At 41.2% G+C, this 105777-nt stretch overlaps 3 protein-coding genes across 5 annotated transcripts; all 3 read right to left on the bottom strand.

Annotated features, from left to right (window-relative positions):
• Nucleotides 1–803: 803 nt before the first annotated feature.
• rhoab (ras homolog gene family, member Ab) lies at nt 804–17132 on the bottom strand. The gene is made up of 5 exons (XM_086049697.1): nt 16973–17132; nt 9217–9374; nt 8688–8808; nt 5066–5196; nt 804–3231 (listed from the first exon to the last, which is right to left on the bottom strand). The coding sequence occupies exons 2-5, from the start codon at nt 9370–9372 to the stop codon at nt 3058–3060; spliced, it is 582 nt and encodes a 193-aa protein (XP_085905823.1). The 5' UTR covers nt 9373–9374; nt 16973–17132; the 3' UTR covers nt 804–3057.
• A 3184-nt stretch (nt 17133–20316) lies between these two features.
• tmem115 (transmembrane protein 115) lies at nt 20317–25623 on the bottom strand. The gene is made up of 3 exons (XM_086049685.1): nt 24111–25623; nt 23030–23394; nt 20317–21568 (listed from the first exon to the last, which is right to left on the bottom strand). The coding sequence occupies exons 1-3, from the start codon at nt 24600–24602 to the stop codon at nt 21280–21282; spliced, it is 1146 nt and encodes a 381-aa protein (XP_085905811.1). The 5' UTR covers nt 24603–25623; the 3' UTR covers nt 20317–21279.
• Nucleotides 25624–27366: 1743 nt separating this feature from the next.
• LOC147152627 (helicase ARIP4-like) lies at nt 27367–60026 on the bottom strand. Of its 3 annotated transcripts, none has more exons than XM_086049673.1 (23): nt 59883–60026; nt 47162–47405; nt 46756–46889; nt 46369–46533; nt 41056–41267; nt 40797–40979; nt 39978–40111; nt 39384–39580; nt 39099–39302; nt 38835–38973; nt 36618–36795; nt 35890–36108; nt 35202–35320; nt 34925–35049; nt 34114–34213; nt 33809–34014; nt 33541–33719; nt 32988–33184; nt 32504–32703; nt 32151–32240; nt 31956–32051; nt 30587–31632; nt 27367–30513 (listed from the first exon to the last, which is right to left on the bottom strand). In XM_086049673.1, exons 1-23 carry the CDS (start codon nt 59884–59886, stop codon nt 30478–30480), a joined length of 4407 nt encoding a protein of 1468 aa, XP_085905799.1. In that variant the 5' UTR covers nt 59887–60026; the 3' UTR covers nt 27367–30477. The 3 variants fall into 3 exon arrangements, with proteins under 3 accessions (XP_085905799.1, XP_085905785.1, XP_085905791.1); XM_086049659.1 differs by lacking the exon at nt 59883–60026 and adding an exon at nt 57529–57813; XM_086049665.1 differs by lacking the exon at nt 59883–60026 and adding an exon at nt 57529–57813 and having other exon boundaries at nt 27367–31632.
• Between the last annotated feature and the right edge of the window lie 45751 nt (nt 60027–105777).

Here is a 105777-nt window from a genome sequence, read left to right as displayed (position 1 = left end):
CTGACAAAGCGAGCAATATTACCACACTTCCCTCCCTCCTGTGACGTAGAACGCTGTGACCGAAAAAAATAACAAGACCAGCCCCCAAAAGGGGCGGGGCAATTTGTCGTAAATCTAATCACAAAAAAAAACCTGTTAAATCACTAGAGTCTTTTGGGCGGAACATTTTAGTACTAATGTCGTTTTTACATGCTAACCTTTTATATAAGTGCCGATGTTAAGCTCATCCAATTGTCCTTTTAATTAAAAGTCAGGTTATAAGATCCATCCATCCATTATCGATACCGCTTCTCCTCACAAGGGTCGCGGGGCGTGCTGGAGCCTATCCCAGCTGTCTGCGGGCAGTAGGCGGGGGACACCCTGAATTGGTTGCCAGCCAATCGCAGGGCAAGGTTATAAGATGTTTCTACAAAATAGATAAGCGACAAGACTTTTGTCAGGTACTGTATTTCCCGCTGCAAATGACTCCCCAGATGTGACAGGTGATCAGATTTGTGTTGTTTTGAACTAAAACTGGTAGAATAGTGTTTAAAGTCCCCATATGGGGAAATAAAAAGGCTCAGATTGAAGTAACCCATAAATGTTTTGAAGCCTCCTGTTAACAGTTATACCATCGATCCAAAAGAAATACGTTCCTGCTGGTGAGGCTCTCTTCGCATCTTTAGTTAGTATTTAATCAGAGTCCAGGGGGAACGTTAACAATAACGCCGCCGCTTCATAAAACCTCTCATCCATCACACTTGTGTACATCGATTTACTTTTACGAGCTCTGCACATCTCCGAGTCAGAACAACAAAAAGAGCTGGGTGTTATAGAAAGTAATTTATTACACAAACCAAAGCTAGTTTACAAATACAGTTTCCAGTCCTGTGTGTGTATAGTTTAGTATGAACAAACCCATAATTCATATTTACAGACATTGCATACAGCTGGGTTTACCTGTTCTGACTTCAAAATGTAAGATTTAAACATTCATTAAAAGAAGAAATAAAAATGTTTTGTACATTACAAGGAGGCATTTTTGCACTCTCAATTTCATCTTTTGCATTTGAAAACACATTTTATACCAGGGTCCGAGCAATAATCCAGCCTCTCTCCTGAATGCCAAAAAACATTATGGTGGGACTGATCGACAGGTCGTTAATCACCAATAGTAAGGTCAGGTAAAGCAAGCAAAAATAGCAGGCCGCTCTTCTTCTGCCCGTCTTTTCTTTCATTTTTTTTTTTTAAATACTGACAGAAAAACATCATACATTTAAAAATAAAAAGCAGGACATATAGTGTAATCCAACAATACAAGAATATGTTTCTGGAGCAAACTCATCCCAGTAGGCCAGGAAGAGGAACTAGGGGGGGGTTCTTATTTAAGCGAAAACTGACAGGCCACCATCGGCATTTTTAACCAAATACCGCTAATAGTGAGCAATTAACCAGGTTGTGAATGACATTTTTTTTCTAGATAGTGCTGAAGAACACCATTTGTTGTTCCCCCCAAAAGGCTGTCATGCAGTTTTGTGGGTTGGCAGGTACCAACACTTAAATGATAAGGCAGATTCAATTGCTAAATGGGCTCATGTCTGATCCCAGGCACCTTCTGAAGCCTCTTTTACATTGAGAACCTACCAAACAGACGTATATGAGCTGTAACAGAATGTCTGGCATTAAACCCATATTGCCACAACTGTGTGTGTGTGTTTTAACAGCAATACGGACTCCTACAATCAGACAATTGCTTTGTAATGACATCTGGTCTGACGATTGCAAAATACTTGACAGTTACAATTGCTTTCAACATAACATGGCAGGACGAATGAGTATGGAGTGTTAAAAGTGTTACAACCTCTCAAGGCAGAATCTCAGATTCAACAGGCTGTGTAAAAGGGGCTTCAGATACTGTTCTCAAGTGTAGACTTCTGCCCCCACTTAAAGTAATTAAAAAAAAAAAAGTGTTCCTCCTGGATTCAGAGATTAGTGGTGGTGGGCATGTAAACAATACTTCCTCTCCTCGTTCTCTGTCCTGGTCTACAACCAGGAGAAGATCAGCACCAGCAGTCGCAAGTGTGGGGGAGGAACGGGGAGCAGACGAGAGGAGTTTGGCTACCTTGAAAATCCTTCCACTGGGCCCCTTCTTTATTGGTTTTGTCATTTTTTATAACCCATGATAGTATTGTTGGTGGGGGTGTGCATGTTAATGTAGTAATTGCCGCAATCATCCTACAAGTAGTTTAAATGGTAACAACAGGGGGCATTGGTCTGTCGATTGCAGTATAGTATAACAATAGAGCAGTGCCAGTGAGGTGAGGGCTGAGTGCATGTACAGGCTGAGAGTCTGTAAGCACGGGATTAACCTCAGATAGACCTCACTCACTTGAGGAGGTACATGGGAGCACACACATGAGACCCTGACACCTGAAGTGGAGGGGGTCGGGTGCACACAGGACCAAAAGGTTTCCAGTATTCATCTTGTCTTGTATTTGAACTGTAGGCACAATTTGACCCAAGTGAGAATTTGAACTTTGTGTCTACAGCCTCATGACGGGGCAAATTCACTTGCCTGCTACTGCACAATCGGGGTGACCTATCCCACTCGCAGCCATTATTAAGTACGTGCTGTGCCCTGACCCGTCAAGTCATCCAGGGAGGAAACTAACGTTGCCATGCAAACAACATAGTCAGCGGAACATCCCACCACAAATAATCACGAATGGCTAGATTTGAAGCAAGGGCCAGCATCGCTTAATGACCTTCGGCGTTGGCCAGGTGTCGGGGGCAGGGACAAGCTGTATCGGACTTTTTTTGATGGTGTCAAGATCCCGCCAAATTAAGAGTCAAATGGTTTACAAAGGTCATTATTTTCCCCACATTCAATCCCTCTTCATCAAAGCTTCCCAAATAAAAGTCCCAGGGTAAATTCAGTCTGACAAACAACCATTTTATAGTGGTAGTCATTAACTGCAGTCTTTTCCTGTATGTCCTCTACTAATTCTTCCATCCCTCCCGTGCCCTGGCCACAGGTAAAACAGACCAGGTGCAAACAGTCCCACAATAACTGCCATGTTACAGCAGTACACATGGATTTTTCTTCTTTCCGCGGCGAGCCTGAAGCGCCGCCCTAGTGGCCATCTCAAACACCTCCCGCACGCCGTCCTTGGTCTTTGCAGAGCATTCCATGTAGCCGAAAGCCGCGATCCGGCCAGCCATTTCCCTGGCCTCCTCAGACTTCACGGGCTCCTGTTGGACGAAAAGATAATCAATACCCCGTCTTACTAGTACGCTGGAACCTCAAGTTATGAATGCCCCTTTTTATGTACAATTTGAGTTAGGCACAACATTTTCATAGAAAATTACCTGCATTTCCGCGCTATTTTATATATACAAACGGCCTTGACATGGACGAGCAGGTGGATTTATGTTGGAATTGTTATCGCGCAGTATTACCATCATTGGCAACATGCATAATGCATTGCTGTGAACTGAATACTAGTGATATCCATTCACGGCTGCAGGCGAAAGCCGTTGTACATGCAGGCGGATGTTCCCCCATTCTTAATCATCCGATCACACATTGCTGTTGCGTTTGACGTGTGAAAATCATTTCATTTCTGTCAGAAAAAAAATGAAAGTAAAAATTCTTTACAATGTGCATGTTATTTTTTTTAAAAAACAGATCGTCGCTTTAATAAAGGGAACAAATGGTCTATCAGTGTAATCACATCAAATAGCCTTCCCCGCAAGTCACAAGGTGGAAGTTCCACCCAGGTACAACCCGAAGTTGAATGAATGCATACGTATGTCCGGTGTTGACAGACACTAGGGCTGTTCCATTTTACCTAACAAGAAAATCCCGATTATTTTCTCTCAAACCCGATTTTACGATTACGATTACTTTGTAACTTTTGCCTGTTCTTCAAATGTCAGATTAAGTTGGTTGTGTTGAAACATTTGGCCATGCTCCCCACACGAGGTACCTTTTCATGGCATATACACTATTACAAGACGCAAACTCCAAACAAACAGCAGACAATGCTTTGTTCACACCAACTGCGGTGGTTGGAATATTCGATCAAAGCCTTTTATTGATCGGCAATAAAACACTTTGATCGAATATTCCGATCACAGAATTTTGCACGAAAATCGTCCGATTGTGATGGGAGCATCCCTAGTCAAAAAAAGAACCTCTCACACATTAAGCCATTTGAAACAATAAAACACTTTTTTTCAACACTTAACTTTAATGATGCACGGAGAGGGGTATGAAACATTTCACTTCTGATGCACCTCATGCATCACATACATTAACATGACCGGTCACACATTCAATATGTGAACTAAAATCAACCATGTAATGTATGTTATTCAAATATGAAAACAAAATGTACATAACACTCTGGAGCACAATTGACAAGAAGAGTACAGCTAACCCGTTGGAAGCTAGCTTGCCAGCTTGGGAAGCTAAAATCATTCCTCAGTGCTCCTTCTTGTCCAATAGCACAAACAGATGGACTCAATTGCAGGCCAATCACACAAGATGCCGAATAAAATCCTTTGTTCCCAACAAGCTACTCAATACTAGCTCCGGCTGAGCGTCCTATAAAGCTAACAGGAATTGGAACAAACCGGCAAGTAGACAACCTACAAACAGAAACCAGTAAGAGCGCATAACACTGCTTGAACAAAGCACATAGGAACTCTTCTGCTCAGTCATTGAATGGAATTGTGGCTATTGACCTGACTGTCATGACAACAAAACCCTCTGAAACACTGAACTAAAGTACTTGGACACCAGTCTTTCATGTTTTTAATGAGTCCACTTGCTTCGACTTTTAACTCCTTTTTTTCCCCCCCTTAGCAAACTTTCACAAAATGTCCAAAAAAGCCAAAGGAAAAGGCAAAACACACACAGTTAATTCTTTAGTGCTGGCAGAAATGAGGTCTAGCGAGATGCGTAAGATGACGACTGTGACCAGTGTTTTGGGTGAAATTTATACATCTTAAGATGTATTTTCCAAAACAGTCCCTTGAACTCCAAATATGACACTACTGTCGGTCAAAGGAGATGAAGTACCTGCTTCATTTTGGCAAGCTCCCGACGTGTGTGCTCGTCATTGCGCAGGTCTTTCTTGTTTCCGACCAGGATGATGGGAACATTGGGACAGAAGTGTTTTACCTCTGGTGTCCACTTCTCTGGAATGTTTTCTGTGTGATAAAGAGAATGAAATCATTTGTTACTTAGGTGTGGCAGCACGTTTGACGAGACATTTCGTGAGTATCTGAAATCAGGTTTTCCAGATAAGCCAGACAAAGGAAAAAAAAAATGCCTTCATTTTCATTTTGGGTGAAACATTCTTCATTTTAGGCCGTTTGCACACACTGTACCATCAAAATCAAAATTTAACAAAGGTGATCATGTCTCTGGGGGGACAGCGAAGCTTCTTGAGCTTAAGTGAACATAGACGTCTGTCATAAAATACGGTTCAAAATTGGCTGTAATGTAGTGCATCAGGTCTTTTATCATCATAGTACTTTAACCTTGGTTTTTTGACCAGCATACCGGTAATTGACATTTTCTACTCATTTAATCATGTTTATTCATAACACTTAAATTATCCAGCACTTTCATCACCTGTGCACCTATTTCCATAACGCGAGGAAGAGCTGTTCATAACCCTAATAGCAGAAAGTGCATTGCGTGTAATTTTGCAGCATGACTGCCTGCTGATGCTTGTGCTGCAGCTATTTCCTCGAGCAGTTATTCAATGGACAACATGACTGTATGGAAATAAAATTAAAGTAACCCCATAAAGTACTTATTAGGCTTTAGGCTTTAGGTTGATCAGTAATCAGAAGGTTCGGGGAAAAAAATGATACTCTATCACTGATTCAATCAGAAGATGGAGCAATATTTATCTATTTAACCAACTTGTATATTTATTTACGCTACAGTTGACGCCGGCCATAGTGAAAATGCATTGGAAAAAATAATGTAAACCCCCAAATTCTTCAAAAAATGCTGATAAATATCAAATATAACTAAAGGTGTCAAAATAGTGCAATAATTGCGATCAATTAATTACACTCTCAGTTAAAGCGTTATTTTTTAAATTGCTTTAATCTAATTTTTCATCTGGTTACTGTTTCTGTATGATGATGACATCCATTTTGATGCATGGGGCTTGTGCTTGAGTTGTTGGGGGTTGTAAAAACAATGGTCAATGTCACACCCTGAAGTAGGGGTGGGCGATATGACGATATTAGATCGTTAAGCGGTTAAACGTGTTGACGATCTCATAAAGCCGAAAGATCGTTTGATCGTCTACATGGCACATTCTAAACAGTTTAGCTCTATGGCGGCGCAAAGCCGCTGACGCGTATACCCGCCCAACCAATCACAGCACGCACAGTGCACCGTACGTGACACTCCCCGCCTCCCTGTTTATTTGTAGAGCGGGAGGCTATAGCGGAAAGTCACCACGAAGCAGAGTTGGTCCCGAAAAGAAACTCCACATCCACACACAGTGTCGATTTGGTTTGGCTTTTCCTCGGAGGAGAAAGCTCAAACCAGTTATTTGCAAAGTTTGCAGGGACTCCAAGATCAGACACATCTGACACATGGTACCCAGAGGCAGCCGCTTAGCTCCAAGCTAACGCAACCCATGGTAACACAGTCATTTAACAAGCGCACTCCATATGAAAAAACAAGCAAGCGGTGTAAAGAAGTAACTGAGGCAGTGACTTGTTACCTTGCTGAAGACATGATTCCCATTAAAACAGTGGAAAACGAGGGCTTTTAAAGACTCTTCAAAGTACTAGACCTGCGTTACGAGCTGTGTTTTTATGTTTACATTGTTACCTTACGTTTACATTCACTGCATATTTTGATAAAAATTGTAACTTCAAATTAAAATCTGTTCAGAAAGATTAGCTGGCTTAAAATGTCATTTTTTTCCTTGTACAGTTTTATATACATTTTAAATATGTTTTATGTGTTTAACATGAGGAAAATGGTCAGAAATGTGCAAATTAGTCTTAAAACAACAATGTAAAAAAAGAATCATGATAAAATCATGATCGTGATTTTATTTTTATTTTTTAAATCGTTAAATGATCATTTTGCCATATCGCGCACCCCTGACCTGAAGTGGACACTGATTGGCTGTCATGGTGTTTGGCATAACCGGATAGGCTCTTATTGTAGGTGGGAAGGCAAGTTCAGGAGCAGAGAGAAGACGTGTAAATGGAGGAGCATGTGAGTGTTGTTGGTCCAATGAATGGTACATTTAAAAAAAAAAAATGCCCTGACAGCACTATTGATAAAGGCAGACTGATATGCCTTCTTTGTCACAAGAACTTTGCTTGCCAAAGAAGCAGTTCAAGCCTATCACATAGAGTAAATGCAAAGTAACCAGCCGCGGCTAAAGCTTCAGATAACGATAACAAAAAGGCTAAAGTAGCGAGCCATAGCAAAGCTCTTCGCTAAACTAAAGCAAATCTGCGACCGACAGGCTGACAAACGTTCTTGCCAAGTGAATAGCGATGAACTGCAGGCCGATCGACATAGTTGAAGACAAGGGATTCATTGAGGTGTCGCAAACAGCATCCAATGACCCATCCTACAAACCACAACCACGGTTATTTTGGGGGTGACACTTTATTGATGGTGAGTGGCGCTTCAACTCATTTTGCACTGAGCGTTGTGAAAACAGAAATCAGGGATTTGGCTGATGAATGCGCCAAACAGTTCCTCAAAGTGGCAAATGACTGGGTAAATGAAAGTAAGATATCCAACATAAATACAGATACATACATACAGAGAATGGGGGATTTGGAGATTAAAAATAGATTAACTAGATGAAGTAAATACAGTCCATAATTAATTAATCTAATTTTTTTAAATCTCTTTACAGCCCTAAATATAACAGTTTGCAACAACTCCTTCTCTGACAGTAATGGTAAAAAAAAATGCATAGGCATCACCAATCATTCAGTTGTTTGGCGCTTTTGCTCAAACTATTGCCATCTTGGTTGAACAAGTCCATACCGGCTAGGCCAAGAAGCCTACGCCTGCTCCTTTTTAGCTCATATTGGAAGCTGGCTGTATTGTACAAGTCCCGGTACCCTCAGACCGCACCGATTATTTTTTCCGACATTGTTTGTCCACTTTTTACCTAGCGTGTATGTGACGAAGTCGCACATGCTCGAACCCTTTTCACTCTGGTGTAGCTGTACAGATTCGGCCCTATCTACACAAACTGTATTGAATTTATATGTAATGGCATTGCAAGAACAGCTCAACTCGCATTCTGTATGACCGCAGCACATCTCGGATCCTTGTTTAGCAAAAGTTTAGTGTGTCTTGTCAACAACGGAGCTATTTCTAAGGCTGCCTGCTGGTTGCATCTGTGATTGGCTGAATGGCTGAATGCATGGCCGGAGGTTCACAGAACTTACGCTGAGTGATGAAAGCTATTTCGAGTTAAAGATGATAAAATTAAATAACACACATACTGCAGGTAGTTCTTTTTTTAATGTAAATAAAATGTTTTTCTGACTTTATTTTAATTAAAAAAAAACAAAAATAGTACACGAACGCTCGATCAGATCAGTGTGAAGTCTACTTCTGTTACTCATCAAAATGGCTGGATAGAAGAAGAAAATTGATTGCTGTGCATGCCGATGTTTGCACTCACCCAAGCTGTCAGGGCTGTCTATGGAAAAGCACATGAGAATGACGTCAGTGTCTGGATAAGAGAGCGGTCTGAGCCTATCATAGTCCTCTTGACCGGCTGTGTCCCACAAAGCCAGCTCCACCTGAAACACAGGCCGCATATTTACAAATGGTCATTTCGATTTGATTTTCCAGACACGAGGATTGTTAAAGAAGACTTGATGTGTGTGGCACTGCATGACAATACAATTATACAGTAAGAAGAATGGCACCGACTGCAGTATCTCGACAATTTGCATGGTTATGCGTTACGGCTCCACACTTACAGTCAACTGACAGACTGTTTGCGCTGGCTGCTGTTGTGGTTTGCAGCAGTTTAATAAAAATAACCCTTCAAAGCGGGTGTGAGAACTACAGCACAGGAAAGATAAGCATAGTTACTACTGCCTTATTTCTTTTAAGGGAAAGGAGAGGCGTTTATTTATCATCGGGTTTGAAAATGTGACAAAGTGTGCAATAATGGCACACCATCAGTGAGTGTGACCTGTTACCTGTTTGCAATCCACTTCTATGTCGGCCACGTAGTTCTCAAACACAGTGGGGACATACACCTCGGGGAACTGGTCCTTGCTAAAGACAATCAGAAGGCAGGTCTTCCCACAAGCTCCATCGCCAACTATCACCAGCTTCTTACGGATGGCTGCCATCCCTAAAGAAGGAGGAGGAAAGAAGTAGCAATAAATAAAAACACTACTGAAATGCTACTATTACATCACATTTAACCATCAAATCTGAGGCAATTACCTCAAGGCGCATACTGTGATATTTTGGAGCAAACCTAGAACGCAAGAAAGAATGGCAACCAACTCCCCACCCCCCAAAAAAAAAAAAAAATCCTCACACTTCAGAACGAGTTCCAGTAACTGCGGAAGTAAACTTGCCCAATAGAGTAAAGGGAAGTTATTGGGAAACAAGCATGTACACAAAGGGGAAAATGAGGACCTTCGGGGCAAACGTGTGGTTTTCTACTGAATTTGACTCAATTGGTACGATCATCCAAAGGTCAATTCACGAAAATATTTGCACTAAAACAGACAAAGCGATGTGCTCAACACACAAGAAATCTCCAGTTACCTTCTTCCTCCCAGTCTGAGGAACCGCATGGCAACATAGGCAAACGTGTAATTAAGTCAAGTTGACCAAATTGCTAGAAACAGCCTTCATGATGGTGTTGTACAGCTCTACACTGCAAACTCTAACTACAATATAAATCATTTAAATAAATGCCTCTCTGATGGTGGCAATCGAAACGGGGCATTATTACCTTACAAAAGGCAGAATATTCAATAAAGCTTGTTGACACACTTGTCACAATTGTTTACATATTGTGAAAGTGGTCGTAATGTTGTTGCTGATTGTTGTATAAATTAGATATTATATTCTAATCTTATAATTACGCTTAAAAACAATTGACTATTAGGCAGCGAAACGCCTTTGCAAAACCCCGCAAGCGTCACAGTCGATGAACAATCTAAGTGGGACAGTGCTGTCAAAAATATTAGAGCATTCCCTCGATGACTTGAACAAGAAGAAAGAACCACAAAAATGGGGCAGTGGCAGCCTGGAGGTATGTGCATGGTCAATGTTTGACCCTTGTCTTGATAATGTGACCACCCCTTCAACCAATGCCACCTCACTGATGAACAGTGGGTCTTTACAGACACTAATGGCTGCTTCGGCGCTGATGAAAAGCCCACGAGTTATTGATCCAGGGCATACCACAAAGCATGCTGAAGGGAGATATCAATGTGGGTAACCACCTATTAATATGTGTGGCTTTCTGTTAAAATAGAACAAGAACCGGAAGAGGAAAGCATCAGCAGAAAAAAGGGAGACACACTAAAGAAAGGCGACACAACAGGAAAATCCTCATTAACATAACATAGAAGACTGTTGTGTCTGAAACCAAAAGTCATTTCCTTCGAATGCAGTGATTTCAATCTTTTATCAACAAATTCGGAGCAACTAAGAAATCTAAATTAAGCACAAAGGCCTCACAGACAGTTTTTAAAAAATCAGGTCAAATTACACATGGCTAACAGCGACCAGTCAAATCCAAATGCAAAATGAATAAGGTTTCCGAACATTTAACAACCAACCAGGCTGTTATGGGCCAAAGAAATGATGGGCGCGTGCCGTCATCACAGGTAATTTTGTTGGTGATTAACAATCACAGTCTAAAGGCTGGCTGCTCACAATAAATTATGTCCAAAAAGGCAAATGTTTGCCTCAGTATACTGTTAAAAGAACACGACTGAAACTTGCAAGGACCTAAATAGTCCTGTTTTGTACATGTGGCTGAATATTTTCATACATACGAAGATACAGCTACACAGGTGGTCACCGCGTGCCACGTCAGTGGACGAACGAGATGTCACGAAACCCACAGCAATAGTGTTCAGTCAGCACTCAAGTCTCATTTTTAATCTTGCTATTAACAGGTTGAATGGTTTAAAATGAGATAAAATTGCTAATTGGATATTGATCTATCCCTGTCATTTTATTCCATGACATTGTTTGAAAGGTTCAAGGTTAAAATGGGTGAAACCACAGAAAAAAGAAGCCTTTCCATGTTGAATGGAACATACAAGATGATGGCGGATTGAAGGAATTATAAATGAAACTGAACATGTTAATTGACCCGTCCACCGCACATCTCTTAGCCGTGATGCATGTGAGAAGAGCCTTCCAAGCATGCTGTTGTATATTAATCGAGCAGGTGAGCAATGTGCATGGGGATTGCCAAAAAAGCACCGTTTCACTCCAAACGAATGCTCATTGTAATTAGCAAAGAGCAGCGTGGAAAAACATCCTTGGCAGCAGCGGACATTGACTTCAGCCTTGGCAGGATCTGGCAGCAAGTCAAACTGTTGTCCCTGCTTCATGCAAGCTGAGTTGGCAAAGCATTTTCATTTCCGTTGTTATGCATCTTACACCGAGGCAGTTCGGTTAAACAGTCTGTATCCAAATGACCAAACTGAGGATCAAACAGTGTGGATTGGCCATTTCCAGGTTGGTCCTTTGACTAAATTATATCAATCTCCTCAAAAGAATTTTGAGTATTGTATTGATCTTTTTGGATTAATTGTATTTATAATGGGAAGTGATGAAGTGGCAAAGTGTGGTACATGTTCTCTAGTGGAATCAGTGACTATGTTTACATACAGTTAATAAACCATTCAGAACCATAATATCGGTAATATTCTGGTTGTACAAGGTCATGTAAACATACGCAAACATCAGAATTTGCTCATATTTTGGAACCCTGGTTTATTCCATTTCTAACTTGAATATTTGGCGTATCAGAATATCTCCATTTAAAGGATCACTTGTTTGTGCTATCTGCAGGGAACCTTGGTATTTTGAGAACAACTACTTGTATGTGCGGCATCTGGCACCCAACACACCGGAAATACACAAACAGAGCTAAAAGAAAATAGGGAAATTCAGATACAGCACAGAACCACGCTTTTGAAGCCAGGAGGAAACCAAGTACTTTAGTAGCAGAGGTGGGCATTCCAATAGACTGAAGGTCTATTGACGGTCATCGGTCTGTCACCGGTCCGTCCATCCATCACGGATGGACGCCCACTTTGCTCACGATTGGCGGGGCACCTTTTTAAAATGACGGACTGACAAATGACAGAAGTGGGTTTTCATTTGTCATTTAATCATCACTAACCGCATCCATCACTGAGTTAGTACATCACTGATGGATCGTTAGTCCATCACTGGCAGATGCCCGTTTTTCTGACGGTTTTTTTTTGCGGGCCTGGGGGTGATATGGGGGGGAACTGACTGACGGACCAATGGACTTCTGACAGTCTAAAGCCCAGATCACACGGCGGAATAATTGGCACGATTTTTGCCCCAAATCTCCCCTCCCAACAATCGTAGGTTGGGGCCGATTCTCGTAAGGGCTTCAAAGATAATCTTAGCAGATAATCTTGCCGTGTGTGCTGTGTTCAGACGGTTCTTGGGAGGACAGCCTTTCCCTGTGACAGCCTAGCTCAAATCGGGGATATTCAACATGTTGGATTGTTTTCCCCCGATTTCGCACCATGTGTGGTGTGACGGCATGTAAACCTAGGCACTGAATTAAATGTACAAACTGTGTATAATGTGATAGCTGCATTTTTTAAAATCCAGTATAGTACATTTATTCAGTTGTAATTTAACTTGTGTAAAATACATTTGTTTAATCTTTTAGAACTATTCAATTTCAAACATTTTTAGGTAACATTTTTAGATAAGATTTTTTTTTAATGGAATAATTTAAAAAGTGTTTTATATTTTCCTATATGCGAAGGCTATGTTGTTATTAGTCTGAGGCCCCCAACCCCACCTCCACACAAATCAAGCTTCAGTATTCTCTAGTATGTACAGTAATATTTACAAATATGACAGAAAATAACATACCATCATACTATCAAAACTTGACTTGATGACCAACCATTCTCGGTGGTGGAAGACACCGGATTCCGCCATCTGCGCGCCACTTCGAGCCTCGCTAGCGACGTGCTAGCGGGGCGCAAATACTTCACAGACTTAGCTCTGCCTGATCGAGCTCCACCAGAGAATGTATTGTCGCATCGAAAGTTTCCTAAAACAAGGTATCATAAAACCTGATCGGAACATTCCTAATTAAAAGCTATTACTCTAATTATGTAAGGACACAGACGAGGCTATGAGGAAGTCAGTTCTTTTTTAAGTAAAAAAAAAACAACAACTACTGCTTGCTGTCATTCATATACAGCATAAATGTAAAAATACAAGATTTTTTTTAACAAAAATGTTTTGAATTGTAGACTTTATTGAGCATAAACGTAAGATTGTTTGTACATTGTTTTGTATATTTTTGTCAGACTTGCTTCAAATGGAGACTGAGGGCTGAGCGATACGGCCTAAAATTCATAGCATGTCATAAACGGAACAAATTCAGAGTAACAAAATCTATCATGATAAATAAACTTAAAGAGGAAGTCAACCCAAACATATTTTTTTCGAGAATATGTTCTATGCAGGCCCGATGGTTGAAACAAGGCATTCTGATAAATATCCACATTCTGATAAAATCACAGCTGGCTAGTTTTCTGAAGCTGAGCCATAATTGGTCGTTATCTGAGCCCTGAGCATTTGTGATGTCATTTTCAGTCGACAGAAGTGACAAAATGGCCGCTCCCTGAGATGGCTAAAAATGGATGGATTTTCCTTCTCAATTCATATTCCACAAACGCAATATTTATCAGAATGCCTTGTTTCAACTAGTGGGCTTGCATAGAACATATTCCTGAAAAAAATATGTTTGGGCTCCTCTTTAAGTGTAAAACATAAAACGGAAGTACCATGTTATTTAAATGTGAAAAGTAAGTATTTCCTGTTAAAATAGAACTTACTCTTCTCTGCACATTTTCTCACTCGAATTGAGCATTTTCATGTAAACACTTCCACTTTCATGTACAGTATGTAATTAAATCATTTTAATAAATAACAAATAACTATAAGTTGGCATTAGTGCTGAACGATTATGGAAAATAACTTATTTGCAATTTTTTTTCCAAATAATTGCGCTTGTGATATGAGTTGAGTTTTATTTTTTTCAAGGTAGTTTATATATATTATATTTATATTTATTTTATATTTTATATATATTATAAATGGATTTTTCAACAATTAATCTTTATTACAATAAACTATCATAACTGTAATGCATTGTAGTTTACTCAGGTAAAGGCAAACGAAGCATTAATTAAGATGAAAGACAGTTTAACTATAACAATTAGAGGTATATAATTAAAAAATATTTTGATGTGCAGTTTGGTATGCGTTCATCACGACAACATAATTCTGCCACGTGTGGCATAAAGATATAGTAACTATGCACTATAGTGATACTATACTGTAAAGGCATAGACTCAAGTGCAGATTACAACAATAATGTAAACAAATGAGTAGTTTTGCCATTTCCTACATGACATTGAGTTGTTTCATGAAACATGATGTAAACGTGGACTGCACTTCTTAATCACTCAACTTCTTATATAGTTTGATATACAATAATCCAGTGGCTCTCACACTCAATTTCTTATATACCGTATTTTCCAGATTATAAAATGACCTTTATATAATATATGTAATAATAATAATAATAATAATAATAATAGTAATAATAATAATAGGTGGTCGACTGGTTAGCACGTTCGCCTCACAGTTCAGAGGTCGTGGATTCGATCCCGGCCCCGGCCTCCCTGTGTGGAGTTTGCATGTTCTCCCCGTGCCTGCGTGGGTTTTCCCCGGGTACTCCGGTTTCCTCCCACATTCCAAAAACATGCATGGTAAATTGATTGGACTCTCTAAATTGCCCCTAGGTGTGATTGTGAGTGCAGATGTTTGTCTTTGTGTGCCCTGCAATTGGCTGGCAACCAATTCAGGGTGTCCCCCCGCCTACTGCCCGAAGACAGCTGGGATAGGCTCCAGCACGCCCCGTTTTTTTTCCCATGGAAAACGGGCGACCCCTGGGCTAGCCGAAGCTAGCGACACAAGGTTAATCCCGTTCATACCCCTTCATCCAGTCAAGTGTAAACCGGTCCCGTTTCGTTTTTTCTTGTGTCATCACAACATCCTGTTTCGGTAAGGTAAGTTGTTTCGGAAATAAAAGTCTTTCAGTAGCCAACACCAAAAGTTACCTTTCGGGCCATTTTCAGCTGCCGATTTGTGAGGGGCTTCGAATTTTTTACTGGCCCTGTTAGGCAGGTGTATGATGGTAGGTGGTGGTTTGAGACAGCGGCACAATGGCCCTGCGCCAGAGTTAATGCTGAACCCTGTCAAACTCCGTCTACCACTTGGCTCCAGACAAGTCAGCAGCTCCGGTCACAAAGCCACAACGGATGACAGCATGTCCAGTAGAGAGAAGTAAATGATGCTGTGATACAGAATTACTTAAGATGTCCTATAATAGTTTTATTAACTTCTCAAGGAATAGTTTTGTTTTTCATTTTACTCACTTTAGTTCAGAGGTAATACGATATCCATTCCGAATTGCAACCAGGCTCTACATTTTTCTTCGCCTCTTCAAAGTACTCCTTTTCCATAGTGCCCCTTGTATTAAGACATACGTAACTGACATGCCTTGTGTAACACGCTACATTTAAGTGAAATGTCTGGCAAGACTGCTAGAAATACATGCTGTTGATTGTTAACATGTCAGTAATTACCAGCTGTAACTGTGTTACATTGAGTGAAACGTACGCCAAGTTCATGGAAAGGTTATGTGTTTTTGAACAACGTTTGATTAAAATAAACACATTTTCATGCAAAATGCAAGGTGTAAAAGCATTAACAATTATCAGTACTTGACATTGGTGATTACTCAAATGTAGGTAGGCCTAGATGTGTTTGGTTTGAAAAAAGTGGTATCGGTGCACAAGTGTGTGCCCATCCAACGAGAGGTTCCCAGTAAAGTAGTGTTTTTAAAGCAGTCTGCCACTGGGTGGGTCACCAGAAAGATGGCGTCATCACAGAGGCAACAGATGGCTTGGGTGTCCGCAGTGGAACAACGTGTAGGTGGCCTCATTTCAAATTCAACACCAGGCGAAAAATCACAAAATCCCACGTTTGACGTATGATTGAACGCAACCGAGGGAAGAAAAAAATTCAATACGGAAAAGCGTTAAATTGAAAAAGGTACGTCGCTTCAAGACGTTTTCAAATAAGTGGAGCCCGGTATGCAAAAATGTATCGCGGTGAACAAAAAAACGAAGACGAAATAATACGAATTTGTTGTGGTTTGTCTGATTATGAACCGGTTAAGTGAAACGTGAACGAGTCGTCTGCACTGCCGAGGCAAGTCGGCAAGCCAGCCTCTTTGTTTGACTAAAGCCGTTCTGACAATCTAGGCTAACTGTCAACATTTTGATCTTAGCAAGCAAATAAATAGGAGACTGTATTTGTGAAGCTGCTCTTGTGTGATTGTGTGTTGTTTACACCACTGAGTATTCCACATCCAAATTAGAGCGGCGTTCACCCTGAGCTCAACTGTCTGGAAAGTGCGGAAGCGGCATTTAGCAATGGAGGTCGTCAGGAGGGAAGGGAGGGGGGGGGGTACTTACGAAGCTAGCGTCGGCTAACAGAGTCAGCTTTATTAGACAAGCGCAACTTTAACATTACTTCTGTCTATTTCGAGACAGAAGATTACAAGATAAACATCGCTTCGTATTTGAGTGAAAGTAGCAGAAAGTAAAGTTTTACCTGCGGGGCGTGCGAACTGGTAAGACCACAGTTGTGCTCGACAGAGACGAGTCGGTCGACGTTGCTCCCACCACAGAAGCCTGTCGGCGTACGACTAAGGTACAATGCAATGCAATGCTTCACGGGAGCGCGCGGGCAAAGTTGGGAGGGGGAGGGGCGTCGTGCACGAGCTCAAAAGCCACACCTGCGCGAGCACGTGAACGATGATCAAAACGTCGCGCGCACAGCCGCATACTGCCACGGGTATGTGAACGTTTCATCGAGCGCAAATATATTCATTAATATGAAGGAAACACACCATGTATCCTACGTGCACACGTGCTTAATTTGAATAAATCAAATGTTATGTATGCGATGTATTCTACTGCTAGTCATTTACAACGTTATGTATCATTTCAATTCTGATTTGATTTCCCCTCAGGAAGAAAAGTGCTCAACTAGAGCCAACTTTGTGTCAATTGTAGCATGAGCTAACTGCCGCAACCACTAGACAGTGCAGGCTATTACCAAAAAAAATAAAAAAATAAAAACAATTTTTTAATAAAGATAAAGGACATTACTACTATCACAAGTGTGTTACTATCATACAAGTTACAGCTACTGACATCTCTCCTTTCTTGCATGCCTGCATGTGTGTGATTTCACTGATTTGGATGGTGTGGTGTGCAACACTGATTATACATCACATCAGAGTGTAAACTGATGTTCCTGTTTATGAGATTGGCTCATTCTTTGAGACGCCAGAGATAAACGAATCAAGTATACTCATCAATAACTCTTATGTATTTATTTATCCTGTTCATCCAAAGACAGATGTACATATATTTTGAAGTATTTTATATACATTTTCATTATTTTATTTAGGTCTTTTTTAAAGTGACTGAGCTGTGCGCGAGGCTGGTGCCTTAGCGGCTAGCGCCCTCTACTGACTAGCCACTACTGGTCAGCACACACCTGCCACAGTTAAAAAAAAACACACAACAAAACCCAACAAAAACAACACCCCTACCTAGTACCTAGCAGTTCTGTCTTGTGGAGGGAGGGAGGAGGTAATTGTGAACCGTTCCAAATAGCAATCATTGTTAGCACCAAACCTTCAGGCTTGCTGGAAAGCAAAAACAATACCAGGAAAGGAGGAAAAAACGTTAGAAAGATATAGTTAGTCTAATCTAGTCTAGTTATTCATTTTTTGTATTAGTTTTTTCTTCTTTTCTGTTAAAATGCTCTCTTCGCAATACACCCATTGTACATATTTCCCAAAAAAGGAATTGTAACGGAACATTTATTTTTCTCAAGTGCTTTATCTGGAACCGCTTGCCTACGTGACAGTTTTTAAACCCTCAGCTACATATTCGTTGTAAATATTGTACAAATATTGTAGCTGTGTAACCATGTGGGGATGAAGAAGAGGAAAGGGGAAAAGGACCGTCCGGACTGTTATCAGAAAAATTCAAAAGCCAGCATTTGTGATGGTATGGAGTTGTGTTAGTGCCCATGGCATGTGTAACTTGCACATTTGTGCAAGCACCATTAATGCCCAAAGTTACATACAGGTTTTGGAGCAACATTTTTTTTCAGGGACTATTTCAGCAAGACTATATGCCAAGCCACGTTCTACACGTGGTGCAACAGCGTGGCTTCGTAGTAAGAGTGCTAGTCCTAGACTGGCCTGCCAACAGTCCAGTCCAGACCTGTCTCCCATTGAAAATGGGTGGCACATGAGGCACAATGCAGTATATGACAACAGTGACACTCCACTGTTGATTAAGTTAAATTGTTGGAACAGTTACACAGTGACCTACTAACTTGAACTAAATATTGTCATTTTAGTGTATTCAATTGAAAATATATTGAAAAGGATTTAGAAATCATATTGTTTTAACACAACTTGCCAATCTATTTGGAATTGGGGTTGTACACTTGTTCTCTAATTTTGTATGAATAAATAAAAAGTTAACAAATACGGCAAAGCGCACAACAAGGCACTGCACACGATACATCATTTGCAGATACTGCCTTGAAAGTGAGTGGTGTGCAAAGCTGGTACAGTTAATAATGGTGACTTGCCGTTGAGAACATAGGACAGCGCATACTGTAGTTATTCTCCTCCATCATGTTGATGTACTGGTAGCCGTATGTTTAACATTGTACACCAATCATGCTACTGTTAATGAACCAACATCATATATCGTATGCAATGTGGTACACAGAATTGCTTTTGCCCATTTTTATTTTTCATAACCAATGCAACTGAATTAAATGGTCAGCTGTATAACAATTTGGCGTGATTTGTCTTTAACATTAAAAAACAACGAAAGAAAATAACAGTTTGGCTTTTAGTCATGAAAAACCCTTCATCCCACTCAAGCATAAATGACTAAATCAGGGGTGCAGAACCTTTTTCCGTTCAGAGAAATGTCCGTTTTTATTCACTCATCTGAGCCACTTACAAAATTAATGAAAAAAATATGATGCAATAACCAAACACATTTTGTTCATAATATACAGTATCCTTTTATAAATGTCCACCCCAACCCCACGACCCCTCGAGTGTCACACAAGGCTGCTTACACGAGGTCATACGTTATCCCCACTCATCATCACCATGAGTACTTTTCCATCAGTCCAAACTCAACTGTATTTTTTTCAGTGTTTCACCAAGTTTCATTTGGAATCGGTTGGACTTTGATCGACACAGATCAGGAGTCAGATATTAATAAGATAACACACACACTAACTGACTCCCCAACACACAAGAAGCCAATGTACACGTAGAAATGCATTTGAAATTGTGGTGATATGGGTAAAATCTCCCAAATGTAGCAGTAATTGCTGTTATCTGTCCAACGCAATGATTTCTTTGGACTTCTTTTCAAAAGACACCATATGGCTTGTAAGTTTGTTACTTTTGCACCCAGGCCGATCAAAATGTTAGGGACAGTAAGATGATAAAAATCAATGCATTTGAATACAATGGTTCCATAACCAATTTGTTCATATTTGCAGTTGCTGAATTTGTTTACATTTTCGTGGTAGACATCTGTGGAACACATGATCATTCTTTTTGGTCCAACCCATGATTTGTCAAAAGAACACATCAACTGCATTTCACAATACAACAGACACATACCACAGTTTCTTCCTCTGTTAGTATACTTTGCAAAGTGTTCCTTTTTTGCATCTAATTTGACTTGCCCGCAACTATATGACCCGTAGCCTCATGACATTCATCCTGCATTTGATTTATGGAACAATGTGGCTTAACTTGTAAGGCGCATCAATTTTACAGATGCATAGTGCCCCCGAAGACAATGCTGACTACCAATCAGTGCAGGGATCCTCAGTTTATGCAAACTTTTGCCCTTGTTTAATCAGCAAGGGAGATACCATCAAAACCAAGCCAAATCTATACATTTTGAGTGTATAACAAAAAATTTTTATATAACCATATGCAAACCCAACTGAATTCACCATATAAGTGCAGCAATAGTTGAAACAGTAATTGCTAACTCTTAAACAATGAGTCAAGTAAAACACGGGATTAGATGTTGAGTCAACCTAAATTCTCAGACAGATCAGAAGTTAACGCATGACATCCACTATCTGTGTACGAAAAGTTGTATCAAGTGGTGAACAAATCTGGAGGAAAAAACACAAATAAGCAGTTCTCAGTTTGAGGATAGTCATAAAACTGGAAACTGGTCCAGAATATTCATAGCTGGCACTTTACTTTTAAATCGCAAAGATTTTTATTTCCCATTGCCGATCTGCCGGAGCGTCTCTCCTGTCTCGAGCAGCTTGTGCTGACAAAACCTTTTCTGTACTTCACCTCTTCCTCACCATGTTACCAAACCAAAACAGCCAAGTGTGTACAGAGTCAGTCTTTTGGGGAGCGAGTCACTGTCATGAACAAGCGCTATCTTGGCAAACATCTGTGGCTGCTGAGGAGGGGGGGGGAAAAAAACAAAACCAAAAAAAAAAAACAGAATTGTACATCCAACTTGCCATTTATTTAAAAAGCAAAAACAAAAAAACTCACAGAGCCGTGGAAACTGCCCTGCTCAGTTGGAATTAGATCAGGACAAGAGAATGGCTGCTTAACTTATGCCTGTACGCAAGAAGGAAGCAAAGGCCTGGCTGACTGACTTACACTGAGCACATCCAACACGTGCAAAGTGAAAAGACAGACTAAACCCACGTTTGGACTTGACGGTGACATGAATGGACTGTATGAACAGGTCCACCACCTTCCATCACTCAAGTTAGTACGCCAGCAAGCGACGTGCTCATCGGGTCTATTAAATAGGTTACGATCTAGAGGGTGCGTCCTCGAAGCTGATGATGCTTGACTCCGGGTTGGCTTGTGCTCCGCCGCTCTGCAACGTTGAGGACGACGAAGTGGAGGAGAGGGTCATGCTGGCAGCCCCCCCTGCTGCTGGTCGGGGCACTGAGGAGGGAGGGTCACGAGGGAGGAGTGGCTGCGTGTCGGTCCGGATCTCATCTACCTCCTCATCTTCCTCGTCGTCCATGCTGGGCCAAGCTGACTGGTCCTCCACGCGCTTTAGACGCTCGTTCAGAGCCTTGAGGGCCAGTTGTCTGCGGGGAGGAGGAAAAGATTGTTACTACTTTACTCATACCATAAGGACTCAGTAAATGGCTCTCTTGTCATCCGGACATCTTTTTTTTGTTCTGTTGTGGAGATGACGGTCATCCACACACGTTTGACAACTGATACTGCACATCTAGATGAACACATTTCTTTAATTTAGGCACAAACTCAGATAACCTACACATTAGCAAAATCAACTGTGTATAATAATCGTTTGTGGCAAAAATCGCCCTCCCCCCTTTTTTCTTTTTTACACTAACATTGCCACATAAAAGATGATGCTCAAAGACGTGTGCGCACACAAAAAGATTTGTGTTTGTCGCTGTTGTAGTGTTAAAATCTAAAGGACAAAATATTGTAAAACAGTCAAATGTTCTGCCTGTAATTCATGTCATTGTTGTTTCAACCCATTTAGGCCGGGAGCACATAACCGCGTTTCTACCACTAAAGCCAGGAGCACTGTTGCATCTTTCTACATTTGGAGGTGGTACGTCATTTTCTTTTTTTTTTTTTTTTTAACCAATTCTCGGTCTCTGAGCCAATGAAACGCATCAGAATATACACGTGAGCGTGTCGTGAGCCCTCGGAGGATGTCCCGGAATTTTTTTTAGTAGTAATGGTGGACGCAGACAATCACGGGAGCTCTGAAATAAGTAATGGCAGAGATATAGAGTGTAGACGACGCGCTTGTGGACTTTGAACCAGGGGATTCAGTCCAACGCGATATATGGTTAAGATATATGTTTGTAGACAACAACGATATCGATGTCTTTGTAACAATAGAGGATGGTCATTACCACTCAATTGTTTTCTAATTAAAAATAGTGCTGCTCTTGCAGTAACACATTATTTTTACATGTCGTCGCTGCCCTGTGAAAAACACCTATCTCCAATTTTGGAAACTTTTTAAATTTTCATTTGAATGCGATTTCGGTAATGCGGAAACATGATTCAGGTAAAAATAAGAAAATGAACAAAAAAATGTAGATAAGTGTTTTTCACATGACAGCAACGATGTGTAATTGAAACAGTTGATAAATTCAGGCCTGTGTGAAAGTCACATCTAAGCTCTCAAATTATTTTGGAATTCTGTTTCTATCTGCTCCAGGGGCTGCGATATCACTTATTTTGAAGGTGTTGAATTTCCAGGAAAACTTCAGGTGCATGCTTTTAAGTCGCCCAAAGGTTTTTGAGAGAAGTTTCGCCAGGCGCTTTAGGCTTTGATGCGTTAAGGGACCAGAAAAAGCTATCTTTTCTTTTTTTAATTAATGGGCCAATTAAATCAGTTACCAGAATTTTATTCTTCCAAATATCAGATATCATAATGTGAAAAAAATCCATATCCATCAGGCCTCAGTTTTTAGAAAATAATTTGTTGTAAAATTGTTCTGTCTTGCTTCTGAACAAATGTGGGATGCACACAGTTGGCTCATTTTTCATTGACTCACCTTCTCCTCTCAGCATCTTGCGGGTCTGTCCCCGGAAGGCTGATGGTGATGGACGATGGCGCCCCCACGTCGTACCTCTTCACCATCTTCCTGCACACCTTCACCTTCACCAGGGTGGCATGGACCAAACTCGCCAGCAGACCCACTGCCGGCTGCAGCGCCTCAGGGAAGAAACTTGCAAAGGCAAAGTGATCCGACATGTCGCCGCGGCCCCTGCTGTGCCTCTGGTAGAAGCGCAGGTACACCCAGCCGGACAAGGCGCCGTAACTGTATGCAGCTAGGGGGGCGGAGCTCTCCAGCAGGCCTGAGAGCCGCAGTAAGGCCAGGAGGAGGAGGACTAAAGCTGGAGCTGCTTTGAGTCTTACCTGGCAATTAGAGAAGAGAGGTTTTAATTCTTCAAGGCAAAATGCGTTGGGAAGTGTTTGACAACAACTAATATAATGCAGGGTTTTTCCTGCATACAAAATTGAGAGGTGCCCGCCTCCAGCCAGCGTGATTGATATTGCTCAACACAGCGCGATTGATGTCCCTCTGGGACAACAACGTATTTTAAGTAGTAGGCGATAAACGGATCGCATATTTTTATTAAAATGCCAGGCTCTGCTCATTTTATAATTGTACATCATTATGAGTTAATATTACACCAGGAATCCACAGGATTTTCCATAAACAAACCCCATGAACTCTAGAAGAACAAGGGTTGCTATGCTAGAATTCATGACGCCCGAAATATTGGCCTCTGATTGGTCTATTACCTTTCGTTTGAGTAGCATGATAGGAACGCCACTCAAAGGGGGCATGTCGTACACAAGTGTGTGTGAAATTGTTATTAATTGCTTGTTGAAGCAATTGAGGCAAACTAGAGTGCAAGACTTAACTGCAACTAGCTGATGATTCTGTCAAAAATAGTTCATAGTCTATGAAGAACAAAACGCAAGTTGAGCTAATGCTCCTCCAGGTAGCATTGGTCTTCTCACAGGAAGATTCTCCCATTCTGTGTATCAAAGGACTATCCCTGTTCTCATGACAGACACACTTCTTTCAACTGGCATCAGCGCATACCAGATATTGTTAACCTTACCTGTGGCACTCGGAGTACCGTTGTATCCCCCATGGTCTGCTTTAGTGCCACCAGTACACCTCCCAAGAAGCTGGCCACTCCATGGACATTGACAGCAAACAGGAAGTCCAGGTTGAAGGTGGCCACATAGGTGAGGAGGTAAGAGAGGCCTGCTAGAAGGCCTGCGGATACATTTACCACTGCAAAGAAGATCAACAGTTCCAGAGCGCCCCACAAAGGCTCCAGAAGGCGGCCACAGGACATCACGGTCCCAACATTGGCCACCACGCCCCACACGTGCTGCTCCACGATCCCATGGGTGACCAGTGTCCACACCCAGAAGTTCGGAGGGAAAAGATATCCCGGGGTAACTCCCAGTGCATATGATGTTTCCACAGCCCAGGAGAGCAGGTAGAGGAGAACCACAAGAGCACTGATGGCTTTCACGACCACACTAGTGCTTGCTAGTGCAGCCAGAAAGTGCTGCCTTGCCACAGGCAGGTAACGATTCATGATGAAAAAGATCTGACCAGAGCACAAAAAGCTCACAGACCAAGTGGTGTCGTTTTGAGATTAACAGCAGGCCAGAGAGGTGACACTTGAAGACACAAGCCTCATTTCTCTGGGAGCGACCTTTGTAGATAACGTCGAGAAGGCTGAGGAGAGGATTTCATTACGTTCAATTGGAAAAACTACACTAACTTGTAATACTGGAATGGAGGAAATTAACGACAAAGCCAATGTGCACAATGCAGGGTCGAAAAACAACGCAAAAAGATGTTAGGTTTTAGCGAAGAGATCTTGTGATCTGATTATAAACGTGTTTACCTTCTACCTAGGGAGAAATACGGCGAATGCGTCATTAAACGTAGCGGCAAGACCAAAGTGTTTTAATATTAACTTACGAAGTATTCCAAAGTCCCATATTCTTGCGGTATCTTGCAAGTTAGCTTGTCAACACGGGGGAGCTAATGTTAGCTGGTTGGCTAACCGAAGACGCTGTGAGATGGTGTGTGCCCGCCATGGATAAGCACAAAACACGTCTTAGTTACCTTTTGACATAAGTCAAACCTCTCTCAATTTAAGCTGGGCCAGAAACTCTGTCCATAGAGCTCCAGTTGCGGACCTGCGCTAGCCCTCGTCCCCCGGCGGCTTCTACCCGAGTCCGAGGATTTCCTGTAGCCAGCAACAGGCCTTCATCAAAACAACCCCGGATACGTCTGACAATCACCGCCAGTGGTCAATATTAGCCAGTTAACGGCCAATATCTTTTTCACATTTCCTTATTTTTTACGTTCATCTAAATTTTCTTCATTCCCTGGAAAGCTTGTAAATATTACCATGAAGTATGCATCCTGACATAAGCCCGACTCAACATCAAACCCGTACTACGCCGCCTGCCACCGTCATCTGCACCAGGCGAAAAAGCGTCAAGTCACGTAACTTTTTTTTAAACAGACGCATGCTGGGAAACTGAGTTTTTTTAAATCACAAAGGAGCCCGAGAAATAGTAAAATAGTGAGCGTGAAGAGGAGCCGCCTAAACTCGACTGAGCTTTTATTTTATTTTTATTTTTTTGTCAAAACTTGTAAATACATCCCTCCCTTTTTATATTTGTATAACAACTTGATCCAAATCAACACAAACAGCCTTCTGTGATAATACATTCATTGATCGGTATCATATTTATTTTTAGTTTTATTGCTGAACGATGACAGAGTGAAGATGTCATTCATTAGTGACATAGGTTGCTTTGACTTTACTCTTGTAGTAGATGTCCCTAATGTTGCTTTCACTGAAGCACCAACGCCTCAAATCTGTTTCGGCCACGGACGCATACGAAAGGATTATCAATATAGGGCCCTCGAGGCTGAAGCCAGAGGGCAGCCATCTTAGTTGTACCATGACCGAAATAGTACTGTATACAGAATTAGAGATGCATTTCGTAATCCTAATATAAAGGTAGTATCAGAGCTGGGCACTTGACCATTTTATGCCGGTCCAGCCGCGACCCTCCACCCTTGATTTGGGTACTCTTGTGGCCGCGACCTTCCGGCCATATTCATAAACATTGTCGCCCCCCCCCCAAAAAAAAGCGTCGGTGATTGACGTCGCTGCGGAGGGACGCTAACGGCAGAGGCTTTTTAAGGATCATTAGCTGGCTAATTTACTATTCAAACCCGCTGTGGAAACGCTTCAAACACGCTTAAAAATGCGCCACATAGTACTGTAGCGTCTCACAATGATACGCCACCAATCGTAGTTCAATGAACGCGTTTTTATTACTTAAACCGGCTACGGCCGTGCAACAACCATTCAATCCACCCAGTCACACGCTCTCTCTCCTTTGTCCTCCGCTCCTCCTCTTTCGACCGCACCCCCTCCCATCCAGCAAGCCGCGCGACGCATTCAATAGGCTCGGAAACAACATAACTCTGCAAAACACGAATTCAACCACAACAAAGATAACTCAATTCATTACAGTACTTTACTACTTACCAAACTGCACATGCTTACTTTCATTGCGAGCCCCGGGGTTGTTTTTTTCGTATTGTATAATTATTTGGGTCCAGACCGCCAGGAATGGCAGTCAACAAGTTACTTATTTATTTTTCACTTCCTCTCCTTCCTTCAAAATAAAAGCATACCAGGAAACCCCTATACACAGCAAGTTTGTATTGCATATTGCCGGAAGTAGTGAAGGCCAGAAGAAGTGCATGAACTCCACCTTGATGTGCCAACGTCAGTTGAGTTGAGTCAGCAATATATTCACACAAGTTGTTTTGCATTTAATTTTATTACGAAAACGATCTGGAAGGTGGCGGCTAAGGGGGAACGTGGGTGAGTAGCTTGCTTATGCTTACTTTGCAGCAACGAGCTGCGTGGTGCATCCGTCTACGTGTGGGAAACTGTCATCGCAGCATGTGAGACAGCAACGTGCGCTCAAAGCATGTTTGTATTTCCTCATTGTCACGTCACGTAACGCCTCCCATCTGCAACTGGGGCATACATTACAAAGAGGGGGCGGTGTGAATGCCACAATGTGTCAATGCCACAATCCCTATAACAGCAGTTATCGCTCGAGCCGACGTGGGAGTAGAAAGAAGCCTAAAAATAAGCCTTTCACCAAGTAGGCTGAGAAGAATTTTGGCCACCTCACGAGCATGTCACACTCAAAAGGGCCGATAGTGGGCCGGACTAAAATACACCTCCGGCCATGCTTAGTTAAGCCATTTTTTAAAATATGGGAGAAACATGTTTGTCAATACTCAGAAAATTCCATTTGGAACACAATTCTTTTATTGTCAAACTTCTGAAAATAAATGAACAAAGAACTCATCTGCTCAGAGTACTGTAAGGTCATACACTCAGTCCATTGATTCAGTACAACATCAGAGTTTGACCTTAGTCAGTCCTCAAAGACAGCAGGTTCAATCTTCTCACTGCGAATGGAATTCAGACAGACAGCTCTACTCATTGGATTTCTTTGATTAATTTAAATAAATATGCAAATTCAAGTTGAAAACAGTAAAATAAAATTCAGTTGGTACAGCAAATATCAAGCTGCCATCCAAACATTTTATCATCAATCATTTCTAATACAAAAACAAAAATGAAAAATAAATCACTTCTAACAATAATTAAGCATTCTTTCTGAACAATTAATTGTGGTTTGTGCTCATGTGTAATGCAAACAAATGTCTCCTATTATTGTGATATCCAATTGTGAGCAGACATTTACTTGACCTTTCATGAAGGAATCTGTGGTCAAATAGATAAAAGGTTTCACATTAAATGACAATGAGCGAAGACGAGCCCGATGACCAATCATCCAAATTCACATAATTTGAGAAGTGATTTGTGTAACTGTTATGGAAGATAATCATTCTAAGTTTCTTGAACACTCTCCTGGCTATTACTGATTGGTTGGTCCACAAATGCAAACGCTGCAGTTTAAATATGATCTGGAAGAGAGCGTCAGTTTTTTTTTGTTTTTTTTTTTTAATAGGACAAACCAAATGTTTTCATATTTAATAACAAAAGTTATATGACCATACAAATTTAAAAAAGAAATACAAAAGATATTAAAACGAATATAAATGAATAAATATTCATTGTAAATAAATAAATTACCATTAGAAATTCAAACATTGTCCAAACAAAAATGAAACAAGTAAACTCGCAATTTCAGAATAAAGCACAAAACAATTCTCTTTCACAATTATTCTCTGGTTACGGGTATGAAGAGATTGTTTCGTATGACAAATGAGCTGCTGGTTTTGAAAGCTCTTACTCAGACATTGTAAAATAAGCAAGGTGTCAAAGCACATGTGATTCCACTAGAGTCAATAGGATCAGTATAGGGATTGCAGCTCCAAGAGGGGCTTGGTCATGAAATTGAGGATTTGTTTTCTTTTTTTGCCTCATCTACACATAAAGGTGTCTCAAATTTTACAATAGTACTGTGTAAACCACACAGTCCAACTAACGGATGGGCCTGTTCAGTATTTGTATAGCATGTTTTAACACATTTACTCAAAAGCAGATGCTTTTGTTTGTACAGAATCATTTTTGGAATAATTGTACACATTATCAGCACTGTCACTGATGGTGTAGTGTTACACACGCCTGAGTTGTGTGCGGACAGCGTGCGATCGGTTCCCGCTCAGTGACGGTGTCTGTGTGTGTGCCCTGCGGCTGTCTGGCGACTAGTTCGGTGTGTAGTCTGCCTTTCGCCCATTGTCAGCTGGGATAGACTCCAGCACCTCCCCGCGACCCTGTACAGGATAAGCGGTTTGGAAGATGACACCTTATCAGTACCGGTATATATTTAACATGCGACAAAACTGCAGAGTTCACGTGCCTCGTAAGTGCTTGTTTTGGTTAGCACCATACAAAGTACATGCAGCGCGGTTAAGTCTTTAATATCTGTCTGTGTGTAATCACATCTGTGAAACAAAATAATTACATTTTAATATCGGATGGATGCCCATTATTTGAGGAAATACGGTATTGTTTTTATTTTTGGTCACTTAAGAGACACTCCTCTATGACTGAGGTTGCAGGTGTGCCGTTTTTGGCGAAGCTCTCACCCAGAATGTTTTCAATAAAGACCTCAAGTCAAATGTATGCGGTGCAATCAACACTGAAAAACCAGCAGAGCAAAAGGTGGAACATCAAACCAAATCTTTTTTTCTATACACATTTCAAATTACAACAGACACAGACAACAACACTAAAACCGAAACTCAGGTGGTCACCTTGATTCCTGTTGGCATGTACAAATACAGCATATAGGCTTGAGTGTTTTGCATCATTTGTCACTAGGCTACAGTAAGACTGTGGGTGAGATTTTAACAACTCTTTGTATCTCCTCTCTCACAGTTCACATTCAGAAAGATAAGCGCTAAAAGGCATTTTCCGTTGGTGGTTGCTTCTCTGCTACGAAAAGAGCACAGTTTTTCCTCAATTTCTCATGGCTGTTTTTAGGCAAAATTAAAATAGAAAAAATGTAGAAAAACTGCTGTTCCTGTGTCACATGCCTCAGTGGGAGTCTTGTGTAAAGGCCTAGTTTGAAGGCAATTGATTAAGCATACATTCTGTTCTAAGAGTTCTAAGGTTTTAACAGTTTTACCTTTTCATTCCGTCTTTTTTATATTTTCTTCCAAGAAGAAAAAAGATACAATGCTCCTCACCTGGCAGAGAAGTTCAAAATGCTCCAAAAAGTTCTGCTTTCTTTGAAATTTGTTGAAGAAATATTCAGTAGCAAGACTGGATGTGACAAACAACGGTAGGATGGGTAAATCTGTAACAGGAAGAGAGTTTTTCTCTCTCTAGATGTTTTGAATTCTTCCTTCCATCTGGCAATTTATTAGGCAGCATGACGCTGCTACTTAAGAGTTGAACCACAGCAGAAGGTCTGTGCAGATCTGATGTCAAGCTCCACCGCTTTAGACCCCAAAAATCTAGTTCAGGCTGAACCATCAGTGCCTCTGCTGGTTCCAAGTGAAGTAGTTCAATCCATTGAGCCTCAACTGGTTGAAGACATGATGATCATTTCCACAATCAATTACATTCTTAACTATGCTATTATGCCCATCCCTACAGACCGATACATACATAATGACCCTTAGCATATCGAACCATTTACCCCCTGGCAAATCTCCCCATTTCGTTTTCTCTAGACGAAGAACATCAAGAGGGCGTTTCAGTCACTGCAGGCTTTTTTGTCCAGTGCTTATTACATTTCAAAGGCAGAAGCCTGAAGCTTTATGATTTCAATTTTCTTTTCACCTGTAAAAGATGATTATCTTCAGAGATTCAGCATCAAGACATATGACTCTGCGGAGTCGGCACAATCGGGGGACACGTTGCCATTCATGCGACGTCATGTTTGCTGTCCCTCGTAGGATGTTTTTAAAGCCTGCGCCAAACAGGACGTAGATCCTTTTACAAACAAGTCAAACCAAGCATCGTCGTTTTCATTGGATGCTCACTTCAATGACTTCCTCATTGTCATCCGAGCTGCCGGGGCTGCTGACATTCCTGCCATTGACAATTGCTCTAGCCCTCTGGTCCTCTGAGTGTGCCGACGGGGAAAAGGAGGAAGGAGACGATGAGGAGGAGGAGGAGGAGGAGCTGGAGGCAGCGGGTGAAGTGTATTGTGAGAGAAAGCTTGCTCCAGCTGGACCAGGAGTGGCCGCTGGACCGGGAAGCCCACCAGGGAGCATTGACCCCCGATACAAGCTGGCCAGAGATTGACTATAAGAGAGGGCGAAGCTTGATGGTAGCATCCCTGCCATGCCTGCCAGGCTGGGGCTCAGCATGAATGGCGGCAGGGTGCCTGGAGCCAAAGTGGAAGCGTTTGATGCAGAGGAGGGCTGCGATGAGGAGGAGGAGACATCAGTGATGGTAGAAGTGGACAGTGCCGAGGAGGAGGAGGAGGTGGGGACGGCGCCTAAACCAAACAGCTCCGGCATGAAACTCGGGTCGCCAAGTGCACTATGAGAAGGGTGGAGGAAAGGTGAGCCTGCCCCCATGTAGAGCGGGTGACCCAGTGAGCCACCCAGCATGGCGGGGTTGAAGCCCTGAGGGACGCCGTAGCCACCTGTGTAGGGGAAGCCCTGGTAGGCTAAAGCGGCTGTGGAGTGTTTGCCATCAGCTGGCTGCTTTCTAGGCCGCTCATCCAGCAATGGGGGGGAGGCTTTGCGCTTAGTGCCGATTCTCAAGTCTTGTGCAGCTGTGGCATCCATATTGTGCTGGATGACATTAGCCCTGTTGGCTTCATAGTGGCACACATTTCCACTGCCACTGTTGCTGTGGGCCACTTTAGATGAAGGCAGTTGGTCCATGTTGCTCCCGTCCTCCTTTTCTAGCTGGCTTTCCTTATCTGCAGTGTAGCGCTGCAACTGACTGATTATCTCTGGGCTGTCGGGGGAAAGGGGGCGGGGCAAACTGTTGGGCGTTTGCGGATGCTGTTGGTCTGGCGATGGACAACCGTTAGTACCGGTGGTTGGCTGCTCCTCTGCAGATCCTTGGGGTTCTAAAGAGAAATAATCAAATTGTTATTATGAAAACACCAAATTATGACATCTGTTAAATCATTCAGAGAATGGCTCTAAAACTAAGTTCAGGACATTACGCCCCGATCCTTTTTCATGATGTCATCACTGAGCGGCTTCCCACCAAAACTAAATGGGCAATTAGTAATCCAGTCATTTCTGAAATAACCTAGGTTGACACACGTACCCAGGAAGTATACACAAACAAACATCATCTTTACAGAGTCACAATTTGCTCCAGAGCACAGTTGTGCACGTTAGCAATGCAGCACTATGTAATTAGATGTCAGATAATTCTTCCAACCTTTGTGTGGTGTTGCAGTATTCTCATCTGACATCTTAGGCTTGTTAGCTGCTCTGATAGCAAAGATTCGGCCATCTGATGTCCTGATGTAGGTCCCTACAGTCAAATAAACCAATAGTTGCCTTTCAAGTTGATGAGATTCTTATTTTACCAAATATAAGCCTCAAGTGATACAACTGAAATTATGAGTGTTACCTTTGGTGCCTCTAATGACATGGATGCTCTCTCCTGCTGTGATTCTGGCCTTGACATCTGTTGAGCTGTTGGTGCCTGGAATCACCATATCTAAAAGAGAAACAATATACAAATATTGGTGACTTATTTTTCGCGGAGGAAAAACTCTCATGTAAAGCAAGGCTTCACAAAAATGCCACACACTGTGCTATCTCTTAATAAAGTTTTAATGGTAGTTTTCATATAAACCCAAGTATAACAAAAGGGAGGCAATAATTACATAACTTCCAAGTGCTTTGTGATTGGGCTGAAACTGGAGTACAACCCGAACATATAGTCAGTCAGTCCAATCAGTGACAGAATATATTGCCTACCTGTCGTGGTGATGATCTTCTGCACAAACACTCCAGCTTTTTGCAAGCAGTTGACAGGAAATCCTCCAAGGCTCGACGCTGATGAGTCTTTGGAAGTCGGAGCCGAACCTGCAGATACCTGTGCAGGTATGGCAGGAACTGGAGCAGATTGGGCTGGTGGGACTTTGGCCACCATTTTCTCCTCAGTGTGAGGTGGTCGCCTGAGAATAATTTTGTTGGTTTAATTGGACGATTTCACAATCATTTTTTTTTTTAATTAAAAAAAAAAAACAATCATAATGCATTTACTTTTAAGTCAATTTAATGAATGTTTTATATAGTTTTTCATGCAAAAAAAATCCAAGGACATCAGAATGACTTTTTTTAAGGTATATATGTATATATTTGCATTAGTAAAGATGAAAAGTTTAAACTCTTTTGACTCCGAGCCACTTTGATATCCAGACAGCTTTTTAATCAATTGTGAATATTCCGAATTACAAACCAGTTTCTCTGGCTGAAGGCAGGGATGTTGGTGAGGCTTTGGTCACTGGCTGGGTAGTAGTGCGCGTAGGACGGGCGAGTGTATGGCACAGATGCCCTCTTCTCTTCCTCGTAACCTTTTTTTGCAGCCTTCTTCTCAGCAGTGCTCAGTTTCAGCTCTCTGCGGTCCATGAGCAGAGATTCGTGGGGGAACGGTTGCTGCAATGAGTTAAAGAAATTCAGGTGAGATATGTAATGAGGGTTATTTGTTATTATCTGTAAAATTGCACTAGTCTTGGCTAGTTCATGCATAATCAAAACATCTTTAGAGGTTTCACCAGACAGCAATACAATACCTCCTCTGAAATGTATCCGTCTATCAATTTTACATACTATTAACTATTGACTGATTACGTTATAATATATTAATAATTTCCTTTCAGGGGTGGAATTGAATGATCTGTTTAACAAAGGATGCAGCCGATTTTAGTAGAGGTGGCAAAAAAAAAAAACATCTTGTGAAAAAAATGACCTAGGCCGTTATTTTAACAAGGTGACGTATTATGTTCATCTACCTTGGTAATGAGGTGTGGAAAGAGGCACAATGCCTTCCCGAGGACACAATCCATGCTGTCCTGAGGTTGCAGCTGCTGTCCTTGGCAGAGCTCAGGCTCCTCTTCGGCAAAGTGAAGGAGAGATTCCACCTCCCTCCTCGTGAAGGTCAGCATAGGGTTCAGATCATCCACCACCCGGTCTGAATGGTGGAGGACAGTTAAAATGATGAAAGAGGAATAAAACAACAACACCAGCACACCGCATTAGGCTAGTTTTGTGCACACCCACCAGACATGCCCTGTTTGGAGATCTGGCGGTCATAGATTTTCTTCTCCAGCGTGAAATCACACACCAGCCTATAGACGTGACACTGCTTCCTCTGACCATAGCGGTAGACACGGCAAACTGCCTGGGCGTCATGGCACGGGTTCCAGGAGGCATCAAAAACCACCACACGGTTTGCTCCGATCAAGTTTACGCCCAGACAACCTGCCCTGAGAACCCGTAAAGGTGCGCAGTCCAGTTAATCAGACCTTAAAAATCCATAATAGCATCACAGAGTGTTCAAAAGCGTGTGTGTGTCTGTGTGTTACCTTGTTGATAACAGGAAGACCCACGCTGAGGTGTTGTTGGGGTCGTTGAACTGGTTAATTAATCTTTCTCGCTCTGAGGTGGTTGTACTTCCATCCAGTCCTTTAAAACATCACACAGCCAGACTGAAAACAACTAATGCTGTATTCTAGTATAGGACTGTTTGATATTACATTTCTGGATGTTAGCCACTTTCAATCCAAATATACCCTTTTGCTTGTTAACAGCTATACAAAATCCAAACAAAACTCTATGCATGGCATAGTGAAACGTAAGAGAAAGGTGCATTTTCTCATTTGATAACATTGTGAGATGTATAAATGAATGAATAATCTTGATGACAAATTTGGACAAGGTGTTCCAGAATAGGATTCCTCAGCCTTGGTAGATCGGGAAGGATATTAATTGCACATGATCTGCAGCCTATGAAGATTGAGAAATGCATATACATGTTCACTTTGACTTGTTTTTCAAAATGACTAAAAATGACTAATCATTTATTTTGAGAGGATACTTTTAACATCTTGAAACCCCAAACTAGAAATTATGTTCCTTGCCTGTAAAGAACCAGCAGGTGGCAGTGCTCATTACTAGTTCGAGGGACGACATCGCAAACGTCAGTGCATTAAAATTGATGTGTATCATTTGAGTATACTAGTCTAGTCATAATCCTTCCCGATAACCAAAATGTATTTCTCACAATTCATGAGTGAAACATCACTGTTTCCTTCAAGTCAAACTGTCCACTCTTCGTCGTGTACCTCTTAGCTCAAAGTCACACTGAGCAAGTGGTATAAAAACAACAGCACTCACTGTAATAGTTGTGATTTCGGACCCAGTTCTGGCTGCCTGCATCTCTGCTGGGGGTGTTGGGAGAACACGGTACTGGCCTCTTAGCCAGGAAATCCTCAATCACGGTTAAAGTTGACAAGCTCTGACTGCGGGATACAGAAATAAAAGACTGCCTCATAAGATGGGGAACATGGGAATTCGAATAAAAGCAGAGCAAAGCTGGAACAGGGGCAAAACCTTGCAACAAAATCAACCATTCAAAATGTCCTTTTCTGTGATGTATTTTTCAGCTTTTTACCTGAAAACAAGAAGTTTATCTCCTTTTGTTACGCTCTCCTCAATCAGGTGGAACAGCAGCACCATTTTTGCGGAGTTCTCCAGGATGCCGGGCTTGTAATCACACATTATGTCCTTCGCCTATACAAGAGTAATCGCATATTATAATGTGCGCTTAGCTGAGCAACTATGACTTTCTTTAAATAACATTGCCGTGATTGATTGATTACGGCTCGTGCAAACATCAAGTTGAAAACAAATATGCTACAGTGGCACCTCTGATAACGAATGACTCTGAGGTTGTACTAGTTGGAATTTGAGTGAAATGGTGAGGGGAAACTCTCATGGGTCACACAAAGCCTTGGCAATTGAACGCCAAGTTTTTATTTTAAAGTTGTTTTTACGCTTGGATATTTTGGGTAAAAAGGCTTCATGACAGCAACATGGGATGATTTATGTTATTTCGCTTGGGGTTTGCAGAATTGAGTAATATAGTAAACAGGGGTGCTATATGTTTTTCATCGGGCACACTGGACTTCACTGAGCAACAAACATGGCATCCTGATATCTCCAACTTTCTTTCTGGGCTTTGTGGACAAACAGATCATTTATTTTTACCTCCACCAAAAGTTGTTGAGTTTTTTAATTGCCAAGAGATGTGGTTGAAGAAAAACAATTGTGATGCCCACTTAGGAACCTTTTGCACGTACCCATTCATATGTGATGACCTGATTGGCCCTCTCCTGCAAATGGTTGAGACTCAGTCCCCCAATTGGGTTAGGGTTCTCCGAGGGCTTTGGCTTCTGAGTGGCTGCAGTGGGACATCGTGAAGGTGCAGCTGAGGTTATGTCGTCAAGGTCCAGGTCCTGGTCATTGGCCAGGTTTTCTTTCTGTAAGGCCTCATAGAGCACATCTGGATGGTTCCAAATCTTAAAAGGGAAGGGTGAAGAAGAACCACAGTGTGAAATGACTAGAGGATATTCCATTTTTCTTTCAGGGAAAATACATTCTTATCTGATTACATGTGACCTTATATATTTTGAGGCTGATCGTGACGTATTCAAATGACCCATTTTATTACAGTACACTATTGATTTTCACCAGAACATTACGTAATATACAATACTGGCTTACCACATTGCAAACTTAAAATTTCCAGGAACATTAATTTCTTGGCTGCTGTAGTTATCGGAGCTAAAATATTCCAAACAGATACGTGTTTCGCTGAAGACACAGTATCCAAGGTACCTGGAACTCTCTAAAGTATTGTACTACCGCCTGTTAGCATAGTCTTCTTTTGGTCCTGAGAGAGTACCCCTTAACCACATTTATACAGTAGTTCCTGTGGTCCAAACAGTGAACCTCCGAAAGTTCCTATTTCTTGAGCCTTTGGTGTCCAGGCAGTTTAAACTATGTGTTGAAACATCTTTTGTCTCACCTTGCAGCATACGCAGAAGGCTTTGAGCGGGTTGAGGCTGAGCCAGCCGGTGTTTCCCGCCTCTCTGAAGCGGTTCATGAACTCCGTGTAGAGCGCTCTTTGCAATGGAGACAAACGCACCAGGATCACGTGCTCCTCCTTAGAGGGCAGCTGGTCTTTCAGCACATCGTGGCCTCGTCTAAAACACAAGTGTTAGAATACGTTCATTTGTAAATCAAAGTTTCATTTAAAAAAAAAAAAAAGGCATCATTTGAGATTCCTTTTTTATAAAATTACATTTCTGCAGCTCTGACCAATGTTTTTTTTTTGTCTGACTTCCTGTCTGTTGTTTTTATTATATTAAACTGGATTCACTTTGATGCCAGCACATTGATTATCTCATTAAAAAAAAAAATAGTAATAAAGTACTAAATTGGAGCTGACCACAGTGCATTCGCTCATTTTTGACGAGATTAAATACAGTGAACCCACGCATACTTGCGGGTCAGAACCCGCGGATTCACCCATCTGTGGATTTGTTTTCCAGTATTTAAGAAAATATTTGAATTTTTTGGGGTGGGGGGCCACCCGCTGTTTTCTGTGGAAAAGGCTTGGTGGTTTATCAGTGTTTTTTTCCCTTTTTTTTCAATGCATTTATAAAGGGGCTTCATTAATTATATGCAGATTTTCAGTTTTGGCCGGCCGACCCGGTCCCGATTACCAGCGAATAGTAGGGGTCACCTGTAAACGTACGGGTTTCGAAAACTTGTGTGAAATGGAAATAAATGGGAATTCTCTCTCTATAAGACCTTACAACTCACAGCGCATGTCAGAAAAAATGAGAATCATGAGGTTGAAGGAACTGCCCAAGGAGATCAGAGACAGATATTGTGGCAAAGGCACAGATCTGGCCAGGGTTACAAAATAATTTCTTCAGCACTCAAGGTTCCCAGGAGCACAATGGCCTCCATAATCCTCAAATGAAAAAAGTTTGGGAAGACCACAACTCTTCCTCGACCTGGCCGTCCAGCCAAACTGAGCATTCGTGGGAGAAGAGCCTTGGTGAGAGAGGTAAAGAAGAAGCCAAAGATCACTGTGGCTAAGCTCCAGAGATGCAGTAGGGAGATGGGAGAAAGTTCCACAAAGTCAACTATCAGTGCAGCCCTCCACCGGTCGGAGCTTTATGGCAGAGTGGCCCGACGGAAGCCTCGCCTGCATAGAATTTGCCGAAAAACACACAAAGGACTCCCAGACTATATGAGAAATAAGATTCTCTGGTCTGATGAGATCAAGATTGAACTTTTTGCTGTTAATTCTAAGTATGTGTGGAGAAACCCAGGCACTGCTCATCACCTGACCAATACGGTGAAATGTGGTGGTGAGAGTATCATGTTGTGGGGGTGGTTTTCAGCTGCAGGGACTGAAAACCACCCCCACAACCACCCCCGACTGTTGCAATTGAAGGAAAAATGAATGCGGCCAAGTACAGCGATATCCTGGAGGAAAACCTTTTGCCGAGTGCTCAGGACCTCAGACTGGGCCCAAGGTTCACCTATCAACAGGGCAATGATGTGAAGCACACAGCTAAAATAACAAAGGAATGCCTTCAGAGCAACTCTGTGGCTGTTCTTGACTGGCCCGGCAAGAGCCCTGACCTAAACCCGATTGAGCATCTTTAGAGAGACCTGAAAATGGCTGTGTACCAACGTTCACCATCCAACCTGACAGAATTTCTACTCAATACTGAGCACAGAGTCTGAATACTTACGACCATATTTCAAAATTTTTTTTTTTCATAAATTTGGAAAAATTTCTACATTTCAGTTTTTTTTTCTGTCAAGATGTGGTGCTGAGTGTACATTAATGAGAACTAAAATGAACTTTTTTGATTTAGGCAAATGGCTGCAATGACACAGAAAGTGAAACATTTCATGGGGTCGGCATACCTTCCGTGTCCACTGTGTATGATACAGTAACAGGTACATTTAAATATCCATATGAGCCCATGGAAAGTGTCAATGTTTTAATATCTGTGAAACTCTCATCGTAACGTTTCCAGCAAATTTGAAGAATATTTTTCTGCCTCTTTGCAATCTTACGTAAGTTGTTCCAACAAAGCAATCCAATTGTAACAAAGAATTATTGTACAAAAGTCCGCGCTCTCTCAACGTTTGCTTTTACTCAGTGAGTTTGACAAATCTCACGGTGCCTGTGATTGTACTCAGGCTGCTTTCTCACCTCTGTACGAATCCCTCCAGCAGGCTGTGCAGCACGTGGCTCCTGTACCTCATCAATTGGATGTCCTGGGGTGTGCTGTCCATGCACTGCCCGTTCAGAATGGGACGCTCAAACATGTTACTGAATTCTTGCCGTGAACCTGAAACACATACATATACATTATGACAAAGGAAAAAAAAAAAAAGAACGTTTTGAGGATCCGCTGTAAACAGCAACAAAAATATATGCAGTAGCAATACAATAATAGTAAAAGAATTGATTTACCGAGGAAGTCAGGCCGAACAAAGTCAACCATGCACCAGTACTCCATCAGGTTGTTCTGGAGCGGATATCCTGTCAAGACCACGCGGCGCTTGGTTCGGATGTTTTTCAGGGCCTGAGAGGTGCTGGCGTGGCAGTTTTTAATGCGATGGCCCTCATCACATATCACCACGTCGGGGCCAGGCCTGGCCAAGGCTCTCTCGATCGCTGCAGGAGGATAATTTCCAATTTGAAATCATTTTGTTTTCCTACCACCTCTTCATCTGTTCCCCCTTTCACCTCCCCCACCTATGAGCAACTTCTGTTGCCGGTCCTCCTCATCCAGGTCGTTTGCGACAGGCCCCGCAGTTTTCTTGCTCTTCTTCTTCCTCCCAGACACAAAGTTCTTCTTGAGCGACAAGAGGCGGTACATCTCATAGCCCATGAGCAAAACACCTCCATCCTGGGCCCAGTTCTCCACCACCTTGGCCCTGGATGTTGTGTTTCTGGGTAAGCGCAGAGAAAAGGATTACTTCACACAGCAAACACTGGACTTCTTTATTGTAGTTTGCCTTAAAACGACATCAGTGAAATGTGGACCAAAGGTTAAAGGTAGACCAAATAAATGTGTGATACTACACACACACACACATACACACGCAAAACAGTCAACCTTTAACTCCCCTACGCATACACACACATCCAGAATATGTAAGCGCGCGCGCACACACACACTGGAAACAGCTGTAGTGTGGTAGCACTAGACTAAAAAAAACAAAAAACAGACGGAGCATCTTTGCTCACTTTAAATGCACTGGCATTAGTGTGCGTAGATAACAGCGGAAAGGTAACACATTACATGTTTTTCTTTTTTGCACTCGTCTTGGTGCCGCCGTGACTCACTTGTGTTCGTCGTTGAGGATGTGAACCTTGAAGTTGCGAGGCCTCACCAGGCGATGGTCGCAATCGGGGGGCAAGGCCTCGGCCTGCGGGACCCACATGTTAAACTCTGCCAGCCAGTTCTGCAATGTGTTGACCTGTGGAAGAAAACAATGCCAGGTCGTCGATTACATTCAGTGCAGCTTTTGTTTCTTCCAATTGGATTATCCCCGGACCAGATATGATTTTTTTTTCTGTTACAACACCCTTTGCAGAAATGTCAGAACATGCCACTTGAATCATCTATTTTTCATTCTGATTGTTCACACCAACACCGGCAGTGGCAATGTGAAAAATATTTTGTTCTAAATTTAGGGTGCCAAAATTTGTAATGCATGTGCAAAAACTAGACAGCAAAATATGAGTACATGTATTTTTTACATTTGTTAGTGTGTCAATGGTCTTGAAATCACATTGTGAACATTTATGGTTCCCATATTTGTAGCCTTTGTGGTTTTATTTGTTTTTAGAAGTTCCCAAAGTTAGCAATACCACTTGTCCTCATTTGGATCACACCTTGACCAGTCACCAGCCAATGGCAGACGAACATTCACACCTATAGACGATTAAAAGTCTTCTATGAAACTAGCATGCATGTTTCTGGAAGCTGGAGAAACAAGCATAGGGAGAAGGTTCAAACTCCACACAGGAAGGCCAGAGATGAGAGTTTTAAACCTGAGTCTCAGAATTGTCAGGCAGACGCGCTAACCCCCACTTCACTGTGCCAGATTAGTCATTCATTCATTCATTCAGTATTTGAAATTGACTCCAGAAGGTGCTTACAGGTACAATGGCGAGCACAGTGTGGGCCTTCGTATATCTGAAGAGAACGTCAACGAAGGAGATGACCTGCAGCGTTTTGCCCAGGCCCATGCTGTGAGCCAGGATGCAGCCGAACCCGCTGCTGCTGCCGAAACGCTCCACCGACTCCACCAAGTTGTCGTACAGGAAACGAATTCCGCCGATCTGAGGTAAGTGACACAAACCCAAGTTGGGGCTTTCCTTACAATTCCAAAAATCAAAAGAGGGAATCACTTGGTACCTGGTGAGGCTTTACTGCTCGTGCCAGCTGAGGTGACAGGAAAATGTCCGAGTTTGTTGCCGGATGGTTCAAGTTGACCAGTACCCGTCCTTGGTCATCCGGGCGATTGAAGTCGTCGTTGACGTGCATGCCACTTTGCTCACGCTCTATATCATGGCGGGCGGAGTCTCTGCTGATAGTGGTGTCCTCACTCCGGCTCAGATTAATCGCACCTACAGAGAAGACGGACGGAGGCGTGAGGGAGGGAAGAAAATCTGTTCTCACTGGAATTTTGCTGGAAACCGCATGAAAAGTTGAGCACTGGATTTAATTGTGAAGGGGTCTTTTTTTTTTTCCATTTGATTTTGATCACACAGTACAGTCCAAGTATATGGAGATAGTCACGGGTTTATGGCTAAATGAATATTCCATTCTGTGGGAGAAGGTTGGAAGGCAAAGGGGGTGGGGACGTGTTTTTTTGGGCAAGCTGTATATTTGTTTGCAGGAATGTAGATCAGAGGAGGTGAGCCCTTTCCGGCCCACGCGCACGGAATGCGATGACGTCACCCGGGGTCGTGCGCGGATTCAAGGAGACCAGAACAACAAGAAAATGTGCAGTCTTTGCCCGCCAGGAGCCGAACATACTGAACAATCCATTATTGAGACAGTTACTTTTGAACTTTTGACATCCTTATATAATTTGCAATTGTTACGTTACTCAATACCGTAAATAGAGGATCGCAAATCCCAAATCTGACCAAGCGCCGCAGTCTTTATTTGACCAAACGGATGCGCGTTGTAATGTAGAGAAATGAATAACCCCATGTTGAGCTGACATTTGCCAAGTGGGCTATTTTCCAGCAGGATGAGTTTTAGCAGTTGCAAAACACTCTGGAAAGCCTGCACCTTACCATCATTTGCACTTGTTTTAAAACACAGGTGTCAAGCTCAAGGCAAAAGCTTCAACACAATGTTACCTCGATTTACATTTAAAACTAGTTATCGATAATAAAAATGAGAACCAAATGAAGGGGCAATCATGTAACATGATTGAGCAATTATACACTCAACATATTAGGTAACGTGTAAATGCCATGTGCTCTATGTACATGCCACTGTTTAATCATGTAGGCATACTTCATTTCCTAAGAACCCCAACTATTGATGTTGCACTCTTCGAAAAAGTAAATACTGTTGATATTTCATTTTCAAAGTAGATCAATCCGCCCCGGTTAGTTTTTTGTTTTCTGTACCATATATGACCCAAACTGTGAACTTAAAACCAAGGTCCGCCCCCAACAATTTTTTGGCATACAGTTACACCTCTAACGAGTATACATGTGTGTGGTTTCACCGTTAGAACCAGCCCCCTGAGGGCACTCAGAACTATGATGTGGCCCATGATGAAAACGAGTTTGACACCCCTGGTTTTAAACAAACGCATGTATCTACCTAAATTGATTTAGCAAAGTAGCTACACTCTAACAACAGTTGGGTTGAAAATAACAATTTTGGGCCAAAAATGGACCGATCCACTAATTGGGTCAATTTGACCCACGTTCTTGCGTTGTTTTGTACAAAACAGCCCAATTTTTGGGATTTGTTGTGTACAAAACGACACATTTGTGGGGTTGCAACCCAGGAAGTTGGGTCAAATTGACCCAAGTAGTGGATCAGTCCATTTATGACCCCAAATTGTGTTCTTTTTAACCCGAGTGTTTTTAGAGTAGTTTGATGTCCGTTTTCTGATGAGCACCAGCAGATGCAAATGGGACGAGTAACACCTGATGATGATAATGTCGTTGTGCGTGTACGCGTATAAATGAGTGCGTTTGTGTGTGGCTACTAGACCAACATCCCTATTTAATTAGGAAGAATAAAAAGACCATCAAATGATTGTTATTACACAAGCTGGCAACCTGTGAGGGCACGACGGGAAGAGGAGAAGTGTGCGTGTGTGCGTGTGTGTGTCAGTATGTTAGTGTGTGTACAAAAATAAGGGTGAGCGAGAGGGACGAGATGAAGCGAGAGGGAGCTTATATAACTGCAATGAATGTCTGGTTATACAAGTAGGATTAGAGTGGCGGGGGGAGACTGGTTATGCAACCTTAACTAGAAATGTCACTGTGCCACGGTGGTGCGCTGTGTGTGTGTGCGTGTGTGTGTGTGTGTGTGTGTCTTCTGGCTCCCAATTAGGATTAGCCAGCTTTATTGCTCTGTCTGATCTGCTCCTCCTATCACTCTTCACATCAACTTCCTCCTTTAAACACTGCCCCTTCCCCTTTGTTCCTGTTGTCTTTTCTGGCTCCTAGAAAACAAATTATCTGTGTCTCACTCTCAACCTGTGTGCATTTAAGCGTGTGCACATTGTGAGATTGTGAGTTCGGGAATGAGGGAAGTGTATAAGATGTACCCTGCGTAAACTTGTGAATGCACCACGGTCCATATAATGATTTCCAAAACAAGAGATGTATCAGACAAAAAAGTTCAGAGAAGTTTTAATTTGACAATGCCTTCATATTATACTGCATGGAGCCAAGTGGTAACCAAAACGTCAGACACAGCTCTCAATATGAAGCAATAAAAAAAAGCCACATACACAACTTATCACAAAGATGGTCATGTCATCTTCCAAACCGCTTATCCTGTATAGGGTCGCGGGGAGTTGCTGGAGCCTATCCCAGCCGTCAATGGGCGAAGGCAGACTACACCCCGAACTGGTCGCCGGCCAGTCGCAGGGCACACATAGACACTGTCACTGAGCGGGAATCGATCCCACGCTGCCCGCACACAACTCAGGCGTGTGTACCACTACACTATCAGCGGATTCCACAAAGATGGTAACATTCCGTATCATCTTTGCATCAGAATTTTGACAGAATGCAAAAACGGAAGCACTTTAAAAGGACGAGGACGGACGGTGTCGGAGGACGATAATTTTTAGGAATAAAGACGGAGGGATGAGGCCGGAAGAGTACCCAGGCCACGGACGGAGGACGGACCGGCAAAAAAGGGTCAAGTGCCCAGCTCTGAATTTTTGATACAGCTTTATGACCACTTTGGTCATAAAATTGTACCTGGTTGGTGTGATTTTGGTCAAATTGATGTGTGCAGAAAATATGTCTACTACTATGTAAATTAAAATGTGAATTTGTGCTATTTAAATGTATTTTCAAGTTATTGTGTTCAGACTTCATCAAATAGGTCATTATCGTATTAAAATATATTCTGTTTTTGAGTTAGTTGTATATTAAAAGGTAATTGTCAAAGGTCGTTTTAGCGTCTTTGTTAGTACTGAAACAGCTATTTTTTACTGTCTCATATGTTGCTTTTTGTTTTGCAGTGCGAAGCTATCATCTCTTCAGGCATTTCAACAATCGGCATCCGGCCCATTAAAGGATTTAAATGGCTAAACGCATGCGCAAGGTTCACATTTATCCAGTCGGGGGGATAACTTCCCCGCTGCGTGCTCCCCGCTGCTCATTCTGAACTTCCGCAGGCACCTGACCTACTAGCCCACTTAGCAACATAAAAGGACAAAGTTCACGTGGGCTTTGAGGCCAACAGTTGTGGTGTAAGCTACTACAGCAGCCTGGAATTACAGTGTTACTGTATTTGTTCATGAGCTATAATGAGAACGATTCTTCACCAGGCAACTTTGTTTCCCATCACGTCTTTATAAGGTTTTATTTATTTGTGATGTTATAAACTATACAAAGTTATCCATTCATGTCACTAAGTGAAACCCCTTAATGCTGCGGTCAGATCGAACGCAAGTTGTGCTATTCTCATTACGCGATTACATATAAAGTCAATGCAGTTTGCGAAGATAGGTGAAAATCTGTGCCAGTACGGAGAGCACATTCACTCAATTTGATAAATTTAACTGGAAGGCACACACTGTGTTGCGAGAGCCAATCGACGCCACCAATGTACCTTCAACGTCACACACACTGTAGACACAGTACACGGAAGCAACACACACAAACACCGCCCTGTGCAGGTAACATGGTGGAAGAATAGGACAAAATAATCATAGGGGTCTTCCAATACTGAGACCAGGCCAAAAAGGAACAGGCTAGGAGAATGGTGAGTGAGAGAGTTATCACATACAAGTATATTAAGCATACTTGAACTGTGACCTAAGCCCAAGTTTGAGCACAACCACTGGCCACCTGACTGACTATCAATTTTAATTCATTTTTTTCTGTCATAGGAGGAGGAGGAGCCCCTCCGCTTCTCTGCTCTGGTGTGGCGCAATTTAAGTAGATACGATAGTATCCCGCAATCAAACTCACGCGGAGAAACGCAGGGTGAAGCGACATTTTGTCTTCGGTTTCAACGTAGCACAACTCAGTAACAGTACCCAATGAAGTTAAAATAGGCTTTAACTGCTACTGTCTGCTTTGCCACAATCCTTTTTTTTAAACTACAGGTGCACTAGAAATACTGTTTATTGTACCGTACCATTGATATTTTCTAAACACAGTATCAAAAATATAATTGTGCAAATACAGGGCTCCGATATTATTATTACTATTTCAATAATGTAAATATCAGGGGTGTTCCTCTCTTCAATATAAGACAATTCGATACTTATCTCTCGGTACGAGGGGTATGGTTACGATTCAAGAAACGTACATTTTCACGTGAAACGATTCAATTCGGCTCGATTCAGTGGGATTAGGATTCGATTCCATATGGTAGGCCGTAGGTTTTTTTTTTACGTTTAGTGATATGTAACAACATAAACGTAAAAGCTCTCCAAAGCCCAAAGTATTCAAGTTAATTAAATTCAAAGTAACAACAAACCATCAATTAACATCAAACTGATTTATACCGATGTATATGTGGTGTGCATCTCTCCTGAAATACGTATTGAGACGCATCTCGATACACGGGGTGCAATACGATGATTCAATGACTGATGATTCAAATCCATTCAGTTATATTAGAAGCAATTCTCTGATTCAAATCGGTTTCCCCTTGTAAATATACACAAATAATAGAAACAAATCTGCTGTTTGTAAGCATTGAATTAAGGACACATTTAATTTATATTAAATAAATTAGATTTAGAAATGATTTGTATGCCCAGTGACGGACCGGCGACCTGTCCAGGGTGTACCACATCTCTCGCCCAAAGTCACCTTGGACACTCTCCAGCTCACCTGCAGCCCTAATGAGCACAACCACTGGAGGGATAGTAAGATGGATAGTATTACGAGTATAGAAATAGTTAGTGGGTGTCTTAAATTGAGCAGTCCCGAAAGAGGGCCAATTGCCTGTTAAACTCTTTGCACGTGCGCGTGTGTGTCTCTCGCTCTCTCTGACCTGCTTTGCGTGCGCGCTCCGTGGCGGAGGCACGTGTGTCGGTCTTGACGTCCTGGCATGTGCCGGTGCTACTGGACTCCACGCAGATGACTTCCTGTCTCAACTCCTGCTGCGACACTGATGATGATGATGATGATGATGATGACACATGCTTTGTTACATCACCTGCACAAAGGGATTGGCAAAAAAAGCAAAACGGATCAATGCTTTGTATTCGCAGTCTTACCCAAATTTGGTCACACTTCAAAGCTTGCATGGTTAATGAACGGTGGTCGTCTGTCTCTACGTGTTAGTTTGGTGATTAACGGGTGTGTCACCCTGAATGCAATACGTAGTATAGTTGTAATAAGTACTGAAAATGAATGGATAAAGATGCCAGGGGCACACCATTTTCGTATTCAGGCAGCAGTGGTATGGGGAAATCTTGCTTTCTCTGGTCATCCAGACGTCGCCTTCTCTGTCGCTCCTCCTGCTGAGCACTTTTGGTGACTGCTTCCAGCTGATGCTCCCTCAGTAACTTCCTACGATCACAAGAGCGGAACACGGGAACTCAATGTGACCTTAACCTTAAGCATTTGTCGGCCGCAAAATCAATCAAATGTGCAACATGATTAGATTAGGATGAAATTTGATTTGATGATCGACGGACATTAAATGCGTTTCATGTCATTCGTGTACCAAGGAAACAAACACAATGAAACCCTTGAGAATTGTTGAAATATCACGACCTCAGTTGACACAAAAATGAAGTTCCAATTAGATCGTGTACATCTCTGGAATAGAATTTGCTTACCGAATGTTACGTCTCATGTGCGAGGGTTTGGAGCTCCTCTTTCTATTTCCTGTCATAGTGGAGGGCGTGGCGGGCCTTTGGCCGGAGACCCCAGAGTGGGGTCTCGACGCGGGCTGTGAGGGGGGAGGGTTGGCTGGCGTCCGCCCTGAAGGTGAGGTAGACGGTGGAGGGGTACGCTGCCATGCCGCCGTGTCGCCTCCCTGAGCCTCATTCTCTGAGCTGAAGGAGGCGCAGTGGGACTGATCTGAGGAACAAAGAGGGGACCACAGTTAAACATGCAAACTCCAAGCTATTTATCTTTCATCAAGGGCATGCCAAGATGCCGTAGGCAGTGCATTCAGATCATGTCGAGGACATCCACAGTACTGAGACTGAACATTGAGTTGCCTCGAGAAAATTCACAGAAGTTGGAGCCACTTCATTTTTCCACTTTTGATTTTGAGTATGATTCTGAAAGCAGTCCTCATTATTGGGGTTCCGTTGATCGTTGTCCTCAACAAATTACACGCCATAGTCAATAACGATTTGTAACCGGGGTATGTCATCTCATTACGATCGTGAGTTTGTGATTCAAGGCTTTCCTTTGCTTTCTGGGGGGGAGTGTATTGTAAACAGTCACTTAACCGTATCTAACTGCTTCCATCCGAGTGTGCAAGCATTGCCGGACGTAAGGAGGGCATTCAAACCTTAAAACATAGGTTGAAAACACTGGTTTGGATTTGAAAATAAATAACTGCAAATCATAAGCTAACTGAGTTTATCAATACATTGACGCAGTGCATTTCCGAAACAATACAAAATTGGAGGCTGGCAGTGTTTCTGTGTTAAATAAAACCCCAGAAGACCCAGAGAGGGGCCATTTGGCCTAAGTGTGTAGTAAGGGATCACTAGGGGTGCTGTGGGAAATGACCACATTTCACTCAATTTGTCTGACAATTATTTCCATCCATGCATTATCATCATTTATAAATTACAAATACCTTTTTTCATCTGTCTATGCCATTAACGTATAGTGGCAAGGACAACAACTAAATGCTCTTCTCTGTGATGCCACCTGCTGCCATTCACGTAAACAGTAAGTATATCCGTATATCAGCTTTATGTTCAGTTAAACAAGTCCACATTTCACTTCACGCAAACAGAATAAGTATATTCGTATATCAGCCTTATGTTCAGTTAAACAAGTCCATATTTCACACGGAGTTAATCAATTTGTGAATGAATAGAGACCAGACCATCATTATTTCAATATTGTGAGATTTTTGTTTGGTGGTGGGCCATGACATTTTTCTCATGTGAAATAGGTGTTTTGATTGAATCAAGGTTGGGTTAACACTGTCCTACAGAGGCTAGTTGTTAAGTCTTAATAAGTCATTAATCAAGTCTGTTTCTACAAGTGTTAAACACTCACAGGGACACATCCATTAATTAAAGCTCAGAAAAAAATGACACGAGTCATTCAAATGAATCAAAAGAACATTTCCAGGTCAGTTGTGTGGATCCACCCGAAGCATGCAGTCATTGTTCTAAAACTGAAAGTATCTGGGGAAACTAAAAGCTTGATTTTTGTTTTTGGTTTTTGTTTCTGCTTCTACTACCAACCCACCGGGATGAAATCTGCTTTCACCTTACTTTTCCACCTCTCACATTTTCCTACACTCCTCCATTTTCAGTTGCTCTGCCAGAGACACACTGAACCAGATCTCTGGTTTACGTAAGGCCTGGATCATAAATATGGATGGATTACGAAATGAAAAACAGGAAACACACACAAACACATGCACTAAGAACAAGCTGTGCCGGGAATCTGCCAGGGATGACGGCACAAAATGATGCTGTGCTGCCAACACACACAGTGTCGTTACTCACAATAACTTTCAAAGTGTAAAGGCCGAGATAGACCAAAAAGACGCTGGCCAACAGTGACAGACGCTTACCCCCTGTGGCGTCCGGCCTGCTGTCGGCACGTCACGCTGGAGGAATACACCGCAACGACAGACAGCGACGCTGGCCATTAAAGTACTTTCTGCGCGCGCATAAGATGTAATACCCTTCCATACCATCGGCGGCGGTAGTCACCATTTCTCATGGTTAGAAAAATCCAACCGGAAAGCTGTTGGCCGGGGGCGGATTATAAAAAGGTAAACAATGCATTAGGCTCTATTCTTCGCTCACGGTGAACTCCCACGCGAAGTAAACCATCACGTTCTCCGAGCGCTGATTTGCTAGCTAACAGCCATTCAAAGTGAATAAATGTCACGACTGGCGACGCCGATTCAACATGCGTAACCGCCCCCAAGATGCTTACAGACGTAGTGCTACGACACTACGACGGTGGCCACTACACTAAACAGACGGCGCATTCACGAAGCTTCACGACCTCCGACGTCGGATTGGTCTATCAGGGCCTTAAGATACCTGGTGTATTAGGTTGCGGATGATAAGAATGTGTGCATACACTCTGAGGCAAGCTGCCTTGCAAAACAACTTGCACAAAACACCCATTCTGTCCATGATACACACCGTAATCAAACAATGCGGTCGTTTAAAAAAAAACCCAGTCTGTCTCAGGGATGTGTGTGTGTCTTTGCGTGTGCAGTGAGACATATGACTAGCATTTCTAACCACTTCAAACGTGAATTCCCTGTTGATAAGAAGTAAAGTCATGTCAATATTACAACATTTTCATATTTGAATTAAACAGTGGTGATATAGAGGACGGAATGAATCTGTCCTGACTCTTCAGCGCAATACAGCTAAAGAGTATAATCTTGAGTACACAACTCATTGTTTAAGCTTTACTATTAACAGTTGTTAACTTATTTTCACACTTGTATTAAACTTATGATAAAATGGTCCGGAAAATATTGCCTGTAAAGTAAAGGAGTTTTATGATGGCATCGGTTAAATTTTGGATTTTGCGGGGGGAGAAATGTGTGACATCGCTCCAAAAAACACGTTCTTCAATTGACAGTTCCAAGTATGCTCGGAGTGCGAATGAAAGATGAGACTGCTCTTTGTGTGCACTGCGCTATCGCTTCAGCAAAGGACACAGGTTTTGTTATCTCAGCCTGAGAGAGTGGCAAAGACAACGGTGCGTCAGCGTCAACATATTGCATAACATTCCAACTCTCTGTCAGCCCCGTTTCCTTCCTTCACTCATACCTGACAGAACAGTACTGTACTGTTTAAGACTTCATGACATACATAGAGCCCTGACTTCACAATACACACACACACACCCCTGCACATGCACGCACACACACGATGGGCACTCAGCGAGACGCTGAAGGAAAGGACAGGAAGTGGAGTGGGCGGATAAAAGTGAGGTCATCATTCAGAAAGGATACACTTAAGAGGAAGAGGGGGCAGACATGCATGATCAATGAATTTGTCCACTTGACACATCACTGTGAAGCATTGTCTCACTATTGAATATCTATTATAATATTTACTGTCCATACATAAGCATGTACATATACATGTATATACATACAGTACACATATACATATATACAGGGGTGCACATAACTGCAGGTACGCACGCGCAACAGAAATCATTGATGCGTACCGCCAATTGCGTCACGACGCTCGTTTGCGTACACACTGTACACACTAGTGGTAAAAAAAAATGTTTTTAAAAAAACACTAGTGGTGCAGTGGAACGAATCATCTTTGATTGGTAAGGATCAAGCATCGGTTCAGGATGGGCACGATCCGCAGAATTGTTGGTGAAAAAAAACTGTGTTCACAATAAGGCAATGTGATTAGCCCGCATTCAGTAGAGGAAGTTGAATACTCTCAAGATCACTAACTTCAAAATAAAGCTTACCAAATAATACATTGAGTCATTAATGCCATTGCAATAGCCTTAGTGAACTTTTTCTATGACGTTGGCCCGCATGGTGGCATAACGGCTGACTTGACTTCTTTTTTCGACGTATCGGCAGTTTTAACGCTTGCTACCAACACCAACACAACGCAGTCTCAAAATCATATTCAGTCGCTAAATTAGGACATGAACAAACCACCGGTTAATTACGCTGTCATTGTATGATACGGCACAAGTCTCCGGCGTTAGTGGCTAGCAGCTGTTATCATTAGCTGGTAGAACAGCTGCCTCTTGGCTTACTTTTTTTTTTTTTTTTACTTTTTCTATATTGTGGTCCAAGATTACTTTGTAATGTGCTGTCCACGTTTTAAGAAAGGTGCCTTAAATTGCACTTCAAGTCTTTTTCATTATGGAAAAAAAAAGAATATAAAAATGAAACATCTTAATTAATTTATAACAACACATTTGCCTAATAATTGGAAGAAAACATTCAGTTTAAAATTGTGTTGAATTGTGTTCTTAAATCCTAAACCGCCATATTAGACATTAGGAGTTGATTTTTTTTATGGGCAAAAGCGTTTTATAAAATAAATGAAGACAAAGTTCTATTTAGTCTCTCGGTCTGTCAGCCGGTCCCACGCCCACTCTCCCCAAAAAACATCAGCAAAACAGTCACTGACCGTCACCGATGGACGCGGTTAGTGACAATTACTCTGACGGACAAAAATCCAATTCCTTCAGTGCATAGTCCGTCACTTTTAAAAAGTTCGTCATTTGTCAGCAAAATGGGCATCCGTCTGTAATGGACTGACAAACCAGTCCGTCCGCCTGACGGAATGCCCACCTCTTCTGCATATAAATTATATATACAGTATACTGTTATTTATTTTTATATTTATATATTTATATATTTATAGGGCGGCAAGACTGGTTGATGTAAAGGTGGGCATTCATCCGCGCTTTAGTTTGCGTGTGAGTCCTCATCGATATTTTAGGCCCTCCCAGTCAGTCCAAGTCAGCCAAACAGCGTCGAGAACGCACTTAACTCATACCACGTTACACACAGGTGCCACACTCTTGACACGCAGCCAAATAAAGAAAAAACTACAACAGTGTTGTGTCCCTTTCGGTCCCACAGACGCAATGACATGTGACCCATATTGTTATTTCACCGATCAACACGCTGTGCATGTGTGTCTTGTTTGTTTTTATTTGATATTTGTCTTTTTTTTTCTCTCATTTGGAAGCGTGTCTGCTTGTGCGGCGCCTGCGTGTGATGTGAAAATTATGTTCTCGACATCGACTGGTTATCGCCGGCGAGGGACTGACTGGGACCACGTGCGTCGGCCGAAAACACAGACAAGAAGTTAGTGGCCGATAGACGATGCCCAGCTCTGTGTATATAAAAAGTATTCCATTTCCAACAAATACTGCAATATTTCTTTAAATGCATTTCATTTCGAGGATTAAATTTATCTTCCAAAAACAGAGATACTAAGCAAAGTTGAAGACAACTTTTCACACGCGGACCTGCTGACACACATCTCGTATTGGGCAATTGATACAGGAATTAAAGAACCTAGAGAAAATCAAAATACAGATGATGTATTGATGAACAAGCAGCATTTGTTTCAACACTAAGAATGCTGCCAGGCTTAAAGACTTCAACACATTTAAATTTATGAGACCCAAGGAATGTGAGGCCACAAAATCTATACTGTGTGTGCAAGTATGTCTGCAAAGGAGGTTGCAGGGAATTGAGGAAAGTCTACAGCAACCTAAATGTTATCTAAGTACATCTACATACATATTTAGGGTTTACATAACTTCTCTGTAGAGGGATTAAGAACGTAAAACCACAACTTGTGCTCTTTGCGTACACGACTGCCGGGTTCCGCACCTTTTATTTCCCCAGTGGACATGGTCAAAATTTAGCCAAGCTGTTGCTTTTCAAAAGCACTATTTCATCGAAACAGTTCGAGTTGTGTGCATTCAGGCAGAAGAGATGAATACAGATTGTGATCTGCAGTGATAGCTTGCTAAGTTGCCTCAAAAGCAGTAAAATGCATACTGTGACGGGAGCGTTTGCAACCGGCTGCTTACGTAACGCTGAATCACAAACACAGGAGGGAACTTTTAGCCCTGTACAGACACTTCAATGTGCTTTGTCTGAAAGTCGCAACTTTTCCTTTATCATTTTGTATCAGCATCAATACAAGAGTATGTTTGTCTGATTTGACGGGGAAAACCCCCCACAATGTGCAAGCTGAGGGTACTCCACTCCAGCCCTGCAGGTGGCAGTAATGTGCATTAAAATGTTTGCATCATCATCTTTGTTACAGCTCAATCAAATTCAAACAGATTTTTACCATCAATGCATTTTCTAGAGCACCTATAAGTATCCTTTTTTTTGGGACACAGTGAGCTGGGTGAAAGGCGGACTACACATTGGATTGCTCACCAGTCAATCACAGAGTACATATAGAGGCAAAAGAAAAAACATTCACAGCTACTGACCGGGAACTGTGCCCACACTGCCTGCACCGAAGTCAAGCGAGTGAACCACTACAATGTCAGTGACTTTGTAGTGGTTCAAACTTTAAAGCGAAAGTCAACCCAAACAAATCTTTTACAAGAATATGATCCCAGCAGGCCCACTAGTTGAAACACGGCATTCGGATTAATTTTGCGTTTGTGGAATATAGGTTAAGCAGCAAAATGCACTCGTTTTTAGCCATCTCTGGGGACGGCCATTTTGTCTTCTGTCGACTGAAAATGACATCACAGCTGCTCACAACGACCAATCACGGCTGAGATTCAGAAAACAGGTCAGCCGTGGTCCGTATTGTCATATTTTCACTTCCTTTTGGTATAATGAGCAGTTATCCCAATGCTTTTGCTCCCATTGCATGCAATGATTCTGGTTAAGGTGAGCCATTTTAAAATTGTAAAGTAAAACTTTCTGCGAGTTAAAACAGCTGGACTGACCAACTGATGATTACAGTTTGGTTCAGCTTGTAAAAATGACGCATGACGAACTTCCCTCAACAGGCACTTTTCAAGTCCACTTTTAGCCTGCTCATACAGACCCACGTCATATTGTTAAAATTTGTCAACATGTCATGACAAGGCAACGGGTCACAGATGAATGTGAAGGTGCTGAAGAGGCCACTGGCTTCTTAAGAGGCCGCTTCATACATGAGGAAGGCCTTTTGTACTTTGCGTCCTTATTGGCATTTGCGCATGCACATTGTCTTGAGTACAAGTCGCACACAGAACGCTACTCTCTTAACGCCAGGGACGCCGAGGGGGACGTGAGAGGGTGCTTATATAACTGTTGCCTGTGGCTGTTACACAACCACCGTGTTCACAAGAACTGCGCACACATAAACAAACACACACACACACACACCATCTTGACTTTTGACACAATAAAACAGTGGCACATACTGCATGTGTGTGTTTGTTTAATGTGTTCTCTTTCACACTCTTCTGTTACTTAAAAAGGAAGTCAACCCAAAAATGCTCTTTAGCAGAATATGTACTATGCAGCCCCACTCGTCTAAACACGACATTCTGGATGATATTGTGTTTGTGGAATATGAGTTAAGTAGTAAAGTCCACCTGTTTTTGTCCACCTCAGGGGGCGGTCATTTTGTCATTTGCTGTCAATTGAACATCAGAGTGGCTCAGCAGAGTTGCTGAGCCAGTCGTGGCTCAGCTTCAGAAAACAGGTGAGCCGTGATTGGTTGTTACCTAAGCCCTGAGCAACTGTGATGTCATTTTTAGTCAACAGAAGCAACAAAATGGCTGCCCCATGAGAGGGCTAAAATATGTGGATTAACTTGTATGCCACAAATGCTATACGAGTCAGATTGCCACGTTTATACTGATGGAGGCACGTAGAACACATTATTGTAAAGAACATTTTTGGGTTAACTTCTTGTTCAAGTGAGTAAAAAAAAAATACAAGAACAACAAAAATTAAATAGTAAACATGACGCACAATTACCACAGAGCTGCAGGGTGCTATGAACAGAATTGGACGCTGTTATTAGTGAAACCACGACAACATGAACATGCAAAAACATGCATGGTACGTTAATTGGACCCTCTAAACTGTCCCTAGATGTGATTGTGAGTGTGAACGTTTGCGTGTCTCTGTGTGCCCTGTGATTGGTTGGCTAGCGGTTCAGGGTGTACCCCGCCTACTGCCAAAGACAGCTGGGCTAGGCTCCAGCACGCCCGCGACCCTTGTGAGGATAAAGCGGTATAGATAATGGATGGATGGATACATGGAAAAAAAAAAGAAAATGTGTCAGTGACGAGAAAGTGATCTGTATTCTGCGCTGCGCTGCACTGCGAACGGCCTTTCTGTAAAACCATTCTCTTGGACATACCAAGATAAAATGGGTTATGTAACTTGCCTTACGAAAGACAAAAATCAAACACGCGCACACACACTGCTTGTATAACAGCCTTTGCTCATTGAGTTATTAAGGCTGCTTTTATTAGCGTGGAGGCAGGTGAATTATGAAATCCTCAGGAGGGGACGCGCGGTTGAAGAGGCAGCAGAGAGTTCAAGAAACTCGCCAGCGGAAGATGACAGAAATGCCACGTGCGCACACATACGCACGCAAATGCGTGCACACACACGTGACAGCGTGATAAGAAGCAGGTGAAGTGAGTTGGAGCTGTTTGTAGGCCAGTATGTCAGTGCGGCTGTAGGGGAGGAAGAGGAAGATGAGAGTGAGTGAGATGAGAGGACACACACACACACACACACACACACCCCACACCCACATCTTCGGCGGCGAAGTCTCATGAAAGCAGTCAGACTTCATGTGCTCCCTGCATTCAACTCAGACCCTCACGCTGTTCCAAATAGGACAGCTTGTTCCTTCCCGGCATGCTGTAGCCAATTACAGCCAAGCTGAGTCAGAAGTGCAGCACGGATAACTCGGTGGTGCTGTTACAGGCTTCATTTCTAACTGTGAATATTTCTTAGCCCAATACACACTTTGTCATTACTGGGCAGCTGCTACACACACACAAAGGAAAGGAAACACACACATCCTCCACAATGGGGGTAAGGCAGGGGTCACCAACTTCGGTCCTCGAGGGCACCTGTCCTGAATGGTTTTCAATCTCTCCCTGTTGTAACACACCTGTTAAAATGATCAGGATCCATATAGTTTAATGTAGCATAACACAGCATATCACATCCTATCATCCTGTATATTTGATCAAATCACACACTATTGGCACATCATATCATACCATACAATACCACACAATTTCATATAGTACATCATATCAAACCACATCATATCCTAATATATGAATGTCAAGGCAGTATATGGCAATGCATGACGTATTATTTCGTAAGTGTTAAACTTGGATCTTGAGCTGAAAAAGGCCAGGAAAGACAGCTTTAAAGTAAATAACAGTCAGCGTCGACATTACTGGACGTGGGTAGCACGGTTGCCTGCCGGTGAGCACGTCTGCCTCACAGTCCTGAGTTTCGGGGATTGGGTCGCGGCACCGGCCTTCCTGTGTGAGTGTGCATGTAGCAGGTTTTCCCCGTGTTTGTGTGGTTTTCCTCGGATTCCTCCCACATCACAAAACCGTGCATGGTAAGTTCGTTCTAATTTGTCCATTGATGTGACTGTAAATGGTTTTAAATTGAAAATGACATTTCGACTGTGAAAATCATAACCTCCTGTCAGAGATACCAACCAAGAGACATGTTTGTGAAAATCCAACTGTGAAAAGTATTTTTTTTAAAACGACTCTCTTCATTCATCCAAACTGCACTAGGGCGCTGCTGTGTTCTTTCTGCAGCCGCCTCGCACGCTCACCCTGCTAACCCACTGGTCTGATGAACCGTGCTTTCCTGCCATCAAAGAAGCACATTTCTAGCATGGCTCGAGCCGGCCTACAATGGCCAATCACGCGCAGGCATTGCTTCAAGTAACCCTAGAAACAGCCAATCAGAGCGCAGCTGTGAGAGGACAACACCGGAGAGCCAGCCGGGTGCACGTGGGACCAGCACTAAAATCATCGGAATAAAAATGATTGAAAAGGGGACAAAATAATAAAAAATAAATAAACAAAAAAGGAGTGTGGCAGAGAAAGGGAAGGGGATGGCGAAAAAGGTGGCAGCGACGGTGAATTTTTAAGTGGGTATGGATCCAGTGTTACACAACACTGTTAAGTAACTTCACGATTCTCAGCCACCGACTGAAGCATATTCTTAAGACTTCTGAGACTAATTGGAATGTCAAAGTGTCAAAATCTTTTGCAAAATGCTTCCATTTTTCTAATCCAAGGATTGCGTTCGGTTGCAGCTGCGATGCATTTGAGAAAAAGCCTCTCAAAGTCAGAGTCGGTTGCCACAGCCTTGTCTTCTCTAACATTCCCAATATTGAAAAACTATTTCACCCTTGAATCCCCAGACAGGAAGACTTCCCCCCCCTCACAAACTTGCTCCATCCCAGCCGTGTGACAACAGCGTGATGTTCGAGACACCTACCTGTGAACGACTCCGTTTCGTCCAGGAGTAGCATGACTTTGGAGTGAAGAAAAGGGCTGCTCTGCTCTTCTTGGCTTTTCGCCTGCCCTAACGTCCTGACCCGCTACCCTACAGGCAGAGCGAGAAGCCTTAAGAAAGCCAACCGGAGGCGTCAATGTCCGTCCGTCAGCTTGTTTTACGCTGAGCCTTTCTATAGCACTACTGCCACAGTGACTGACTGACTCGCTGACTACTGGCTGGCCCACTCTGTGTGCAGCTTTCAAAAACAATGTCAACATGAGGCAGAGGCAGGAAGGAGGGCTGGCAGATGAAAAACTTACATAACCCCTCATGCTGAAGGCGGGGCCCTGTGAGGGGGGACTACTACAGCTGACCGCGCATCGCTCTGACCCACCACACACCCCGAGACGGAAGGAGACGCCCACACATTCAAGTCTCTTCTCAAAAGAAGGATTTCGTACAGAAAGCAACACTGTAATTAGTAGAAAAAGGAAGTACAAGTTTTTTCAGGTTTGCTACAAAGAATCTGTACATGTAAGGCTGTGCAAGTGTAAAACTTTCATTTTGCCTCTGTTGCATGACAGTGGGAGGTTTTAATATACCGGTACTGTAAAAAACGAACCAAAACAAAAAAATTCAAAACATTTCAACATGTAGGCTGTTTCCTTGAAAAGCAACAAGCATAACACTTGTGGCGGGCTGTGGCTCGTGTAATGAAGAATCTAGGATTTCCCTTGTTTCCATTTATTAGTGTGAAAATGCTTAGAAGAAAATAAAAATGCATCTTTTAATATACAGTTTGCAATGCACATAACCGCCCCCTACAGGACTGAAGTAGACCAGAATTTGCGCCTGTTCAAATTTACATAATTAAAGTTCCATGAAGAATTTCATTAATGATTTAACCTTTTTTTTATCCAGTTAAGGCAACTGAAAACAGATTCTGATTTGTGAGACAGTAGTTAGCAATTTCCTGAATTAATTCTGCGTACTGAATTCCACAAACTGTTTCTTTTACCCACAGCATATGTAATGTGTCCTTGTTGTTGTTGAGGCTTGGTGGAGGTCAGTGCTCAGTATTACTGAATATTAAAAAAAAAACAAAAAAACATGGCTAACCGCTGCGTTGTAGTTGCAAAACATAGATATATTTTTTATGTCAGCCATGATTTTTTAATATTTTTTTGTTAGGACTTAACTGTTTTTTTCCGGAGTTTGTCACATTTATAGAAATTTGACCACCCATAATAATAATGATGCTTAACATTCATATTTCCAACTGAATTCTAAAAATCAAAAGCAGAAACAGTTTGATGCAAACAGTGAAGACTTTTGATTTCAGTCTTTCTTCAACTGTACATGATGGCACTCCACTTGACTACGCATGTGCAGTGAAACATGCAGCGTTACATATTTAACTGCAGTTTTATTTGGGGATATTTGTTCTGTGTGTAGACATTAGCCTCTTGTAGAAAAAGACCCCAAAATCGTAAACGGAAGGTCTTGCATTAAGTCACTCATGCTTTTTACACAGAACCGAGTGAAGGCAGGCTATTGTTTCAATTGCCTGCACTTTTACACAACAACACTGCATCTTACAATTGGAATACATGGATATGTGATGTCAGCGGCAGTATCTGGTGTGCATCCAAAAACGACATTCATTCTTACGCTCAACGTGGCTGGAGAACTGATGTTGCGTGTGAACCGTCACCGCCATCCTGAGAGTCTCCATTTACACACGTGTGGTCCAGGCTCGGAACCTACCTCCAAAGGCAGAAAAGTTTTGGAACTGTTTTGACGCCACCACATTCCATGTCAGTGACGTTTATACAGAACAACAGTGACCCACAAAAGGTGGTTGGATCAGGGCTGTGAAAAGAGGTCCTGACAGACTGTTTGCATGTGTTCTGCTGTTCTGATTATGTATAGAAGCTACAAGATCACATACTGCCAATACAATGTACTGTACACTGTACACTGGTGTGACACACAAAAGCAATTTAGATGTCACTCACTTGTAATGTCACAGTAACAAAACTTTAAATTAAGGCTATATGGTACATTTTTCTTGACGTTGATAGCTAGATTAACCAAAACATCCTTTTGGAGCAAGGACATCTATTCCATAACAAGGCTTATGAAACCTCTGAAGTGCACTCAGCTAAGAGTTTGCAGTGCACCACATTTGGGTCAGGGTGACAGACCCATCCCCCTCTTCCACCTCCAACTCATGTCAAATATAAAGACAAGAAGACATAACAGAAGAGATTAAGCAAGAGAAAGTAAGGTACACCCAAAACAAAAGCCACTAAAGACTCAGTAAACCAGTTTAAAAAATGACACCTACTCACCCATATCATGTGGATTCAACTACTCATATCCGACATATCCATGCTTCTTCCCTTGCTACAGATAACACTTTTGCTCAGTTTGCTGCGCGCACTCCGAGCTTGGATGGGGCTCACAAGTGTGGCCAGCCTCAAGCCTCGACTGGCAGTATTGCCACAGGCAGAAGGCCATTGGGACAATTACAAAACCATGCGTCGCTGAAAGCCACCCAGGCCTGTCGCATGCAGGAAACCTCCCAGCTGGTTTCCTCCTCCTGCTGCTGCTCCCTCTATTCCCCGCCCCATGGCATACTGATGCAGGGATGTGATGTCAGCAAACCACACCCACTACAGAGACTGCCTTAGGTAACAAGGTTAAGGGTGCAACTGGGAAAATGTCCAGATTGAATAATGATCTTGTTTTATGATCATTGATTTGTAAGGAGTTTGCCTTTTCGTGTAGCACATGACTCCACTCAGCTTTTTTTTTTTTTAATTTATAGTGGTAATATAAATTTACCATATATCTATCTATACATACATACATACATACATACATACATATATACATATATAAATATATATATATAAATATATATATATATATATATATATATATATATATATAATAAAAGTTGATTTTATCTTATTTGACTTGTGAGGATAAGCAGTATCGAGAATGGATGGACATATACATATACATTTATTTATATATATATATATATATACACATATATATAATAAAAGTTGATTTTATCTTATTTGACTTGTGAGAATAAGCAGTATCGAGAATGGATGGACATATACATATACATTATATATATACATTATATATATATATGTATATATACATATACATATATATATACAGTGCCCACCCGCGAACACGCTCTGCCCACCCAAAGAAAACTGGATGTAGCAGTCTGGGCACCGCGTATGGTATCCCATTCATATAGTACTGTGTATGTCAGCGGCCCCTCCCAGCAGGGAGATGTTAACCCCTCGGCGTCCAGGTTGCAAATGAATCACGCATCATTCAAAGGCGCAACTCGCAGACACCGACAGTAGTTCAGAGTGTTCAGTTATGGTTGTGTTCTAAGTTTTAACCTTTGTTTGTGTTGTTAAATCCTCTTTCACCTTAAAAAAAAACAAAAAAAAAACATTGTCACCTGCATGTCCATACTGTTCAGTTATGGATGTCTTCTAAGTCAAATAAGATAAAATCAACTTTTATTTGTTTAGCCCAAATCACAACAACAGTGATCTCAATTAAGGAGAAAACAAAACACGTTTGAAGGTGCAGTAGCCCTACGCTGGATTTCGACGTACTTGAGCATTGTAGCACTTTTTTGCCCCCCCAGGTAAGACTAATGACCACCCACACCTGGCATCCTGGTAACACCACTGATTTCATAGCAGCACGGCAGTGATAAACGAGCATCTAAAAAGGAAGCACGTTGTGGCTGATGCCCAATTTAATTCCTCACATTGGGACAGTGGTTTCTGGAACCTAGCTGTAGTTAGCACACACAGGCTACTGTGTGCGTCTGATGGAACACCATACGCAATGTCCTGTTAGTGAACGCTAACATATAACATATAGCGTCTACTATGGATTATGGAGGCATTAATCAGCAAACTCACGTTTATTAAAAACCAAAACGCAGTCTTTGTTTGTATGTAGATAGATAGATAGATAGATAGATAGATAGATAGATAGATAGATAGATAGATAGATAGATAGATAGATAGATAGATAGATAGATAGATAGATAGATAGATAGATAGATAGATAGATAGATAGATAGAGAGAGAGAGAGAGAGAAGTACTAATACTAAAAGTACTAATATTTTATAGGCCTACCGGAGCTCACACCGCGATTTCGGAAAAAGCTCAGCAAGTCCATGTTTAGTGCCATATTTGCAGGGAGCACCAACCTCTGCGTTCTGCTGCAGGATGGCACCAAAGTTGCAAGTGAATTTGGGGAATGCTCCGCAAGGCCAACTTCACATTTTAGCTCAAATGTACATTTCACGTTTTTACATGATACGTTTAACTTTTTTACATAAGTTTCACATTTTTACATGATAATTTTCACGTTTTTACATGATAAGTTTCACGTTTTTGCATGATAAGTTTCATGTTTTTTTTCTGGTGTGGCAGATATATGCTTTCGTAGAAATCAAACAATGTATTATTAAAAAAAAAGATACCAAAAAAAACAAAACAAACTCAGAATCAGGATTTCCTCTTGTTATTTTTCAATGGAAGAGATGTAGTCCTCATCCCATTTTTTCCTTCTTAGTTAAAGTTAATGAGCAATAAATATATATTTTAAGTGTTTAATTTCTTTATTCCTAAGAGTGTGTTTTCACTTTTCGCTGTTTTAACATTGCATTATATTCATTTTAACCACACACTAGTTAAAACAAAAGGTAAAGAACAGATTATTCGCAGTTCTAGCAGTGTGTTGGTATGCGCTTACTTTACCGTTTACTTTAACACACAAGCTGGAAATGCCATCTGCAAGGCCCCATGCATAAACACACACACATACACGCACACCCCCACACACGCAGCCCCTCACCCACACACACATATAGTACATAAATAAACACACACACACAGACACGTTGCAATGCGGTTGGGGGGGGGGGGGGGGGGGGAAGCCAGAAAGCGGAGGAAGAGGCTGTGAGGGCAGCAAAGTAAAGGGGGCGGTGGGAGGATTGGCTGGTAAGTCATTACAGCAAGCACGTTCACCTTTGCCACACTAGCACAATTCATGTAGCCCCGCCTCCAAGAGGAAGGAGAGCTCACGTTTCACAGTCTATGAGAGCGCAAAGACATGCACACACACAATAAGCAGATGTAGCAATCCTTCTACCAAATAATCAATTCCTTTCAAGTAGGTATTCATCTTTTGTCACAAAATGCCTTCATTGACTTTAAACCAGGCTTTGTTTGGACATTTTTTCAGGGTTTTGGCAGGAATGAAGGATTGCGCCAACTCTGTTGGAATGCCGAAGAGGGTGCACAGTTTCAAATTATTGTACTGTATATTTCACATCAGATGCCGGCTCTGATGCTGCGTCACCGTGTGCACTTGCACACACAGTTGCAGTACGATTCTATCCTCACTGGGTTTCTGTTGAATAAAATGAAAAGAGTTGATGTGACAATGGCAATGTTTACATGGAGACTTTTTTGTCATTCCAATTGAAATCGTCCCAACTGAAGAGCTCTGGTCACCTGTTTAGATGTGACGTGAACTATTCCAAGCTGCCGTGTACATGTGGCACAACATACATCAGATCAGCCATTTTACAGCCGTGTGAACTGGCAAATCGATTTAACATCACGTGACTCATCAAGATGGAGTTCATTCGTCTATTTAACACAGTAGTTGTGATTGGTTTAACACTTTCATTCAAGCAACGGCTTCATAAAAACAAGTTTAAAGTTGTGCTATCAAGCGGTTAAAATATTTAATCGTGATTAATCACACATTTCAAATTTAACTCATAGTTAACTGCGCATTTTATTTATTTTAAAAAATCCCTTGATTTTTCTGTCCCATTATTTTATCGAATTTTAATACCCTTAACATGAATAATAGGATTGATTTTCTTATGCAAATACTTCATTAAACAGGAAGTCAACCCAAACATATTTATTTCAAGAATATATTCTGTGCAGGCCTACTAGTACACATTGCGTTTGTCGAATAAGAGCTAATCCACCCGTTTTTACCATCTCTGGGGGCGGCCGGCCATTTTGTCACTTCTGTCGACGGGAAATGACATCACAGTTGCTCAGGGCTCAGGCAACGACCAATAACAGCTCACCTGTTTTCTGAATCTGAGCCATGATTGATCGTTATCTGAGCCCTGAGCATCTATGATGTCATTTTCAGTCGACAGAAGTGACAAACTGGCCGCTCCTTAAGATACTAAAAACGGGTGCATTAAGCTGCTTGTTTTTTTTGTTTGTTTGTTAGCTGCCTGGTTCTTGGAGGATTTCACATTTTAACAATGTCGTAATGGCTCAGCGGTTAGAGAATTAGTTTTTTTTTCCCACACAATCAGACTACTCAACTTCATAATGAATCATTATCATGTAATACTTTAAAAAGTTACTTATATAACTTGCTATACTGTTACTTAAACGATGCCTGCAGAGTAAATAAAGGTTTCATGATGGACTTTGCAACCCATGATTTTGAATATAAGTGATGTTGAAATTTTGTTTTAAAAAGCTTAGCAAATTAAAGCTCGACTATTGACTCCTCAACCGGTTAAATGATGCTCAAGGGTGAAAGATTACCGCCTGAGATCTAACCAACCAGTATGACAGTGGTGAGTGTGACTCAACAGTATGAGTAAGCATTTCTGTAAATTTGATGACATCTCTGTCTACAGTTGACACTCAAACGAACACACGCAGCAAGCACATGTACGCAACGTGACCTGGTAGTCTGGTGTGCCATTATGTAGACCAGCTGCTGTTCCTGTATCACCTCCCACTCATCACTGAGTGCATCTTCTTATCCGCATACATTACATACAGTACTGAACATCCTCTTCCAAAAGTACTGGAACAGTAGCCGGGTTTACATGGAGACTTTTTTGTCATTCACATTGAAATCATAACGAATGAAGACCTCTGGTCACCTGTTTACATGTGAGGTGATCTATTCCGATCGGCTGTTTACTTGCTCCAACCTGTTAATCGGCTCAGCCGTGTTACAGCCGTGGGACACGCGGAGATCGATGTAAACATCACTTGATCTATCAAGATGGAGTTCATTCATCTATTCAGCACAGTATTTGCGATTGTTTTAACACTTTTATTAAAGCAGCATCTTGACAAAAACAAGTTACCAGTACTTTATAACAAGTTCTCACACCGCAGACGAGCTCTGCCATTTTAAAGTGCGGATACGACGACATCACATCGCATTTACATCAGGACAGAGCATGCGCAGACCGGACGCAGCCTGGTTATTCCGACTGAACTGTTTACATGACGCTCGTTCGGATTGGGAAAAGGAATATACCACCCCTGTGAATCCAAATGGAATTTCATTCAGATTCTGCCTTTTTATTCCGATTGGGGTGTTTATGTGGAGCGTTTTCATTTCGATTGGTCATTCGGATCCTTTCCAAACAGAATATATGGCTCCACGTAAACCCGGCTAGTGATGCCAATTCTGGATCTGACACACAACTTAGAAGACAGCATTACTGGTAACTTGTAACGCTACGCTAAATCTCGTTTCGGTTTGGTTCGTTTTTTTGGAAACTTTGGTTCGGTATATTTTCGGTCCAAAAAAATAGATTTTAATTTTTTTAATTTTGTTGTTGTTGTTTGTTGTTTATTTTGAAAAGATGACAAGTAAACTGTACTTTTTTTTGAAAAAATAAATAAAAGCGAACCATTCGGGTGATATTCTAAAAAATTACACCAGAATAAAAAATATACTAACAATAAAGATCTCTTAATTTGTTTTAATTATTAAGACATTGAAATCTTTGCCTATGACTATGACACATCTAAGTATTCAAGTTAAAGACAAGTTGTCATTACAGTACATATATACACTTTTTGTGATGAAAAAAATACATACAATAACAGTTACAATTATTGCTAACTATATTAAAACTCTTTGTATAATGAAAAAAAATACAGTAACTTTAAAAAGGTCTTTATGAAATTGTATACACTTTTTAGGCATTGAAATCTTTGAATGTTGAACAGCATATTGTAACAAATTGGGTTATCTGTGTTGTGGTCGGATTTGCGTGTTGCTGAGTTGTGATGTTTCCCAGGTTCATGAATGCTTCGTATGGCAAGCGAGTGGAGCAGCGGAGAAAGAAGAGCGCGAGCAGTTGTACTTGGATTAATAAAAATGTGATGATTAAACTCCGTGTGACGGCGTGTTCCTGGAAGACGCTACAATATGATAAATCTCGCTCTTAAAGTTTGACGTTTTTGCCCCCTCGTCTAAGAAACATTCACAGTCGGATGATGCCGTGCATGTTAGACGGGCTACCTGCCGCCCATCTCATGTAGCAATGTCGGCACACAACTTTCGGACTTAACCACGCACCTTTCCCCATCAGCGATTTGAACGGGAAAGCCAGAATGTTCCCAAACAGGAGACCGCAGTGAATGTGGGGACCTTCGAGTTCTGAGTACTGTTGTGCCGAACCGAACACAAGTGGACCGAACCGAACATGCCATACCGAAACGTATTAATACACACATGTGTACTGTTACACACCTAATACATACAGCAACCTAAACTGGACTGAAGTCAATAAGACTCAATGTTTTCATTCACATCCTTAGCAAGAACCACATTTAAGCCTGTGACCCAGGCATGTGTTGTGATGCTTTTCATGGACTTTCATTTGTTGCTGTTGTTTATTACAAGTATCCTCTTAAGTCACGAATCTGACATGGCCAGGCTAAAATATCTGTCATTCTTGCCCCTGATGAACTCCTTTTGTGTTTTGGGGCATTATCTTGCTGAATGATAAAATATCTCCTAATCATTTTGGTTGCATATTTCTTTAAAATGACAGACTGTACACTTCTGAGTTAATTTTGCTGCTTCCATCATCGTTCAGTCGGTAGGTAGATGAGCCCATAAGACATTCTGGACATTAATCAAGCATGACTATGCTGCCACTGAGTTTCACAGTTGAGCGTGTACGGAATCATGAACAGATCCTTGCTTTCTCAAAGCTTTAGCCTTTTCATCACTTTGGTACAGCATAATTGTTGTACCAGAATTCTTTTACTCACGTCGGTGCACTTTGGGGCAGATTCTAGTCGGGCATTCCTTTTTTTTTTTTTTTTTTGCCAATGACTGCTTTGCATCTTTTAGCGTAGCTTCTGTACTGTACTGTTCATGACCTTCCCACCTGCCTTCTAGAGGTTGTTGCCGATGCCACAAACATTTGTTCTCTCACCTGCATGGCAGTTTCGGATGACATTTCAGCCTGCGTCAGAGCTATGGTCAATGTTTGTGTAATGGATTTGATGGAATTTCCAACTTTCCCCATCTTGATGATAGCTTTTCTTAACCCACCCATCAGTCTTTCATGTTAGTTACACCTCAAACCAGAATAAATCTTCACAAAACTTAAACAGAGCGTAGACATTCTGCACTATGGATTGTTTGGATAATCAATGTAATATGACAAACCAGAGCAACAAAGCACACCTGTACTTTATTCTCAATCAAAATTGGTTGGTTCAAAAAATAGGTGTTGTCCTCTTAGTTGTGTATTAGATCCACATGTAAATAAAGGTTTTCAGTCTTCAGCAATAATAAAGCAATTGGCCTCATTCCTTCTGTGAGAGGGGTGTGTATGCACATTTAGTGTATATAGATACAACTATTGCACTTGAACTTACTGAAGCCGCAACAACATAACTTGTAGGGTGCTCCAAAAAAGTGTTTTCACAAAGGTGGATGCATACAATTGCCCAAAAATTCTTGCTTGGATGAAGAATTCATGTCCATTGTTCAGGGGAAATCAAGTGTTCCATTCTCACTCCCTGACCGATTGATTAGGCAGGTTTGTTCCCCCTTAACTCCTTCAAGAAAACATAAAGATCTGTTTTGCATTTATGACTGAATTTTAAGTGAGTCCAAAGCGAAAAGTGGTACAAACTGGACGAATGTCGTGACTCACCAAAATCAACAGGTGTCTATGACATTGTGGGAGGAAAACATGTTGTGTTCACTCACTCAGAATGCAAAAAACAGAGAGATGCTGTTCACGCCTACACACTGGCAGGGGAATCAACACGCTAATTAGCACACTCACCTCCTGCTCCTGTGTGCGTGTGTGTGTGTGTGCGTGCGTGCGTGCATGTGTGCAAGGACCTTACGAAAGAAGTGACTAACCCGAGTGGCAACTGTGCCAAGAACCCATGACACACACCAGTCTCTTCACACACAGAAAAGTACACAATGTTCCTGACAACACGCACACACATTTTGACCTATCCTTCTATAGCAGCAGTTCTCAATTGTTATCATCCTGGGACCCACATTTACCTATTGTTGCTAAGTCGCGATACGCTTTTATAGAAGTAAAAACACCAAAACAATTAAGAATAATAGATTGCCTTTGAAAACACATGTACGGTGTATGAAACTACACATGATTTCATTTTTAAAGTGCCTGTCAGAGCACGTTATTAAGAAAGCGAGGATAAGTATATCATCTAATATCTAACATCTAAAATCTAAAATGATCTATATATATCGGATATCGGATGTATATCCGATCACCCGCAGCTCATGCGGTGTGCTGTGTGTAGTTTGAGCATGGCCACAAGTTTCAACACAGCCAACTTAATCCGACATTTCAAGAACAAGCAATTGGAAGACGATGGTGAGTTTACGAGGCTCACTGCATTGAAGCAGCAGCAACAATGAAACCGCAGCTAACGCAGCCCATGCTGAACAACTCAAATCCATATCAGCGCGACAGGCAAAAGGCAACAAATAACTAGGTAAATAATTAAATTCATCGGACTTGATGACCAACCATTCTTGGTGGTGGAAGACACCGGATTCCGCCGTCTGCTCGCCCACTTGGAGCCTCGCTAGCTACGTGCTACCAGGACGCAAATACTTCACAGGCGTAGCTCCACCAGAGAGTGTATTGTCGCATTGAAAGTTTCCTAAAAGAAGGCCTATTATCCTGTTTAAGTTTTACAAGTGTTAAATGGAGCTCGGATGTCAGTCCTGTGTCGATGTTGAGTCTAACAAGGGAGTTTTTCGCTCGCGTACTGCTTTTAATGACAATGTTCGAACGAGGCATATGTATTCCAAAAGACAAAATACACGTGGTTGGGGCTGGGTCGATAATTCGATATCGATATGTATCGCGATTGACACGTGATCGATACCAATAGAAGATGCCTTCGATAAAACGTTCAATAGAAAAAAGCAAAACATACCCTATAGCAGCATGGTGCGTGGTGTAGGCAGCGCGCTTCCGCCTCCAAACATGACGAAGAAGCGTTTAAACCAACAAGAAGAAGCTGTTTACTGAACGGAGCACGCTCGTGGGCACGGCGGCCCTGTGCTACACTCGCTGGCCTGGCGGCCGTGCACTACGCTCGCGGGCCTGGCTCTCTTCCAGCGAGCGAGCGCCGTAACTTTGCTCAAATAAATGACCACTCGACTCAGTACAACTCTTACAATTAAGTTATATTCTGCACGATAACCCTATTAAAAACCCGTGGATGGAGCCATGGTGTACAAGTAGAGGAGTTCTTTTCTTTGACATGCTAGCAGTAGTTAGCCTTATCCGACACCGGCATCGCACTCAAGGTAAAATCAAGCAAGTAAAATATGAATGGACTATGGCAATAATGAGTCTGCTAAAAAAATAAAGTAGTCCTAAGACTACAACGATGATGTATGCACTGCAAGAGTATTCGTTCACTTACATTGGATGAACGTTGAATGAAGGCTAATATATGTGTCAACAACTGCTTTGGGGTAGACCTAATGCAAATACGCATTTACAATGCACTGATGGAGGACAAACTGCACATTACACTACATAACGATGTACAAAAAAACAGTTAACTGTTATTTAAAGAAAAGGTTTAAATCAAAATCAATAATTATCAATATTGACTGATACGTAATACTTCGTTTTTCAAACATTTCTCAGCCCTTCTAAGCACATTATCTTTAAAATGGAGTTTATTTAATCTTTATATCGACAGGTTTATTTCACTTTTTCATAATTACATTGACCTCTTATTAAAGGTTAAGTATTATGTTAATATAAAATAACCTAAATGTACTTTTCTTCGTGTCATTATTTTCAATGGTTTGAAAAAAGAAAAAAAAAACTCATTATATATCGATATCAACCAATACGAAACACTTATATCGTGATGTACTTTTCAGTCATATTACCCAGCCCTAGACGTGGTATTGAGTTATAATGCGCGGAACATGAGGAAAGCTATGACCGATAATAAATGGGTGACCGAGTTTGGGCTGTATGGCACGCATGCTGCATCTTATGCATGATGCGTTACTGTCACAGCGCAGTATAAGTGGCATTATTGCCACAGGGAGATGCATTGTAGGCACTTGTGGGCAACAGACCCATCATATCATTTTATAATTCACAAAAAGATTAACAGTGACTTTTTTCTTGTTGACAAATGCAAAAGATAGTTTATCTATGCACAATACAATAAAGCAAGTTCCTGAGTCGTTTCAATTTAGGAACTCATTGAATAGTTTATTCGAGTGAAGCCTGCATGTGACTATTTTTTGTACTTTGATTCTATTCTGACCCATGCAAAGTTTAGGTGGCATGTTATTTATTTGACTTTTTGCAGAATTAAGTCAGTTGAGACAGCTGATTATTTTGATCTGTTAAAAACTGTGTTACTAAAAGCTGGTTTTTCAATTATCTTTGTGACTGAGTAATTTTTGTATTGTGCCAGCAACGATTTTGTATTTCTTCATGCTTTTGAAAATATATATTGATTTTTGTCAAAATTACGGCAATAACATTGCTGTTCTTTTTTTCAGATGATATTGCACAATAGCAGTCACCATAAATAAATGGAAAAATATACAGATATTCCATGAGATCGGAATCTGTATCGGCCGATCTCACTCATGTATGATCGGTATCGGTGTCATAAAACCTGATCGGAACATCCCTAAAAGTAATATATTTTAGTAATATCAAATATCATATTGGTATGTCACAATATCAAAATGTGGTCCCAAAATTTCACTTATTATGTATGGTTCAAACATATCCAATAAGGATACATGGTCTGTCAATCAAGCAATTATGTTTCTGACACATGGCTGTCAAAGTAATGTATTTCAAGAAAGTCCAACCTGGGATTCCTGTTAGAAATGTCACCGCACAAGGGTTTGTCTGTTTACAACAGAAATCCGTTTCTATGGCGGCGGCGAACCTTAAATTGTAGGCTAACTTACATTGATACAGCACTATAGCCATAATTACAGTAAGTACGTATTTGTTTGAAAAACACATCTAAGCAAAATGGTAAATGCGGCGGCAACTGAGCGTGCCTTCTTCTGCCACGTGACTGCGTATTCTTACGCCATCCAGCAAATAGTTCATTGTCCGCCATTCGACACAGATGTAAACAGAGAACCACAAGCCCACAACCCTGTAATTTTTTACTAGCTTTCTGCGACCCACCCAAAATGGGTCTGCGAACATCGAGGCATAGGCCGGTTACCAATTTTGAGGTTGATCACGGCTTTAAAACAGCTACAACTTTGCATCAGCAGTATGAAGTTGTTAGTGCAGCTAGGCAAAGTGAGACGACCCCTCCCCCTCCCATTGTTGGAATTTGTTGGGTACTGCAACTTGTTCGAGGAAGGGTATGCACTTGCACTTGCTTACGAAGAGTGGCTTCCGGAGGGGAGCGATACTTCTAGTACGATATCATATTTATGAGAGTCCCACCTGTCAGTCTTTGACCTATTCAAGGTAAGGATAACATATTAATTTAATACTTGAAATGAACATTTGCAACCAGCTAGAAGAGTTAGCGTTTCTTATGGAGGACCAAAACTGCCAAAATAAAAAAAATAAAAATAAATAAAAATAAAATATAAATAAATTGATATTTAACTGTATTTATATATTTATTTTTGCATTTATTTTTACTTTTATTTTGCATGACATATTTTTTTTTTGTATTTTATATTTTTATTTTTCTTATTTCCATATATTTTTTAAAAATGTCTTTTTTCAATTGTATTTTTTATTTTCACTTTCATTTATTTATTTGGGATTTTGTTTCGGTCCTGCAGTGCAGAAGGAAATGTTATTCATATGAGAGAGCGGCCCTAAGTGTGTCTTGAGTTGATCTATTCACCTATCGGTTGATCAATATGTTAGTGCAGTGAGCACCATCAACCTACGCAATAAGTGAATTGTTCAACTCAAGCCACACTCAGGACTGTCTCCTCATTTAAATAACATTTCCTTCTGCATTTCATGCAGACACAAATAAATGTTGAAATGAGGGGGTGGTCCAAAGTGTGTTGAACTATTCACCTACTGGTTGAACAAGATCCATACTGTATTTCGAACTACCTCGTGTGGTGAGTGGAGCCGCTAACCCTCCGCGTTTGCTTCCATGATCGAACCGCCGCCGCAAGAGGAGGCCGCGAGCCCTCTGCTGACCGCCCGTGCAACCATCCGCGATCAAATCCGTATTAACCGCCATTGAGAGTCATGAGGTGTTAAATGTCAAGACACAAGACTTCTCGCTGTGACTTGGCCAAGCATACCTAGTTGATTTCTGCACTGAAATGTCGATCAACCAATAGGTGACTAGTTCAACCCAAGACACACTTTGGACAGCCGCCCCCCCTTTGAGTAACATTTCCTTCTGCGCTGCATGACTCAAACTGCCAAAATCAAAAATAAATAAAGTTAAAATCAAAAATATAATTAAAAAAATAAATAAATAAAAAAATATATGGAAATATGAACAAAACAAAAAATATATATTTGGTTTTATTTTCACTTTTATTTATTTTTCATTTTGGCAGTTTTAGTCCTCCATAGTTTCTAACATTAGTGAAATAAATGTCTTAGACTTGTTACTGATTCAGAAAATGATAGCGAACTAGCATTAGGTATGCGCATAAAATTGCAATTTACATGACACTAGCATTATTCAACAGATTTCTGTGATATAAGTATACTTTTCCTGTGTCAAAGATTAAGAAATGCATGACTACCCGGTATTTAAAAAGAGTGATAATGCACCAATTTCGGCCAGCATCGTGATGCAAAGTCACTGGGGGTCAAGATTTTAACTGTGGCCTTTTGTTATAGAATCTGAGTGACTAACTTTAAAAACTTCTTTAATAATTATCCTGTTTTCAAGACTGCTATAATTAGAACGTTTGCTAAACACAGAAACAAACCACATACAACAATGGTGGTCATTATTTCTAATGAACTGGTTAAGTAATTACAGTCACGATGTGAAACAGAAGGCAAATCTCAGCATGAAAAAAAATCATTGTAATTGGAAAAGTACAACAAATATGACAGTTTCACTATTATTTATTTTCAACATTAAATAATGTGAAAGCCTTCTTTTAGTCCAGTAATGTATTGTACAATTATACAGTAACATGAATGTAGTAAAATATGTACATCAAATAAGGCATCAGTATGTCCCAACCCACCAATTTTGAATCACAGACCTTGAGTATTTATCTACAGTATAATGTAAAAATATCAACTGTATCTGCATATGGATATTTTCTGATTGACTTACTACCTTTCTCACAGTATGATTTAGAACTTCATTTTTGTCACCACTATTTTTTACTGTTCTCAGTCGTACGCTATATTGTGTTTGCGAAGGAGAGATATTAGAATTTCATGAAAGTCAAAGGACTAATCGGAGAACAAAATGGGAGGCCGAACCACGGAGAAGAACTTTGACTGGGGGCGGCATCCTGGTGAGCTGTCATGGCAACGGCAGGACAGATGCAAGAGACGATGGCGGGTGGCGATGATGTCACAAGAGGAAAATAGATGTGCCACATCAACAAGGGGGAAAATGAAAAAGAAAACTCAAACAAACTAGCACCCTCGACCCGCTACGGAAACCATCGCTTGCCCTGAAACATCATCATGAGCAGCATCAATGCTGCGTTTCCCCATTGCCTCAAAAAACAAAAACAAAAACGAGCAGAGGCTGAAAACATTGCCTTTACAGTTAATTCATGTTTTTCTGATGAAGAAAATGAAACATTTTCTTTATTTGTACTACAGGAAACAGTTTTGACACACACACACACACACACAAAAATCTAATGTAGTTCCAATGGTACAAAACGTTTCTTCTGATTTCCTTAATTCTCATATATTTTCATAGCGCTGGTCAACACTAGTCACTGGTCAACAAACTGATAGACCGACGGACTTCTGACGGACTTATTTGACAGACTGACTGCCGATTACAATTCGGTTCGTCATAAAAAATGATGAACTGACGAATGATGCTGGACCAGCAAAATTGAATAAAATGCCCACCTCTGCCAGGCGGTTAGTCAGTCCTTGCCCAAGGGGTGAGTTCCCCTGTAAATTGAGGGAATGAAATGTGGTGCACCTTGTTTATAGGACACCTTGTGAGCCACACAGGTGTCCCACACACATATACCTATATTTTAGGTTGTCTGCTACCATCAGTGACTTCATACTCGGAAAGTGACTTGCACATGTTTTTAGGCCTCAGCCGCCTGCACACTCACTTACGGGGTCAGTTATGCAAAGTGTTGCACAACTGCTGAGGTAAAATGTTTTATAAGCAAGAAGTGTCAAGATGCAACTCCAACCTGTTTTTGTTACATGATTAATGCTTCAGTCACATTTCTAGGCTGAAGGTGTTATTGTCTTATTTATTTGTGACTTGACCTGACAATGTGGACAAAAAACAATATAAATTCATTATAGAATGAATCCCTGTTCATCGTGGGGGATACATTCCAGACCCGACTGAAAATAAGTGACCATATAAAAACATTTTCCCTCACACTCTTTAAACATTTAAAATGATTAAGACATACTTTCTAAACACTAGGGAGGTGCGCAAATCAGTGTTGACTCGAACTGAATGGCAAATTGGCCGTTGAAAACGAACGCAGAATCAGAATTTTCGGATTGGAGTCGAAACACATCTCGTCAGAGATGAACGTTGGAATGGAAAATTGTGTTGTATGGCAGGGTTATTATGGTTTGGGAATTTTAATTATAGTTAGTTTTTATTTCGTTTTGAGTTTTGTTTTTTTAAATTTAGTTAGTTCTAAGTAGTTTTCCGGGGCGGCTTTGTTAGTTTTTATTAGTTTTTAGTTTTTGGAAAAAGACTTAGTTTTGGTTTTAGTATTTGTTTTCGATTAATTCAACAAACATATTATTTTAAAACATTTTGATAACACAGGGTACAGTTTACATTTTTAACAGTGTACAGACTTTGAATTACAAGTGCAGTGCATACAGCCTCTAAAGTTAGATGCAGGCATGCATGCAGGGATGGGAAAAGTACTGACATTCTGCACTTGAGTAAAAGTACAATTACTTGTATAAAAAATGACTTTGGTACAAGCAAAAGTACTCATTCAAATACTTACTACAGGCTATGAAATGTACTTCGTGAGTAAAAGTAAAAAGTATTTTTAATGGATGTTTCCTCCTCATGTCATAATTTGAAGGCAATTCAATTCGAAAGGTCCTCCTCATGTCATATAATTTGAAGGCAATTCAATTTGAAAGGTCATCACTTAACAAACCATGCAGGGAGACCCACCTCTTGAAATCACGTTTTTATGAATGAGCTGCTGTTTCATCCAAACAGTATAAAACTAAAGTCATTAACCAGGGCCAAGCTAACGAAAGGGTAATCATTTAGCTTTATCTCGATATGTTTTCTCAGATAAGGCCATGGCTGGGCGTCAGCCAGCTGCTGACTCGCTGGCGCTGGCTCGTTCTGAGTCGAGTCCATTCGTTTGACAGTTTCAACGTCCACACACTCCACGTCGTTGATCAGTTTACTTCTCACCTTACAATTGAATTATCTTCTTGAACGGGTAGAATACCGTCTTCTCGGGTGATGTCATAGCTTGAGATAGAACTAGGAGCTGGGAAGTCCAGGACCGGGTGAAACCCGTCCTATGATTGGCAGAGCCACAAACATTGGTCTAATTTGTTTTTTAATCGCCATGCATCATGTCAAACAAAAGTAACGACCCTGTTTTGAAAATGTATCGACTAAAAAGTACTGATACTGGTGTAAAATGTACTCAATTAGACTATAATTAAGATAGGATGCCTTGTTTGACAGGTTGCCAACTTCTTAAGTGGATTTGTGGCTTGAAATATGATTAATGTTGACAAGTATTAAACCATGTTGTACAGTGTACTATTTCTTGAATATAATGTATATATACATATATATATATATATATATATATTAGGGCTGTCAAACGATTAACAGTTTTAAACATACTGTTCATATGTAATGCATTTTTTTATTATAACAAAATATCCTCATGAGATGAAAATGTTAATTTTTAAATTAAAATTATTAACATTCATTCTCTAGTAGACAGTATTTTTATTCACTACAAAAACAAAAATGCAAAACGGCCTCAGAACAGTGACAGAAATATTTACAATGTGTGCAAACTAATACAAGTCACACAAAACAAGACAGCCCTCTTCTCTACCCATCCTCAGTTGCTCAGGCAAACGAATTTATTCACATTTCTGAGATTTAAAGCTGCCCTCTTCTTTCAAAATGCTTCTTTATACTCCTGCGGGTGACATCCGCGAGCCGGGGGGAACTGTACGTCACCGTTTGCAATCAGTGCAAATGACTACCTGCTTATTTATTGCTCCATCTATATTTTTTAAGAATATGAACTTCCCACCCAGAGGGTTACTTTAACACACGCACGCGTCCGCTCTCTTGCTCACTGCACTGCACTGTGTGGGATTATGCATGGGCGGTCATTCTGCGCAAGCATTAAATGCATCAAATATTTTACGAAATTTAATTACCGCCCGATAATGCGATAAAGGTTGACAGCATGAAGGAAAATAAGTATTTGAAAACCCTGTTACGGGGGTGTCCAAACTCGGCCCTCAAGGGCCGATGTCCTGCCTGTTTTCTATCTGTCCGTGCTGCAACTCACCTGATTCAAGAGATCATGATCGTTATCAATCTTCTTCACATCTTGCTGATGTGCTGATCATTTGAATCAGGTGTGATGCAGCAAGGAGAGCTGCAAACCAGGCAGGAAAGCGGCCCTTGAGGACCGGAGCTGGACACCCCTGCCCGGGCTTGCTATATTGCAAGTTCTCCCACTTAGAAAACATGGAGGGCTCTGAAATTTTCATCGTAGGTGCATGTCCACTGTGAGAGAGATACGCTAAAAAGAAAAATCCAGAAATCACAATGGATGTTTTTTTAACGATTCATAAGTGTGATATAGCTGCAAATAAGTATTTTAAACCCTGTCTATCAGCTAGAATTCGGACCCTCAAAGACCTGTTAGTCCGCCTTTAAAAGTACACCTCCACCCCATGAATTATCCTGGATCACAGATGGATGCATCTGTGTGAGGTCGTTAGCTGCATAAAGACACCTGTCCACCCCATACAATCAGTAAGACTCAAACTTGTAACATGGCCAAGACCAAAGAGCTGTCCAAAGACACCAGAGACAAAATTGTACAACTCCACAAGGCTGGAAAGGGCTACGGAGAAATTGCCGAGCAGCTTGGTGAAAAAAAGGTCCACTGTTGGAGCAATCATTGGAAAATGGAAGAAGCTAAATATGATGGTCAATCTCAATCGAAGTGGAGCCCCATGCAAGACATCACCTCGTGGGGTCTCAATGATCCTAAGAAAGGTGAGGAATCAGCCCAGAACTACACGACAGGACTTGGTCAATGACCTGAAAAGAGCTGGGACCTCCGTTTCCAAGGTGACTGTTTGTAATACACTAAGACAGTGCTTCTCAAATAGTGGGGCGGGACCCCCTGGGGAGGCGCGTGTGACCCTGGGGAACATGCTTTTTTTCCGCCGTACTACAATAACGTGCAATTACACATCCACTCCAGCAGTTGGCAGTGGCGCTCTAATTGCCCATTGTGCGCAGCGAGTATTAACTCCACGGTGTAGGTTTGTTTCGCAACGAGCTGGCAGTAAGTGCAGTAAACAAACCCTTAGACAACATGAAGAACTTTTTAACAGGGGTGAAAAGAAAGGCGGAGAGAAACGAAGATAGTGAGTCAAAAGAAAGTCACCCGAAAGCAAAGAAGCGCAAATATGACAAAGCATTACGTAGCGCTTGGCTTTACTGTGACCGCAGTGGGAGGCGACGAAAGACCGGTGTGCTTGCTGTGTCTAAAAATGCTGGCAGAGAACAGCATGAAGCCAAATAAATGAAGGTGCTGTTGCTGCACTGAAGACCAAGTACAGGTCCCAGCTAAACATTGAGCAGGAGCAGAGATTTGCAGTATCATGCTTCAAACCTCGCTTTGAGAAGCTGTGCGCAGCAAAAACGTGCTCATTGTAGCCGTTAATCTTGGCTTCCTCATTTTGATTAAAAAAATAGATAAAAATCAGCACAAATTGTTTTATTCATTTATGTTTTGTAGGTTAAAGTGTTTTATATATTGTGCTCCCGAGTTAATGTTGCTGAAGTTAATTTGAATTTGTTATTATTTATTGATTTTGTTTAATTCTATTTTCAGCAGCAAATGGTGCAATAAGTCTGTCAAAAATGTTTACAGCTTAAACAAGGATATTGTTATTTTTTGGATTTCAGGCAAATTGATGCACTTAAAATCTTTTCTTTTACAGACTAATAAACACTGTTAATAAGGTTATTCTTGTAAGTTGAACTATATCTCTTTCTTTTTGCTTTCTTTATGTTAACAAGGATACGATGTTATGCAGAGGTGTACCTATAACTATTTTATAGACAAATGCTATTATTTATAGTTGAGGCGGAGCGTGGGTGGTGGGGGACGCGAATTGTTTTCTTCTTGCTAGGGGGGGCGTAACAGAAAATAATTGAGAAGCACTGCACTGACGTCATGGTCTGAAATCATGCATGGCACGGAAGGTTCCCCTGCTTAAACCAGCACATAAGACCCGTCTAGGGTGACCATATGTCCCGATTTGCGCGGGACTGTCGCGCATTTTAATGATTTTTGATGCGTCCCGCAAATTGACTCGCTGTCCCGCATGTCTGATCGGCAGGCACCAATTTTCAAAAGTGCGTCTAAAATCTTGTTTTTTATTAAACGCCTGTGTGCTGAGAGCAGAAAACACACAGTGGAGGCTATTATGGGGGCGGGTCTCGGGCTGTGTGTGTGTGTCTGGGAACTCATTGTCCGTGGGTGAAGCCAGTGAAAGACGAGTCAGATAAAGCTTTCTGTGAACTTTGTGGCTGCTGTTGCTGTTATGGAGAAAACTGAAAGACTCGAGTTGTGATGGACATAACCTAAAGTGTTTCATCAGTGCTTTCCTTGCTTCTGGAAGTGCATAGTGCTGCTATGGTGGACACGTTTGTTTACAACTGAATTGATTGTCGTTACAGCATTGTTATCTCCCGACTATTTTTGATATACTTGTTTTATTTTTGTTTTATGCTGTGGCTGTTTAATTTGAAAATAATTTGAATTGCAGTAGTTGTAGTAGCCTGTCTTTGTTTGGATTGTCTTTGTTACTGTAATAAATTGGTACTGCACTTCATGCTCTACATGTTGACTTGAGATTTGACAAGGTTCTATTGTGAGTGTGACTATTGTTTAAGTGCATCCACCTCAAGATATGATGAGAATTTCAGTCTTTATTGTGAGCTCCTGTTGATATTAATGTCTCAGAGATTTACCTTTTTACTAGCAGTTTGTGTTCGTAAATGCAGATAATTTCAACTGCAATTCTGTGTTCTGTGTTTTTTATTTGTAGATCCATAATTGTTATTTTGTTACAGTTTATCATATTATACGTTATTGAACAGTTGACAAGCTGTGTCATATGTATTTTTGGTGTCCAAGCGTCAGCTGCATTCCGCATTGTCCCCCACAAGCGTACTCCCTGTTCCACACCTGCTGAGTTTGGATCTGGTCACTCTAGGCCATCTTTAAATTTGCCAATGACCATTTGGATGATACAGAGGAGTCATGGGAGAAAGTTTTGTGGTCAGATGAGACCAAAATGGAACTTTTTGGCCATGATTTCGCTAACCGTGTTTGGCAAGGTATAGATGTGGGTGCTCCTGTCAGAGAACACAGGCCCATATTCCACTTGACACGTCTATTTATTGTGGTCTGCAACAACACAGACAAAGAATAACCTAGCAACATCATCCAATGCATATCCATTAGTTAACAATATGCCTAAACATTACAATTCACTGTATTAAGCAATCAAACAGCCAAACAATACATACAATACACATTCACACGTTTCATCACTAGAATAGTAAGCATTCTAGCCAAAATAACTAACTAGTGTTCATCAACGTGACATCACTCACGAGAACATATCAAGGCTATCATGTACAGCAGTTACCTGACACGAACCTAAATTATTAAACTCACTTTTTAACATTTACACACAACAACAAATGTGGTGAAACATGGGAAATCTGCAACTACTGAGTTTGCTGGTACAAAGAAACTACTAGCTAGCTGTGTCGAAGGAGGAAAATGAAAAGAAACCACGTCCCTCGCTATCAACACTAAGCGCTTGAGGAGCGTTCAATGCCTGCTCACAGTGTGGGACATCTCAGAACTACATCGAAACTCAATGAATTTATTATCAAATGCCAACAATTACTAATACTAAAACAACGTGGGATTTCTAACGAAGTATGTTCTTAATAAAGCGTGTTTTAACTTTTCACCACAATCCGATTCTGAAAACCACGAAAAGTGACGTGAAGACGATATATACACCCCCATACACCCCCACACCCCCACACACACACATATATACACCCATGTATATATATACACATAAATACACCCGTGTATATATATATATATATATATATATATATATACACACACATATATATACATACATACATACATACATACATACATACATACGTGCATACGTACATACATATATATATATATATATATACATATATATATATATATATATATATATATATATATATACACACATACACACACACACACACACACACACACACATATATATACTGGTATATAAATATATATACATATACACATATATATATATAGGGATGTAACGATTTATTTAAAATCGATATAAATGCTTAAAAGATAGATCGATGTAAAAATATAAAATAATCTATTCGCAACGCCATGTTAACTAGCCGCTCTCTCGTCATCCCCGTATGCAACGCACATGCGCAGTAGTGGTAATCCAGGTCAGCCGTGATGTAAACAGAAGCAATGTGGGTGATGGTGTCAGGGCGTTAGCGTTAGCAACACAGTGCAAAGTCCGGGCACATTCATAAAATTACTTAAAACGATGTAAACATAAAAAGCATCTAAAAAGGAAGCACGTTGTTGCTGATGCCCAATTTCATTCCTCACATTGGGACAGTCGTTCCTGGAAGCTAACTGGAGTTAGCACACAAACTCCCGTGTGCCGGTTTCTGATGGAAAATCGCACGCAAAATCAAGCCACAGTATCGCCTTCAATTTCAATTAGGCCATCATTTATAAACATATCAGGAATGCTGGTACAAGCTGTAAAGTTTAATACAAGTCTTTATTTTTCTCTTGTACATACCTTAAAGAACTGAAGCTGTAAACTACTGATGATCATATAAGAGCCTGGTGCGATTATGCCGCGATTTACATATGATCCGATCAGTTGAAAAATTGCGACTACTTTTGGTGATTAGTCGACTTGCAGAATAATAGTTTGTGGCAGCCCTACTTGACACGCTTGCATCAAACATCATTGCGTATTGCGTTTGTGGATGGCTGCAGCACCACACTAGCGCACAGAGACAAGCATGGTAACAATAAAAAATAAAAATAAAAAAATCGAAAATCGGGAAGTGAAAATGTAATCAAATCGGGGCTATAAATAAATGCAGATTGAAGATGCAGTCAAATGCTAAAGAACCTCTAAAGTCAAATGCTCTTGAGGTTGTAAAATTCAAAATTCTGCCAAAATAAAAAAAAATTAAAATGCCACCAAAATAGGTTAAAATAAAAAATAAAAAATACGTGTAACATGATGCGCCACGCAAGCGTGAAACCTAGCAAGGTTTTCTTCACCTATTAGCAGGCCTGGACATAACCATGATTCAACTAATACTTTGTACAACCAATGGATGATTCATTGATTTACGTAACACACTGTGAAGAAGAGGAGTTTAGAGGAGTTTCTTTGGATTGGGTGACAATGCCAAGGTCTGCTCACAAGCATCCAAATATATCCAACGAGTACAGTACTAATATTAACAAATAAGGAAATGTGCTGAATTATGTGGGCTTGGGTGCATTTCATGTGGGTTCTCAGATGCGCTTTGTGGGTGCTTGGATCCAATTGGTTCCCACGTAACTTGCAACTTGCTGCTGAGGATTTTCCTAAGTCACACAAAACTTAAAACAAATGTAACACATGAGAGCATGGCGAACCTCTCGGCAGCTCAGTTGAGCCACCAATCAAAGGGTGAACTTTATGCGACTGTTTTGCTTTCCTTTTTTAGCACTTGCGCCCAAAGAAGAACGTGAGGTGAGACCTCACAGGAAGACAGTGGACTCACATTCAAAAAGTTAGACACAGCCATACATGCTATCCCTGGCTATCCAAGTTAACCTTGAGTATTTACCCATTTAACTTCTTTTTACACAGGTTTGACAATGAAGTTGGTCATCTATGCTATAATAGTCATAGTTGTTAACCTGTTTTAACAATTGTAAAACATTGTGACTTTAATAAATATTTAATATACATGTTCTGGCTTCTCAATCGCCAATATAACACACCCCCATTACAATAAACCATTCGCGAACTCACCTAGTAGATGATTAGCTGGTACTGGCTAGCTGCCCATTAGCACTTGTTACCAGTGAGGTACAGTAGGTGCCCAACTGAAGATGAATGTTAGTGATATGTATTTTAAAGAAATGAGAGTACCTATGTATTACTGAGTCAAAATCTTAATGTCTAACAGGAAAGCGGAAATTGCTATTTTACAGCTTGCAAAGAAGCAACATAACTGACTTGTATTTCTGATGCATTTATTCAAAATCAAATCTATAAGACATCTATTTTCAAAGGTAATGGAAAATGAGTATGAAAGAACATTCAAGTGTGTAGTTTGTAGTGGTCAGCTTGACCCTGGAATATTTTTTTTTCCATTACCATTATTTACATTACACAGTAAGTCAGCTAGCATGTATCCAATCGTGTCTTTTCACCCTTAGTGGCTTTTTATGTGAAAAAGTCTGTTTTTACAGCTGTAGTATGACTTGGCCAGTAGTTTCGATAGGTTGAAAATAGAGTCATCTCTTGTACTCACCAGGTATCTCGTCATCTTCATCGTCACCTCCATCGTCCTCTGCCTCTTCGTCAGTGATGTAGCACATTTCTGTCTGGCTTCTGGATCCATTCAGCTGCTGCTGCTCCTCTTCATCGGACATCCTGTTGTGCTACCTCAGCATCGCCACAAGATGCCTGAAAGAAGGCCGCATGTGATTGGCCATCTGTTTGGTTCCATCCATCTATCAAACATGACGAACAGTTACGTTTTCTGCACATGAGCTGCCCAGTGATTGAGCACAGATGAGACAATAATGGAGGCAAGGTGCTCTCAGGAGTTTCTCGGCCACTTTAAAAGCTCTCTCGGCTGAAGGATAATGACTCTCTCAGGCTTTCTCAACATTGTGGTGGTTGTAATATTTTTTTGACAGCAAAGAAAGCCTTCATGGTAATGCTGATATACATATACGAAAAAAAAAAATATATACCCAATATACCCTACATACCAAGGAAAAGAATTTTGCCATGAATTTGCAATGAACAAATATGTCTGATGTTCATCATAAAATGTCACAACAAACTGTTTCAACAGCATAAATTGTCCTGGTCTTATCATTTTTGTGTGGCTGCTTGGTGTTACTCAGAAGTCAAGACATCTGATGAAACACCTGATTAAAAAAAAAGTACATTCAAGCTCTTGGCTTTCTGCCATCGTTTTGTGAATGCATGAACAAAATATGACTTTGGCCCAGCACTTTCAGTGCCTTGAAGACTTAAACGCATGAGAAAAATTCAACCAAATTAGTACACATTTACTATGAACTATAGCCAACAATATCATACGCTATATGGGAATTTCCCCATTGCAGGACTAATACAGGCTACTTTTATCTACTGCAGTTATACCAAAAAAAAAAAAAAGGAACAAGCTTAAAAAAACCACAAAAGAAAAACCACTCCCACTGAAATGTGGGACAAAGACAAAGCAGTATCACCTCCCAGCATACCTTTCACAACATTACACAACCAATTACATAACTGGAAATGTGACCAAAAAATGATTTGATTTGATTTTTTAAACACCCTCATGAATCCAAACAAAGTCGACATTCCAGATCCCTTTGAATCCACGGGTCTGATGAGGACATGCTTTTATAGAATAACATACCAAGTTATTGTCCAGCCGGGGGTAGGTGTACAATTATACAACAATGGTGTTATCATTGCATGGTGCTAGTTGAAGTTGGAAGCCTGTTTAAAATAATAGGCAGACCGGCCTACAGATGATTACTATTTGGTCTGGTCGGAAAAAAAGACAGATAGACGGACGACGGAAGCTCACATACATATAAGTATACTGTATATGTCTATACAGTATATATACACACACATACATTTGGGGGCCGACTGACGGAATGTTAGGACGGAAGTGCTTTAAAAGGACGAGGATGGACGGGGTTGGAGGACGATTCTTTTTATGAATGAGGACGGAGGGCCGATGGCAGAAGGGTGTCCAGGACGGAGGACAACCGGCAAAATAGGGTGAAGAACCCATCTCGGCTGTCCATGTTTCATTTAAATATAATATGTGTTGCGGAATAATAATAAAAAACAGCCGCAGGCCAAAAACAGCCCTCAGCCAGGACTTTGCAGAGTACTGACTTTAAAAAACACTGTTATGCAATCCTGTTCGACTCCCCATGAATGATCATGTCACACCCAATAACTAATCAAAATGCTATTTTGCACAAGCAACAAAAGTGGGACAACTATGGCCATCTGCCTTACATTAGAGACGGCAATATGTGCAGTGTGCAACACATTCACTTGTTTTTGTGGGAAGGATACGGTCAAACAATGTCGAATTCTACGAAGCAATGATTGCACCCTTGCACGTGTGTAAATGTACTCGAAGATGATGAAAGCAAAGTGGAGAGGAAACCATTCATCATGTCACCATGCCCCATTTAAATTTCAATTCATTGCACTCAAGTGTGAAGCAAAATAAATTCTCATATTTCTGTTGACTTCAAACCACAAAACTTCTCATGTTAAGTCAACGTATGGATTAAGTCACAACGGCAAAATAAGAATCTTCTTATCTAGGTTAGACCCTTTAGTTCCCTCCACATCTTATTTTTTCACTCCGCAAGACAAATGTTTGCTTCTAAATTTTTGCCCTTTTATGTCCAGGGGACAAAACGTTTGGGATGAAGAATCCCAGAATCTGTCTTTTGTCCTCACAAAAGTTCTTCCGGATGAACGGAGTGAGCATTGATACCAGAGCTAGCATTAACTCTAGCATTAGTTTGTGTCAGTAAGTGCCTTAACCCATTAAGGACTAAAGCGCCTGTCTCAACAGCTCCCCAAAACCTAAGGTCGCCTTTGGAATTACCCTTGAAAACCTGAAGATTTCCCAGAAATTCAACACTTACAAAATGATTAATCTCAGCCCCTGTAGCAGACAGATACATAATTCCAAACGAATTAAAGAGCTTAGACGTGGCAGAAATTATTATTATTTACTGTTTCAACCAATGATGTATAAATAATGTGTCAGTGCAAGAGAAGCACCATTTTAATTTTTAAAAAAATCGAGTGGTAATTACCATCCTCTATTCTGTTACAAAGAAGTCTGTATCGTCATTGTCTACAAACCATATCATATCACGTTCGACTGGTTCCACTGGATGTGCGCGTCGTCTATATATCATTGCCGTTACTTATCAGAGCTCCGGGCGATCGACGGCGTCCGCCATTAGCCTACCTAAGGCTCGAAAAAATTCCACAACATCTTCCGCGGTCTGCGCCACCCTCACGTATATTCTGATGCATTAAATTGGCTAAGAGATGGAGAATTGGATTAAAAAAAGACACCAACGTATCCGCTCTCCCGGCTTTAAAAGTAGAATGACGCAAAGGTAGAATGACGCAACACCGCTCCCGGCTCTAGTGGTAGAAACGCGGTTACGCGCGCCCATCCTTAATGGGATAAAGAGGAGAAGAAATTAAAGGGTAGGTGAGCCTGAGAAGTTTATTATTGAGCCACACTAAGATGTTTATCAAATGTTCATGGACTATATAGGAACAATGACTTTTATCTAGGCATGTAACGATTCACTCAAGCCCCGATTCGATTCGATTTTCACTTCCAGATTTTCGGTCCGATTCGATTTTTTAAAAATTGCTACCACGCTTGTCTCTGTGCACTAGTGTGGTTCTGCAGCTATCCACAAATGCAATACGCAATGATGTTTGGCGCAAAATAATTAATTTGATCTACACATTCAAAATGTACTATGCATCTCGAATGAAAAAATATTTTGAGACATCATTTTCTAGATTAATTTAATCAACTCGAGTTTCAATTAATTGAAATGATTAATCGATTAATCGTGGTGAATGGACTAAATCCATTTTCGATTAATTATTACATCCCTACTTTATCCAATTAAATTAGATTTCAAAGCTTTTAATATTTTTTTTGGATTGAGTCCATCTAATTGATTATGCATTGTTTATTTATACAGGAACTTTATATAGAATATAAGAGCACATCAAGGGGAAATTCCATGCGTCTCTACCTCTGTTTGGTGTTGGCTCCACAAAAAAGGAACTTTGAAGCCGCAGTGCTGCCATTGGTACAGATTAAGAAGCACGGTTGGAAAGAACGCACGCACACAACTTTAAATCATCTTTATGTGTTCTTATGTAACATAACATGGCAGGGAGTGGCGGCAGCACATATGGCTTGGAAGGCTTTGAAGAAAAGGTCTTCTTTTGCGTGCCATCTCCGACGACAACATGCATTTGTCATGCTGTAACATAACCCAAATTAACTATTATTAATTATTTGGCCTGGCAATTCAACAGTAAAGTTCTCCATGAGAAGTGCAAAAAGAATCTATTATTGCAGGAAACGCCAGTATGTTGTGAGACTTCATTTTTCTGTGGTAACTCTTAATCCAAAAGAAGTTTAATGTACACTGAAAAAAGTAGTGTTGAATTTTCTCACTTTTATTTCATCAAGTGGTTGCCCAAAATAAAATCATCTGGATTCAGATACATTTATTCAGCAGATGTATAGTCTTCTTAAAACATGCATTTGGATCTGGATACACTCCAAAAATATATAAACGCAACACTTTGCTATTTGCTCCCATTTTTTTATGAGTTGAACTCAAAGGTCTAAAACTTTGTCCACATACACAAAATCACAATTTCTCTCAGATATTATTCACAAACCAATCTAAATCTGTGATAGTGAGCACTTCTCCTTTGCCGAGATAATCCATCCCACCTCACAGGTGTGCCATATAAAGATGCTGATTGGACACCATGATTAGTGCACAGATGTGCCTTAGACTGGCCACAAGAAAAGGCCACCCTGAAAGGTGCAGTTTCACCACGCAAGCACAATGCCACAGATGTCGCAAGACTTGAGGGAGCGTGCGATTGGCATGCAGACAGCAGGAATATCAACCAAAGCTATCGCTTGTGTATTGAAAGTTCATTTCTCTACCACATGCCGTCTTCAAAGGCGTTTCAGAGAATTTGGCAGTACATCCAAACTGCCTCACAACCACAGACCACGTGTAACCACACCAGCCCAGGACCTCCACATCCAGCATGTTCACCTCCAAGATCGTCTGAGACCAGCCACTCAGATGCTGCTGAAACAATCGGTTTAAGTCACCAAGTGTTGCACGGGATACTGGTACCAGTATCGTACCGCAATTTTTCGGCGTCAAAAACGTCTCGATCCCATCTTTTGAACACCGGTATTATTTTTTATTTTTAAAAAGACACACGCAGCTCACCAACTCTGTCTTAAAGGCGAGTATACATACGCGCAAAGCCGGCTGTCTACTGACATGTGAGAAACGCCTTAAGTGGCACGCCTCCTTTTGTGTGTGTGCAAGAGGAAGATGGCCTCAAGCAGTGAAGCACTCGCTGCCCCTCCGCTCCTCCTTGAAAAGCACGACGCATATTTTTTTCAAGAATATGTTGCCAGCAGGCCCACTAGTTGAAACACAGCATTCTGATTAATTTTGCGTTTATGGAATATAAGTTAAGCAGCAAAATGCACTCGATCGTTTTTAGCCATCTCTGGAAGTGGCCATTTTGTCTTCTGTCGACTGAAAATGACATCACAACTGCTCACAACGACCAATCACGGCTGACCTGTTTTTTGAATCTGAGCCTTGATTGGTGGTTGTGAGCATTTCTGATGTCATTTTCAGTCGACAGAAGTGACAAAATGGCCGCCCCCACAGATGGCTAAAAACGAGTGGATTATAACACTTATTGCACAATTGCAATATTTATCAGAATGCATTGTTTCAACTAGTGGGCTTGCATAGAACATATTCTTGAAAAAAATATGTTTGCGTTGACTTCTTTTGTCAGTTTTAATATTGCTGCTTTTGCTGATTTTGGATTTTTGTCAAGGTACCGTTGTGGCACCGGTATCGAGGTACTTTATGCAGTTGTAGCATCGAAGTAAAATTTTGGTATCGTGACAACACTAGCACAAACTGTCAGAAAGCGTCTCAGGGAGGCTCATCTGCATGCTCGTCTGCCTCATCGGGGTTTCGACCTGACTCCAGTTCACCGTCGTAACCAAATGTTGCGTTTATATTTTTGTTCAGTGTATTTCATGCAACCACTTGAAGAAATAAAATTTAGTAAATTATACAGAAACTTGTTTTCAGTGCTGAGCAGAAGTTTTGTAAAGTTAGCTGACATTCCAAGTAAAAAAAAATATATATAAAGGATATTGAATTTACATTTTAACATTTGTATGACTACTATGAATGTTATAACGTGAGGGTGCTAACTATGTTGCACTAATAAAGACAAAACAGAGTGTTCTCAGAGCTGGGCATTCATTTATGCTTTAGTCTGTCTATGAGTTCCCGTCTATATTTCAGACCCGCCCGGTCGGTTCAAGTCAGCCAAACGGGATCGTGAACGGACTGTACCGGTACCACGTCACATGCAGGTGCCCCACTCCTGACACGCAGCCAAACAAAGAAAAAAATTGTATATTCCTTTTGGTCCCACGGATGCAATGACGTGCCCCGTTTTGATTTTATTTCACCGATCAGCAGGCTGTGCGTGCGTCTGTAGTTTTTATTTGAACATTTTCCTTTACGTCCTTTAAGTCCTCCATTTATGAACGAGTTCCGTTCCTACATGCATGCTGTTAAAGCCAGCTGTCTGTCTGAACATATCCAAGCACACTGTATCCAGCAACTTAAAAGCTGAAACAGCATCGGGTAGCCCCGTGTTGTATTTCCGCATTTGTGAATATCGCTGTTCAAACTCAACATTCAGGTTTTTCATAATCCGGTCAAAGTTGCAGTAAGCCTCGTATATTCTGTCCTTTTCTTCTTTTAGGAACAACCCATCAAGTTTGGCGAATAAAGTGTTCATTCCCGTGTCTTGATTGAAGTCGTCTACTGGAAACCTCATTTTTCCAGCTTTCGTAGGCTTTTCCTTCTTCAAAAGGTGGCGAAACTCTGTAGTTGCTAACCATCATCTGCAGCAGTGTTAGCTTGAATAATAACTTCACTTGTATTTCAAGCCGGGACATGTTTATTTCGCAACCGCTCCCTCCAACAGTGTCCCCTCTATCCGCATCATCAACGCAGCACTGCCTCCTAGCAGTGTGGCATGTAAAGGCTATTTACTTAAAAGAAAACAACAATTCAAATGCTGGAGCAACTCTGTCCGCTCATTCATGTAAACGGGTTATTCAGAATATTCAAAAAATCTGACTTTTGACCTTAAACCTAATATTGACCGTATGTAAACCTAGTCACTATGGTGCTGGGGACAAAATGGCGGAAGAGGCACAGGCGTCGTAAAGTTGAAACGTCGTAGGTCGTGTATGTCGTAATTCGAGGACATCCTGTATTTACTAATCATGAGCGAAGAATAGAGCCGAATGCATTGTTTACATTGGTGTTTTCTAACCATGAGAAATGGTGACTACCGCCGCCGGTGGTATGGAAGGGTATTACATCTTATGCATGCGCAGAAGGTACTTTAATGGTCAGCGTCACTGTCTGTCGTCGCGGTATATTCCTTCAGCGTGATGTGCCGACAGCCGGCCGGACGCCACAGGGGGTAAGCGTCTGTCACTATTGGTGAACGTCGTTTTGGTGTATCAGGGTCTTAAGATGCATGTTTTGGGGAGGAAGCCAACGTACCAAGGGAGAATACACAAACTCCACACAGGAAGGCCTGAGCCGAGTGTCAAAGAACTCTTGACTGTGAGCCAGAGGTGCTAACCACTAGCGCACCGTGCTGTTGTAAAGCTTCGCTAGGGGGCAATTGCTCAGTGCGGGTATAGAAAGTTTTCTGAACCGTCTGGATTAGGTCTTCCAAGGACTCAAGGGTGCAGCCTGATTTTTGTGGAGTCAGACTGCAATTGAATTAGGATGAGATCACAGTAAAAAGACTAGAGCACCACAAGATTAAGAGGTGTGGGGGTGGGGTTTTGATGGAGAAGCTGGGGTGAGGGAGGGACACTCTGGTCTGTCTATCTGCTGTCCTAAAAAAAAACACGCTGCCATGGGAAAGTGGGGGAGGTGCTCGAGAACCACAAATAGATGGCTTTTATTCAACAGTACAAGTTGACAATGACAGCTGACTGTGATGAAAAGTTGGGTTGAGGCTGTACAAATCCCATTTGGCCAACTTTACATCTACAATACAATACATGGATAAGAATTAGATTGTATATGTAGTGAAATTTGAAGTCAAACTAAACTGTTCATTAAAATGTCTTCCAGAAGATATGCTATGTTGTTTCTTTGTACTCAATATTTGGCCATTAAAAACAAATAACTATAGTTGTTTGTTTACATAATAATTAGGACCATACTAATATCTATTTTCTGTTGTAAAATTTGAGGAGGCTTGTTCACTTTTATTTTGACTCGATGGGGAGGGAGCGCAATAAATCGTTCGGCATCAGTGGTGCTGCCAAAGTGACTGACATCAGAACTAAGACTGAAATAGTGGCCAATCCCAGTATATACATACATACATACATGATTACTAATCAAAAATTAGCATTACACAGCATTCCTTAAATATTGTAAGATTTGAAAGTTCCTTTAATAATGCATGCCTACAACTGACGACCGAACATGCTTAATGCTTTTTAAGTCACATTTTGTGACACACTTTGGTCCCTGTTCAAGATTGTGAGCGTCGAGGCTCCACACTGTAGTTGAAATGATAGAAATGTTGCTACTTTTTGAAAAAACAAAATAAGAAAGAAAGGGGGAAAAAAAGAATTGTGTAGCTTCTGAGCAAACCAGGTGAAGGCATTAAAGAGAAAGAAAGGGGGGAGTGAAATAAAAGAAATAATTAAGAGGTGTGTGAACACAGCCGCTTGCATAAGCCTGCTTACATAAGATCTGGCTAATAATGTCACTGTTCAGCTTACTAGAAAATAAAGTTATATAAGGTGTGTGTCAAGCAAGATACAAGGATGTGCCACACAATCGGCGACCAAGTACGTCCTCCTTTTATTCATTTTTCTTTCCTGTAACATCCAGAGGTGTGTTGTGAAAACTATCTAAGGTGCATCTTGGCTACGTCAAAAGTACCAGGAAGTGTCTTATGAAAAAAATAATGTCAAAATGTCATTTATATGTCATATTAAGCAACAAACCACAATTAATGTTGACCTTGTGAGGCTTACTGGAAGGAATTGAATCCCAGCAAACCTCACCAGCTGCCTTTTGAAATCTCTTTTTCTAAATCTCACACTTAATTTCCTATTCAGATATTTGGAAAACAGTCGCATCCAGAGAAAATGGTCACGCCCCCCAGGACCCCACTCAAAAACCTCATACGTTTGAATTGGTGCTCATGAAATGCATTGCGTAACAGGGCCCGATGCATTAGGTTGGCTTACAGCTTTCAAATCACATCCCCTGGCTTGTGTAAGAGAATTACACAATAGTGAGGCCCTGCTGGTGTTGATGCACACATGCTAGCTATATGGATTCAAAGTGAATTCTTTGTGGACAATGTGTGTGCGAGAGAGATAGCGATGGCCACAAATGCTGTGTTATGTATTATCCCGGTAATGAGGAGTTATTGCATCTTCTGGTGTAGCCTTTGTAAAGTGAAAAGCAGAGCTGGGCATTGCGTCCCAGGGACGGAACGGTCCGTCCGTCCGGGCCCATTTTGTGGACGGTCGGACGGAGGACGAGAACTGTTTTAAAAAGGGCGGACTAAGCAAGGACGGAGGTAGGTTTTCGTCCGTTCCTCTAATCGTTCCTAACCGGGTCAAGTGCGTACTGGCTGACGTGTTGTGTTGGCTTCTTTTAAAAAGGAAGACTGCCTGCTAAGCCTGAAAACACTGGAGTGCTCTTTTTCATGTGTGTTCTCTGCCTGCATTATTGATTATTGTTGTCACAGGCATAGTCTGCCCTCTATTAGATGCCTATTTCACTGATGAAGAGAAAAAAATATATATATTGAAGGCTATGACCCGGAAGCGGAAGACGTTCATTCTCCTCCTAAAATAACATTGACTTATTTCGCAATAGTTTTTTATCACAAAATAATGCAATAAAAAGTGAAAACAAAACCCAATACTATTGTGTTATTACACAATCTTAAATATTCTCATGATGTCCGCTGGCTTGCTTCGTCCGCATCATCATCATCATCTTCATCATCACATCACAACGGTGGTTGCTGGCAGCTAAAAGCTATCTTAGTTAAACAATTGTAAACAATTCAATCCACTCACGATACTCCCAGCCGGTAAGTGGATGTGCAACGGAAATTAGCCAGCTAATGAGCTTCAAATAATGTCATGCATGGACGCTTGGAATGTAAGGACAGAAGCGCAGCAAGCACAGCGACACGGGTTGTTGTTTTGGCAATTTTGCAGTTTAAAATTATTAAAAGTTCAGTGAAGTAGTAGTATAGTAAAACTTGGATGGTCTTCCAGTCGATGGGAGCTATGGCTCCATTATTTGGACTATTTGCGGCTCCTGCACAATACGCAGCACATGCGCAAAAGGTTGCTAAGTACAGCAGGTTAACTAGGACAAAATACGTACATAAACGGTAACGGGTAAATGGGGACTTTAAAACATTGACTGAAATTATACAGTAATTACATTAAACTTTGTAATAATCAGATATTTACACTTGAAGAGACATTTTTTCGACACAGGCACAGGAATTCCACTGAATGTTGACAGTTTCCTGCTATTTTGGCCAAATCCGCAATGAATTGTGGGTAATATGCTTCAGCTTAGGGGCCATGGATGCAGGCTCAGCCGAAGTGCAGAACAAGGGCGGAAAGGGGGCGGCGCGACAGAGCACTTTGCAGAATTTGGACACCGTACACACTCGTACCCTCGGCGGGAACGTGCAAGTGAGGGCAACAAGGGTGCAAGTGGGGGTATTGGGATTGGGCCTTCCATGGCGCAGAGAGTCACTGTGAGTCACCAGCGGGCCAGCGGGGGAACTATTGAAGTTTGCAATCGGAATCGCTGACGGAAGCCCGTTTACAATCAGAGGTGGACCGGCCTTTAGGCGGGTACTATATTACAACACCCCCACCCCCGCCCCCGAAAAAAAGGCAAATGACGGACGACGGAAGGGTACCCAAACTGCAGACGTATGACGGATAACAGACACTCCATTTTTAGTAAAATGCCCAGCTCTGCCCATGTATAAGTTGTACAACTTAAATACCAGAGATCACATGACTTGACTCCAGTTGGTATTTTTAGGACTTGCGACTTGCTTGCTAAAATCTAGGGAACGACTTGACTTCTAAATGACTCAACTTGCCTTGGGCTTGAACTACATGATTTGAAAAGTAATCTTTTTTCTAGTTATAGATCTACATTTTAACACAGCTTGCTTTTTTAGGAAGGAAAGCAAGAAAGAAGGGGAAAAAAGAGGGTTTTTGTTTCATTCATGCTAACGTAGCAACACAGTCAGCGCCATTTGTTGGTGTAAAACGGCGATATAGGAGCAACTCCAAGGATCATTCATTTCAAGTAAAGGATTATTTTGTCGATGACGATGGCAAAAATAGGATTGCCAACGTCTAACTTCACACGTCATTGCAAAACCTACAGACAGGTAAGCTAAAGTTACAGTTTAGCTAGCGATACGAACACTGGTTTGGGACCAGTAAAAACATGTGATTGTGAACATTTAAGTACAGCTAAGTAACGTAACTATTGATGGGATGATTTGTGAAAACTGTAGATTTTTTTTCTTCTTCTGTCACCACAAGATCCTGTTTCTGCCGGCATTGTTTCGGTGATAAAAGTCTTGTGATCCAAACTGTGGAGCACATGCGTGCTTGCATGTAAAAAATACTTTATTAAAAAATAATAATAATCACTTCCGGTCATACCTGCGCAAGTGGATGAAAATCTCTCACATAATTTAGGGGGGAAATGTAACCAGGACCACCGCTTTAACTCACATAAATGTAGTCATTGTCCAAAACAATGAAGAATCTACACTACACTCATATAAAGTTAAATTGTTGCTATTCATATATGCTTCTTGTAACATTCCAAAACGTGCTGAAGTGCACTCAACAAAGACAAATGAAACAACGCTCATCTCAAATAAACCAAACTAAAAACCAAACCAACCAATTGAAATCAAACTAAACCAATGTAGCCAGATACACTTACTCCAAAAGCAGCATATTTATCTATATTGATCCAAAGCCACGCTAAAAGTACCTGACCTAGAAAATATGAATAAACCCACAGCCTGCTGTTTCTATTTTGAAACCACAGAAAGCCCTTTAAATACTTTTACCTTTGAACCTGTAAGACGTACACATTCGTGTAGGATTAACCTGCATTAAAGAGTAAGGAACATACACACATAAACACGAACCTGCGCATGCCCACACGAGATCTGGATCAGTGAAAAACGCTGACCGGCATCGACTTGCTTCAGAGGGTATTTTCAAATAGGTGACCACCTCACGTCAGCCCCCCGCGTCATCTAATCCGCAGAAACGCCTCGTTTATGTGGCAAAATAAACCAATGTGTTTTTTACTTTACATACAGAAATTTCCCCTGATATACAGCAAAGATATTGATGCATTATGAATTGACTTGAGTTATAATGCATACAATTAGGTCAACACATTGTGTTGATTTTCAATCCAAAAAGCTGCATTGTGAAAGACGAGAAGGAGCAGCAGGTCGTGCACCCCAAGTCAAACGTCCAAGGCCATTCTGCAGTGGGGGAGGGCTCGGATATCATTGAAGTAAAATCCTCTGATTGGAGTCTTCTGGCAACCATCCAGCCAATCACTGATGACTCTGACGGTTCATGGAGGTTGTTTGAGGTTGTAAGGGGACACAAGTAGGGGAAGGGTCTCCAATAGGTGTTTATTAATCATAGAAGGGGCAAGTGATCCTTTTTGCTGCAACAAAAAAATCTTGGAAAAAAAAAAAAAAAAAAAAAAAAATCGAAAAACACTTAGTGAAACAATCAATATGAAACATTACAGAAAAGGAGAAAATAAAATACAACAATAGAGGAAAGAAGTGATTTTCCTCTAGTGCAAGAAAATTAATTTGACTTCTTTTTTGTTTGTTCTTCAAATTGAAGCTATACTGGAGATGCAATTATCCGAGTAACAGAAACAGGGTGTGAAAATAAAATCAAGGCTTCCATGTTGCATGAATTAATCTTTACTTAACTAATGGCGTCCGTCACTTTTGTTTTCTAACAATTAGTGTTAATTAGTATTTACATAACTATTGGCATCCTTCAATTTCCTTTCCTGATCCTCTTCCCTTTCACATTAAAGAAAAAAAAAAGCCTACATAATTCAATCACAGTCTGGTCCTCTTTTTGACCCAAACACTGCCAACTTTGCCCTTTCCACTAATCTTTTAGGCTTAACGTATCCAAACATATTCAGTGTCAGATTGTAGCGTAGAGCTGCGATACATTTGACTTTGACCTGTGTGTGTGAGAGAGCGAGAGAGAGAGAGAGTGCGTGGTAAATGACTTGATTGACAAGTTAAGCAAACATTCACCACAACCAGTTACTCCTCTATTTGTGTTCAGCAACTGTGCAAGCTTCAGCTGGCTTGCAAATTGGCTACCGTTACCATTCATTTCACAATCACAGAGTTCGTAGCTTGGCTGAGCTATGCGTTTACCGCGCACAAGGATTTTCAAGTGTCAATCATTTAGAGGTTTAACATTCTCAACTGTTGGCCGGGCTGTTTGTTTGAGCTGATCAGGAAGGAAAAATCACTCCTGATCAAACCCTACTACACCACAGGATACTCGCTTAATCTTTCTGAGACCACCCAGAAACTGACCTTTGCTGACTTTGATCAGAAAGTATGCAAGGCCAGGAAATTTTATTTTTATGTAGCGCGTTTCATACACAAGGTAGCTCAACGTGCTTAGAAAAGGTAAGTTACCCGTAAATGTTTGAATTGGTCCAAATTAACAGCATGTGTGAAGGCCACTTAATTTTTTTTCTGTCTATAAAGAAAAGCATTTTTGCAATTGCAAGCTGTAATTCATGTTTAATGTAAACAATAAAAACATTACACATTTCGGTAAAGCACTCAAAACTCTCACATCGTAAGTTTAGTACAATACCTATTTTTATGCAAAAATAAAAAGGCAGCCTATCATAAAGCACTGTACTTAAATAGTAGGTTATGTTAACAGCTATCCATTCTGCCATCCATTTTCTAAAGCACAGGTTGTCTCATATCAGTTTATCTCTGCTGACATTGAAGACCAACCAGAAGTTGAAAAAAAGAAGAACAAAAAGAACCTAATGCAACAACAAACGGCGCTGGAAGACCAACTTACTGGAACGAGAATAGGAAACCCACCAAAGGGAACTGGAGCCAGAGGACCAACCAACCAGAGCTACAACTGGAGGAATAATCAACCAGGGAAAAAAAATCCCAGCTATCCTCGTCATGGTTGACTTAAGCAGACCCGTAGTTGCTCAGGCACAAAGTAGCCCATTCACTCCCACATTGTTTCTAGGGATGACTACCGTATTTTCCAGAATATAAGATGCTACTGTTCCCCCACTCGTTGAACCCTGCTACTTTTAATGTCGTGGTTTATTTATGAATTTTTACTGACTAGCATCTAGCCACCAATAGATTTACCCATAGTCTTGTCACATTTGACCCATGAAATTACCGAACAGGTCACAGTGGACCAAAGATGTGTCCGAGTCTGATCTCAAACTGAAAATCATCAGTACACAGTTGTTGCGACAGAATGTAAATTACAGTAATTGATGAGGAGTGTAAGTCAGCGCTACTCTTCCCTGGTCTGAGACAAGAAGCCCAGTTGCTAAATCTCAAAATAAAAATATCAATTAGCATCCATCACATCCCCTTGCTGTCTTACATGAGACATAGGTTTTTGATTTGATTTGATTTGATTAAGGATCCCCGTTAACTAGTACCACAGCACCCCGCTAGTATTCCTGGGGTCCACATATAAGAAACATACAAAATTGTACAGTTGCAAATACAAAAATTATTACATGATTACACTCAACACACAATGACAAGTTGGATACATACAGTAAATACAATTCTACTTTAGAAGAGAAAAATAAATAATACAGAATGCAAAAAGAATAAACAAACAACAAGACTTTACAATGTTTTAAGTAGACTTTAAGACTCTTCTTAAAAGTTCATTTATTGTATATCCAACAGAGGTTATGAGGCTACTTATTCCACAAAGTCATTGACCTATAAATGAAAGAACTCCTAAGAATCGGTAATACGAGCTGTCCATTAATGCACTGTGTTTCAAACTTTTTTGAGTCAAGGCACATTTATTTCATTGAGGCTGTAGCAGTTTCAAATGAAAATGGCAAGTGAAGACACAACTCTGAAAACTCCTGCGAAATTGAAGGCAGAAGTAGGGCTGATCAGTTAATTGCATTTTCAATACAATCGCAATTATGCTGCGGTTTAAATGGTCGTTAATTTACTGACAGCCGAGGAGACGGGGGATTCATCGAACTCTAAGTTAACGCTGCCAGCAGCTACTGCATGCATGATCTTTTGTGTTCATTTAACCCTAAAAGTTGGGTCAAAACTGAATAACCCAATTTTTTGGTTCAAATTGACCCAAGTCTGGGTCGGTCCTTTTATAACACAGCAATTGGGTCAAATTTAACCCAAAAATAATTTTTTACCCAACTGTTTTTTGAGTGTAGAGTGATTAATAAAGAGGTGAGATACCCCCGAAACGCTCACATGCCATTTATTCTAAGTTTAAAGCCAAATTTATTTTCCACAAAGGCTGCAGCGCGTTTAACCCATTGAAAGGGTGCCAAAAATCGTCATAGTATAAAAAAATATTTTCAAAGTGTTGACAGTAAAAGCAAAAATTACAGTACTCACAAAAAGTTACAGATATTTGGGTGAACCTAAAATGCACTTTAACTTTCTCACACACATTTAACACAATTAACAATTGTTTCCCACCTCGTCGATAATTTCTGGTCTTTGCTTTTTCATAGCAGTCACTCCTTTAACCACATCGGCTGCCTTTCTTGCCTCTTTCTTCTTAACACCAGCGTAATAGTTGACTACTCATGCTTTGAGACTGAGTGAAGCTGCATCCTAGTCTTACATTCGTCATACCAAAGTGCACAGCAAGATTGCAAACACCATTCTCATGCTTAACTATTACTACTTTCACAGTGCGTGTGAGTGTGTCAGTTGTTTTTGTTTGATGTTTTGTCTTTGTGAGCGTGTCCGCTCGTGCGGCACCTGCGTGTGACGTAAACATTACGTAATCGACGCCGATTGGCTGTGGTCGGCAAAGGACGGGCCGGCACCACGTGGGTCGATTGAATATGCAGGACGGAAACCGGGGACGGAGGGCCGATGCCCAGTTCTGCTACTTAATAACAGTAACGCTAGCAGTTTTGAATTTCTTTGGAGTCATACTGAAGGGGAACTTAGAGCAAAACGAAACAGACTAACTACAGTGCATAACACATGGAGCCAATGATGTTTTCAAGGCACAAGAAAAATCACATCCGAGTGTTCCATGCCCATGCCAAGACTATTTGTGAACGTAGGTATAAAATGCGTAAACGAGATATATCTTCAAAAATGTTGTTTGCAAACCAAATTGTCCACAAACCAAGTCGTTTATGAGCCAAGGTTCCAGAAATTTGTATTTTTCTGCTGTGTTATATTTAATTACAATATACAAAACAATTAATCAGTTATTTAATGAGATAAATGAATTCAAAAACAAAACTAAAGTACAATTTAATTACCAAAATTGATGGGGGGGGCACAGCTACAGTGTAAATTAATGCAATAAATATTACAAGACTCTTGAAAACGTAACAAAGTGGACCTCATGTGAACAGCAGGCCATATTTTCCCACCCACTATTTATCATGAATATATTTATCATGGATAAATAGGGGTCATGCATGTTTTTGGAAATTGGCAGGAAGCCGGACAACCCCAAGAAAGCCCACGCAAGCGTGGGGAGAACACGTAAACTCCATCCAGGAAGGACGGAGCAAAGATTCACAAACTTTAGAATGGTGAGACCGACCTGTGAAACCACCAGTGTGCTGCGCTGTCCTCCACATTAATTTTCAATGATGAAATTGCGGAATCACACGGTATATGGTTTGCCTTAAACTTAATGAGTCAAGGCAGAGCCAAGAAAACTGCAAGTGCTCGTCAAATGTTTGCTGTGCTGTCCCAACCGAAAGAAGCACTCTGTCGGCTAAATGCCTAAAAGATTTGACCCACATTCAAGTTGAGTCAGGAAAAAGATTTATGGCAACACTACGGCTCCAACCTAGACGTGTACCTCATTTTGTTGGGCCCTTAGGAGCCTGTTAGGTAACCTGGCAGAGGGAGGCGATAAAAACGTCGCACGCACAAGGTTGTTATAAAAAAAATAATAATAAAGCCACAGACAGAGAGAAGCTCGCTTGTTTCATAACTACAGGGAAATCTGCATCATTGCACTGCGGACTGGGGCGCCGAGGTTGCAGCCGCTATTGTCTGCGACGTAAAAAGACCCTCCAGTCCACGTACAACCGCGCACACACACGCAGGCAAAACAAGCCGAATAGACTCACTCACCTGCCCTCCCGCTGCCGGTCTGCTGCAATTTTGCTCCAAACAAAAGACAGGCAAACAAAGAAGGGCGTGCAAGTGTAACGACATGCAGGGCGGCTTGTGGGCTTTCAGTCATTCATCAGTTTGTTGTTACCAGAGGAGGCAGGGCAGCCCTCGTTCTCCCTGTCCTGCACTCAATCACCGGGACGAAAGTTCCGGAAGTGCACGAGCAACCAAAGACCGGCACCGAAGCTACACGATGACATGCTACCATTACTTTTAGAGGCCGAATGTGTATGTTGTTGGATACTATACTGCATCGCATAGTCGTTCTTGTTTACAATTGTGTGTGCGCGCGCGCGCGCGCGTGCGCGTTCAGAAATAAGGACATGCAAGTAAATGTTTGTTATTGACACGTTTAGTTTCTAACAGTATTTGCATTTTCATGTCATTTTTTCAAATGAGACCGTTTTCCACGGGTAGCATATACCACTAGTGATTAGCACGTCTGACTCAGTTTTGAGTTTCAGGAATCAAATCTCAGCTCAGGCCTTCCAATGTAGTTTTATTATGTTCTCTTTTCATGTCCTCACGCTCAAAAATCATGCATGTTAGGTAATAAAATAAAACCAACACAAATGTAATAGATGCATTTTTTTTAAATAATGACCACTCACAAGAAAGCTGTTGTGCTGTGTGTTTCTTTTATCCCTTTGATTTCACCCTGAATAATGGCACCATTGCATGAAAGACATTTAGTTAGGAAATGTGTGTCTCATTTTGGATGGTGACTTATTACTTTAATTAATATATGATGTATTGTTGAAGTATTTAACCACTGCGGCTTGTTATCAATAATGCTTAAATATTTTCAAAAATTCTTACTACTCCTGTGACATGAAATCAAACGATACCTTCTTGAAAGATAAAACAAACACGCATTGAGTAAGTAGTTGTTTTGTAAATTGCTAATTGGGCTTATGCCCTCGAGACCTGCAAAACATTCCATCAATACTTTATGTGTGCGTGTGTATAATGACACACAATGTAATTTAATTTTCCAATATGTCATGTCATCTTCCAAACCGCTTATCCTATATAGGGTCGCGGGGAGTTGCTGGAGCCTATCCCAGCTGTCAATGGGCGAAGGCAGACCACACCCCGAACTGGTCGCCAGCCAGTCGCAGGGCACACATAGACACTGTCACTGAGCGGGAATCGATCCCACGCTGCCCGCACACAACTCAGGCGTGTGTACCACTACACTATCAGCGGACCCAATTTTCCAATATTAAAAGAGTAAATATATAAATAAAAAATAAACAGTATTACTATATAGTGGAATGTAAGTAGTATTCACAGTGTTATGTCGCAGTCTTGGTTAACCTTGGACACATGAGTAGGTGCTCCATCAGTCTTCCCGTGCCAAGAAAGCCAGTGACATCAGTGAATAAAGTTCACAAGGAGCAGTTTTATTCTCTTCAGAGATAGGAACAACAAACAAACAAAAAACACTGATATAATACAGCCTTGCCTAAACAAAAAGAGGTAAATGACAAATGTCTAACCTACGTCCTACAGATCATGGGAACAGGAGAAAAGGATTGGTTCCTCCCTCCTACTGCTCTGCTTGTATTTACAAGGGCTAACTTAGAAGAAAAGTCTATGCGGGGTATAGAACTGTTGCTACTCAAAAGCAAGGCAGTACACAACCATAAAATGGGCTGACATTTCCTGGTGATGGAAATGAGGGGACAGGAGAGCAAGCGGTGGGCTCAAACAGGTCAATCCCTGACCAATCGCATAGCAGCGATCAGGCAAAACTGAACGGGTCACACCTGCTCCTAATCTACTCAATCATGACAAACACACAGCAAGTAGAGAGGGGACACTACAGCACAACACATACAAAATATTAAATGACAAACAGGGCCATAACAACAGTGTTTCACTTTTTTTCCACATTTTATGTTATAGCCACTGGCGTGGCTGATGTAGGCTTGGGTGGGTTTTGTAAAACCATGGACCCCTCTTGTGGTCAAACATTTTTTTAAAGAAACACCGCGTAAGTATTCGACCTTAATAAAATATTTTCATAACTCTTCTGATGAAGCTTCGACTTACAACTGGTTGAATGGCACCTTTGTCATGGCCTGAGGGGGTCTGTATCGCTTTTACTGGCCCTCGGCAACTTTGAGGAGGAAACCACAAAACCTGCCACACCAAAAAAATTACAAATGTGCAGCATATGTCACTTCCCCCCTTTCCCCAGTCATTACAAAGACAAAACATTGTTATATTATATTGTTTGGACACAGTTAGATTCACTGCATCATTGCCATTCATCCTATACACAGCCACTGGAAACAGAAATGCATTTCAGTCCAACTGCAGGTGAGTGAGAGCTCAGGATTTCACAACAGTACACTATGTGCTGCGCCGCTGGCGCTCGTGGGAAATGTGGTTGCCTTCACTCAAAACACTACCGCTTTTGTCCATATGGCGCCGCCATAATCAATGACAACTTAAGGTTACACAGTGTTGCTTTCATGTACTGTTGCCGTGGTTGACCTCGCAGCGGCAGGTAGCACGGACGTCAGACTGGTTCAATGCATCGTGTTGGGGGATATGACCACCCCAGCCCCAATTTGAACCGATCCCTGCGTCTTTTGAATGTCATTGGCTCAGCCGCCCATACAGCGACCGTTGTGTTGCAAAGCAAGGTAGGGGACATTTGCAATTGCTTAAAAGGCAAAAAAATCACCACAAAAGGCGATGTGTGGTGCAGAAGACAGAAGAAAAAAACAAAGTTAATTGAGGATGCGGCCAAATGCACAAAACTGACAATCTCTTCTGTCGTGGTGGGAAGCAGCCAGGCTAGGGACGACACTGGTCCGAGCAGCAGCACGGCCACACTGGGTAAACAAGCACTGTCTGCCTCCTAAAATCCAAACTGGGACAGTTATGATTTTACTTGAGGATAGGTGGTTTGGATAATGGATGGATGGATGGGTTCACTCACTCTCGTGTGCTTTTTTGAAGCCGATATGACAAACACCCTCGGAGGAGATAATGTTTGACCACAGGCGACTTTTTTGACCCAACTTTTACTTTGAAGGGAGAATTGCAAACTTCCTGTTGAATTTAGCTGGGAATTATCAATGTATGAAATGTAGGTCTTATCTAGACCTACATTCAGGTATTTGTTTCATGTGTCTATGACATTCCTTCTGGGGGTTATAGGCAGTTTTGTCTGTTTTTTCCTTACCGGGCGCTAGAGCGTAATTTGGGGTTTATGGGATTTTGTTTTTTAGTGGTACACCTGGAATGGGTGTGCATGCAAAATTTTGTGAGTTTTGAAGCATGTTAACGGGGTCACATTAGAGCTCAAAGAGGCGGCGATATAATAAATTCTAGGCTAAATCAAATCATGGCAGAAATGCAAAGTTCTGAACTTATTTATTTTGTATTTTTTCAATAGTCCTTTTTGCTGTCATGCTTGCAGCTGCTATTTTATGTTAACCAATTTTAACTGACGTTATTCTTGGATTTCTATGCCTGGTGGTGCAATGGCACTTTGAGTTGTTTATTGGAGCCAAGTTTTATTTTGTGTTTTGATATGCCCGTCATTGGAGTTTAATGACACCTTAAGTTATTGTCCGTCCATCCATCCATCCATCCTTCCATCCATCCATCCATCCATCCATTATCTATACCGCTTATCTTTGCAAGGGTCGCGGGGAGTGCTGGAGCCTATCCCAGCAGTCTTCGGGCTGTAGGCGGGGCACACCCCGAATTGGTTGCCAGCCAATTGCAGGGCACACAAAACAAACATTAAGTTATTGTATTCTAATTTATTTCGTGTATATATTTGCATCGGAATTGTGTTGGGAAAATGTTATTTACATTATTTATGTTATGGCCGTCATGTATGTCATTTATTTGTTCATTTAATTTTCCTGTTTGTATAGTGTCTGGGGAAAGGGTGGGAATGGAAGGCAATAAACAAGGCAGCCATTGCAATTCCAATAACAGCCATGGTCTATTCCTGGCTTAATTATTCCTTACAATTTTCACTTTTTTCTGTCCTCTATTCGCGTGTGCAATCTCGGGCCCCTTTGACCTCCAAACCCATGTGGAATACAGCCCAGCTGCGCCACTGGTTACAGCCTTATCCCCCCCAAAAATAATTTCATTTCCCCCCTCAAAATTCTACATATAACACCCCGTAATGACAATGTGAAAAGTTTCTGAATCTTTGCAAATGTATTACAAATAAAAAACTCAGACATCACATGTACACCAGGATTCTCTCCAGAGATGATCGATTAGATTCAAGTCTGGCTTATGGCTGGACCACTCAGGACATTCACAGAGTTGTCCTGAAGCCACTCTTTCATTGTCTTGGCTGTGTGCTGTGCTTGGATAAGCATTCTGGTGCAGCTTTTCAGGATGTCTCTATACAGTGCTGCTTTTGTCTTTCCTTCAATCCTAACTAGCCTCCCATTGCCTACCACTGAAAATCATCCCCACTTCATGATGCTGCCACCACCACACCTATAGGGATAGTACTGCCCAGGTGTTGAGCTGTGCCTGGTTTCCTCCAAACATGATGGCTGGCCTTCAAGTGCCTCTTGGCAAACTCAGGTGGGCTGCCATGTGCCGTTTATTAAGGAGTGGCTTCCGTCTGGTCATTACACCATACAGGCCTGTTTAGTGGGGTGCTGCAGAGTCTTTCTGGAGGTTCTCTTAATTTATGGAGACGGGTTCAAGGAAGAATCCAGCTGGTTTGGAACTTCTTCCAATTACGGATGATTGAAGTCATGGACTATATGCACGCAGCACATCCGCGTTCGATGTCGTAACGAACCGGTGCAGGGCAGAGCACCTGCTCATGTGATGCAACTCTAGCCCAAATCCGTAACAGCGACACGGACCGCTCCTTTGTTTAACGCTAGGACCACCCGAATTCTAAAACTACTTATATCTCGTAGAGCCGTCATTTTTCTTTGACAGGACAGTTTAAAATGTTTAATGTGTGTGTAAAAAAATAACTTTATATGGCTTAGAGCGTCACATTTTGACAGCTCGTGCCTTGGCAAAGACATAATCGCCTAAAATGATTATTGTTTGAGTAAGCTATTAAAGGTATTTATTTTATGAATTAAAAGTCTGTTTGAGTATCTTTAATTGTAAATTATATACTGTAGCTCATCTCGCGCCCTCCCGTCTGTTACAGGTGGTATTGCATACCACCGTGTGGAGGTTGAGTGTCGTTGCACTTTGTTATATTGACGTTCCCTAACCTAACAGTCCCTTCTATCAGCCAATATTGTACTCTCGGCTAATAATACCTTTAAACTGTGTCGTTGTCAGCAGCTCTTCACTGGAGTGAGGCTGCTTTTTCGCTATCCTTGTCAACATTTTGAAACAGATGTAATGCTTCGTCTCTTATATAATATTTTTTGGTTTTGGTTTTGTTTTTTTTTGGACGATGGTGACTTTTCTCAAAAATCAATGCTGTCGCTCACTGGTTGCTATGGAATAAGACACTCATAAATATTTTTATGTTTTGTAATAAAATAAAACGGCAGCATGAGAATAATATTTATACAGACACAGGAAAAGTTGAAAGGCCAGGAACATCATTAATCTATGCAAACAGAGTAACAATGGC

Source organism: Filicampus tigris, chromosome 1 (assembly GCF_054856515.1).
Source record: "Filicampus tigris isolate MCC_2025a chromosome 1, RoL_Ftig_1.0, whole genome shotgun sequence".
NCBI lineage: Eukaryota > Metazoa > Chordata > Actinopteri > Syngnathiformes > Syngnathidae > Filicampus > Filicampus tigris.
Note: the sequence above shows the minus strand (reverse complement) of the source record. Positions and strands in the feature narration are given on the sequence as shown.

Excerpts from the sequence above, each read along its gene's own strand:
- LOC147152627 (XM_086049659.1), bottom strand. The coding sequence starts at position 57,562 with ATGCTACTCCTGGACGAAACGGAGTCGTTCACAG. Across the intron at positions 39,581-39,977 it reads ATCCTCAACGACGAACACAA|AAACACAACATCCAGGGCCA; the intron begins GTGAGTCACGGC and ends GCGCTTACCCAG. Across the intron at positions 33,185-33,540 it reads TTCCACACCTCATTACCAAG|CAACCGTTCCCCCACGAATC; the intron begins GTAGATGAACAT and ends AACTCATTGCAG.
- tmem115 (XM_086049685.1), bottom strand. The coding sequence starts at position 24,602 with ATGAATCGTTACCTGCCTGTGGCAAGGCAGCACTTTCTGGCTGCACTA. Across the intron at positions 23,395-24,110 it reads CGGTACTCCGAGTGCCACAG|GTAAGACTCAAAGCAGCTCC; the intron begins GTAAGGTTAACA and ends TCTAATTGCCAG. Across the intron at positions 21,569-23,029 it reads CAAGATGCTGAGAGGAGAAG|ACAACTGGCCCTCAAGGCTC; the intron begins GTGAGTCAATGA and ends TCCTCCCCGCAG.
- rhoab (XM_086049697.1), bottom strand. The coding sequence starts at position 9,372 with ATGGCAGCCATCCGTAAGAAGCTGGTGATAGTTGGCGATGGAGCTTGT. Across the intron at positions 5,197-8,687 it reads AGACAGCCCTGACAGCTTGG|AAAACATTCCAGAGAAGTGG; the intron begins GTGAGTGCAAAC and ends TTTATCACACAG. Across the intron at positions 3,232-5,065 it reads AGCTTGCCAAAATGAAGCAG|GAGCCCGTGAAGTCTGAGGA; the intron begins GTACTTCATCTC and ends TTCGTCCAACAG.